The following is a 144,179-nucleotide window of genomic DNA, read 5'->3' as shown; positions in this document are numbered from 1 at the left end:
TGATCTTTTATATGACTCTTCTGCCATCACATCATGCTGTCTTACAAGATATACCATCTTGCCCCCTCCCCACAACACTCATATTCTTAAAAATAACTTTCCTAATTCCAGAAGTCATAGGTGTTTGCAGCAGAAGACATGGAAAGCCCCCAAAAGAACACAGAACAAAATAAAATTAAAACAAAACAGAGGCCCTCTGTGATCCCGCGGCCCCCCGCCAGAATTAACCTCTGTAATATGGCAGTTGGTATCCATCCTTCCATTCTTTTACAAAAGTGCTGTCTTCCTCCTCCTCCTCCTCTCCCTGCCTTCCTACTTTCAGACGTGGTCTTCAGTGGCTGTAGAGATGTCTAGCTTTTACCTGCTCAATACTTCTTTGTCAGAGCAGAATTTTCTTGCGGAGCTTACACTTGCCGACTCAAATTGTCCCTTCAGACCTAGGGGCACTCCTGATGTGCCCTGTACCCCCATCCTTCCCTGTCTCCAGGGGACATGCCTCTGGGTCCTGCCATTCCCACATCACTGACCAGTTCTTGCTTCCTGGTCAGACAGAAGTGACAGGAAAGTCTGTCCTTACTGTCACCATTTCTCCTTCCTGCAGAGAGAGATGGTGGGGGAGGGGAGAGGAGGCCAGCAATATATCAAAGGTAACAGTGGAGCTGGAATTTAATCAACTTTTCTTAAAAGAAAAGAATTCATTTCAGTGTAAAGTGGAATTTTCATTTACTGGGTTTGCTTCCGTCACCCAAGGCTGCATGTGGTATTATCACAGAGGGCCTGTTCATTTGTTAAGTCTCATCCCAGTTACCTGAATACTGGTATATGTGAAATATTCTTAACAAATTTAGACACATGTGGAAGAGAACAAAGACCAACCAAATGAGCACAAACAGGTCCCAGGTGTTAAGATTTCAACAGGTCTTTCTTAGGGAAACAATTCAACCTACAACAGGTATCTTGATACTACAAAAAGAGTATTTTTGAGAGGCAGCATGGCAAAGTAGTTGGGAGAGGGATTCTGGCACCAGATTGTCCAGATTCAACCTCTGGCTTTGCTGCTTCTTAGCTGAATGATCTTGGGAAAGACAGTCAGCAATCTGTGCCTCAGTTTCTGCATCTGTAAAATGGGGATGATACTAATAGAGGTACTGACCACACTGGGGTGATAAGGAGATCCTGTGAATGAGCACAGGGACAGCACGGAGCATGTGCTCAACCCATGCTGGCTATGCTGAGTGATCTGAGCCCTTCACGGGTACGTGTATTAACCTTGATCTTCGAAACAACTCAGTTAAATTCGTACTATCATTGCCTTCATTTTACAGAAGGTTTAACTGAGGCACAGACAGATTAACAACTAGTCCAAGGTCACACACTGGAACGTGGCACAGCTGGGATCCAAACCTGGGCAGCCCCAGGTCCGAGCCTGTACTTGGCTACAATGTCTGATATCTGCTTAAACCTGGTGTTCCCCGCTAGACCCAAGGAACCTGTTTCTTTTGAATGTTATTTTCTCCCTCGTGTCTTAGACTCAAATATGTATATGGATATGGTTCTAAGTTTAAAATGAGGCTTTCTCGGGCTTCCCTGGTGGCGCAGTGGTTGAGAGTCCGCCTGCTGATGCAGGGGACGCGGGTTCGTGCCCCGGTCCTGGAAGATACCACATACCGCGGAGCGGCTGGGCCTGTGAGCCACGGCCGTCCGGAGCCTGTGCTCCGCAACGGGAGAGGCCACAACAGGGAGAGGCCCGCGTACCGCAAAAAAAAAAAAAAAAAAAAAAAATTAGGCTTTCTCTGCCCCCTCAGTCCTCTGGGGCTGTGGCCCCTTGTCCTGGGCTGTCTTCACTTCTCTAACTCCTCAGACCTCTGGCATTCACAACGGACTCCCTGAACTGTTCCTGCCTTTGCCTATGTGTAGGGAGCTGCCAGCAAGCGTTCGGTTACAAAATGGGTCTCTATACAAAGGGTGTCCTCACTGTCTGCCGGCCATCTCTCAACCTTTGCCCCTTCTCCTTTGTTTTATTCCTTTTTTGGAAAAAACTCAGCCCCAATGCTGATGACTTCACACTTTATTTGTATCTGTAAGAGATGGCCCCTTTCACAGTGTTCTCATCCCAGGTCCCTGGGTGCAAGAGCCAGAGGACCACACAGGGACAGGGCAGTGGCAATGCCTGGTCACAAAAGAAAGAGGGGCTTGACTTGACATTAGGTTCATTTTGAATGAATTTATCCAGAGGCTGCTTTGGGACAGGACTGGGAATAAATGAGGAAGAAGTTCCAGCCTGCTTTTGTGGCAGACACATAGCAAGATCCGGGGTACGATGCAGGTGTCATAGTGGAGGGTGTGTGGAGGTCAGGGAAGGCTTCCTGGAGGAGGTGACCTGAGCTGAGTGAGACTCAGGTTTGAACTGAGGCTTCATTGCTCCTTAACTGTGTAACATTGTCAACCTCTCTGGCCTTCTTTCCTCACTGGCTAAATGGAGCTATTGTGAAAATGAGACGTGCACTGTATGTGGCATACAAGGGTCATACTATAAATCACAGCAGGTGGTGCTATTGTCAAAATTTTACCCACTATCAATGACAATGGTTATTTTCTAATAACATGCCCTCCTCATATTCAGAGGTTATGTTCACTTCCAACAACAAATCCCAGTCTACATGCAAATATGGCTCTTTAAAAATACAATTATACATAGAAAAGCAAGGTTTTAAAGAAAAAAGGTGTTATAAGTGGATTTCGCCACAGACCGTTTCATGCAGCTCCTGCACCACTGACCTCTTGACAGGTCTCCCATGAGCCCCATTAAACATTTGGGGATTTGCAGAACCAGAATCAGACTTTCTATTCTCTGTGCCGACTTCCATCTGAGCAACAGGAACAAAGATATTTCCTCCACCTTTAACCCATTTCATGGGATGTGCAATTATGACCGTGGTGGAACATTTTCGGCTCCCTGGGATCACATCACAGCGATGATTCTTTTGTAAATTGCCATTATTTCTCCACAGAGTACAAGTGAGCAAAGCCAGGTTGCCAAGACGAATGGTATAAGCGTGTCATTGCATTAAACGGACGTTTCCCCCTTTGGCCTTTAATAATTTATACCTTAAAGAAGACAAGTAGCTGTCCAGCCAGCTAATTAAAAATACTGGGTCTCACACATGAGAAGTATGGTTCTTATTAAAGTGTGCATTTGCTACCTTGACGGTTTCTAAGAAGCATATATTTCTACTGCTCCAGATGTAAGGAAACAAACAGCCGTGAGGAATCCACTTAAACAGATGAGTCCATGAGACTCCCCCATGATGACACAGCCCTCAGTACAGAATCAGATGATAAAGTGGGACGCCTGAAGAAAAAAATGCAGTTCTCATTAAGTGAGGGAATTGGAACCTTCTTGATCCCAATATCAGCATGTGGTCCACACATTTCCCCCACGTTATCAAGGAGGGGATTTGTTGGAATAAATACAAAGCATCCCCTCACTAAGCACAGAAGGACTTCACTAAGGAACAGTTCTCTGACAAAAGCCTGCCCCAGACAAGAACTTGACACGACTGCCAGTTACAGATGCTGTGGGGATGCGGTCACCTGCAGCTGCTCTGTCCCCAAAGTCCTCTAAAGACAGTAAAGGGACAAAAAAAGGCATAAGCCCCCAAAAGGTAAAGAGACTAGGCCAAGAGATCACAGCAGAGAGAGAAGGCAACAAAAATTTGGAAAAAGATCTCTGAGTGGTCACTGACCTAGCAAACACAGGAAGCTGAGAGCTGACAGCTGGCAGGGGGGCAAGCTGAGAAGCCAGCCGTGTGAGCCCAGAGCCGGCAAGGCTCAGAACAGAGGCATCAGGGAGCTGAAAACACAGAGGCACCTAGGACTGGAGAAGAACAAAACGGCCCCTGACAGCTGGGAGCTGGCCTGGCCCTCACAATGAGGCCATGATATTCTCCTGTTGAACAAAGACAGTTTCCTAGGACACCTCCATCAGACAAGGCCACCCCGTGATGTGACAGGTGAAGATAAAAATGAGACCATTCCACAACCATGCCTGAGCATCAAGAAGAACAGGAACAACCGAGACCTGAAGAATGTTCCAGAAACCCCTCTTCTGGCTCAGAAAGTGACTGAGGCTTCTTTACTGATTACACTTCATTCCTCCTGACTCCTAGATAAGGTTCATTAAGCAATCACATGATTACCCCTCATTTCCAGACAGCACCCAAACCGGAGCAAACCACACTTCCCTGAGCCCTCTTCCAAATCACCTAACTCAAGTCCAAATCTTATTCTAAGTTCTTCATAACACTCTTTCAGAGACGCCCGCAGGTCTCCATGATGTCCGATGTCCGTCTCTCCCATTTCAACAAGACAATAAACTCAACTTTGTTTGACTACATGTGCGCTCCTGGTGGTCTTTGACTGATGAACATACATAGGCCCAAGACCCCACCCCCTGCACCATTTCAGGCAGCTGGAGAGACTGAGCCTGGGGGACTGAGCCTGAGGGAGCACCAGGCCCTCTGGAAGAAGGGGTGGGTTCTCCAAACGGGGCATTAAATGAATGACATCATAGCGAGACTACCAACCTCCTCCCCCACCTGGTTCCCAGAAAAGACCAAGCAAAGAAAAATCAAGAATCTCACAGGAAGCAGAGAAAAAAGCAAAAAATAGAATGTCTAAAGCTGAAGTATATTCTTCAACAAATAAATGACATGGAAAAAAGAGTTGGAAGGGAAATTAAACACTAAAAGAGACTTAAGAGCTTTATTAACCAATAGCAAAGTGTGGCACTTACTTGAATTCTGATTCAAACACACCATTAAAAAAAAGCCATTTATGAAATGTAGGCCTTTAGAACCAGCCTCTCCCAAATGTGCCACTTTTGCATGAGGATTATTTTGGGCTAAAGGCAATCAAGCTCCTACAGTTTCAAAAGAAACTACTGCCCCTCCCTTTGAGCACCTGGAAGAATTTAAATTGAGGATTTTTCCCAGAAAAGTTATTACCAGCAATAAATTTTATCTAAGTGGCCCCATCTATGTGGCAGAGCAAACATTTAATTACCAAACGTCTGCTCTTCTTATTGGCCTGTGAAGACCTTCCAGTCTTTGGAAGCCCCACGCCCCTATCCCACCCCTTAGCTCAGGATGGCACATATACCTCATTTTACCCTTCTGTCTCTGAACCTCTCATGTATGTGTAGTTGAAATCGAGCAGGACCCTGTAGGGCCCTTCTGGGTACAAAAGCCTTTCTGTGTCCCCCATTTCTTTCTTTTTTTTTTAAAGTTAATTAATTAATTTATTTATTTTTGGCTGCATTGGGTCTTCATTGCTGTGCGCAAGGTAACTCTTAGTTGCGGTGCGCGGGCTTCTCATTGCGGTGGCTTCTCTTGTTGAGGAGCATGGGCTCTAGGCGTGCAGGCTTCAGTAGCTGTGGCACACAGGCTCAGTAGTTGTGGCTCGCAGGCTCTAGAGCGCAGGCTCAGTAGTTGTGACTCACGGGCTTAGTTGCTCCGCGGCATGTGGGATCTTCCCGGACCAGGGCTCAAACTCGTGTCCCCTGCATTGGCAGGCGGATTCTTAACCACTGCGCCACCAGGGAAGTCCCCCCATTTCTTGTTTGTAGGAAAAAGGTTTCAGCCTCCTAGACCTTCCCTGAGTTCCCAAGGGCAGATTCAAGCAGTTACTAATAGGGAAGTGAGGGGAAGCAGAAACAAAGGGAAAGTAGTCAAGAAACAGTAGCGAGGCAATAAAGCAGAGTCCTAGCTCCTCATCAAGGGATATACAGAGCCACCTGATCCACATCTCTGAGTTCTACAGGAACTAAGGCCCCACCCAGGTGGAAGATAGTAACTTCGGGCTGACCTGAGTTCAAGATGAACCAGAACTGGCAGATATGGAATTGCCAAAACTGGGTGGGAGGTATAAAGAAGTTTATCATTCTATTAGCTCTCCTTTTGCATATGTTTGGAAATTTCCATAATAGAGAGGGAACAAAACCAAAACCAAAACGTAAAAACTCCTAAAGTATAACCTTGAAAAAATGCCTTAGCTTATTCAGACCCTCCCTTTGTCCCTAGCCAGGAAGGTGTCAGAGAACAGTGGTCCTCAAAGCCTACAGACACAGGAAGAAAGCTTTAGAAAGCTCTCTGAAAATGTCATAAATCTTATTGAGGATCTCAAGCGGGAAGGTTAAGAGGGCAGCCCCAGGCACAGTTGTACAGGGTTGTCTATCCTCCCTGCATCCCCTGCTCCCACCCTTGAGTGAGCCCATGGTATCCGGGGACAAGGCCCTTCCATTCTTCAGGAAGCCTTACTGGGCAGCTTAGCTGGGGGGCTCTGGAGGGCCAAATGCAGGTGGTAGCCCTGGGGTCAGATTTGGCCCTGAGTGAGGGTAGGGAGGTGGCTTGCCTTTGATGCAAGGGAGCCCTCCACTGACCCAGGTGACAAGTGGGAGGTGGGCACCAGGAAGGAGAGGACAGTTACGTTTGTGACAGCTGAGCTGCTGGCAGAGTGGAGGTTGGGGGTGGGATTTGACTCTTGGAGGCAAAGAGCTGCTGCTCAAGTTTTCTCTAAGGGATGTTGCTTAAGGGGCTGTGACTTCAAACAACTCCCTCTGACATTAATGATGTTAATCTTGGCAGAAGAAATTCTTCATTTTAAAGTTCACTGTGAGACCCAGAGGCAGCTTGAAACAGAAATTTTCTTTACCAGGAAATTTCCAAGGGCTCTCCTGCTTTTGAGCAACTTACCTAGGTTTTCATATTTTTATGAGACTTGTTGCTTTCAGCCTCTTTGAAGTACAATGAAAAAATATTTTTCCACCTTAGTAATAGAGAGTAGTACCTTCCTGCTTTACAAATAAGGGTTTTCACCAAGTGTGTGGAACTGGGGATTCATTTAATGATGGCTAGATGGAAGTTTGTGGCTTATAAAGAGCTGCTTTCTAAAAACAGACAATTATCAATGCAATTCATTCACCAGGAAAGGGCACATCAGAACAGTCCCGAAAAATAGGCACAGGCCAGAGCCACGTCTCCTGAGCTTTTTGGAGTAATGGACCCATTAAGAATCTAATGGAAGATATGAATGACTCAGAAAAATGCACAAAATGCTCACCCACACATATTTTACATATCATTTTAGAGGGTGCATGAGCCCAAGGAAAGCTCCTGAACAAGAACACAGAGCTGGGAGGAAGCGATGGATCATTTACATTACAAAAGAACTCTTTGCTCCAAAAAAGGATATGCTCTGGGCTCCAAAGTTCCAGTTGGCTTATTTGATTTGCAAATATTCCATTTTTATGAGACTTCACAGTTAAGACACTGTTTAATCAGTTCAAGCCTACTTCCTTCACAAATCCATTAATGAAACAACCAATTCTTTCAACAAATTATTATTGTGCGCTGGGCAAGAGAGTGAGTCTGGGTTGTTCCTGGCTGTGTCTCCAGCACCTAGGACAGCTCTCAGTACTAGCGACTGGATCAAGGTAGGAACGAATAAGTAAGCTAAATACAAAATACTATGAAGAAAATGAGTGCTGTAATGGTGGCTAAAGGGTGGGGGTAGAGGGAAGAAACCTCAGTGGAAGGAGGCGGGGAGAAATCAGGGAAGGGGTCGACAAAAAGGAGAGCTTTAAGCTGAGCCCTGAAGGATGAGACCTGGGGAAGAGTATTTCAGAAGGGAAGACCAGCATGTGCAAAATCTCAGGTCAGGAGAAGTGTGCCATGGTGAGGACACATGATTGGCCTGGAGCATAAGAAGGAACCAGACATAGGGCTTTCTAGGCCAGGCTAAAGAGCTGCTTCTTTAATTCTGGTTGTTATGGGAAGTAATTGGAGGGTTTAAGCCATGAAGGAATATGATTTGATCTACATTTCCAGAAAAATTGCTCTGGTTGCTGTGTAAAGAATAAACCGTTGGGAGTGAAGGACAAAGAGGACAGCTGGAGGCCAGTTGTCTGGGCAAGAGATGATGGTGGCTCTTTGATTTGGGGGGATGGTGAGTTAGGGATGTTGAGAAATGACTAGAGATGAGTGATCCCTGGAAGAAGTCAACCAGCAGTGGTGATAAATCTGATGTGGACAGAGGAGACTCAAGGATGGCCCCTGACTTCTGGCTAGAAGGATGTTGTTGGGCAGGCAGAAATTTTCCTTTACCCTTCTAGGTTCTTCTGGCTGGTCTAAATTGACATGAGTCAGATTAAAAGGAGAAAATCAGTTTAATTTCATACATTCGGGAACACCATAAACATGAGGGTCAGAGACAGAAGGGTAAAATGAGGTATATATGACATCCTGAGCTAAGGAATGGGATGGGGCTTGGGGCTTCCGAGGACAGGAGGGTCATTCACAGGAAGATAATAAGAAGAGCAGATGTTTGATAATTAGATGTTTGCCCTCTATATGGATAGGGCCACTCAGATAAAATTTATTTTTGGTAATAACTCTTTTTCTGGGAAACATCCTCAATTTAAATTCTTCCAGGTGGTTACGGGAGCAGCAGTAGTTTTCCTTGAGCCCACAGGGTCTCAACTGCCTTTAGCTCAAAAGTGGCACATTTCAGGGGAGGGTCGTTCTGAACCCCTACAATGGTGACGTTATTCACAGAGACGAGGAAAACGAGAGAATGGGTTTTGAGGGAGAAATCAGGAGTTCCGAGTTGGATGTGTTGGATTTGAGAAGTTGATTGGACGTCTAAGTGACATGTGAGGGAGGCAGTGCCATTGGAGGAGTCTGGGGGTGGAGGATGAACTGGGATAGGTCACAGCATAGGGGGCATTAAATCTAGAGAGATTAGGGGGCCCGGAAAGACCGAGTGGCTGTAAGTTTTATTTATTTTTTACTTATTTATTTTTGGCCACATGGCTTGTAGGATCTTAGTTCCCTGACCAGGGATCGAACCCAGTCCCTCAGCAGTGGAAGCGCAGAGTCCTAACCGCTCGACCACCAGGAAATTCCCTCTAGTCTTTTCTTAATCCAACCCACCCTTTAAAACTCAGTTCACTCCCTCTCTGGCGTCACCCTGGGGACAAGGGTCCCATCCCCCACCCCTGTTCTGCTTTGTGCTGAAAACCTCTTGCCCTGCACAGCATTGCACATGCATCCATGTTGCCCCCCAAACCACAGAGAACATGAATCAAGCTCTTCAAGTGCCCTGAAGCCCTCTCTATCCTTGAGGTGAAGGAGGACTCCCCCATACCAAATCTTGGGCCTTTTATGCTGTGGACGAGGTGTGCTTTTGAAGTAGTCCTGCATTGTGGGCTTGTGTCCCACCCTGGAAAACGGGGCAGCTTGTATTGATAAATCTGGTACCTCTGCCCTAACTGCCTTTTGAATATCCCATTCCACATGTATTTATGGCCCTCTGTTTTTGTTTTATTGGAGTATAGTTGATTTACAATGATGTGTTAGTTTCAGGTGTACAGCAAAGTTCATCAGTTATGCATATACATATATCCCTTCTTTTTCATATTCCTTTCCCATATAGGTTATTGCAGAATATCGAATATTGTTCCCTGTGCTATACAGTAGGTCTTTATTAGTTATCTATTTTCTATATGGTCATGTGTATATGTTAATCCCAATCTCTTAATTTATCACTTCCCCCGACGTTTCCCCTTTGGTAACCATAAGTTTGATTTTGAGATTTCTGAGTCTGTTTTTGTTTTGTAAATAAGTCCATTTGTATCAGTTTTTTTTTTTTACTAGATTACACATTTAAGTGATATCATATATTTGTCTTTCTCTGTCTGACTTCACGTAAGTATGATAATCTCTAGGTCCATCCATGTTGCTGCAAATGGTATTATTTCATTCTTTTTTATGGCTAATATTCCATTGTATATATGTACCCTATCTTCTTTATCCATTTATCTGTCGATGGACATTTAGGTTGTTTCCATGTTTTGGTTATTGTAAACAGTGTTGCAATGAACATTGGGGAGCATGTATCTTTTCAAATTACAGTTTTCTCCAGATATATGGCCAGGAGTGGGATTGCTGGATCATGTAGCACAAAGGATGGGAGGTGGTGGTGGCCTTCACGTGGGCCCCACCCAGGGGTAGGGTTTAGAAAGGGAGCAGGAGGAGGTGAGAGCAACATTGGAGGCCATGGGGCAGAAAGCTCGGGGAACTGGCATCTAAGAAATTTCAATGAGTCTTTTTTTGATAAAAAGGGTACTTTGCCTTGGTGATGTCAGAATGGGCAAATGTTAATTTTTTTTTTTTCTCTTTACCAGCTAACATGTGCAAAGATGTTTGTTACTTGCTCCCTCTCTGAGCCTCATTCAAAGGAGTGGTGACTAGACTTTGGAGTAGTGTGGGGCCGTGAGAGCCAGAGAGGGGTGTTGGCGAGAGTTGTGGCAGGCAGTAGGAAGCCAGCATAGGTCCTAGAGGAGAGGAGGGATATCACGAGTCCCAAGAGGTGAAGATCTGGCAGGTTAGGCAGGGCTGAAGGCTGAGAAATCAGTGAGATGTTGCTCCCACCTGGATGGCAGGAGCTATGATAAGACAATGTATCTGTGTTAAAATTAAAGTGAAAATTAAGAACACGCCTCCCTTTTAGTCAGCACTTTTAAGGCTGTCTTATTTGAAGTTCAGAAAAAGAGTTAAAGAATCTATTTAAATGCAAATGTGCCATAAAACTGAATACCAGCAATTCATCTTCGAAATGCTCTCAGCCCTTCTTTCATCAGGCTCTGCTCATAATAGTGTTGTTATTTTTTTCATCGTAGAGAATAATATCTCTTGAGAAGGCCTGTGTCAATGGAGTGCAGCTGGTGTGATTACCTGGGGTTGGCGAGGGACTGGTGGTGGTGCGGGTGGAATCTGGGACTTCTTCTGGGGCAGAATCAGCACATGTGTCCCCGTGCCTTCTGGGATGGGCTGAGCAGCACAGAAGCTGGGCCTGGCATCCACCTAGTTGGGCTGGGGGCTCTGGGCTCTGGGGGTTCCTCTGCCTGGAGTTTCCTCCCTGGCCTTCCTGATTATAGTGCTCCAGAGGAGCCAAAACTTACCTCTGTGTTCCAGTGAGCAGGAGGATGTGGTGCCGAGACTCAAGGACTGAATTAGACTCTGTTCAAAAGGAAGCAGACACAGCACCTGACTCAGAGGAAGCGACCTCACAGTGCTGACCACAGACCCTTGTGCTCAGTGCAGGAAGGAGGAGGGAAGGTAATTGACCCTCACTGTCTGTGAAACCTGTGTGCCCTGTGGGGCCCTCCTAGATACAAATGCCCCTCTGTGCTGCATTTTTTTTGTTTGTAGAAAAAGGTTTTACTCTCCTAGGCCTTCCCTGATTTCCAAAGGGCAGACTCAAGCAGTTACTAATTAGGGAAGTGAGGGAATGCAGAAACAGAGGAAAAACAGTCAAGAAACAATAGTTCAGTGATAAAACAGAGTCCTAGTCCCTCCTCAAGGGATATACATAACAATCTGACACATATCTTTGAGTTGTTCCTTAGGAGCTAAGGTGGAGGATGGTGACTACATGCTGAGCACAAACACTGTAGACCCCAGACCTCAAAAGGTTGATGATTAAGATTCCTGAAACATCATCCTATTACCTCACCACCAACCAAGCAGAAGAAAGTCATCCTCCCTGCAACCCTCACTCCAAATGTTGCCTTTAAATACCGTACACCCCAGCCAGCCAATAAGATGGATCTGTGGCAAACCTATATCTCCCATCTTCTGGGTTGGTGCCCTCTTGATCAATAACCCTTTCTTTGCTCCAAACTCTGACATTTCCTTTGTTTAGCCTCAGTGTGACTGTGCATGGGCACACGAACTTGGGTTCAACAACATCTGTGTACATAGGGGATTGGGCACCAGGCAGCTAGGGCAGAGCTTGGTGGGGAATCTAGCATGGTGCTGAGTGAAACCATCTGCTTCTCAGAGGCAGGAGGGCCTTTGTCCCCGTCAAGGCCTGGGCCCCTCTGGGAGAAGCCAGGGGGCCCAAAGCATGTCCAATGGCCACAGGTACCCTTGTTTCTGTGCCCTTGACTAAGAGGAGACTGTGCACTTGAAAGCCCCCCAAACCCACAGAACTATCTAAAAACTACCTGGCTCAAGGTGAACTCTTGTTAGGGAACAGGCAAAGCCCACCTGGCACAGCTCACCTCATCTCTGTTGCTGAACTAGGGGCACCTCAGAATGAGGCCATGGTCCTGGCACCAGGATCAGGGCCCAGCCCCAGTGGGTAAACAATCAAAGTGTGTTGAGTTTTTGGAAACTGCTGTATAGTTTTGTAATATGTATAGGTGCAGAATTTCTATATATTAAGATGTTTAATGTAAAATTTCCTTCATACAGTTCTTTTTACTTCTGTTTATTTGGAGTCATGCAGAATCTGGTTTGAAAGACCCTATGCTGAGGTAGGTTGTTCTCCCATATTTTTTCTGCCCCCTCCTCAAAGAACCCACTTCCCTCAGGACTCACAAGTGGAGGCCAACCTTGTGAAGAAGGAACACAGGGCTGTGAAAAACCCCACTTCCCTTCTTCTTTCTCTATTTTGTAGACACCATGGGGGTGGGCACATTTCGGGTCTGGAATTGCTTTCTGCCTGGGAGAAGCTGGAGCCAGGGACAAAGAGCTGGAGCTCAGGGGCTCTTAGAGTAAACTGGTTCAGGCAAGGGTGGTATCCATGAAGCTCATCTCTTGGGAATACAACCAGGCAGGGACAGCCTTCAGAGGACTGACTCTGCAGAGGAGATGGGCCCCCACCTCTAAGAGTGAAACTGAGTAGGACCCTATGGGGCCCTCTTGGGTACAAAAGCCTTTCTATGTCCCCCATTTCTTGATTGTAGGAAAAGGCTTCAGCTTCCTAGACCTTCCCTGAGTTCCAAAGGGCAGGTTCAAACATTTACCAATCAGAACTGAGGGAACACAGAAACAAAGGAAAGGCAGTCAAACAATAGTGCAGCAGTAAAGCAGAGTCCTAGTGCCTCCTCAAGGAACTCCTTATCTTTGAGTTCTTCTGAAGCAACTAAGGCCTCCATCCAGGTAGAGGATGGTAACTTCAGCCTGAACACCAGATTCCTAGAACACCACCCTGTTACCTCACCACTAACCAATCAGAAGAAAGTCACACACCCTGCAGCCCTCACCACAAATTTGCCTTTAAACAATCATCCCCGAAAAACATCAGGTCTTTTGAAGACCAGCTGCCCAGTCTCCTTGCTTGGCCCTTGCAGAAAACCTTTATCTGCTCCAAACTCTGATGTTTGGGTTTGTTTGGCTTCACTGCGTGTTAGGTACACGAACTTGCATTCGACAACAATTTTGGTGAGCCAGCCAGGAGCCCGTGCCTGTGACAGGTCAACCCTGGCTGGGGGCAGTCCCTTCCCTGAGTCCCCAGCAGCTGCTAAAGCTCATTTTGTTTCAGGGAACTCAGAGGGACTCTCTCTGACAGACACCAACCACCACAGCACAAGGCTGTTTGGAGCTGAGAAAAGTCCTGATCTACAGTTCACCTTTACTTTTGTTTTGGTGTGAGTCACTGCAGCTTGTGCAGGCTGGGAATTCTGTCCCCACCAACTGGGTTCATTCCCTTTCAGGAATTGAGCCACTCTGGCTCATTGTGAGCCAATCTAGGCCCATTCCCTCTTGGGAGCTGGGCCAATCTCTTTGGAGGCCTCCATCTGGGAATGGGAGTGGAATTTGGACTCTATCTCATCTGATCTTTTGTCTGTGTGACTGTATTTGTTGTTTGTATCTTTGTATGTATATCAGTACTTGCATTGGCTGGTTGAGACCTCTCTGGTAACAAAGATTGCGTGTGATGACAGCAGAGTATTCATCCCTACTGCATTGCCTTCACCTACAGTGGAGCATTGGTTGGGAATTTTCCCTTTCTAGGGCTAGGGAACTGTGACCCTGAGACACTGTTCTACATCACACTGTTTGCTGTTTGCTTCATATTTGACAACACCAGCAGTGAGTAATTAAATATGGGTGATCAGAGCTCTGTTCCACCTTGTAGTCCCCTAGGGTGTATATTGCAAAACTGGGAGAGCTTCATCTATCTTCCATGAATGAAAGAAAATGATATTTTTTTGTAATACTGCTTGGCCTCAGTACTCCTTGGGGTCTGGAGAACAATAGTCCCTAATTGTTCTCTAAATTATAACACCATCTTTCAACTAGAACTGTTTTCTGAAAGGGAAAGGAAATAGGATGAACTTCCTTATGTCTAGGCTTTTATTCTGTTGTAGCAAAGTGAGTCTTTTGGAATTGCTTTGGCTTTTATCTTGGGTGTGTGTGTGAGTGTCTCAGTACATGAGTCCAAATCCTGTTTTCTCTTCCTGATATTGACCTTTATCAGATGGCCCTGGTAACTTAAATGCTGGTTCAAGTTTCTCTGGAAGTGAGGTATGTGAATGATATGTATTACTGTCTATTACTGTTATTGATTTAAACTGAATTGGCTATTTAGAAACTGAAGGAAATCTCACCCTAAAAATGGCCAAGATGGGGCTCTTTTGACATTCTAAAACTGTTTTTTGCATGTGCAGTTAGTAGAAGGTAGCTTTCTAGGAGGAACTTGTACTTCTCTCCCTGTGCCTTTGAGATGTAAATGATCTATCTGGGCTCTCAGGAACTTTTATCTAATCATCTGTGATCCCTGAGACTGAAGAAAAAAAAAAAGGCCTTTTTAAACTCAAGCGGGAAAACTGTGTGTTATCTGTCTGTGTCTATATAGATGTATGTATGTTTATGTGTACATTATAAATATGATGTGTCTCTGCCTCCAAATGGCATTGCCAAGATTGGTTGTGGATGAGCTCTGTTTAAAAGGCTTAAAAGAAATTAAACACTTATATAAGTTCTCAGAAATATAAAAGAAACTGGCCAGAATGAATTTTAGGTTCACATGATCTTGGAGATATTCAATATTAAATTGATATCTGGTATTAAAGCTAGTGGAAGCTTGTTGGTTTAATATAAACATGTCTTTAGACTCATCAGTATTAAGTATAATATTTTTATTGTACTTACTAAAAGTCAACAAGTTCATATTGTTTCTGTTATAAAATTTGTCAACAAGAAAAATGACTTGATATGATGAAATGAGTAAATTAAATGTAAATAAGATAAGCAGGTTTTTAAGGTAAACTTTAAAAAATAATTTAAAAAATAATAATGAGGGAAACATTTCAGTATGCCAGAAAAAGTAGGATGTGTGTTTTCAGTAAAAGAAGGTATGAGGAATGGAAATGCATTTTGTTAAAGGGAAAAAAGGTAGTTTTATCCCAGAGCTGGTTATTTCTGAATGAAAAAGAAAATAAGGGACAGAATAATATGGATACAGAAAGTTGTACAAGGTTTGTGGAAAAGGAACACTGAGAAAAGTGTTTTTTACATGGTCAGAATTGGCTAAGATTGGATTAAATTTAATTAGGTAAATGGATTTTGTTATTAAGAGTAGGCTGATACAGGACTGGAATTGGTTTCTCTCTCTGTTAAGAAAACAAAGTTTTCTTGGAATGCTGCTTTTGATAACAAACTGTGTGAGGTTCTTTGCCTTAAAGTGATCTGTATTTGCTTTTGAAATCTTTTGTCACTTTGGTTGAGTGAATAAGTTTTGTTTCACATAAACTGTGATCCTATTTGACCCAGTGTTTTGAAACCTTTTTGATATTTTTGACAAACTTCCCAAATATCAAATTCCAACTGATGTTCTTTTGACCTCCAGCTAACTCTGGGATGCTTCAGAGGAATACTGAGGCATCTCAGAGATTAAATTAACTAGGATTATTTGATAAGTTAAATTACATGGGAAGCATTGTCAAATGAATGATAAGCCTTCTCAGGTTATACTGTGTGGGTAAATGTTATTAATATAGATATTCTAAAAGCAATATGGAATTCCTAAAAATATGGTATGTCCTGATAAAATGTTATCAGTCATAATTCTAGTTATTATAACCAAATTTCTTTGTCAATTACATTGAGGCAGGACTACACCCCATTTCAGCAAGAAGTAGCCAGAGAAGTTGTTGCCCTGTTCTCTCAAAGATTTGGGGAAGGTTGAAACAGGAGTGGGGATTGAAACCGAGCTGCTGTAAAGCTGAGGTCCTCTGCCAAGTTTATGATTAACCTCTCTATCCAAAATGTTATTCCCTTTCTTGTCCAACACCTGTTCCCCTCAAGATTGAGGAGTATTAAAGAAAAGGAGGGATTGAGATGAGCATACCCCTGTGGGCCCTACTGGTACAAAAGCCTTTCCATGTCCTCTGTTTCTTATTGGTAGGAAAAAGGCTGCAGCTTCTTAGACCTTCCCTGATTTCCAAAGGGCAGATTCAAACAGTTATTAATCATGGAAGTGAGGGAATGCAGAAACAAAGAGAAAGCGTCAAACAATAGTAGAGTGATAAAGCAGAGTCCTAGCTCCTCCTCAAGGGATATACATAACAATATGTCCTTGAGTTCTTCCACAGGAACTAAGGCCCCCACCCAGGTGGAGGATAGTAACTTCAGGCTGAGCACAGGATTCCTGAAACACCACCCTGTTACCTCACCATTAACTAATCAGAAGAAAGTCACACACCCTGTAGCCCTCATCCCAAATTTTGCCATTAAAAACTCTTCCCCCCCAAAATCTTCGAGTCTTTTGAGCACAAGCCACCTGTTCTTTCTTGGCCCTGAAACAAACCTTTCTCTGCTCTAAACTCTGGAATTTTGATTTGTTTGGCCTCACTGGGCATCAGGCACACAAACTTGGGTTCAACAATAAGAGCTTGAGGGGATGTTGACTCTAACAAGGAATGCATGAGACAAACTGTCATCCAGGGAGGGCTCACCATGCACCAGAAACATGAATTATTTTATGTGATCTTCCCTCAAACTATCTGTTTGCAGATAACATGATCTTGAATTGAGAAATTCCTCAGGAATGTACTAAAAAACTATTAAACTAATAAACGAGGTCAGCAAATTTGCAGAATACAAGATCAATGTACCAAAAAAATATAGATTGTACATAAAATATACAAAAAAAGTACGTGGACTGAATGAATGCAAAGCAGTGTTCACAGTGCTTGGCACTTGTGGCAGGAAGAAAGAAGGATGGGGGCATGTGGTTAAGGAGGCTATGGTGTTTCCTTCTGAATATTCCTTCATTGTTTGAACCTTTTATGAGGAGTATGCATTAAAATATTACTTGTGTGGTAAAAACATCAGTGATTGGTCACTCCCTCCAAACTTCTCCCTAAAATGCAATAAAGAAAATAAGACTGGCCTTAATTCAGATCATGATAGGGATGGGGTTTTTTAAATGTATGTTTATATACTTGCAATGAATAATCCAAAAATGAAATTAAGAAAATAATTTCATATATAATAGCACCAAAAAATAAAAAAAGAATACATTTAACTAAAGAAATGCAAACCTTGAACACTGAAAACTATAAAATATTGTTGAAAGAAATTAGGAAGACCTAAATAAATGAAGACAATCCATGTTCATGGATTGGAAGGCTTAATATTTTTAAGATGGCAATACTCCCTAATTATTCTATAGATCCAACACAATCCCTATAAAATTCCAAGTGCCTTTTAGGCCAGAACTGACAAGCTGATCTTAAAATTTGTATGGAAATGCAAGGGACCCAGTATAGCCAAAACAATCTTGAAAAAGAAGAACCAAGTTGGAGGACTCACACTTACCCATTTCAAATTTACTGCAAAGCTACTGTATCAAGAAAGTGTGGTACTGGCATAAGAATAGGCATATAGACCAATGAAATAGATTTGAGATCCCAGAAATTAACTTTCATGTTTATAATCCATTGATTTTCATCAAAGGTGCCAAGACAATTAAATGGGGAAAGAACAGTTTTTTAAATAGATAGTACTGAGACAACTGGATACTTATATGTAAAAGATCACTTCCTGGAGACGGAGGAAGATGGCGGAAGAGTAAGACGCGGAGATCACCTTCCTCCCCACAGATACATCAGAAATTCATCTACACGTGGAACTGCTCCTATAGAACACCTACTGAATGCTGGCAGAAGACCTCAGACCCCCCAAAAGGCAAGAAACTCCCCACATACCTGGGTAGGGCAAAAGAAAAAAGAATAAACAGAGACAAAAGGATAGGGACGGGACCTGCACCAGTGGGAGGGAGCCGTGAAGGAGGAAAGGTTTCCACACACTAGAAGCCCCTTCGCGGGCGGAGACTGCGGGTGGCGGAGGGGGAAAGCTTCGGAGTTGCGGAGGAGAGCACAGCAACAGGGGTGTGGAGGGCAAAGCGGAGAGATTCCGGCACACACCAGCCCGAGAGGCTTGTCTGCTCGGCCGCCGGGGTGGGCGGGGCTGGGAGCTGAGGCTCGGGTATCGGGTTTCAGTCGGAGCGCAGGGAGAGGACTGGGGCTGGCGGCGGGAAGAGAGCCTGAAGGGGTTAGTGCACCATGGCTAGCCCGGAGGGAGTCCGGGGAAAAAGTCTGGAGCTGCCGAAGAGGCGAGAGACTTTTTCCACCCTTTTGTTTCCTGGTGCGCGAGGAGAGGGCATTAAGAGCGCTGCTTAAAGAAGCTCCAGAGACGGGCGCGAGCCGCGGCTAAAGGCGCGGACCCCGGAGACGGGCGCAGGACGCTGGGGCTGCTGCTGCCGCTGCCACAAGGCCTGTGTGCGAGCGCAGGTCACTGTCCACCCCACCTTCCGGGGAGCCTGTGCAGCCCGCCACTGCCGGGGTCCCGGGACCCAGGGACGGCTTCCCCGGGAAAGCGCACGGAGCGCCTTGGGCTGGTGCCACGTCACACCGGCCTCTGCCGCCGCAGGCCTGCCCCGCACTGCGTGCCCCTCCCTCCCCTCGGCCTAAGTGAGCCAGAGCCCCCGAATCAGCGGCTCCTTTAAACGCGTCCTGTCTGAGCGAAAAACGGACGCCCTCCGGCGACCTACGCGCAGAGGCGGGGCCAGGTCCAAGGCTGAGACCCGGGAGCCGTGAGAGCAGAGAAGAGACAGGGAAATCTCTCTGTGCAGCCTCGGAGGCAGCGGATTAAAGCTCCACGGTCCACTTGATGTGCCCTGCGTCTGTGGAGTGCATGAATGGACAGCGAATCATCCCAAATTGAGGAGGTGGACTTTGAGGACAAGATTTAAGATTTTTCCCCTTTTCCTCTTTTTACAACGAATTATCCCAAATTAAGGAGGTGGACCTTGAGAGCAAGATTTCAGACTTTTTCCCCTTTTCCTCTTTTGACAACGAATTATCCCAAATTGAGGAGGTGGACTTTGAGAGCAAGATTTTCGATTTTTTTCTCCCTGTTCTCTTTTTGTGAATGTGTATGTGTATGCTTCTGTGTGAGCTTTTCTCTGTGTAGCTTTGCTTCCACCATATGTCCCAGGGTTCTGTCTGTCCATTTTTTTCAATAATTACTTTTTAATTTTAATAATGCTACTATATTTTATACTTTATTCTATTTTACTTTATCTGCTCTTTCTTTTTTTCTACCTTCCCTTCCTCCCTCCCTCCGCCCCTCCTTTCTTTCTCTCTTTCTTTCCTTCCTCCTTCCCTCCCTCCTGTCTTTCTTTCCTTCTTGCTTTCTTTTTTTCCTTTCTTTCTTTCTTTCTTTCCTTCCTCCCTCCCTCCCTCCTTTCTTTCTTTCTTTCCATCCTTCCTCCCTCCCTCCTTTCTTTCTTTCCATCCTTCCTCCCTCCCTCCCTCCCTCCCTCCCTCCTTTCTTTCTTTCTTTCTTCCTTCCTTCCTTCCTTTCCTTCTTCCTTTCTTTCTCTCTCTCTTTCTTTCTTCTACTAATTCTTTCTTTCTACTTTTTCTCCCTTTTATTCTGAGCCGGGTAGATTAAAGGCTCTTGGTGCTGCAGCCAGGAGTCAGTGCTGTACCTCTGAAGTGGGAGAGCCAACTTCAGGACACGGGTCCACAAGAGACCTCCCAGCTCCAATAATATCAAGTGGCGAAAATCTCCCAGAGATCTCCATCTCAACACCAGCACCCAGCTTCACTCAACGACCAGCAAGCTACAATGCTGGTCACCCTATGCCAAGCAACTAGCAAGACAGGAACGCAACCCCACACATTAGCAGAGAGGCTGCCTTAAAACATAATAAGGCCACAGGCACCCAAAAACACACCACCAGACGTGGACTTGTCCACCAGAAAGACAAGATCGAGCCTCAACCACCAGAACAGAGGCACTAGTCCCCCCCACCAGGAAACCTACACAACCTACTGAAACAACCTTAGCCACTGGGGACAGACACCAAAAACAACAGGAACTACGAATCTGCAGCCTGCAAAAAGGAGACCCCAAAAACAGGAAGATAAGCAAAATGAGAAGACAGAAAAACACACAGCAGGTGAAGGAGCAAGATAAAAACCTACCAGACCTAACAAATGAAGAGGTAATAGGCAGTCTACCTGAAAAAGAATTCAGAATAATGATAGTAGAGATGATCCAAGATTCTATTTCCAAGATCCAAAATCTTGGAAATAGAATAGACAAAATGCAAGAAACAGTTAACAAGGACCTAGAAAAACTAAAGATGAATCAAGCATCGATTAAAAACACAATAAGTGAAATGAAAAATACTCTAGATGGGATCAATAGCAGAATAACTGAGGCAGAAGAACGGATAAGTGAGGTGGAAGATAAAATAATGGAAATAACTGATGCAGAGCAAAATAAAGAAAAAAGAATGAAAAGAACAGAGGACAGTCTCAGAGACCTCTGGGACAACATTAAACGCACCAACATTCGAATTATAGGGGTTCCAGAAGAAGAAGAGAAAAAGAAAGGGACTGAGAAAATATTTGAAGAGATTATGGTTGAAAACTTCCCTAATATGGGAAAGGAAATAGTTAATCAAGTCCAGGAGGCACAGAGAGTCCCATACAGAATAAATCCAAGAAGAAATACGCCAAGACACATATTAATCAAACTGTAAAAAATTAAACACAAAGAAATCATATTAAAAGCAGCAAGGGAAAAACAACAAATAACACACAAGGGAATCCCCATCAGGTTAACAGCTGAGCTCTCAGCAGAAACTCTACAAGCCAGAAGGGAGTGGCAGGACATAATTAAAGTGATGAAGGAGAGAAACCTGCAACCAAGATTACTCTACCCAGCAAGGATCTCATTCAGATTTGATGGAGAAATTAAAACCTTTACAGACAAGCAAAAGCTGAGAGAGTTCAGCACCACCAAACCAGCTTTACAACAAATGCTAAAGGAACTTCTCTAGGCAAGAAACACAACAGAAGGAAAAGACCTACAATAATGAACCCAAAGCAATTAAGGAAATGGGAATAGGAACATACATATCAATAATTACCTTAAATGTAAATGGACTAAATGCTCCCACCAAAAGACACAGATTGGCTGAATGGATACGAAAACAAGACCCATATATACGCTGTCTACAAGAGACCCACTTCAGACCTAGAGACACATACAGATTGAAAGTAAGGGGATGGAAAAAGATATTCCATGCAAATGGAAATCAAAAGAAAGCTGGAGTAGCAATTCTTATATCAGACAAAATGGACTTTAAAATAAAGACTATTAGAAGAGACAAAGAAGGACACTACATTATGATCAAGGGATCGATCCAAGGAGAAGATATAACAATTGTAAATATTTATGCACCCAACATAGGAGCACCTCAATACATAAGGCAAATACTAACAGCCATAAAAGGAGAAATCGACAGTAACACAATCATAGTAGGGGACTTTAACACCCCACTTTCACCAATGGACAGATCATCCAAAATGAAAATAAATAAGGAAACACAAGCTTTAAATGATACATTAAACAAGATGGACTTAATTGATATTTATAGGACATTCCATCCAAAAACAACAGAATACACATTTTTCTCAAGTGCTCATGGAACATTCTCCAGGATAGATCATATCTTGGGTCACAAATCAAGCCTTGGTAAATTTAAGAAAATTGAAATTGTATCAAGTATCTTTTCCGACCACAATGCTATGAGACTAGACATCAATTACAGGAAAAGATCTGTAAAAAATACAAACACATGGAGGCTAAACAATACACTACTCAATAACGAAGTGATCACTGAAGAAATCAAAGAGGAAATAAAAAAATACCTAGAAACAAATGACAATGGAGACACGAAGAGACAATGGAGACACGATGACCCAAAACTTATGGGATGCAGCAAAAGCAGTTCTAAGGGGGAAGTTTATAGCAATACAATCACACCTTAAGAAACAGGAAACATCTTGAGTAAACAACCTGACCCTGCACCTAAAGCAATTAGAGAAAGAAGAACAAAAAACCACCAAAGTTAGCAGAAGGAAAGAAATCATAAAGATCAGAGCAGAAATAAATGAAAAAGAAATGAAGGAAACGATAGCAAAGATCAAACTAAAACTAAAAGCTGGTTCTTTGAGAAGATAAACAAAATTGACAAACCATTAGCAAGACTCATCAAGAAAAAAAGGGAGAAGACTCAAATCAATAGAATTAGAAATGAAAAAGGAGAAGTAACAACTGACACTGCAGAAATACAAAAGATCATGAGAGATTACTACAAGAAACTCTATGCCAATAAAATGGACAACCGGGAAGAAACAGACAAATTCTTAGAAATGCACAACCTGCCAAGACTGAATCAGGAAGAAATAGAAAATATGAATAGACCAATCACAAGCACTGAAATTGAAACTGTGATTAAAAATCTTCCAACAAACAAAACCCCAGGACCAGATGGCTTCACAGGCGAATTCTATCAAACATTTAGAGAAGAGCTAACACCTATCCTTCTCAAACTCTTCCAAAATATAGCAGAGGGAGGAACACTCCCAAACTCATTCTACGAGGCCACCATCACCTTGATACCAAAACCAGGCAAGGATGTCACAAAGAAAGAAAACTACAGGCCAATATCACTGATGAACATAGATGCGAAAATCCTCAACAAAATACTAGCAAACAGAATCCAACAGCACATTAAAAGGATCATACACCATGATCAAGTGGGGTTTATTCCAGGAATGCAAGGATTCTTCAATATATGCAAATCAATCAATGTGATACACCATATTAACAAATTGAAGAAGAAAAACCATATGATCATCTCAATAGATGCAGAGAAAGCTTTCGACAAAATTCAACACTCATTTATGATAAAAACCCTGCAGAAAGTAGGCATAGAGGGAACTTTCCTCAACATAATAAAGGCCATATATGACAAACCCACAGCCAACATTGTCCTCAATGGTGAAAAACTGAAACCATTTCCACTAAGATCAGGAACAAGACAAGGCTGCCCACTCTCACCACTCTTATTCAACTTAGTTTTGGAAGTTTTAGCCACAGCAATCAGAGAAGAAAAGGAAATAAAAGGAATCCAAATTGGAAAAGAGGAAGTAAAGCTGTCACTGTTTGCAGATGACATGATACTATACATAGAGAATCCTAAAGATGCTACCAGAAAACTAGTAGAGCTAATCAATGAATTTGGTAAAGTAGCAGGATATAGAATTAATGCACAGAAATCTCTGGCATTCCTGTACACTAATGATGAAAAATCTGAAAGTGAAATCAAGAAAACACTCCATTTACCATTGCAACAAAAAGAATAAAATATCTAGGAATATACCTACCTAAGGAGACAAAAGACCTGTATGCAGAAAATTATAAGACACTGATGAAAGAAATTAAAGATGATACAAATAGATGGAGAGATATACCATGCTACTGGACTGGAAAAATCAATATTGTGAAAATGACTCTACTACCCAAAGCAATCTACAGATTCAATGCAATCCCTATCAAACTATCACTGGCATTTTTCACAGAACTAGAACAAAAAATTTCAAAATTTGTTTGGAAAAACAAAAGACGCCGAATAGCCAAAGCAATCTTGAGAACGCAAAACGGAGCTGGAGGAATCAGGCTCCCTGACTTCAGATTATATTACAAAGCTACAGTAATCAAGATAGTGTGGTACTGGCACAAAAACAGAAAGATAGATCAATGGAACAGGATAGAAAGCCCAGAGATAAACCCATGCACATATGGTCAACTTATCTTTGATAAAGGAGGCAGGAATGTACAGTGGAGAAAGGACAGCCTCTTCAATAAGTGGTGCTGGGAAAACTGGACAGGGACATGTAAAAGTATGAGATTAGATCATTCCCTAACACCATACACAAAAATAAGCTCAAAATGGATTAAAGACCTAAATGTAAGGCCAGAAACTATCAAACTCTTAGAGGAAAACATAGGCAGAACACTCTATGACATAAATCACAGCAAAATCCTTTTGGACCCACCTCCTAGAGAAATGGAACTAAAAACAAAGATAAACAAATGGGACCTAATGAAACTTCAAAGCTTTTGCACAGCAAAGGAAACCATAAACAAGACCAAAAGACAACCCTCAGAATGGGAGAAAATATTTGCAAATGAAGCAACTGACAAAGGATTAATCTCCAAAATTTATAAGCAGCTCATGCAGCTCAATAGCAAAAAAACAAACAACCCAATCCAAAAATGGGCAGAAGACTTAAATAGGCATTTCTCCCAAGAAGATATACAGACTGCCAACAAACACATGAAAGAATGCTCAACATCATTAATCATTAGAGAAATGCAAATCAAAACTACAATGAGATATCATCTCACACCAGTCAGAATGGCCATCATCAAGAAATCTAGAAACAATAAATGCTGGAGAGGGTGTGGAGAAAAGGGAACACTCTTGCACTGCTGGTGGGAATGTGAATTGGTACAGCCACTATGGAGAACAGTATGGAGGTTCCTTAAAAAACTAAAAATAGAACTACCATATGACCCAGCAATCCCACTACTAGGCATATACCCTGAGAAAACCATAATTCAAAAAGAGACATGCACCAAAATGTTCATTGCAGCTCTATTCACAATAGCCCAGAGATGGAAACAACCTAAGTGTCCATCATCGGATGAATGGATAAAGAAGTTGTGGCACATATATATAATGGAATATTACTCAGCCATAAAAAGAAACGAAACTGAGCTATTTGTAATGAGGTGGATAGACCTAGAGTCTGTCATACAGAGTGAAGTAAGTCAGAAAGAGAAAGACAAATACCGTATGCTAACACATATATATGGAATTTTTTTAAAAAGTCATGAAGAACCTAGGGGTAAAACAGGAATAAAGACACAGACCTACTTGAGAATGGACTTGAGGATATGGGGAGGGGGAAGGGTAAGCTGTGACAAAGCGAAAGAGAGGCATGGACATATATACACTACGAAACGTAAGGTAGATAGCTAGTGGGAAGCAGCCGCATAGCACAGGGAGATCAGCTCGGTGCTTTGTGACCGCCTGGAGGGGTGGGATAGGGAGGGTGGGAGGGAGGGAGACGCAATAGGGAAGGGATGTGGGAACAGATGTATATGTATGACTGATTCACTTTGTTATAAAGCAGAAACTAATAAAAAAATAGAAAAAAAAATCACTTCCTCACACCATACATAAAAATTAACTCAAATGAATGCTAGACCTGATTGTTAGAGCTAAAACTATAAAACCCTTAGAAAAAAATATAAACATGAACATTCATGACCTTGGATTAGAACAAGCTTCTAGTTATGACACAAAAAGTGTAAGCAACAAAAGAAAAAAAGATAAAGCATATTTCATCAAAATTAAAACTATTGTGCTTCAAAGTATACTACCAAGAAAGTGAAAAGACAACTTACAGAATAGGAGAAAATATTTGCAAATCATATATCTGATAAGGGACTTGTATCTAGAGTATATAAAGAACACATCATTCAATAACAAAAAGACAAATAACCTAATTAAAAAATAGGGGAAGGATCTGAATAGACATCTCTCTGAAAAAGATATACAAATGATCAATAAGCAGATGAAAAGAGGTGTCAATATCATTAACCATCAGGGAAATGCAAATCAAAACCATAATGAGATACTACTTCACACTCACTAGGATGGCTAGAATTTTTTAAAAAGACAGATTATAACAAGTGTTTTAAGGTACTTTTATACACTATTGGTGAGAATTGTAATGGTATGGCTACTTTGGAAAAGTATGGCTGTTCCTCAAAAAGGCAAACATAGAGTTACCATATGACCCAGAAATTCCACTCCTAAGTATATACCCAAGAGAAATGAAAACATATGTCCACATTAAAACTTTTACACAAATGTTTATAGCTATATTATTCATAACAGCCAAAAAGTGGAAACAATGCAAATACCCATCAATTAATGAATGGATCAATCAAATGTGATATATCTATATAATGGAAGATTGTTTGACCATAAAAGGAAATAAAGAACTTATACATGCTACAACATGGATGAACCTTGAAAATATGGTAAGAGAAAGAAACCAGTCACAAAGACCATGTATTATATGATTCCATGTATAAGAAATGTCCAGGATAGGCAAATTCATAGAGACAGAAAATGCATTAGTGGTTGCCTAGTGCTGAAGAATTGGGAGGAAATGTGGAGCGATTGCTCATGGGTTCAGGGTTTATTTTGGGGTGTTGAAATGTTCTAAAATTGATTGTGGTGATGATTACACAACTCTAAATACACCAAAAACTATTGAATTGTACACTTTAATGGGTGAATTGTGTGGTATGTTAATTATATCCCAATAAGATTGTTATAGTACAAGAAAATAATTTATCAATGAAAACATCAGGGCTTGGAGATTTTTAAAGTACAGTTTTAAACTACAAATTCAATTTTTAAAATTGTTATAGGACTGAGTTATCTTTCATGTTGTGGGTGAGTTTTGATAGTTTGTGGTTTTTGAGAATTTAACCTATTTCATGTAGTCTGTCCAATTCATTTGCATAGAAATATTATTGTTTTAATGTCTGTGAGGTCTACAGTTATATTCACTTTTTCATTCTTGATTTAGTAATTTCTGTCTTCTCTCTTTTTCTGTTTGTCAGTCTGACTAGAGGTACATCGATTGTATTGGTCTTTCAAAGAACCACCTTTTGGTTTCATTGATTTTTTCTGTTTGTCTATTTTCAATTTCATTAATAACTGATCTTTATTATTTCCACCTCCTACTCGCTTTGGGTTTATTTTGCTCCCCCTCCTCCCCACCCCCTCCCCCAGTTTCTTATGGGAGAAGCTTAGGTGGTTGCTTTAAGACATTTCTTATTTTGTAATATAAGCATTTAATGCAATAAATTCCCCTCCCACTTTAGCTACATCCCACAATTTTGATATGTTATATATTAATTTTCTTTCTTTTTAATGTATTTTCTAATTTCCTTTGAGATTCCTTTTTTAAAGTGTGCTGTTTCTTTGCTAGTGTTTGGAAAATTTTCAATTATCTTTCTGTTACTGATTTCTAGTTTAATTTTATTAGAGTCAGAAAGCATATTTTGTATGATTTCAATCCTTTTAAGTTTGTTAAGGTTTGATTTATGACTCACAATATAGTCTATCTTGGTAAATGCTCCATGTGCACTTGAAAAGAATGTGTGGAGTGTTCCATAAATATCAGTTAATTCAAGCTAGTTAATGGTGTTGTTCAGTTCTATCCTTGCTAATTTTCTGTCACTTTTTCTATATATTACATAGAGAGGACTGCTGCAGCTTCCAAGTATAATTGTGGATATGTCTACTACTTTTCTGCTATGACAATTTTTGCTTCATATATTTTGAAGCTCCTATTCTCAGGTGTTTATACATTTAGAAGTGTTATCGGTGGATTGATTCTTCTAATAATGTGTAATGTCTCTTTCTAACTCTGCTAATTTCTTTGCTCTGAAGTTTACTTTGATATTTAGTCACCCTTGCTTTGGTTTGTTAGGGTTTCCATGGTATAGGTTTTTTCATACTTTTTCTTTTTAACCTACCTATATCATAATATGGGAAGAGAGTTTCTTGTAGACAGCAGGTGCTTGGGTCATTTTTTAAAAATCCATTTTGCCAATCTCTATCTTGAATTGGTGTGTTTACGTTATTTACATTTAATGTAATTATTGATATGTCTGGATCTAGACCATTTTATTATTTGTTTTTGGTTTGTTCCCTCTATTTTTCATTATTCTGTTTCCCCTTTCCTACCTTTGTTTAGGTTACTTAAAAAAACATTTTTTAGTATTCCATTTTAAGTTATCTAGTATTGCTTTGACATTATCTCTTCATATAATTTATTTCAGTTTTGGGAGAGACAATTCTCTTTGAGCTTCTTGCTCTCCTGTATCTCCTACTGTGTGTGCCAAGACTGTAAAGTCCTGACCCTTGTTTTGCCTGGGCCATTTCTCAGAACTGCGTGGGTGCCCAAAGCACAGAGGATGCAGGTCGGAAGGCAGTGGCCTGTACAGAGGAAGAAAGAAGCCCCTGGGCTGCACCGGACGCTGGGAGCGATAAGTGGCATGCTCAGGTGTAGACCCTGGAGGAATGGAGAAAAGAAGCTGACATTGTTTCCTTTCTGCTGCTCCCACTGTCCCCCAGGGGCTAGCCTCCACCGCCCCCTGTGCTCCATGAACTGCCAGCCAGGGGTTAACATGTTGTTCTGGTGTTAGGGTCTCACATCACTGTAGTCCCTGACTCTTGTGCATGTTAGACTCCTTGGTTCATGTTTTCATGGAGCAAAAAGGCTCCCGAATTCAAACGATGGGGTTTTGGTGAAGTTTGCAGAAGGGAAGGGAATCCTAAGAGGCCTTTGGGCGGGGTCCTGTGGGCCATTCACTGTACTGTTGTGGCTTCCACCACTGAAGGGATGGTAAGTACCGAGGGTTCTAGTCTGTCTTCCTGTCAGGTGAGTGACAGAGGGGATTCTCCCATCCGGGATCGCTGCGTGTACAGAAGTGCTGGAGGTACGTGTAGGCTGCAACCTCCCCTCTATCGTTTCCTCCCTAAACCATCCCTGGTGGTCCGGCAGAAACAATACAGAATTCCTGCAAGAGGAGAAATCAGTTTTAAAGATTTAATGGCCGTCAGACTATGCCGGGGCATTTCCTGGTATAACAGCGCCACCTGCCGGACAAGCCACCGGTGGCCTTTTGGTTTTGTTTTGAGCAAGTTATTACCAAGCTCTTGTGGAAACTGCATGTCTGACCTGTGCATGGCTTATGGCTCTTTGGCCTGAATGCCCATTTTGAGGCGTATCAAATCAATGACTAACAAGGTGGAAAGAGCCCAAAAGATCTCTCTGTTCAAAAGGAAATGGCATATATATTCAAGAACCAGTTTGCCTGGCCCACCTGGCATCTCACCTTCACATAAAAAGGGGCATTGACACTTTTAGGGGAAACAGTATCCCCTGCCATGTCCCCTAAAGCAAAGCCACTGACCCAAAGGGGTCCTGGCTTCACAAAGAAACCCCTAAACTCTTGGGCCTGGTGCACTGGTGGTTTAGCTCAGTTGATGGTGTCAGCACTGTTGCAGCTGCTCAGCACCATATCCATCAGGCAGAAAGTGACCGCGATTGTTCTCTCAAGGGCCAGAGCTCACCACAGTCCTAATCGTACTGGCCAGTCCTCCCCTGAGCCTGAGTTGCTGATGGGCCACCACCTGGCCTGCTACTGGGGAGATTCTGGACTGGCAGATTACAGACACCCCTCTGTGAGGCAGTAAATCGGGGAAACATATTGCCACTGCTGATGGGACAGTGGTGCCACTGATGCAGATGTATTCAGTAAGGATTCTCTGATGAGACCCACTGGAAGCAAACTGCTGATCAAGCCTTCACTGCCCAGATCACAGCCATCACTACCCGCGTCCACTTACAGATATCCGGCAGCCTGGAGCCAAGGCTCAGAGATATGGCGGATTCCCTTCCAGACAACCACAATAAAGTGAATATTGCAATAAAGCAAGTCACATGAATCTTTTTGTTTCCCAGTGCATATAAAAGTTATGTTGACTCTATACTGTCACATATTAGGTGTGCAATAGCATTATGTTCAAAAAACAATGCACATACCTTAATTAAAACATACTTTATTGGTAAAAAAAAATGTTAACCATCATCTGATAACACAGAGTCATCACAAACCTTCAATTTATAAAAGAAAAAACCCTTCAATATCTTTGAAGGGCAATAAAACAAGGTATGCTGTACTGGAGAACAAAAGTAGTGAACTCACTGCTAGTGCTTGGGTGCTTCAAATTCTGCTCTCCTTCCCCAACCCCCTGCTGCTATGTACTTCTCAGAGTCTTCAGATAGCTGCTCCATGCCTGCTGTCCGGGGGTACAGTTGTATTGAGTGGGACAGACAGGGTGGCGTGTGCTTACTCCATCTCACCCAGCACTGGAACCCAGGGAAAGCTTTGAACAGGTGGAGATAGGGGAGCCCCAGCACCAGGGCAAAGGCATAGAGCTGGGAACACAGCACAGGCTGGGTCCTGAGCCCTGAAGGAGAGCAGAGGGAGAGAAATCTGGCAGAAGGGCTTGGCCTGGGTGCTGTGGGCCCAGGTGGGCAGCCATCACGGGGGAGCCACTGAGGGGAGCCAACCCGAGAGAGCCAAGACAGGAGCTGTGCTTCAGGCCCCGAATGTGCTGTTGCCTTCACCTGGAGCGCTCCTTCTTCTGCTCTTCACCCAGCCAACTCTTTCTCATCCTCAGGTGTCAGCTGAAGTCTCATTTCCTCAGGGGAGCCTACCTGACCATAGATCCCACAGAATTCTGGACTTTTCCCTCCTGGTCCTTATCATGGTGGCAATTGTTAATTAAGCATTTGCAATTGTTTAATTCACACCAGTTTCCCCTACTGGACTGTGGGAACATGAGGGCAACATCCACATAGATCTCGTTAATTGCTTAGGTTGATCAGTCAGTCAGCAAACCTGTAGGGAGAACCTGCTCTGTGCCCACCATTGTCCTGGGCACCAGTGTTCCCAAGGATGAGGTGTCGACCTTGCCCACTGTTGTCTGCCTGTTGCCGGCACAAACGCTGAGCCCAGTGTTAACTGACTGCCTGCCCAAAGGTGGTTGTGTGTGTGTGTGTGTGTGTGTGTGTGTGTGTGTGTGTTTAAAGGGAGAAGGGGCAGGTGGCAGAGAGGCCGGGCCAGGATCTGCTATAATAGCCTAAAGGAGGCCCCGACCAGGCTGTAGCCGGGGCCTGAGGGGCAGGGCTGGACTCTAGAGTGGAGGCAGACACTGCCTGGACCGTTTTGAGACCTTGGGGATGAGGGAGTCCCAACATGCGACCTTCTGATGATGTTTGTTAACCTCCTGCAGGCTGCCTGGTGCTCTTCCGCCAGCCCCTGGGGAACTGTCGGGGCTGAGCACCTCCTGGGCCAGGCCCAGAGTACCGCGCTCCCCATGAGGCTACAGCCAGGGGAGCCTTGAGACTCGTTCTGTTCTTCGGCTACCTAGCGACTGGGGGAGTGAAGGGGCCAGGACAGGGACCCCAGGCCTGTCCACTTTGAAGCTCCCCGACCTCTAGGGGGCCCCTGTGCTCCTCAGGGGACCACCCTGGGGAAGGGACATCTAGTTGGGAGGCCGCCTCAGTCAGTTCCTTCATCATCCTCTGCCTTCCACACCCCGGTCATCCTCACACTGTCGCCTTGGAACGAAGGAATCCACCCATCTGCGCCCCAGGCAGTCTCCTCCCGCCGCCCCCGTGCACAGCGGGTGCCTGCAAGTGTCTCGGGGAGTAGAGCCTGTGGGGAGGACCCCCACCGGGGACCCTGTACCTACCGGCCCCAGCTCCAGCTCCAAGGGCCCTGGACGTGGTCCCTGATCCCCAGAGACACCGCGGGCAGGTGGGGAGAAGGCCTCTCCTTCTCTCTCAGAATCAGGGACTTTTTCACAGCTCAGTATGGTCCCGGTTGAGCCTCTCAAGCTCCCTGGAGCCTCAGGGTCCTTATTGAAAGCAGGAGTTTGGCATAGACAAGCCCTCCCTATTGCATCCATCGGTATTTCCCCCAGAGGGCGCTCTGCTCATAGAATCCGGCACCTTCATCTAACATCTCTGGCCGCAGTCACCTCTGGTGAGAAAGGCTCGGCGAAGCGCGAGAGACTCGCCTAAGTTTGTTTAACCCGTAGTTCCCCAGACCTCCGTAACCGGGATGTCCATTTTCCACAGAACACCTTTTACGATGCCATGGAATCCAGACTGGGAAGCTCCTCGAAGACCTTTTATCCATTTTAGGCTTGTAGGGTTGGGTCCTTCCCTCCCATCCCCCTCGGGGCCGGGCTCTGACTCCTCCCGACCTAAGCTCATGCTCCCATGGGGCCTGTGCAAGGGCTGCGCTGAGCCTGATCCGCCGTGGCCTCCGCACGAGCCTAGATCAGCTGCTCATTGTTAAGCTAAGGTTGTATCTCCTCCCTCAGGATAAAAGGCGTGGGGAGTCCGAGTTCCGTAAGGGCAGTGATTGTTTAAACGCGTTTCTCCAGGAACTACTGTGTGCCAGGCACTGACTGGGTGGTCACTTTGGGGCACATTTTCTGCGCTAAGAAGTTCTCACTGCTTTGGGAAGTGCATTATTGATCCAGGAAGGACATCGCCCCCTTCTGGCTCACCCTTTCTGTAGATCAACCGCACCTGGGCCTCATTCTCCAGCACCTCCCACCTCAGGCAGCGCAGGGCGGGGGTCTGGGCCAGGCGGAGAAAGGACAAACACAGTGACACACGCGGGACGGGGTGGGAGTGGGGCTTGGAGCTTGGGAGCAGAGGTGACGGTTCACTGCAGTCCTGGGGTCTGCCCCCAGCCCCCCATGCCCCTCCAGTCTCTCTCACTGACGTCCTGATAAATTGACATCTTTCACAAAAGCCAATTCCTCCAGAAGCTCTGACTCCTCGCTTCTCACTGCTAAAAATAGGTGGAGAGCTGTAAAAACCCCACACCTAGAGACAATTCTAGTCATTTTGGTAGACATTTGCTCTAAAGATCTGCAATGTCTGTCGTTATTAAAACCGGGTGTTTCTTGGCAAACTCATTTCTTTTAAAAGCAGATTATTTCACAGGCTTCAATAAGATGAATTTATTTCCAGTGGGTTTGGAGACATTCAGAGGTGTTACTACAAAGCCATGACGATCCTCACCATGGGAATCCAAGGTTCTTGTTACGGTGACAAGCAACATGCAACTCGGGGGGGTCTGCTGGAGTCTCTCTGCAGCTCATCAGGAGGTGTGATGGGCCCGGTGTTTCCAGGGTTAACTGAGAGCCTTGGGCCTCGCTGAGGGTGTGGCCCCAGTGGGCCAGGCTATGGAGTTACCAAATTCTTCTGGGTCCTTTCATCTGGAGGTTCTCACATGTAGTGGGAAATGTGTGCTTTCATAGAAACTATGAATTGTTTAGATCTCATCCTTTGGGATTATCTGATTCTGGCCTTTTATTGCCGAAGTGCTATTTTATAACTCTAAATTGTAGATGACTGATAACAATGCAAAATGATTCTTGTCTAAAGGCATGCAAATAGCTTTTCTCTGCCGGACCCCACCCCCGGAAATATTATACTATCTCTCGGGGCTGCCCACCCCACCCCCAGCATTACACCCCCAGCAGCAGCGCTCCTTGAATCCCGGGCCGGTGGAGAGAGGGTCGCCGTGTTCTCCCCGCTCCCTGCGCCCACCTCCGCGGGGGCTCTCCGGCTAGGGGTCCCCCACGGAAGGTCGCCGGTGTTTGGTGGGGGCCGGGTGCGCGGGTCGGCGGGCGAGGAGGACTGGCCCCAGTGCGCCCTGGGTGGGTCGCGCTGTGAGCCTGGGGGTTTGCCAGGCGCCACACGGTGACCAAAGCACAGCGAGGCGAGCGCACGGGGTCAGCGTGGGGTGTCTGCAGCCCGGCCAGCGCCAGGCGACGCACCCCTTCCCTGCGACTCTGAGTTGGGCGACGAGGCATCGATAAGAACTGGGGTCTGGTTGATAGGTGGCGTGAGCCAGACTCTTTAAGAAGGAGTCTGGGAGGCAGGGCCTGCAGCCCCTGGGGCACCCAGGTGTTTTCATCCCAGGACCGCCCGTCTCCCGGTAGATCTCTCGAGATCCTACGAGATCGGGCTTCCTCGGGGAAGAGAGCTGAAAGAAGCAGAGTGTTGGGCCCTGTGCCGCCATTCTCGGAGCCTCCCCTGCCGCTCGGTGGCTTCCAGCCCATCCTCTGCCCGCTCCTCCATCAGGCCCCGCACTTAACCGCCACGCAACCTAAGGCGCACAGCGCACCTTTGGGGCTCCTGTTTGCCTTCCTGGGAAGCCCCACACGCCATCCCTCCCTCCCCAGGCCCTATCCTTGGCCCTCAGGTGTCCCTCATGGTGTTCAAACAGGAGAACTTTTCCTGATGGAGGGGCTTGTGTGAAGGGGCCAGCTCTCCCATCGCAGGGCGCTGGCAGTTGGGCCGGTTTCAAAGAGAAAGCAATGCATTAGGGCTGTTCTGCAGAGAAGAGGCTCCAGGAGTAGGCGAGGAGTCTCCTGGGACGAATTCGGGACACCTCACAGCTGCTGACAGGAACAACCGGCCCCAAGGATGTAGGTGAGTGCCTGGGATTTTTTTTTTTTTTTTTCCTGCATATGTCTGTGAGTGAGGGAGTGTGTGTGTGCGTTTGCACGTGTTTCTTTTTTTCCCCCAAAATCCTACTGCGAGAAGTGCACTAGAGTGACTAAGCTCTAGTTCTTTCTGGATAAGAGTGTTCAGGATGGGTAGCCCAAGGTTCATTAGGACCAGCTGTAACCTGTGTACTGGTTAGTATGCCTTGGGTTCTGAGAGTAAGGGCCATTTTTTCCCTTGGGACTGGTTCGTGCTGTGAAGAGTGAGATTGGCTGCAGCTGTGCAGTGGAAGATGGCCAAGGCTGACAACACCAGGTATTATCAGGCAGGCTCCCATTCAGTTGCTCTGAGATTCCTTATTTTCTGATTTGAGAATATAACAGTGTGTCAGGTTGCTGCAGACTTTCACCTTTCCAGACATAGGCTGTGTGCCACTGGAGCCTGTGCTGGTATCCTGGGCTTTGGTCCCTGGGGCTCTGGGACTCCTGGAAAGTGATAGGCTCCCGGTATTCATATGTGAAGTTCTGTCCCCTGACCAAGTCTCAGATATTCCTGCCCTTGTACCTCCTTTGGGACAAAGCCTGGTCCCTCCTTTCTGGGCCCCTGGGAAGAGCCACCATTGCAGTGTGACTCTGATAGGTGGCATGAGCCAGACTCTGTACTGAAGAGCCTGGGTAGAGGCACCCAAATGCCTTGTCAACCAATTGTGTGTTGGCACTGTCCTGTACTTAGCTTCTTGCTTTGAGATACCAGATCAAGAGGTCATCTTGTTAATATGATTGTGGCAAAATTGCTTTGACATGGTTTCCTGAGATTGAGCAGATGTGAGTGAAGGTGGGAGTGTGAGGGTGAGAGGGTGGTGGATCCTGATTTGAGGTGACACAGCAGCCCAAATGGACAAGTAGGCATCTAACACTGAGATTAATTATTCGAGTGGGATGAGGTTTATAGGCAAATAGCAATTATAGTAATAATGATTAGTATAAATATTTATTTATACATATATAACCTTAATAAACATAGACTACCATAAATTATACATCTATGTAAAAAGTAAACAAATATGTGAGCAATTGGAAAAAGGCTTCCCTGGTGGGACAGTGGTTAAGAATCTGCCTGCCAGTGCAGGAGACACAGGTTTGAGCCCTGGTCCAGAAAGATCGCACATGCCGCAGAGCAACTAAGCCCCTGCGCCACAACTACTGAGCCTGCACTCTAAACCCCGTGAGCTGCAACTACTGAAGCCCACGTGCCTAGAGCCCATGCTCTGCAATAAGAGAAGCCACCACAATGAGAAGCCCGCACACCGCTATGAAGAGTAGCCCCCGCTCACTGCAACTAGAGAAAGCCCATGAGCAGCAATGAAGACCCAACACAGCCAAAAAATAAATAAATAAATTTATAAAAAGATAATAGGAAAATCACCTAATCTAAACAATAAAGAAAAATAGGTTAAAAAATTAATAACAGCCCCTCACAGACCTGTAGGATTATAAACAGATCAAATATTTGTGTCACTGGAGTCTCAGGAGATGAGAAAAAGTATGGGGCTGAAAAGGTATTCAAAAAAATTATAGCTGAAAATATCCCAAATATGACAAAAGATATACGTCTACAGATATAAGAAACTGAACAAATCCCCAACAGGATAAGCCCAAAGAAAGCCAAATCAAAACATATCATGATAAAAATTCTGCAAACTAAAGACAAAGAAAAAATTCTTTATCAATGAGAGAGAAGTGACACTTTATCCATAAAGGAAAAATAATTCAAATGACAGTGGATGTCTCATCAGAAATCATAGAGTCCAGAGGAAGTAGCATAACATTTTTCAAGTGCTAAAAGTAAAGAATCATCAACTCACAATTCTATATCCAGTGAAAATATCCTTTAGGAAGGAAGGGTAAATTAAGACATTCTCAGATGAAGAAAAACTAAGAGAATCTGTTTCCAGTAGAACTACTCTAAAAGGATAGCTAAAGGAAGTTGTTGTTTTTTTAACTTTTTATTTTATATTGGAGTATAAGTTGATTAACAAGTTGTGTTAGTTTCAGGTGTACAGGAAAGTGATTCGGTTATCCACATACATGTATCATTCTTTTTCAAATTCTTTTCCCATTTAGGTTGTTACATAATATTGAGCAGAGTTCCCTGTGCTATACAGTAGGTCCTTGTTGATTATCCATTTTAAATATAGTGGTGTGTACATGTCAATCCCAAACTCCCTAGCTATCCCTCCCCCCAACCCTTCCCCTCTGGTAACCATAAGTTTGTTCTCTAAGTCTGTGAGTCTGTTTCTGTTTTGTAAATAAGTTCATTTGTATCATTATTTTTAGATTCTGCATATAAGCGATATCATACGATATTTGTCTTTCTCTGTCTGACTTACTTCACTCAGTATGGTAATCTCCATGTTGCTGCAAATGGCATTGTTTCATTCTTTTTTTTTTTTTTTTGTGGTACACGGGCCTCCCACTGTCGTGGCCTCTCCTGTTGCGGAGCACAGGCTCCGGACGCGCAGGCTCAGCGGCCATGGCTCACGGGCCTAGCCGCTCCGCGGCATGTGGGCTCTTCCCAGACCGGGGCACGAACCCGTGTCCCCTGCATCGGCAGGCGGATGCTCAACCACTGTGCCACCAGGGAAGCCCTGTTTCATTCTTTTTAATGGCTGAGTAATATTCCAACGGATATATGTACCACATCTTTTTTATCCATTCATCTGTCGATGGACATTGAGGTTGCTTCCAATTATGTTTCTTGGCTATTGTAAACAGTGCTGCAGTGAACACTGCGGTGCATGTATCCTTTTGGACCATGTCTTTCTCTGGATATATGCCCAGGAGTGGGATTGCAGGATCATATGGTAGCTCTATTTTTAGCTTTTTAAGAAACCTCCATCCTGTTCTCCATAGTGACTGTACCAATTTACATTCCCATCAGCAGTGTAGGAGGGTTCCCTTTTCTCCACACTGTCTCCAGCATTTACTGTTTGTGGATTTTTTTGATGATGGCCATTCTGACTGATGTGAGGTGATATCTCATTGTAGTTTTGATTTTCATTTCTCTAATAATTAGCAATGTTGAACATCTTTTAATATGCCTCTTGGCCATCTGTATGTCTTCTTTGGAGAAGTATCTATTTAGGTCTTCTGCCCATTTTTTGATTGGGTTGTTTTTATGATATTAAGCTGCATGAGCTGTTTGTAAATTTTGGAGACTAATCTCTTGTCTCACATCATTTGCAAATATTTTCTCCCATTCTGAGGGTTGTCTTTTTGTTTATGGTTTCCTTTGCTGTGCAAAAGCTTTTGAGTTTAATTAGGTCCCATTTGTTTATTTTTGTTTTTATTTCCATTACTCTGGCAGACGGATTGAAAAACATATCGCTGTGATTTATGTCAGAGAGTGTTCTACCTATGTTTTCCTCTAAGAGTTTTATAGTGTCTGGCCTTACATTTAGGTCTTTAATCTATTTTGAGTTTATTTTTTTGTATGGTGTTAGAGTGTTCTAACTTCATTTTTTAACATGTAGCTGTCTAGTTTTCCCAGCACCATTTATTGAAGAGACTATCTTTCCTCCATTGTATAGTCTTGCCTGCTTTGTCGTAGATTAATTGACCATAGGTGCATGGGTTTATCTCTGGGCTTTCTATCCTGTTCCATTGATCTATATTTCTATTTTTGTGTCAGTATCATACTGTTTTGATGACTCTTCTAGGTGGTCACAAAGCACTGAGCTGATCTCCCTGTGCTATGCAGCTGCTTCCCACTAGCTATCTATTTTACATTTGGTAGTATATATAAGTCCATGCCACTCTCTCACATTGTCCCATCTTACCCTTCCCCCTCCCCATGTCCTCAAGTCCATTCTCTACATCTGCATCTTTATTCCATCTTCTTTATCCATTCATCTGTTGATGGACACTTATGTTGCTTCCATGTCCTGGCTATTGTAAATAGAGCTTCAGTGAACATTGTGGTACATGACTCTTTTTGAATTATGGTTTTCTCAGGGTATATGCCCAGTAGTGGGATTGCAGGGTCATATGGTAACTCTATTTTTAGTTTTTTAAGGAACCTCCATACTGTTCTCCATAGTGGCTGTATCAGTTTACATTCCCACAACCTGTTGGGGGTTTTTTAATCACACTTTCAATTTCAGTACTTGTTATTGGTCTGTTCATATTTCCCACATGCTGCGCACCACAACTACTGAGCTCACACACCTCAACGAGAGAGCCCGTGTGCCACAAACTACAGAGCCCATGTGCTCTGGAGCCCGCGTGCCACAGCTACAGAGCCCATGCGCCCTGGAGCCTGCATGCCACAACTAGAAAGAGAAAACCTGCACACCACAAGTAGAGAGAAACCTGCGCACCACTAGAGAGAAACCCACACGCCACAACTAGAAAGAAGCCCGTGTGCCACAACAAAGAGACTGTGCACCGCAATGAAAGTTACTGCATGCCTCAACGAAGATCCTGCATGCCGCAACTAAGACCCAATACAGTCAAAAAAATAAAGAAAAAAGATAATAACAAGCTTTGATGATGTGGAGACACTGGATCCCTCATACATTGCTGGTGGGAATGTAAAATGGTGCAACTGCTTTGTAAAACAGTTTGGCAGGTACTCAGAAAATTAAACATAGAGTTATCATATGACCCAGCAATTTCACTCCTAGGTATATACCCAAGTAAAATGTCCTGCAAAAAAATTTGTACATAAATGTTCATACCTGCATTATTCATAAATAGTCAAAAGTGGATACAACCCAAATGTCTGTTAACTGATGAATGGATAAATCAAGTGTGGTATATCCACACAATGGAATATTATTTGGCAATAGAAAGGAATGAAATATTGATACATGCTACAACATGGATGAATCTTGAAAATATAAGCTAAATGAAAGAAGCCAATCAGAAAACACTATATTCCATTTATATAAAATCTCCAGAATAGGTAAATCTACAGAGAAAAAGTAGATTAGTGGTTGCCTAGGACTTGGGGGGTGATGGCTAAAGAGTACAGGGCTTCTTTCTGAGGTGATAAAAATGTTCTAAAATTGTGATGATGGTTGCACAACTCTGTTAATATACTAAAAAACTATTGAATTGTACACTTGTAATGAGTAAATTGTATTCTGTGAATTATATCTCAATAAAGCTGTTACCAAAAAAAATAAAAGAAATCGTGGAACATCAGTAAGGAAGAAAGAAAAACAAAGAGTAAAACTATGAGTAAATACAATAGATTTTCCTTTTCCTGTTAAGTTTTCTAAATTATGTTTGGTGGTTGAAGCAAAAATTACTACATTTTTTTTTCTGTTTAGTTAAAGTTTTTATTATTATCTAAAATTACTACATTTGCTGATGTAGTTCTCAGTGTATTTAGAGAAAATAGCTAAGTGAATCATAATGTAAATGGGGAAGAGTGAAAGGAATCAAAGGGAGGTAAAGTTTTTTTGGTAAATATATCACATGAATTTCTCAGTGTTCCTATAAAAGTCTCAGACTCCAGAGACTCAGGAATCAGTGTTCAATAAATATAATGTTTGTTTTCACTTTGCTCAGAAACTAGATCTGAAGTCATCTGTTTCCCTAATAGTAGAACTAATTGCTTCCATCCATTAGCCTTGTTTTATCCACCCAAGAGCAAAAAAGTTACATTTCAGGATAGATATCTAGGTTTGAGCATTATTTTTCTAGGTAATGGCTTTTGAAATTTCAAAAGGGATGAAACCCAGGACACACAGATATTTGTACATTTTAAAAGCTGAGAATTGGGCTGTTTGGACCCTTGAGATATTTATTTCAAAGTGTTCAAGTAAGATATTTCCAAGGAGACTCTTTCAGAAGGGGGGAGAGAGGCATCTGCCTCTTTCTCCTGCATATAAATGGCCAAAATTCACTCCTCTGTGTTTCTCACTTACAATGTAGACTTTGCATGTGTCTTTGTATTTGACCTGGCTCTCACTGTATTGTTCCAAGGACATGGGAGAAGCACATGCTTGTTATTTTCTGTAAGGTAAATAATAAGAAATCTACTCCTGATCTAAAAATCCCATGTGTACATTCAGGACACAATTAAAGAGGATGAGTGCTAAAAACATAACACTTCACTTGGACTGAAAAATGTTGACCTCAGTAGACTGATGTTATATACATATAGTATAATATCTTGAGCAAACTGCTAAAAAAATACTATACAAAGAGGTGCCTTAAAAAGAAAAACTATTCAAAAAGGCACATGCACCCCAATGTTCATTGCAGCACTGTTTACAATAGCCAGGTCATGGAAGCAACCTAAATGCCCATCAACAGACAAATGGGTAAAGAAGATGTGGTACGTATATACAATGGAATATTACTCAGCCATAAAGAGGAATGAAATTGGGTCATTTGTAGAGATGTGGATGGACCTAGAGACTGTCATACAGAGTGAAGTAAGTCAGAAAGAGAAAAGCAAATATCGTATATTAACGCATATATGTGGAATCTAGAAAAATGGTACAGATGAACTGGTTTACAAGGCAGAAATATAGACACAGATGTCGAGAACAAATGTGTGGACACCAAGGGGGTAAAGTGGGGGTGGTGGTGGTGGTGGTATGAACTGGGAGATTGGGATTGACATATATACACTAATATGTATGAAATAGATAACTAGTAAGAACCTGCTGTATAAAAATTTAAATTAAATTAAAAAAAAGAAAAACTAAGAAAATAAAAACTCTAGAAGGTAAGTAAAAGTGGAAGTCTAAGACCTACAGGAAGGAGTTCTGGTTTCCAGTTCCACATGTAAGGAACTTGGAAGTCGCCATCCATTCTAACAATATGTAAAAAGCTGGGCAGACTGAAAAATCAACAACTCTTCTTGGATCCGTAGGAGAGGGGAGGACACAGGGCGAACCACTGCCCCAGGATCGAAGAGTCAGGTGAATACAGGGAGTCCCAGCTTACCAGAGGAGCAGAGACTCATGAGCAGGATTCACTGCAGGAACCAGAGTCACGGTAGGAAAATCTGAACTATAATGGCTGGAGGCTCAGTGTGGACAAATCTGAGAGTTAAAAACTCTGGGGCACCCAGGCACAGAGGGACCCTCACAATATTGTGGGATTTACCCCCAGGAGCTCAATCAGATCCCCACAGTAGATATCAGAGAAGAATTACCTCGGGGCATCTGGCATGGGGAGGGGAAAAGAAACCATTTTGAAATATGCCAAGAAATCTGTTCTTAACAAGACCTACCCTCGGGGGAAACTAGCAATTTATTTTATGGATTATCAACAAGCTGATTCTAAAGTTTATATGGAGAGACAAAAGACTAAGAATAACCAACACAAAATTGAAAAAGAACAATATTGGGCAACTGATTCTACCTGACTTCAAGCCTTATTATATTAGCTATAAAAATTAAGACAGTATCGTATTGGTGAAAAGACAGACAGATAAATCAATAGAACAGAATCAAAAGCCCAGAAATAGTGCCCCATAAATATGGTCAACTACTCTGACAAAGAAGCAAAGGCAATACAGTGGAACAAAGATAGTCTCTTCAACAGTTGATGTTGGAACAACTGGACATTTACATACAAAAAAAAAAAAAAAAAACCTAGACAGAGACCTTACACCCTTCACAAAAGTAACTTAAAATGGATCATAGATCTAACTGTAAAATGCAAAACTATAAAACTCCTGGAAAATAACACAGGAGAAAACCTATGACTTTGGGTATTGTAGTGCCTTTTTTAGATAGAACAACAAAGACATGATCCATGAAAGAAATAATTGATAAGTTGGACTTCATTAAAGTTAAAAACTTCTGCTCTGTGAAAGACAATCAAGAAAATGGGAAGACAAGACACAGATTGGGAGAAAATATTTGCAAAAGACACATCTAATAAAGGACTGTTATCCAAAATTTACAAAGAACTCTTAAACTACACAATGATAACACAAAAAGGGAAATCTGTAGATCAATATCCCTCATGAATATAGATACAAAAACTCTTAACAAGACATTAGCAAGCAGAATTCACCAGTCTGTAAAAGAATTATACACTATGACTAAATGGAGCTTATTCCAGGGATGGAATGCTAATTAAATATTTGAAAATAGTGTAATACACCATTGTGTTTGTTTCTTATTGCTGGTGTAACAACACAAACTAGTGGTGTAAAAGCACAAATCTGTTATCTTACAATTCTAGAGGCCAGAAGTCCAAAATGGGTTTTACTGGCTTAAAATCAAGGTGTCAGTAGGGCTATGTTCCTTTCTGTAGATTTTAAGTGATAATCTGTTTTTTCACCTTTTCGAGCTTCTAGGGGCTGGTTGCATCCTTGGCTCATGGCCCATGAGCCATCTTCATCTTCCATCTTCCATCTTCCATCTTCCAAGCCAGCAATGTCCAGTTGAGTCTTTCTTATATCACATCACTCTAACACTGATTCACCCTCTTTTACACTTAAGGAGACTTGTGATTGCATTGGGACCACCCAGATAATCTAGGATAATTTCCCCACCTCAGGGTCAGCTGATTAGCAACCTTATATCCATTTGCAAACTTAATTCTCCTTTGCAAAGTAAACTAACATATTCACAGGCTCCGGGGATTAGGACATGGCCATCTTTGGGAGCCATTATTCTGCCTATAATTAGCCCTCCCATTGCCTGCTTTTTGGCCCCATCTTGGGCTCTTTCCCTTCACCTAACTGCCCTGCTAATCAGCTTGCTGACCTTGTTCCTGTCCCACGGCCTTTGCCCTCACTGCTCCCCAACCTGGAACACTGTCCACTTGCCCCATGGCTTGCTCTTTTGTACCTTTCAGACTATGGTCAAATATCCCTTCTTTAGTTAGGCTGACCACCTGCTATGGAATGGCTCCTTCTGCCCTGTCACTCTGTCAACTGTTTTAGTTTTCTTCAAGGCACATTCTTTATTTTGTTTCACTTGTTTGTTTATCTGTCTCCAACCCTGCCTCCTGTCAGCTCCGTGAAGGCAGGGAGTTTGCATTCTGTTTCCCTGAATGGTGTGGGACATAGAGGAGGCTCTCAGTGTATATTTGGTGAATTAAGAAACAAATAAATGACAATCATCTGCAAATAACGTGAACACATTGTTCTTGATGACGTTTTTTTACCTCCTTTCTGTTTCAGATCTTAATGTATTGTCAGAACTTCCTGAACACTGTTAAGTGGTAGTGGTGACAGCAGGCATCCTTCTTTTGTTTGATTTAAATAACAAAGTCTCTAGGGTTTTATCGTTAAATAGAAATTTGGCTTTTGGTTTGAAAAAATATAAGTTAAAGTACAAGAGTACTTAAAAAAAAACAAACATATTAAACACAGCTTTTGCAACAAGTGTTTACTAGTAAGGTTTTATCAAACATCTACTGGCCCAGTACATTCATAGATTTTCTCTTAAACCTTAGTTAAATTTTGAGACAATCCCAACTTAGTTGAAGTGAATACTTCTTTTAATCTAATTTTGAATTCTTTCTTTTTATGTTGTGTCTAGGAGTTTTGAGTCTGCAATCATGAGGGAGATTGGCTGAGACTTTTCCTTTCTTAAAAATTTATTTTATTCAAGTATAGTTGATTTACAATGTTGTGTGAGTTTATGGTGTACAACACAGTGATTCAGTTATATATATATGTGTGTGTGTATACACACACACACACACACACACACACACACACACATATACATTCCTTTTCATATTCTTTTCCACTACAGTTTATCACAGGATATTAAATATAGTAGTTCCGGGCTTCCCTGGTGGCGCAGTGGTTGAGAGTCCGCTTGCCAATGCAGGGGACGCGGGTTCGTGCCCCGGGCCGGGAGGATCCCATATGCCACGGAGCGGCTGGGCCTGTGAGCCGTGGCCGCTGGGCCTGCACGTCCGGAGCCTGTGCTCCGCAACGGGAGAGGCCACAGCAGTGAGAGGCCCGCGTACCGCAAAAAAAAAAAAAAAAAAAAAAAATATATATATATATATAGTAGTTCCCTGCACTATACAGTAAGACCTTGTTGTTTGTCCATTCTATATATAATAGTTTGCCTCTGCTAATCCCAAACTCCCTATCCATCCCTCCCGTACCTGCCTCCCCCTTGGCAACCACAAATCTGTTCTCTGTGTCTGTGAGTCTGGCTGAGACTTTTCTCTCTTTGGTCCACTGTTTCAAGTCAAGCTCTTTATCTCTAAACCTGCCTGTGGCCTGTGGATCAGGGAAGGCCACACACTCAGGGTGCAGGATGGAATCAGGTGGGCTGGACTGAGTAACAGTGGAAGTGCTGAAGAGTAAATACTACCTTGTTTCTTTTCACTTTTTGCAGTTTTAAATGTTTCTTTGCTGAAGTCAAACCAAGTCATGCATTGGTTAAGGAGGACTGGATTTCCATCCTTCTGGATTGGATCCCCTTCCAGTGGCCCAGTGCACAGTGTCCTTGGTCTGGTCTGGCACACAGCTCAGTGCAGCTGCCCTCACCACAGGCACCAGCCTTAGCAGAAGCAAATGATGAGAGCAGCGGAAGGGAAAAACCATCTGTTAATGCCATCTGTGTTAAGGTGTTCTAACTCCCCAACGAGGCAGGCAGTTTAGACATGACAAAACAGAGGCCCAGAGAGATGAAGGGCCTTGCTAAAGGTCCCTCAGCTGACAAATGGCCCACTTTGGATTTGAACCTATGATTTTCTGACTTCCAAGCCTGTGAACTTTCCACAGGGCCACTGTCTCCTTTCACAACTGACTGTTTCACTTTGGCCACTGAAATGGCACAACTGTGTAGAGACCGTGTCCCTCTCCTTCTCCCCTCTCTTGACAGGATGTGCAGTACAATATTGCCTGATGTCTTGAAATCTGGCAAAGGCCCAAAGCTGAGGACAGAAAGTGAAGATTCTTCCTGGCCTATGAGGCAGGAGCTGAGGCCCTCAGGGTGGCCCCTCTGCACAGGCTTATAGGGAAGTTCCTATGTGCAACCCAGCCCTTCTGCCCTCGGACCTGTAGCAGCTCAACCCCAGAGTCCAAAGGTGGGAAGGGGGGACTTTTGAGGGATGTCAGCCTCTCCCTTTCCCAAGTGTGTCCCCCTGGGGTAGAATGGGGTGCTTGCCTGAGGGGAGCTGGGCACTGGCCCTGCACACCCTGCTCATCTGCTTAGGTGGTGGACTTACTGGGGTTCCCTCCACCACGTGAATAACAGAGAGAGAGTGTATGGTGAGAGCTGCCCGCGGAGGGGTCCCTAGTTCCTAAGAGTGAAGAGGCAAGATGGCAAAGGAACCCACCACCTGGGAGCTGGCTTCAGAGGGCAGTTCCCACCCTACACTATTGCTATTAGGTATATTTATCATTACTATTGCTCTTTTTTCCCTTTTGTAGATCTGGATGCCTACCTGCTACCATTTCCTTTCAGTATGAAGAACTTCTTTTAGCATTTCTTATAGTGCAGGACTGTTGGCCACAGGGGCTCTCAGGTTCCATTTATATGAAAATGTCTTTATTTCACCTTCAATTTTTTGCTTACTTGTTTATTTTTTAAAGTATACAATTCAATGGTTTTAGTAAATTTACAACGTTGTGCACCATATCCACTATCTAATTCCAGAACATTTTTATAATCTCAAAAATAAACACATACCCATTTCCAGTCGTTCCCCATTCCCTCTTCCCCAAGGTCCTGCCAACCACTAACCTATTTTCTGTCTCTGTGGGTGCCTAATCTGAACACTTCACATAAATGGAATCATAAAATGTGTTCTATCTGGCTTCTTTCATGCAGCATATTTTCAAAGTGCATCCATGTTGTAACATGCATTAATAAGTACTTAATTCCTTCTATTAAAAAAACATTTTTAAGAGCAGTTTTTAGGTTCACAACAAAATTGAAAGGGAGGTACAGAGATTTCCCATATACCCCCTTTCTCCTACATATGTATAGCCTCCAACTTCACTCACCATAGTGGTACATTTGTTACCAAGGGTGACCCTACATTGACAAACCATAATCACTCAAAGTCCATAGTTTACCTTAGGGTTCACTCTTGGTGGTGTAAATTCTATGGGTTTGGACAAATGTATAAAGACATGTATCCATCATTATAACATCATACAGAGTATTTTCACTGCCCTAAGAATTCTCTGTGCTCTGCCTATTTATTCCTCCCCTCGACCCTTTCCCCTGGCAACTACAGATATTTTTATTGTCTCCATAGTTTTGATTTTCCAGAATGTCATATAGTTGGAATCCTACAGTAGGTAGCTTTTTCAGGTTGGCTTTTTTCACCTAGTAATGTGCATTTAAGGTTCCCCCATGCCTTTTTTTGGCTTGGTAGCTTTTTTTTTTTTTTTAAGGGCTGAATAACAGTCCATTGTTGTAATGTACCACGGTTTATCCATTCACCTTGGTTGCTTCCAAGTTTTGGCAGTTATGAATAGAGCTACTGTAAACATCCGTGTGGAGGTATTTGTGTGGATGAAAGTTTCCAAATCCTTTGGATAAATACCAAGGAGAATGATTACTGGATGGTGTGGTAAGAATATGTTTAGTTTTGTAAGAAACTGCCCACCTGTCTTCCAAAGTGGCTGTACCATTCTGCATTCCCACCAGCAATGAATGAGAGTTCCTGTTATTCTGTACACTCACCAGCATTTGGTGCATTCCTTTTTGTGCGTGTGGTAAAAAACACATAAAATTTACCATTTTAACCATTTTAACTTTACTTTAGTGTTAAGTATATTCACACTGTTGTGAAAATACCCATTAAACAGCAACTCCCTTTTCCCCCCTCCCCCCAGCCCCTGGTAACCACAATTTTACTTTATATTTCAATGAATTTGACTACTTTAGATATTTCATATAAGCAGAAACATACAATATTTGTCTTTTTGTGAGTGGCATATTTCACTTAGCATAATGTCCTCAAGGTTCATCCATGTTAAAACATGTGTCAGGATTTCCTTCCATTTTAAGGCTGAGTAATAATCCACTGTGTGATTATATCTATATCTATCTCACATTTTGTTTATCCATTCACATTTGTGTTGCTTCTACATCTTGGCTGTTGTTAATAGTGTACTATAAGCATGGGTATGCAAGTATCTCTTGGAGACCCTGCTTTCAATTTTTTTTGGATATATGCCCATAAATAGGATTGTGGGATCATATGGTAGTTCTATTTTTATTTTTTGAAGAATCTCCATACTGTTTTCCATAATGGTTGCATGATTTTACAATCCCACCAACAATGCACAAGTTCCAACTTCTCCACATCCCTGCCAACACTTGTTATTTTCTGTCTTTTTGATATTACCCATACTAATGGGTATGAGGTGATATCTAATGTGGTTCTGATTTGCATTCTTCTGATGATTAGTGATGTTGAGCATCTTTTCATATGCTTTTTGGCCATTTATATATCATCTTTGGGGAAATGTCTTAAAATTTGTGCCCATTTTTTAGTTATGCTATTTTATTTTTTATTGATATGTAGGATTTTTTTTATATATTCTTTTTTTTTTTTTTTTTTTTTTTGCAGTATGCGGGCCTCTCACTGTTGTGGCCTCTCCCCTTGCGGAGCACAGGCTCCAGACATGCAGGCTCAGTGGCCATGGCCCATGGGCCCAGCCGCTCCGCGGCATGTGGGATCCTCCCAGACCAGGGCACGAACCCGTGTCCCCCTCATCGGCAGGCGGACTCTCAACCACTGCGCCACCAGGGAAGCCCCTTTTTATATATTCTGAATATTAATGCCTTTTTCAGATATGTGCTTTTGCAAATATTTTCTCCCATTGCATAGTTTGCCTTTCACTTTGTTGATTTTGTCCTTTGACACACAAAATTTTTAAGTTTGATGTAGTCTATTTTTTTGCTCTTGTTGCTTATGATTTTGGTGCCATATCCAAGAAATCATTGCCAAGTCCAATGTCATGAAACTTTTCCCTTTTGTTTTCCTCTAGGAGTTTTATAGTTTTAGGTCTAAGTGCCTAAGTGCTCTAGCTAGGATTTCCAATACTATATTGAAAAAAAAAAAGTGGTAAGAGCAGATATCCTTGCCTTGTTCCTGATCTCAGAGGGAAAACTTTCAGTCTTTCACCCTTAAGTATGATTGATAGCTGTGGGCTTTTCATATATGGGCTTTATTATGTTGCAATAATTCTTTCTGTTTTTAGTTTGCTGATTTTTTTTATCACGAAAGGGTGTTGAACCTTGTCATATGCTTTTCTGCATCAATTGAGATGATCCTTTTTCATCCTTCATTCTATTATTGTGGTGTATTGCATTAATTGATTTTTATAGGTTGAGCCATTTAAGCGTTCCAGGAACAAATCCCACTTGGTCATGGTGTATACTCCTTTTAAAGTTCTGTTGAGTTCTTTTTGCTAGTATTTTGTTAAGAATTCTTGCATCAATAGTCATCAGGGATATTGGTCATAGTTGTATTTTCTTGTAGTGTCTTTATCTGGCTTTGGTATCAGGATAATGCTAGCTTCATAGTATGAATTTGGAAGTGTATCCTCCTCTTAAGTTTTTTTGAAGAGTTTCAGGAGAATTGGTGTTACCTCTTTAAATGTTTGGTAGAATTCACCAGTGAATCTATCTGGTCCTGGGCTTTTCTTTGTTGGGAGGCTTTTGATTTTACTCAGTATTGGTCTGTTTAGATTTTCTATTTCTTCATGATTCAGTCTTGGCAGTTTAAGTGTTTCTAGGATTTTATTCATTTCTTCTAGGTTAACTAATTTGTTGTACAACTTGGTGTACAGTTGTTCATAGTATTCTCCTATAATCCTTTTCTTCCTGTCATTGTAATGCCCTCTTTCATTTCTAATTTTAGTTATTTGAGTCTTCTCTCTTTTTTCGTAATCTAGCTAAGGATTTGATAATTTTGTTGATCTTTTAAAATTCAACTCTTAGTTTCATTGATTGTTTTCTATTTTTCTGTTCTCTAGTTTATCTCTGCTCTAATCTTTATTATTTTCTTCCTTATGCTCTCTTTGGATTAAGTTTTTTCTTCTTTTTCTAGTTTCTTGAGGTGTAAATTTGGGTTGAGGTCTTTCTACTTTAGTATAGTACTCATTTATAGCTGTAAATTTCTCTCTTAGCACTGCTTTCACTGCATCCCATAAGTTTTGGTATGTCGTGTTTTAATTTTGACTTGTCTCAGGTATTTTATAATTTTCCTTGTGAATTCTTTGTTGCATTGGTTGTTGAAAAGTGTATTGTTTAATTTCCACATATTTGTGTATTTTCCAGTTTTCCTTGTGCTGTTGATTTCTAGTTTCATTCCATTGTGATGGAAAAAGATACTTTGTATGATTTCAATAGTCTTGAATTTATTAAGAGTTGTTTTGTGACCTAATATGTGGTCTATCCTGGAGAATGTACCATGCGCACTTGATAAGAATGTACGTTCTGCTATAGTTGGGTAAAATGTTCTGTATATGTCTGTTAGGTCCAGTTGGTCTGTAGTGTTGTTCAGTTCCTCCATTTGCTTGCTGACTTTCTGTCTGGTTGTTCTATCCATTATTGAAAGTGGGGAATTGAACTCTCTTACTAGTATTGTGTTCTGTCTATTTCTCCCTTCAATTCTATCAAGGTTTGCTTCATAGATTTAGGAGTTCTGAGGTTTGGTACATAAATATTTATAACTGATAAATCTTCTTGGTGAATCAACCCTTTTATTATTGTACAATGTCCTTCTTTGTCTTTTGTAATAGTTTTTGATTTAAAGTCTGTCTGGTTTTAGTATGGTCACTCCTGCTCTTTTTTGGTTACCGTTTGTATGGAATATCTTTTTCCACCCTTTCACTTTCAGCCTATGTGTGTCCTTAGATCTAAAGTCTCTTGTAGACAGTATATAGTTGGATCACTTTTTTAAATCCATTAAGCCAATCTATGTCTTTTGATTGGGGAGTTTAATGCATTTACATGTATTTAAAGTAATTATTGACAGGGAGGGACTTATGATTGCATTTTGTTCATCGTTTTCTGTATATCTTGTAGCTTTATTGTCTTTCATTTCTTACTTTGTGTTTCATTTTTTTGGTAGTGATATGCGCTGATTTCTTTCTCGTTTCCTTTTGTGTATATTCTATAGATATTTTCTTTGTGGTTACCATTGCAATTAAATATCTTAAAATTGTAGCTTTCAGTTTTAAACTGATAACAACTTAGCTTCAGTTGCAACTCTATTCCTTTACAGCTTCACCTCACACACTTTGTACTATTGATGTCACCAATTACATCTTTAAATATTGTGTAATATAGATTTATGGTTATTTAAATTTTTGTCATTTAAATTATATGCATTAAAATTACAATAGAAGAGGTTACTATATTTGTTCATGCACTTACCTTTATTGAAGAGCCTTATAATTTCAGCAACAGCTTCATGTTGCTGTCTATCATCTTTTCACTTCAACTTGAAGGACTCTTTTAGCATTCCTTGTAGAGTAGTTTTGGTGCTAATGAAATCCCTCAGCTTTTATTTATCTAGGAAGGTCTTAATTTCTCCTTCATTTTGAAGGACAGTCTTGCCACATACAGTATTCTTGGTTGAGTTCTTTTCTTTCAGTACTTTGAATATATCATACTACTCCCTTCTGGCTTTCAAAGGTTATGCTGAGAAATCTGCTGATAATCTTATGGAAGCTCCTTTGTAAATGATATATTGCTTTCCTCTAACTGCTTTCAAGATCTTCTGTCTTTGACTTTAGACAATTTGATTGTAATGTGTCTTGATGTGGTTCTCTTTGGATTTACTCTAGTTGGAGTTCTTTAAATTTCTTAAAATCTGTATGTCTATTTTCTTAGATTTGGGAAGTTTTGACGGTCATTTCTTCACAGAAACTCTTTGCCCCTTTCTCTCTTTCTTCTCCTTCTGGGATTTCCTTAATGTGTACATTGGTCCCCCTGAGAATGTACCATAAGTCCCTTAGGCTATCTTTGTGTTTTTTTAATATTTTCTTATTTGCTCCTCTGACTCAATAATTTCAAATGACCTGTCTTCACTTTTGCTAGCTTGGTCAAGTCAGCTGTTGAACCCCTCTATTTAATTTTTCTTTTTTTTTTGGCGGTATGTGGGCCTCTCACTGTTGTGGCCTCTCCCGTTGCAGAGCATAGGCTCCGGACGTGCAGGCTCAACGGCCATGGCTCACAGGCCCAGCCGCTCCGCGGCATGTGGGATCTTCCCGGACCAGGGCACGAACCCGTGTCCCCTGCATCGGCAGGCGGACTCTCAACCACTGCGCCACCAGGGAAGCCCTTGAATTTTTTAAAAAATAAATTTATTTATTTATTTGTGGCTGTGTTGGGCTTTTGTTGCTGCATGTGGGCTTTCTCTAGCCACGGCGAGCAGGGGTTACTCTTCATTGCGGTGTGTGGGCTTCTTATTGTGGTGGCTTCTCTTGTTGAGGAGCATGGGCTGTAGGCACACGGGCTTCAGTAGTTGTGGCACATGGGCTCAGTAGTTGTGGCTTGTGGGCTCTAGAGCACAGGCTCAGTAGTTGTGGCGCACAGACTTAGTTGCTCCGTGGCATGTGGGATCTTCCCAGACCAGGGCTCAAACCCATGTCCCCTGCATTGGCAGGAGGATTCTTAACCACTGCACCACCTGGGACGTCCCCACTGTATTGAATTTTTTGTTCAGTTATTGTATTTTTCAGCTCCAGAATTTGTTTGCTTTTTAAAACAAATAGTTTGTCTCTTTGTTAATATTCTTATTTTGTTCATTCATCATTTTCTTAATTTAGTTGTTTGTGTTTTCTTTTAGTTCACTATCTTTATAAAAATTGTTTTAATTTTTTTGTCAGGGAGCTCATAGATCTGCATTTCTTTAGGGTTAGTTTCTAGAGTTTTATTTTTTTCCTTTGACTGACCAACATTTTCCTGTGTCTTTGTATGCCTTACAATTTTTTTTTCTGAGATTTGAGCATTTGGAAAACATAACCACCTCTCCCAATCTTTGCATGCTAGCTTTACACAGGGAAGACCTTCACCAATCAGCCTAGCTGTAGGTTCTAAGACCTCTCAGTTTTTTATCTCTTGCTCCCCTTGGTGTCTTCCTGCAAAACTGCTGCTCTGATATGCTGCTTGCCTCTGATTTCAACAGCTTCCCAGATTCTGGTACTGATCCTGTTAAACGCTCTGAATCAGGCAAGACAGAAAGCAGTCCCTCAGGCTGCTCCCAAGCAAGCCAGAGTGTTGGCTACATGGTCCATCTTTTGTTTCTATCCTGAGGGAGGAGCAAGGATTTCCTCTATGCTGTGCTACATAAAGGAAGGGGAATGAACAGGTGCATCAAACGTGAATTTTCCTACCCCTTTTGCTGGAGTTCCTTCTTGATTTTACAATAGCCTGGGTGCTGTAGCTTCTCAGTTGGTCTCTAGAGTTCTCAGAGAGATTCTCTGTATATTGTTGTTAACTGAATGTCTTTATGGGGGAAGGTGGACCTGTAGCTTCCTAGTCCACCATCTTGCTGATGTCACTCTCCAGTGGTTAATTCTTTTTTGTGACTGAATAACATTCCATTGTATGGAGATATATTTTTTTCATCCATTCATCAGTTGATGGACATTGGGTTATTGCCACTCTTTGGCTATTATGAATAATGCTGCTATGACTGTTTATGAACAAATTTTTGTGTAGACGTGTTTTCACGTCATTTCTCTTGGGTATAAACCTAGGAGTGAAATTACTAGGTCTCTTAGAGCAACATGGATGGACTTAGAGATTGTCATACTGAGTGAAGTAAGTTAGACAGACAAACAGAAAGATATCGCTTATATGCGGAATGTAACAAAAATGGTACAAATGAACATATTTACAAAACAGAACCAGACTCACAGATTTTGAGAATGAACTTATGGTTTGGGGGAGAAGGGTGGGTGGGGGGAGGGACAGGGAGTTTGGGATTGACATGTACACACTGCTATATTTAAAATGGATAACCAACAAGGACCTACTGTATAGCACAGAGAACTCTGCTCAGTATTATGTAACAACCTAATTGGGAAAAGAATTTGAAAAAGAATAGATACATGTCTATGTATAACTGAATCACTTTGTTGTACACTGAAACTAACACAACATTGTTAATCAACTATACTCCAATATAAAATAAAAAGTTAAAAAAAAAGAAATTACTGGGTCTTATGATCACTCTATGTTTAACTCTTTAAGGAACCTGCCAAATATTTCCCATGGCACCTGCACCATTTTACACTTCTACCAGCAAGTATGAAGGTCCTGATTTCTTTATATCCTCAGCAGAACTTATTGTCTTTATCTTAATAGTCATCCTAGTGGGTGTGAAGTGGTATCTTATTGTGGTTTTGATTTGTAGTTCCCTGATGGCTAATGATGTTGAGCATATTTTCATATTCTTATTGGCCATTTGTGTATCTTCTTTGGAGAAATGTCTATTTGATTCTTTTGCCCATTATTTAATTGGATTATTTGTCTTTTTATTGTTGAGTTGTAAGCACTTTTCATATATTCTGGATAAAAGTCCCTTATTGAATATATGATTGACCAATATTTTTTTCCCATTCTCTTGGTTGTCTTTTCACTTTCTTGATGGGGACCTTTGAGAGCACAAAAGCTTTTCATTTTGATGAATTTCAATTTCTGTATTTCTTTCTCTTTTTACTGGTGCTTTTTAGTTTCATATCTAAGAGATCATTGCCTAATCCAAGGTAATGAAGATCATGCTTATGTTTTCTTTTAAGAGTTTTATAATTTTAGCTCTTACATTTGGGTCTTTTATCCATTTTGAGTTAATTTTTGTATATGGTATAATATACAGGTCAAACTTCCTTCTTTTGCATGTAGACTTCCAGTTGTCCCACTACCAGTTGTTTAAAAAACTACTCTTTCCATTAAATTTTCCTGGCGCTCTTGTTGAAAAATCAATTGACCATAAATGTAAGAGATTTTTAATGGACTCACAGTTCAATTCCATTGATCTGTTTGTCTATCCATATGCAAGCCCCACACTGTCTTGATTACTGTAGCTGTGTAGTAAGGCTGAAAATCAAGAAGCTTAACACTCCAACTTTTGTCCTCTTTCCAAGATTACTTTGGTTATTCTGGGCCTTTTGAATTTCCGTATGAATTTTAGGATAAGTTTGTCAATTTCTGCAACAACAACAACAAAAAGGCACCTGGGATTTTGATAGGGACTTATTGAAATTGTAGCTCAATTTGGGAAGTATCACCATTTTAACAATTTTAAGTCTTGATTCATGAACATGTGATTTTTTTAGGTCCTCTTTCAGTGATTTTTTAAAAAAAGTTTTCAATGTATAAGTCTTGCACTTTTTTGTTAAATCTATTCCTGAGTATTTATTTCTTTTTGATACTATTTTAAATAAATTATTAATTTTATTTTTGAATTGTTCATTGCTAGGGTATAGAAATACAACTGATTTTTGAGTATTGATCTTGTCTTGCAACCTTGCTGAACTCATTTATTATTTCTAATTTTTTTTTTTTTTTGGTGTACTCCTTAGAATTTTCTATATGTGAGATCATGTCATCTGCAAATAAAGATAGTTTTAGTTTTTTCCTTTTCAATCTGGATGCTTTTTCTTGCTTAAATGCCTTGGGTAGAATCTCCAGTACAATGGTGAATAGACATGGCAAGACTGAACAACCTTGTTGTTTGTTTTCCTGATCTTAGGGGGAAAACATCCAGTTTTCACTGTTAAATATCATGTTAACTGTGGATTTTTCATAGAGGCCCTTTGTTAGATTGAGGAAGTTCACTTCTATTCCCAGTTTGTTGTCTGTTTTTATCATGAAAGGGTGTTGGATTTTATCAAATATCTTTACTGCATATGTTGAAATGATCATGTGGTTTTTGTCCTTTATTATATTAATACGGTGTATTACATGGATTTCATATGTCGAACCAACCTTGCATTCCTACAGTAAATCCCACTTCATCATGGTGTGTAATTGTTTTACTATACTGCTGGGTTTGGTTTACTAGTATCTTTGGTTTACTAATATCTTTTGTTGAAGATATTTTCATTGATAATAATCAGAAATATTTGTCTTTAGGTTTTTTTCCTTTCCTTTTCTTGCAATATCTTTGTCTGGATTTGGTATCAGGGTAATGCTAGTCCCATAAAATGAATTGAGGCGTTCCTTCCTCTTCTTTTATGGGACAGTTTGTGAAGGATTGGTGTTAATTCTTCTTTAAATGTTTAGTGGATGTACTGATTTAAAATAGTGTTTCCCCAAAATTCACATCTACTCAGAACTTCAGAATGGGACCTAATTTTGAAATAAGGTCTGTGTAAGTTTCCTGGATCTGCCGTAACAAAGTACCACACACTGAGTGGCTTAAACAACAGAAATTTATTGTTCTGGAGTTTGGAGACTAGAAGACCCAAATCAAGGGGTTAGCAGAGTTGATTCCTTCAGAGGGTTGTAAGGGATAATCTCTTCCTTGCTTCTCTCCTAGGTTCTGTTACTCTGAGGCGTTCCTTGGCTTGTAGGTGATGTTCTGTCTGTGTCTTCTCATCATCTTCTCTCTATCTGTGTCCCTCTCTGTGTTCAAATTTCCCATTTCTATAAGGACATAAGGCATATTGGATTAGGGCCCACCTTAATGACCTTATTGTAACTTGATTACCTCTGTAAAGATGCTATTTCCAAATAAGGTTTATATTCTGAGGAATTGAGGGTTAGACTTTAACATATCTTTCTTGGGTGGACACAATTCAACCCATAACAGTACTGCAGATGTAGTTAGCTAAGAGGTCAAATTAGATTAGGGTGGGCCCTCAGTCCAGTATATTTAGTGTCCTTTAAGAGGAGAGACACAGACACAGAATAATGCCATGTATAGAAAAGGCAGAAATTGGAGTGATGCATCTACAAGCCAGGGATTGCCAGCAATCATGGCAGTGAGGAGAAAGGCATGACACAACTTCTCCCTCAGCCTTCATTCTCTGTCTTACCTCCTTCTGAGTATCAAATGCATGTGCTTGATTATCATGACTTTTCCTCTTTTTAAAAAATATCATTTTATTAAATGATATATATAAATTTTTTATAATTACAGATTTTTATTAAACTGTGCCACCTAATGAAGAACTAAGAAGAAACAATTTTTTTTCTGCAAAGTGCGTATTTATTACAGAACAATAGAAACAAATAAAAATTATTGGTTTACTCTTTCAACAAATATATATTTATTATCTATGTTCCAAGCACTATATTTGTCACTAAATTCTATCAATGAGGTTTGGTTGTTTATACAGCTTATCATTTAGGGGTAAGATAGGGTAAACCTCCAAATAATTATATGATGAAACATTTTGTTAAAAGCAACAAAGGAAAAGATTATATAGTGAATAAAAGGGGTGCCTGTTTGGAATTGTGTAGTCAGGGAAGGTCTTGATAAGGAAGGGGCATTTATTTAAGGTATGAATAATAAATGGAAAATAGCTGGTGTGTGTGGGACTTTTTAGGAAAATCAAGGCACAGCACATGTAAAAGCCTTCATGTGAAAAAGAGCTTGGTTTGTTGGAGGAACTGAAAGACCATGGTGGTTGGATTATAATGATCAAAAAGGAAGGAAGCTGAAAATGATGTTGAAGAGGGAGATAGGCTTTTCTATAGATGATGCATTCTATTATTAACACAATTAGAAGCCACTAATTTTTTGAAAATAATATTTTATTTATTAAAGTTATAAATTTTATAAAAATCTAGTTCCTCCTTAAGTTTTAAGATTTAGCTTATAATTTTTCTTTTTATTTTTCTATGTATAAGTCTATCAAAATTTAGCAGTCTTTTTACGGGGCTTTTGGATGATGTTTGTTTCATTTACAAACTTAAACACCTTCAAATATTTAAAATGTCACTTGATAAATATTTCATTCTAATTGAATTGTATAGTTGATTTACAATAGTATATTAGTTTTGAGTGTACAACATAGTGATTCAAAATTTTTATAGCTTATATTTCATTTAAAGGTATTTAAAAATATGGGCTGTATTCCCTGAGCTGTGCAATATATCCTTGTAGCTTATTTCTTTTATCTATAGTACTTTGTACCTCTTAATTCTCTACCCCTCTCTTGCCCTTCCTCCCTTTCCTCTCCCCACTGGAGAGGTAGCTAGGGAGGTACCTGGTAACCACTAGTTTTCTATATCTGTGAGCCTGTTTTTGTTTATTATATTCATTTGTTTGTTTTGTTTTTAGATTCCACTTGTAAGTAATAACATACAATATTTGTCTTTTTCTGTCTGACTTAGTTCACTAAGCACAATGCCCTCCATGTCGTCCATGTTGTTGCATATAGCAAAATTGTATTCTTTTTTGTGACTGAGTAGTATTGGATTGTATGTATGTATGTGTGTGTGTGTGTGTGTGTGTATATATATATATATATATATATATATATATATATATATATATACCATAGCTTCTTTATCCATTAATCTATTGATGGGCACTTGCTTCCGTATATTGGCTACTGTGAATAATGCTGCCATGAGCACTGGAGTACCTGTATCTTTTTGAAATTAGTGTTTTCATTTTCTTTGGATCAGATTGCCTATCTCCAGTGCATTTAGTTCTTCTGGGGTTTTCTCTTATTCCTTTGTTTGGACCATGTTCCTTTCTCCTCATTTTGCCTAACTGCTGTTTTTATTTCTGTGTTATTTGTTAGGTTGGTTACTTTTCCCAACCTTGGAGAGGTGGCCTTTTGTAGATGTCCTGTGTGTCCCAGCAGTGCATTACACTCTCATCACCAGAGCCATATGCTCTAGGGGTGCCCTTTATGTGGGTTGCTGGTTGGCAGGGCCGGGACACGAGGTGGTGGGCTGCCACACCGTTGTGGGGTGGTGGTCCTGTGGCTAGTGCTGGCCCACTGGTGGGCTGAGCTGGGTTCTCGGGTGGGTGGTTTGGGGGCTGGGCTTCCAGGATCTAGTATTGGCCTTTTGGCAGGTGGGGCCAGTTCCTGACATGGTTGGCTGCAGGGTCCTGGGTGTCTCAAAGCTGGTGCTGGTTTGCTGCAAGTGGGGCCGGGGTGCCCATGGAAGGAGGTAAGCCCAGGGTCTTCCTGCTCTGCCATCTTGACCAAGCCCCTGCCTCTCAGACTGTCTTTATCTTCCTCATCTTCTTCACTACCCATGGTTCAGTTTGAAAAAATTTTATTGACTTGTGTTCACTGACCCTTTTTCTATTGTGTCCTATTTGATATTAATCTCATTCAATAAATTCTTTGATATTTTTCAATATTAGGATTCTAATTTTCTCTTTTCTAATTTCTACATCTTCTGAAATTTCCCAATTTTATTATAGCCATTTTTTCAATATCTATTTTAAAAAAACACATACTTATTTTGAAGAGCTCGTCTGCAAATTCCATTATCTAGGTTATCAGTGGGTCTGCTTTTATTGACTATTTAAAAAAATAAAGATCACTTTCTTGTCTCTTTATCTATTACTTTTTCATTTTGTACTGAGCATTGTGACTGATGTATTGAAGAGGTTCTGTATTCTGTTATCTTCCTCAGAAGACTCTTGAGTTTTGTCCAAGAAGTCAATTAAATTATTGGCAGATCAACTTGATGTTACAGAGGCTTGGTTTTACACTTTATTGAGTCTGGTCTTTTCCCACTTTGTTCTTGGCCCTAGGAATAGCTCTAAATCCTTAAGAAAAATGGTCTTTATTCCTATGGCTCTTACTGGGTTTCAACATAAAGTCTAAAGTGTTTATCAGGCCCCTCGAAATTGGAAGAATGTGAACTTGAAACTTTGTATTCTTGGTACCAAGCAACCTCTAAGATCTCTGCTCGGATCTTCTGCCTTCCAGCTGTTTTCCCCTGGGCTTCCTGGAGTCTCATCCTGTACACACTTAGTTGAATAAGCCAAGGATTTGAGGAAAATTTTGTATGCAGATTTGGGGGTTCCCCTATGGCTCCTTCCTGTTGGGATTTCCTCCCTCCATTTCCAGCCACTCTGTTTCCTTCTAAATAAGATCTCTTACTCCTCAGCATAAGACAACAGTCACTGCCTGTATGAACACTACTTTAGTGAGCTGTGTGCATTGGGGATCCTCTCTGTGGAAAAGCTATATATATGTCATTTTATCCAATGAAGTTCCTGCTAAACAAGCATCGAATCCTCTACCTTTTCGGTCTTTTGTTCACTCTCCAGGGCCTTCAAACTTTCTTTTAAAAAATTGTCCTGGGGAATTCCCTGGTGGTCCAGTGGTTAGGACTCTGTGCTTCCACTGGAGGGGGGTCCCAGGTTTGATCCCTGGTTGAGGAGCAAGATCCCACAAGCCAAGTGGCATGGCCCCCCTGCACCCCCCACAAAAAATTGTTGTCCAGGGTCATTAACTTATTGACTTATTGGGAAGAGGTTTAGCCTGACCCAAGCTATTCTCACTTTGCCTGAACTTTTTTAAAATTCTTTTTTTAAATTCTTTTTTTGTTAATTAAAGTGTAATTGATTTACAATATTATATTAGTTTCAGGTGTATAACATAGTGATTTGATATTTTTATAGATTATACTCCATTTAAAGTTATTATAAAATATTGGTTATATTCCCTGTGCTACACATTACATCCTTGTATCTTACGTATTTTGTATCTAGTAGTTTGTACTTCTTAGTCCCCTTCCCCTATCTTGCTCCTCTCCCCACCACTCTCCCCACTGGTAACCACTAGTTTGTTCTCTGTATCTATGAGTTTGTTTCTGTTTTGTTATATTATTCATGTGCTTTATTTTTTAGATTCCATATATAAGTGAAAACAGTGTTTGCCTTTCTCTGTCTGATTTGTTTTACTAAGTGTAAACCCTCCAGGTCCATCCATGTTGTTGCAAATGGCAAATTTCATTCTTTTTTATGGTTGAGTAATATTCCATTTGTGTGTGTGTGTGTGTGTGTGTGTGTGTGTGTACACATGTACCACAGCTTCTTTATCCATTAATATGTTGATGGACACTTAAGTTGTTTCTATGTCTTGGCTATTGTAAATAATGCTGCTATGAATATTGGGTGCATGTATCTTTTCTAATTAGTGCTCTTGTTTTCTTCAGATATAAACCCAGGAGTGGAACTGCTGGATCATATGATAGTTCTATTTTTTATTTTTTGAGGAACCTCCATTGTTTTTCATTGTGGCTATACCAATTTACATTCCTACCAATAGTGAAATAGGGTTCCCTTTTCACCACACCCTTGCCAACACTTATTATTTGTTGTCTTTTTAGTGATAGGTATTCTGACAGGTGTGAGGTGAAATCACATTGTTTTTTTTTTTTTTTAAGAAGGGTAGTGGCTTTAAGACATTTAAGAGGCAATCACCACCAACTATTATATTTTCTTTTGTTTTATTGGAGTATAGTTGCTTTACTATGTGTTAGTTTCTGCTGTACAGCAAAGTGAATCAGCTATATGTATACATATATCCCCTCCTTTTTGGATTTCCTTCCCATTTAGGTCACCACAGAGCATTGAGTAGAGTTCCTTGGGCTATATAGTAGGTTCTCATTAGTTATCTGTTTTAGCATATATATGTCAATCCCAGTCACCCAATTCATCCCACCACCACCCCTTTCCCACCTTGGTGTCCATACATTTGTTCTCTATGTTATGCATTAATATAGGATATTTGTTTTGCTCTTTCTGACTTATTTCACTCTGTATGACAGTCTCTAGGTCCATCTATGTCTCTGCAAATGGCACAATTTTGTTCCTTTTTATGGCTGAGTAATATTCCATTGTATATATGTACCACATCTTCTTTATCCATTCCTCTGTTGATGGACATTTAGGTTGCTTCCATGTCCTGGCTGTTGTAAATAGTGCTGCAGTGAACACTGGGGTGCATGCATCTTTTGGAATTATGTTTTCTCTGGGTATATGCCCAGGAGTGGGATTGCTGGGTCATATGGTAGTTCTATTTTTAGTTTTCTTAGGAACCTCCATACTGTTTTCCATAGTGGCTATATCAATTTACATTCCAATCAACAGTTCCTTTTTAAGCGGGTTCCCTTTTCTCCACACCCTGTCCAGCATTTATTGTTTGTAGATTTTTTGATGATGACCATTCTGACTGGTGTGAGATGATACCTTATGGTAGTTTTGACTTGAATTTCTGTAATAATTAGTGATGTTTAGCATCTTTTCATATGTGACCCAAGATGTGATCTATCCTGGAGAATGTACTGTGTGCACTTGAGAAGAAAATGTATTCTGCTGCTTTCGGATGGAATGTTCTATAAATATCAATTAAGTCTATCTGGTCTAATGTGTCATTTAAAGCTTGTGTTTCCTTATTCATTTTCTGTCTGGATGATCTGTCCATTGGTAAGTGGGGTGTTAAAGTCCCCCACTATTATTGTGTTACTGTCAGTTTCTTCCTTTATGGCTATTAGTATTTGCCTTATATATTGAGGTTCTCCTTTGCTGGGTGCATAAATATTTACAATTGTTATATCTTCTTCTTGGATTGATCCCTAATCATCATGTAGTGTCCTTCCTTGTCTCTTGTCACATTTTTTATTTTAAAGTCTATTTTGTCTGGTACGAGTGTTGCTACTCCAGCTTTCTTTTGATTTCCATTTGCGTAGAATATCTTTATCCACCCCCTCACTTTCAGTCTGTATGTGTCCCTAGGTCTGAAGTGGGTCTCCTGTAGACAGCATATAGATGGGTCTTGTTTTTGTATCCATTCAGCCAGTCTGTGTCTTTTCGTTGGAGCATTTAATCCATTTACACTTACGGTAATTATCGATATGTATGTTCCTATTACCATTTTCTTAATTGTTTTGTGTTTGTTTTTTTGTAGGTCTTTTTCTTCTCTTGTGTTTCCCTCCTAGAGAAGTTCCTTTAGCATTTGTTGTAAAGCTCACTTGGTGCTGCTGAATTCTTTTACCTTTTGCTTGTCTATACAGCTTCTGATTTCTCCATCGAATCTGAATGATATCCTTGCCAGGTAGAGTAATCTTGGTTGTAGGCTTTTCCCTTTCATGACTTTAAATATATCTTGCCACTCCTTTCTGGCCTGCAGAGTTTATGCTGAAAAATCAGCTGATAACCTTATGGGGATTCCTTTGTATGTTGGGATTCCCTTATTTGTTGCTTTTCCCTTGCTGCTTTGAATATTTTGTCTTTGAATTTAATTTTTGTTAGTTTGATTAATATGTGTCTCTCATGATTGTTTGTGTTTCATTGATCTTTTCTATGGTTTTTTTGGCCTCAATTTTATTTATTTCCTTGCTGATCTTTATTATTTCTTTCCTTCTGGCTCAGGGCTTTGTTTGTATTTCTTTTTCTAATTCCTTTCGATGGTAGGTTAGGTTGAGATTTTTCTTGTTTCTCGAAGTATGCCTGCATCACTATAAAGTTTCCTCTTAGAACTGCTTTTGCTGCATCTTGTAGATTTTGGAAAATTGTGTTTTTATTTTCATGTCTCAGTGTATTTTCTGACTTCCTCTTTTATTTCTATACTTACCCATTAGTTTTTTATTAGAATGTTGTTTAATCTCCTAGTGTTTTTGTTTTCCCTGTTTTTCTTCCTGTAATTAATTTCTGGCTTCATACCATGTGGTTGAAAAAGACTCTTGATATAATTTCTATCCTCTTAAATTTTTTGAGACTTGTATTGTGGCTTAACATGTGATCTATCCTGGAGAATGCTTCATGAGCACTTGAAAAGAATGTGTTTTCTGCAGTTTTTGGATGGAATGTTCCATTATGTATCTGTTAATTCCAATTGGTCCAATGTGACATTTGAGGCCACTGCTTTCTTATTGATTTTCTGTGTGATGATCTCTCCATTGATATAAGTGGGGTGTTAAAGTCCCCTTCTATTATTATATTATTGTCAGTTTCTCCCTTTTTGTCTGTTAATATCTGCTTTATATATTTAGGTGCTCCTATATTAGGTGCATATTTGCTTACAAATATTATGTCCCTTGTATTGATCCCTTTATATAGTCTTCCTTTGTCTTTTTTATAGACTTTAAAAGAATTATTATTTTTGGCTGTGTCAGGTCTTAGTTACAGCATGTGGTGTCTTCAGCGCAGCACGTGGGCTCTTTGTTGTGGCGCGTGGGCTTCTCTCTAGTTGTGGCGTGCAGGCTCTCTAGTTGTGGTGTGCAGGTTCCAGAGCACATGGGCTCTGTAGTTGTGGCACGTGGGCTCAGTAGTTGTGGCCCTTGGGCTCTAGAGTACAGGCTCCGTAGTTGTGGCACAGCAGTTTAGTTGCCCTGCGGCATGTGGGATCTTCCCGGACAAGGGCTCGAACCTGTATCTCCTGTATTGGCAGGTGGATTCTTAACCACTGTGCCACCAGGGAAGTCCTAGTCCATTGATATTTAAAGTGATTTTTGATAGGTATGTTCTTTTTGTGGCACGCCATTTTGTTATTCACTTTCTGGTTGTTTTTGTAGTTCTCTGGTCTTTTGTTCTTTTAGTCTCTTCTCTTGTGGTTTGATGATTTTCTTTAATGTCATGTTTGTGTTCCTTTCTCTCTAGGTTTTTTATGTCTATTGTAAGTTTTTGATTTGTGGTGTGTAGTTCATATATGTTGACCTATAACCTATAACTGACCTATAACTGTATCTACTTGATCTACTTGTTTAAAAATGTTAAAACACATTCTAAGAGCTCTACATTTTTTACCACCCCCACCTTGTTTCATGTTTTGTGTGGTTTTTTTTCTTCTTCTTCTTCTATTTTTTGGCTGTGCCATGTGGGATCTTAGTTCCCCAACCAGGGATTGAACCTGCACCCTCTGCAGTGGAAATGCATAGTCTTAACCACTGGACTGCTAGGGAAGTCCCTTGTTGCATGTTTTTGATGTCATATTTTACATTTTCATGCTTAGCCATTAACTGTTTATAGTAGTTGTAGTTAATTTTACAATGTTTTTGCCTTTGTACTAGGATATTTAAGTGGTTGATCCACAGACTTTACTATATATTTGTCTTTACCAGTGGGATTTTTCACTTCCTATAATTTATTTATTGTTGTAGCTTTTTCTTTTTTACTTAAAGAAGACCCTTTAACACTTCTGTAAGGTCAGTTTAGTATTGATGAACTCTTAGTTTTTACTTGTGTGAGAAGCTCTTTCTCCTTGAGTTCTAAATGATAACCTTGCTGGGTAGAGTATCCTAGCTTGTAGGTTTTTTCCTTCCAGCACTTTAAATATATCATGCCACTCCCTTCTGGCCTACAAAGTTTCTGCTGAAAAGTCAGCTGATAGCTTTATGGAGCTTCCCTTATATGTGACTCTTTGTTTTTCTCTTGTGGCTTTTAGAATTCTCTTTTAACTTTTGACATTTTAATTATGATATGTCTTGTTGTAGGTGTCTTTGGGTTCATCTTGTTTGGCACTCTGTGTTTCTTGTACCTGGATATCTATCTCCTTCTTTAGGTTAGGAAGTTTTCAGCCATCATTTCATCAAATATATTTTCTACCCCTTTTACTTTTTCCTTCTCCAGCTGGGACCCCTATAATGCAAATCTTAGTATGCTTGATGTCTTAGATAGAGGTCCCTTAAACTATTCTCAACTTTTAAAATTTGTTTTTCTTTTTGTTGTTCTGATCGAGTAATTTCCATTATTCTGTCTTCCAGATTGCTCTGAGTTCTTCTGTATCACTTAATCTGCTGTTAATTCCCTCTGTATGTTTTTCATTTCAGTTATTGTATCCATCAGCTCTGACCGGTTCTTTTTATATTTTCTAGTTCCTTATTAAAATTATTACAGTGTCAATTCTATTCTTTCCCCTAGTTAAGTTAGCATTATTACTACTGCTTTGAACTCTTTCTCAGGTAAATTATTTATCTCTGTTTCATTAGGGTTTTCTCAGGGTTTTTGTCCCTTGATCTTTTGTTTGAAACATATTCCTCTGTAGGCTCATTTTAACTTTCCATGTCTCTATGAAATTAGGTGAAAGTTACCTATCCTGGTCTTGAAGGTGTGTCCTTGTATGGGAGCATTCTATGCAGTCTGAGTGTGCCCAGTAGCTTTGGTGCAGAGCTGGTTCTCAAAAGAGCATGAGCTGCCTCTTTCCCTGGGGTGTTCTGGGAGCCACCTCTTTGGTGGGAGGTAAGAATGGAATTGGAGGGGCTAGACCCAGAGCCAGGTGCAAGCTGGGGCCTTCCTATGCTCAATGGCTATAACTGCTCTACTGGGGCCAGGGCTGGGGCCTAAGGGGATGGAGCTGGAGCTGCAAGGCAGTTGGGTTTCTCCCAGGTGTGTTAGCAGCCTCCACCTTGGTTTGGGACATGGCTGAGGCCTGAGGACTTGGGGCTACACTTCTGTGGTTTCACTTTTTCTCTGGTGTGCACACCTTGGTTAGAGGCTGGGTTGGCAAAGGAGGGCTTGATGCCATGCCACTGAGCTGGCCCAGCCCCCTCCCACATGTATACAAAGCTCCAATGATGCTCCTCTCTGCCCTGGAGCTAGCTTCACTCCCTTCCGAGTCTGTGCAAGGACTGGTGCTCTCGTGATGGTCTCCACCCTGGAGATAGCCTTGCTCCCTCCTGTGTGTGTGCACCAAAGGGCTCGCTGGCAATGGCTGGTCAGAGGCAGGGCCGGGTCTGAGCTGGCTCAGTTCTCTCCAAGTGTGCATATGTTCATTGAAAACTACAGCTTCTGCCTTAGTGGCAAGCAGCACCAGAGCAAGGGGGACTGGAGCATGAGCCCAGTGCAGGCTCGGGAGTGTGCTAGGGAGGTCCTGGAAAACTGGCCAGAGCCCCAGGCAGTTTTCAATCTGCTGCCTCCACACTGTGATTGGAAGTAAGCAAGTCCATGCATATGTTCTTCAAGAATGGGGTCTCAGTTTCCTATAGCCCTCAGGTAAGCCCCACTGGTTTTCAAACTCACTAAAAGGGCTCATCTTCCTGGTGTCAGACCCTTGGGCTGGTGTGCCTAGTAAGTGGCTGGAACCCCTCACTATCCAGGGAGGATCCTTGAGCCTGTGATCTCTCCTTCCTCTTCTGTATCCCCCACTAGGGGTGCAGGTCTCCACCAGATTGCTTCTTTTCCCTTCCTACCAGGCTCTGTGTGCATCTTTCTTTACAGCCTTGGTTGTGGAAGAGCTGTTCTGCTAGTCCCCACGCTGACCTCAGTGAATGTCGCTCTATATGTATTTGTAGTTTTGATATGTTTGTGAGGGGAGGTGAGCTCAGCATCCTCCTATTCCACCGTCTTTGTCTTCAGCAAACTTTTTTTTAACATTCATACTGGGGACTCACTTCCTCTTTTATATAGTGATTTCATAATTTGTGGAGTGTAGGGAATTGGATTTTTTTCAAAAAGACTTGTATTCTAATGATTCCCAGCAAAGGCCATAAATCTACTTTTTCTTCATCTGCAGACCTCATGATTGTGGCATTAAACCCTTGATCTGTGTAAAAGCAGGCCTTATGATTACAGAGGTGGCATCATCCTCATCACTGTTTACACTCGGAAGAGGGGTAGAGTTAGTCAATCACTTTTTGGTTTCCTTCACAAGGTGCCAGACTTCTTTACCTGTCCTTAGATGTAACTCCTCTAACTATCCCAGCTTTATGCAGATCTTCAATTCTCCAACTTTGTTCAGGCCTAAGCTCCTATTCCCCAAACTCTGGTTACTATATTTTGTCCTTGGAGAGGAAAGGCTTTCATGTTTAGCAGTTACATTTGTGGCTTAAGTTTATGTATCCTTTTTTTCCCCCAGACATTAGGGATTTTCTCTGTTTTCTTCTGAGCTCAGCACCCCACTAGGAAATATGTTTGCTGTAATTTATTCAGCCTCTGGGTGTTCTGTAGCAGTGGAGAAAATCTTGCTATCTTCTGTATTTCCCCCAGTACTTTATTGAGGTATAATTCACATAAAATAAAATGCATATATCCTAAGTACACAGCTCAAGAAAATTTTAAATAATGTTTATGCATGTTACCATCATCTAAGTCACTTTATAGAATACTCCCATCATTCCAGAAAGTTCTCTCATGCCTGTTTCCACCCTATGCTCACCCAGAAGTAACCACTCTGTATTTGCTTTGCCTGTTCTTGAACTTGATATAAATGTAACATGTCTAGCTTTCTTTGTTCAACATTTTTTAGACTTATCTTTGTTGTTCTATCAGGAATTCACTTTTTAAACTTGCAGACTAATATCCCAGTGTATAAATGTACCATTAGTTTGATTATCCACTAACTTGTTGATGGATATTTGGGTAGTTCCCAGTTTGGAACTATGAGAATATTCTTGCACAAATCTTGCTGTGGGCCCATATACTCGTCTCTCTTCATTGTATCTGTGGAAGTAGAGTCACTGAATCATGGGGTAGGCATATGTTTACCTTTATGAGGAACTGGCAAGCTGTTTCCCAAGGTGACAATACCAATTGACATGCACCAGTTGCTCCACATTCTCACCATTCAGCAGGCATGCAGTGTGATTTCCTTGTGGTTTCATCTTGCATTCCCTGATGACTGATGTTGGGCACCTTTTCCTGTGCTAATTGCACATTTGGATAGCTTCTGTGAAGTGTGTATTCAAGTCATTGATTTTTATATTGTGTTGCTTTTGAAATGGCTTTTACAAGTTGTTTTTCTGCATATGAATCCTTTGTCATTTACATGTATTGCAAATGTTTTCTCCTTGGTCATGGCTTGCCTTTTCACTTTAATAGTATCTTCTTGATGAGAAGGGTTTAATTTTGGTGAAATTTATCTGTTTTTATCTTTTACGGTTGACATCTTTTGTGTCCTAAAATACCTGCCTATCCTGAGAGTCATGGAGATACTCTGTTTTCTTCTAGATTTGCTTTGCCCTTCATATTTAGGTCTCTGATCCATTTTGAATAAATGCGCATTGCATTAAAGCATCAATGTTTGGTGTTTTCTCATACAGGTATCATTATTCCAGGTCCAACTGAAAACACATTCCATAACAACTTACTGAATTGCTTGGTGTTTCTGTTGAAAAGTCAGTAATTATATATGTGTGGATCTATTTCTGGACTCTCTATTCTATCCATTGATCTATGTCTGTCCTAACTCCAGTACCACACTCAATTTCTGTAGCTTTAAAGCAAGTCATAAAATCGAGTAAAGTCTTCCAACTTTTTTTTTCTTCTTCAAGATTTTCTTGGCTATTTTGGGTCTGCTGCATTTCATATATATTTCCCAATTTCTACAAGAAAGCCTCATATTTTGATTTCATTGGATCTGTAGATCAATTTGTGGGCAATGAGATCTTAACAGTGTGTAGTCTTTCAATTCATGAACATAACATATCAACTGCAGTGTTCTACAGTTTCTCTCAGCAATGTTTTGTAGTTTTCCGGGTAGAAGTCTTGCACCTCTCTTGTTACCTTACTTTTGAGGTATTTGACTTCTTTGATGATAAATTATATATTTAAAATTTAATTCTCAATTGTTTGTTGCTAGTGTATAGACAGTACAACTGAGTTTTGCCTCATATCCTGCAAAATTGTCAGTTCTGGTAGATTTATCAAGCAAACACTTCAAGAAATCAGAGAATAGGAGCAGTGTCATATAATTGGAAACATCTGATTTTCCAAACAGTAAAAAGTGATTCTCTCTTTGTATACCTCTTTTTACAGTTATCACCTCAGAAATAGTACCTTCTTTCCGATTTCCTTCTCCTTTGCAGAATATGTAATTCTGGAGTTAAATTTGTTCTTGGTATAGTTCTTAAAAAACGGAGACAGCACCAAATCTTTACAGAGGAACCTTTGTTTTTCAGCTGAATGTAGAATAGGGAAATGAGGACATGACCTACATGCTGCCTTTTATTTGCAGAATGGTGAACAAAGTACTATTTTCCAAGATCCCAATTAGAACAGAAAGACATATTAAAATGGGTTGGGATTGGAGTAGGGTGAATAGATTGGTGAGATTCAAATTGTCCTTAACTGTCACATTTACAAATTATTCACTAGTCAAGTAATAATCCCATCTTTTCATCCTTTGCTTTTTCATTCATTCCTTCCCAATTTAATTTTTAACAGTGTTTAGCACACTGCCTAATCTACAAAGAGCTATAAAGAACAGGGATCTATTTTAACTTCAAATAAAACCAATGTAAAGCAAAACTATTCAGGAATATTTTATATTTTCAAAGTACTTAGGAATTCTTTAATTAGAAAAATAAAGGCAATGGGATTATCTATCGGATTCTAAAAGTACCCATGAATTAAATCACTCACATCCCCCTCTTAAAAAACACAACAAAACCTTAAATCACATTGCTGTTAAGTTTTCTTACAGTAAGAAATAAGACCAACCTACACTAAAGTACAAAAACCTGAAATTCTGAGCATGAAAATAATTTATTGATTAGACATCTGGTTTATTCAAGCATAAGGCCTACCAAAGATAGAATTAACACAGCTCATGGAATAGGAAAAAACCCCCATCCAGCACCTCCTTTGTCTCACTGGGGACAAAATTTATGCATTCTGTACTACAGCCTCACCTTAAAGCATCCACATGTGCTTGATATTAACTTGAATAGGATATGAGAAACTTTCTGTACACTCAACTTGGCAAGTGATGCAACAACTTTCAGAAACATTTTTAGGCACAAGAAACAGCACTGCCTGCAGTGAGAGCCTTTGACAAAGAACATATCATTAAATATAATCTTACAAATAGGAAGAAAAATATATGCACTTTTGCCAATGGATTGCTTCATGTATCAGGAAAAATGTCACAATCAGATTTTCTTTCGATGATTAAAACAATTTAACTGATACTCAACTTTAATCAATACTCAGGTTATCTTGTATTAAAAATCAGAAAAATAAAACAGATTTAACCTAAATAGAATTTAGGGAAGAAATGCAGGACTAAAATAATATGGAATAATAGCTGCACTTCTTCAGCTAACTCATTAAAAAATGCCAATTAAACATTTTCAGTCAAATTTTATTAAAAAAAAAAAAGCAGCAGATCAACATTACAATTCAAGAACCTAATCTAAATATGCACTTGACAATGAAGCACATCTGAGTATGGAGTGAAAAAAGTTTTTTCCAAAAAACCATCAAACGTATCATCTCCAAATACCCAAATAATAGATCACTTCTGCAGGCCGTCTATTGAGTGGAATCATAAACAAAGAACAGAAGATTTATTGCTGTGAAAACAAATCTGTAGTACAGTAGTATGAATCTTGGGTATTAAACATAATCAGTTGAATCAAGTTAGGAAGTTGAAAATCTAATAAGAAATTTGTGTGTGAGAGAAAGTCTATAAGCCAGTTGACCCAAGAGCAACTGAGATATCAAACTTGTTCAGTGAAACCAGACATTATTTTAAATCTCCATTTTTTGAAGGCAATTAAAAATTACAATTCCAACAGCCCACAAACCAAATAATAAAAACAACTGTAGAAAGCAATTAAAACTACGTTCAAGGAGCCACTTTTTCAGCTCAATTTCAGCACCCCAAGGAAAAAAAAACATCCATGACTATCACAGATGAAAACAGAATGAATGTCATTGGAATCAGTTATTTTCCCCCACTGAGGTATAAAATCTATATAGAAATTTGATACTATACTATAACAAATTGTACTTCTCATAGTTCTGTTTTAATTTCCTTTAAACCCTGTTTAATATAGTTTTTTAAATTGTTGTAAAAATGTTTTCATGATTCTGAATCTGGTTCCAGTTCTTTTTCATTTATTTTTATATCAATATTTAATACACTGGCTACCAGTTCTAATCAGAAAAAAAATCTTGGACATCTCTTCATTATAACAGCACATTCAGCAGAAATTACTGATGTGCAAGCAAACCATAAAAGGTGCAGCTCTCTGGAAAGCACATTTCGTAGATTGTTTCAGTCTGAATATTCTTTACAATGATTCTTGATGAAAGACTCTTTTAATCTTGTAAACATCAGTGTGCACAATCTCGCTACTACGTAGTTTCACGTCCTTGGACAGGAAGGCCGGTTCACAGCTAGTGAAAGAGAGAGCAGTTTAAGTTTTAATGGCTGATAAACCTTACATCCTGCAGGAGGAAAGCACTTTTCCTTTTTTGCTACTTAAGAATGTGGCAGAAATGTATGCTGAGGTAGCCCAGTCAATCCTTATTTTTTTCTTTTTTTGTAAATTTGGTCTCAGAATATTTCTGGAAGGGTTACATTTCGAAGAAGCCACTGCTGGGACCGGCTTCCATTGCAGTCTCTAATGCTGGGCACCTGGCTGTCCTCTTCTGTGGCTTTATCCAGGCACTGATTACTGTTCACATGCTGCAGGGTTAATTTCTGAAAATGACAGGAAAGAAGTCTTAATATGAAAGTGGAAAACAAAACAAAACCACCTCAACCATTTTTTGTGATTATGAAATTCCTCTGTAGAAAAAGGTTTTGTTTTTGAAATATAAATTATTTAAGACAATGGAGAAATGTATCCGTGTAGAGACAGCATTAAGAGCTATGTTGGGGGAGAAAGGCACTGGGGGTACAGTGCATTCTGCTGGATTTGCAGTCAGATGACCTCAATTCTAAGTCCCAATTCTGCCATAAGCTCTGTAATACTGTGAGAAATTTTACTTTTTTGTGCTTCAGTTTCCTAAAAAAGTGATCAGATTAGTGATTCCTAATTTAGGATCCTCAACCTAATTTCAAAAAGCTATCTCAAAACTGCTTCATTTTCCCATGATAAGGCTGTTCAAATTAATTCTGTGATTCCAAGCTTCAAATTCTTAGAAACTCAGGTCTTTTTGAAGACTCGAAATCATGATTTATAAAACAGTCCTTAATAAGTGGCTGTTAGATGTGGCTATATACCTTCCTCTCTACTTGTCTGCATTCCAGACTTGATGCTGTCATGTTGATTTTTAGGATAATTTCAAAAGAACATGACAGATGAGAGTTAACAGACACATACTGACCATACTAATGAATCTGATACCAAGCCCTGGTCAGGTGAAGAACTCCAAAGCAGCTATGTAGGAATTTGCATTAAGCATTATCCTAATAAGTATGTAACTATAAGGAAATATGTTTATTAACACATTTTTACTCACGGCTCTATTTTAATGTAATTCTTTTATCTCATTTAATTTTCATAAGGAACATTTCATTTTCATAAGGCCCCTTTTGTACCTATTTGAACTTCAAACAAAGCAAAACCTAATGACTGTATACAATACAGCTACTTTAGCTTTCAGTCACTTCTGTGTTATGGTCCATGTGAATGTGTCCATGTGAATGTCCATGACATTCACAGATGTCACAGTTTACTCTCAACACTGACTTCAGTAATATCGAAGGGTCAGTGTTAGATACTTTACTTTAGTTCCAATAAATGCATAACAAGAAGACCGGGAAGGGCTTCCCTGGTGGTGCAGTGGTTAAGAATCTGCCTGCCAATGCAGGAGACACGGGTTCGAGTCCTGGTCCGGTAAGATCCCACATGCCGCAGAGCAGCTAAGCCCATGCGCCATAACTACTGAGCCTGCGCTCTAGAGCCCATGCTCTGCAACAAGAGAAGCCATGGCAATGAGAAGCCTGTGCACCGCAACGAAGAGTAGCCCCCGCTCTCCGCAACTAGAGAAAGCCTGCACAAAGACCCAACGCAGCCATACACGCATACATACATACATACATAAAAAGACCGGGAAAAGTCAGCATGGCTGGGGCTGTTTTTACTTTTATGCAGATGCTGTGTAGTTTGTTTTGAGAGGATGCACTTTGCAGTCAGACATTTCTGTAGTGAACCCCAGATTTGTCACATGTCAACAATATGCCCCTGAGCAGAAACCTCTCTCAGCCCAGGTTCCTCATCTATAAAATGGGGACAAGAATACTTCTAGAGTTGTGCGGAAACGTTAAGATAATGAACAGAAAGTGCCGCCCAGCTCAGAGGCACTCACTACAACATCCTGAGCAGCCACGGACATAGTCTGGCAGCCCCGAGAGAGAGCCAGAGAGCCGAAGCACACAGCTTGCTGCTAAGGCCTTTGGTCATTTGTAAGACAAAAACAAAGCACTTTAAAAAGAACCTCCCAAACATTCCAGAAGGCCCTTCAAAGCTTCTCTGAGTGGCCACCTTCATCAGGCCCACTGTATTAATAAAAATAAAAAAACACAACAAAAAGCTTAGTTGGGAAATTGGTCTTTATCACCCTAATTTTTAAAAATGTCTCATTATTTCACTTATTGAGAACCATTAAAATAAACTTGTAACAAAGACAGAGGTTACTGATACATGCTGGGTATTTAACTGCTCAAAATTAAGACAGAATCCTTATAATTTCAGGAAGCTAACGTCCCTTCAGGAGACCAGGACTCTGGTGAAGAGCCCTGTTCCAGACACAGCTCTCTGGCTGCTGACAGCAGGGGCAGAGTTCTGTGGCTCGTGACTCTGTGGGGACTGTGGTCACCGTACTCAGCAGAGGATCCATCAGCACGGACTAGTTTCCACACAGAAAGAGTGTAACTAAGGCAACAGGCTAATTGTAACACTGAAAGGAGAATGAAAGCTATAGTTATCATTGCATAAAGTCCAACTGCAACCTAGAAAAAAATAATTTGCTGCCCTCTACCCCTAATCTCTAGATGTAACTGTGTCAAAATTTACATTTTCATTCCAGAAAGGACAGCTACAAATAGTCAAAGCAAAAGAGCCTGGTGTCGTAAACTCTCTGCAATATATACTATAAACAAGACAAAGATATAATATACAAATTTAATAGAAGATAGTATGGTATTGTGCAAAGAATCCTGGATTAAGAATCCCAGGTCTGTCTGAGATCTGGTAACACCATTTACCTGCTCTGTGACCTTGGGCAATTAACTTCCATTCTGGGCTTCAATGTCTACATGTATTAAAAACAAGGTCCTGAATTTTATTTCTAGGGTTCCTTTGAAATCTAAGATTTCATGACTTTAGGTTTAGATTATACATTACTGACATAAGTGTTATTCTTCCAGACTGCAGTTTTCAACTGATGGAGGCAGGACAACTCTGATGGGCCGTCCGGAGCTCCCTGTGCAGTCAGCTCAGACTGTGGGACCCACATCGCAGCTTGACTCCTCCCTCTGCCAATTCTTCTGTCTCCCTTTTCACAGGTGTTGATCTGAAGGATGCTCCCTAATAAACATCCTGAACACTAAGCTTGACCCTGGAGTGGAGTCTGCTTCTGGGAGAACCCAGCCTGCAATACTAGAATTTAATCTCAGGGAAGACACCTTGCAGAGTGCCCCAGGGGTTTTAAAACTTTACACTCATAACTGGTTCTTTCAAAATATCCTAAATCACTTCTAGCTCCCTTTTGAATAACTGTTGTGGTAGACTGTATATCTTATACACAGTCTGCCAATGGCCATTCCCACTCCCTGTCTCCTGGCCACATCACACCATAAAGACTGGAAATGCAAATGCCTGCTTTCCCTGCCTCCCCTTATAGCTGGGGGATCACTATGAGATGAAGTTCCGGCCCATGGGGCACAGCAGAGCCTGCTGCAGGGGATCCAGGAAAAGCTCTGGCTTTCCTGATAAAGAGCAATTCAAGCAGTAGTGCAACATTCCTCTTCCCTTCTTCCTGCCTTGAGTTGGGCGTGATGGTGAGCACCGTAGCAGCCTTCTAGAGGCCACAAGAAAAAGCCAAGAATATTGCTGCAATGTTATCCCTGACATCACTGTATCACTGAATCCATGCCAGAAGCCACTTACATCCAGACTTAAGAAAAAAATAAACCACTATTTGTTCATTCTACTATAAATAGGTTTATATTACCTAATTAAATATACCATCATTTTTCAATGAACATACACAATTGGGAGGCTTTTTAATTTTCAAAATATTTTGGCTTCGCAATGACTGTGGGGTGCCACTGGCATTTACTGTCTGTACACACACACACACACACACACACACACACACACACACACACACACACACACACACACACACACACACACACACACACTTTTTTAAAACTACAGTTTGATACTGTGAAGGGAGACCCAGGATTTATAAAACATGGTCTTTGCCCTCCAGGATCTAAGTATCTAATAGTGGAGAAAAAGACTGGTAGATAAATAACTACAAAGAAGCACAGAATTACAGGGGTCAGAGACAATTGTAATTAAGACAGAGAGAGCTAATTTCTGGCTGGGATCCATGGAAGTGATGTCAATTCTGGGCTCTCAGGAACAGGCAGGATTTGTTAGGCAGATGGAACTGTATGATCTTAAATGTAAAGTGGGAAAGTAAAGGATACGTTCAGGGAATAGCTGGTCGAAGATGAAAAGTAGACCAGGGTTTGTATGTGATGCAGTATACGGAGAAAAGACAGGCAAAGTCACAACATGGTTTGGACATCTCCCTTGAGGGGGTAGAATGAAGCAGCAGAGTGAGCCAAGCAGACAAAAGAAGTAGAGAAAAAGCAAAGAGAAGAAACTAAACAGTGGTGCATCTAAAGCCAATGGATAAGAGGATTTTAAAAGATCATCTGCTTAGCAATAACTTCTACAGAGAAGTTAAGAAAGAGACGAGAATGTCCCGGCTTTGCATCCAGGGGCTGTTTCTATATAGTGTCAGACCAAGGCAGGAGCCAGGTTGAAGAACCAGAGGCACAAGTGCCAGCCACTCACTCGCCATCATACAGCACAGGAGAAAGGTAGGATGGTATATAGAAAATAAAATAGGAACAAAAGTCTGTCCCAACATGAAGAAGAAAACCAGTGCTTGTAAGCGGAAGAAAAAGAACCAGAGAAAGATATATTGAAGATGCTGGTGCTGGTTCCAGAAACACAGAGCAAAAAAGCATAAGTTGGGAGGTTAGCCAGGTATGAGGAAAGGAAGAGAGGCTTACTGGAGATGCTTTGATTGCTTCTAAGTACCTCTATTTGAGTACAACATATAGCAGGTGGGGAGAGGGAGTGGCTCCAGAGGAAAGCAAAGACAAATAGTTTTATTATATATGTCACTGAAAAATCATTGAGCCAGAGAATTTCATTAATTAAATCTCACCTTTTACCTCAATGTTTAATTAGGTAATTTAAAAAGCCTACTTACTGTTCCATTTCTACCACAGTGGCTGGCAAAGCTTAAGGACATACAGAGGGAAGAGTGATTACATAGTAACAACAAGGACCCAGGGACTGGAGGCAATACTAATTTAATTACTGGAAAGATTAAAACGTTTATTTTACTTATATTACTTTTCCTATCTGTCAGTTCTTGGAGTATAAGAACAATTTGATCCATATGCAGATTCCACAAGAATTCACTCTTTTAGATATAAAGTATTTTATACAATACACCCAATGACACCCAATTTTATTCCTATATTCAACTGGATAACTTACCACCGGATCATACTCCCAAAGTTGGTTGCCTTTTAGGTGGTGGCATTTGAGCATTGTGACTGGGCCATTAAGTTTGGAGACATCCAAGCAAAGGTCATCTGTTCTAATTTCTTTGTTGGCAGTGTAAGAGAAAACCTGAAAAACAAAATGCACACATACAAGCTTTAACAGCAAAATAAATTAGCGTTTTATATGCCCAAGAATCTGGCAGGGAAAAAGACAAGTATTTCAAGATACATGCTTTTTGAACTTTATTAGTGTAATGGAGAATAAATGACTCAGAAAAGACACCACTATTTTTGCAGAGAAGAAAAAAAAATGATCTTAAGTTCTCTGTATATACTGAGTGTACTGTCAAGGGTTGTCATCTGTTTGACTAAAAAGGGCAGAATAAATCTTATTACAACAATGTAAACACAGTTCTCAGAAAGGGCCTTTTACAAATGTTTCATTTAAAAAATAATCATTAGATTGAAGGCTCTATTCTCCTAAAGGTCTTTATTATTTTCTCTTTAAAGGTAAGAAAATGTTTCCTGAATGATGTCATGAAATAAAAAAGGAAGAATATGAAAACAAATCCAAAAATTACCCCTTTAAAGCTTTACTAAAATACTCACCTGATTACCTCCCATACCGTGACAGTTAAAAATTCCAACTTTTTCATTCTCTTTTCTAGCCATGTTATCTAGACACTGATTTGTTTCCACATTTCGTATCTAGGGGGACAATGAATAATGAAAATATCATGAGTTAGAGAGGTTAACTAGACAGACACATACATATCTAACACACACATTAAAATCGATCTAAACTTCCCACTAAATCTCTAATTCCTGAGGTAAGGGCTGTGAGTGGGGAGGGAAAAAAAAATCACTGTCTGGCTATCGAAGATTCTGTGATCTAGAAAGGTCTTACTATTTATATAAGTAATTTTTGTGTTTCATGGAGAAATCCTTTAAGTTCTTCTTTCTTTCATCCCAAACTGTTCTTCTGTGATTTGTATTTAACTCAGTAAGCTCTAGTTTGCCTAATAATTTAAAGCAACTTAACAACTCCCTGTGGACACTATTTGCCACCAAGATAAGGGGGTATTACTATTGATAACTACTTTGATGACTTCTTAGGAGGCTCAAGGTGGGTATTTTCTAAGCAAAGAACCTGGAACTTGGCTTAACTGGAAAGCCTACGCATGGTGTGTAGTGTAAACACCATTCTTCCATTAGGTATTTGTCAGTTATATTAAAAAGTTGAAACAGTCATCAGAATTAGGAAGAATATTTTAAGCACTGATATATTTTTTTCCTCTGAACCACTACAGTTTAAAAGCATATGGCAAATTAATAGACATTTGTAAAGTCCTAAATCTATTGTCATGGGTGGTACTGTCAGCAGGTAAGCCGGAAGGGAGAAGTGGGACAAACTATATCTGTCATGTCATGTAGATAGAAAAGGAGTAATTGTGTGTGATAGATAAACTGGGGGGAAAGTTAAAACCACAAATAACCCATTTATTTTTATAAACATGTATAGTCTACATATTATTCCACTATTTTAATAAGGCACTAACAAGTCCAGATGCATTTTTTTCTTATAAAGATACAATAGCATAAGTATGAATAACTGTATTATTCCCAGGGGATCAGAATAAGAACTGGGGCTTTGGCAAAAGAGAGGCCTGGGTTTAAGTCCAAATGATCCAAACCCTCTAAGGACAATTTCCTAAGAGAGACTAGTCAGCTCTATGTTGAGGTTGGGTAAGACAGTGCATCCACATACCTACTTCGGAGTCTCGCATGTAGTGGACTCAGAAATAGTAATAATCTGTGCTGCCACCTTATCGCTAGTCAACTCCATCTGGCTATTCTATCAAAACCTCAAACTCAGTTCATGCAAAAACAGGATTTTCCAACTCCTTAATGCTAACACTTCTTCACCCGAACATTTTAACATACCCCTGCCACTCCACCCCTGACCCTGAGGATTGCTATCTAAAACAAACCTCCATCATCATTCCTCCATATATTCCCCTCTTCCCCTGCTACCCCTAGTTTTATTAATAATCCCACAAGTTGTCAAATTATTCAAGCTGGAAATCCCAAGGCCTTTTTTTCCTGGGTGTAACATATCACATCAGTATCCAGGAATTCTTTTATCACATAATGCACATCATCTTTTTATCCATTATTTTAAAGTAGAAACCTATTACCTCATAAATAGATTTTTTAAAAGGTTTTATAGTTAGATACAATTTTACATAAAACACATCTTTCTGCACCTCAATGGATAATCAATTAATACTTGATGATCATGGCTATCTTACTTGACAAAAAATTTAGTTCGAATTTTGACAAGGTATCTCATATATTCATATAAAACAATTATTTCCTTATACTTTTGAAAAAGTTACAAACTCCCCGGTCCTTTGTTTTCCTCAATTTTTTTCTTTCAAATATAGATGTAGAGGTTTCTGAAGAAAGGTGATAAATGTCACAGAAATGATTAGGGAAGAACCAACATTATTGTCAGCTTCTCCCTCTCACATGGAATGGTTTTTTGTGGTTAATTATCTTTTATCAAACTTAATAAAAATTAAAAAAATAAAATTCTTGGGCTTCCCTGGTGGCGCAGTGGTTGAGTCTGCCTGCCAGTGCAGGGGACGCGGGTTCGTGCCCCAGTCCGGGAAGATCCCACATGCTGCGGAGCAGCTGGGCCCGTGAGCCATGGTCGCTGAGCCTGCGAGTCCGGAGACTGTGCTCCGCAACGGGAGAGGCCACAACAGTGAGAGGCCCGCGTACCGCAAAAAAAAATAAAAATGAAATTCTTCCCAAAGGTAACTGGACTTCCTATCACTCAGTAACTATCTTATAATAAATCAACCTTGGCTATTCTGTTTCCATAACTGATGTTGCTAAAAATTACAGCAAATAAATTACACTTACTCTGCACTAGGCATTGTTGTATGAGTTTTACCTGTAACAGCTTATACCACCCTTACACCATTCCTATGAACAATTCTGGATTGTTTTCTGACATAAGAGATCTGAGCCTCCAACCCTTGAGGACACTACTGACAACTAGATGTTAAAAGTAGAGTTCTCCAAGGATTGGAAACCATTACTTCCCAACAACTGTTTTGGTGACAATGAACTTTGATCAGCAAGACGTGGCCCAGCTGAGACGGGTGGTCAGAGAGTGGGTGGGCCTCCACTGGGGCCTGATGGCACTTCTGCAAAGTGCAGGGGAGGGATGGAGAGAAGCCCCGCACACTCGGTGAGGAAGGAACTTCTGTAGAAGGGGAGCTGTGATGTTTGGTCCCTGGGCAGAGAGGATTCTGTCTGGCTCAACGCATAAAGTGGCATCTTTGAGCTGCTCTCCAGGCTGGTTTTTCCACGTTAGATTGCTAGAGAAGACAGTTTTCAGGGAATATCCTCCTCCTTTGTAGTAATACATGTGGGCTACCTCACCTACAGAGTGTGTGAGATGATTTTTGAAGGACATGAAAAACCAGGATGACTAGGGGTGAGTTTTGGGAACAATTCTGTTCTTTATGATGTCAGGAGGCAGTAGATCATTTAATAGGTTTGTTTGGTGGGAGTTAACTTTGAAGAGTCTTTGGGGAAGGGAAAAATTAGGAACATTTAAAAAAAAAATTGAATCAAATGTTCAAAATGGTAAATTCTATACAGCTTTAAGGCTATGTAACCAATTACCGGCTTTCCAGTGAACTATGGAAGGTAGGAATGGTGGTGATAATACTTGTTTCAATGTTCATATTGGAATAGAAATAGGTACCAGACTTGGTTACTCAAAATCTGACACTTAAAAAAAGTCATAACAATATCTGAATGATGCAGTCAGGGAAAAACAGCCGCACTTTCAAGGTGTCTGGAGACAGATGGGTAGGCATGAGAGCTTAGGGTGGGGGGACACACTGAGCTGGGCCTCACGCCCGGCTCCACCTGCCATGCGACCTTGGCAGGTCAGTACTCTAAGACAGTGATTCCCAAAACCATGACTTGAACAACTGAATAAACTTTTTCTCAGTATCCGCCATGGAAAAAATGATTTTGTGATCAAGTATGTTTGGGAAACACCAGATTAACAAATTTGAATAGGTTTTCTTTACTGAAGGACTTCTCAAAACCTTTTAACATACTAAGACTCTTGGTAGGGGTGGGGACTGATAGTACAGAAGGATATATGCTGCTTTTTATAAAGCAGCATTTCCCAAACATTTTTGGCCATAAAATCCACCCCTCCTCCCCTATCCCTTGCCTTTCAAACAGGCACCTTGAGATATCAGACACCAGCATTCTTTAGAACACAGTAAGTGGGAAATGTTGCTGTACAAACCTCATTTTCTCATCTGTAAAACAGGGATAACACTCTCTCTCACATTTGCTGAGATCCCTCAGCGAGGTAACACATACAGAGGCCCAGCAGAAACCGACACCTAGTAGGCCCACAATAGCTGTTGGTTCTCCTTAACTCAGGTGTACAACAGCTGTCACTAAAATATTATTTTCAACCTTATGAGTTGATGATTGTGAATGCACTCATTCCTGGGAAACCAGGCAAGAAATTAGAGCCTAAGTTTCTTGGTTTCTGCTATAGTCTCCTCCAGAATCCTGGCACCTTCACTAAGGTAGACAATGTAAGCAGTTAAAGGATTCTTGGAATCTACTATTACGGAATCTAGATTTACGTTTTCACTCTCTGCCATGAGGGTAATACTGGTTAGATATGAGAAAGGGTATGAGTGTTAGTGGTTAAGAGCACAAGCTCTCAAGCCAGACTGCCTGTGTTCATGTCCTGTCTCTTCCATTTTGTGGTTGTGACCTGAGCCATGTTGCTTAAACCATTTATTTGTGCCTTAATTTACTTACCCGTGAAGTGGGGGAAAATAGCACCTATCTCAGAGTGTTGGGAAATGAGTTAATATTTGTAAAGCATCAGACTGGTGCTTGACATAAAGTTCAGGCTCAGTAAATTTTAGGGTGGAAAAGTAAATGGTCAGTCCATAAGCCTGGCTAAACTGTAAGAGTCTGGATTATTTGCTTTCTGTGTCTGCTGTTTAGACAATTCACCTCTTGGATTAACAACAATTAGATAACACAATGAAACACATTTATTCAGTTCCAGGTCCCTACAGAAGCTATGAGAGCCAGACTTTGTGAAGCCAGACCTGCTAAATGTACACATTCCGATTTCCCTTTCTGCTCTAAAATCCTATGACTTTAGGTTTCCCTGGGCCCTTGTAACATGACAAGAGGTATCTGATAGGCTAAATTCCAGTCCTAGCAAAGGAAGGCTCACAGAGGTGGAGCTATGATCACAAGCACAAGCTCCCTAGCTGCACTTTGGCTGGTGCTCGAGAACAACCCCAGTCCCAAAATCAGAGCTTCGACCTGATAGTGTGGCCTAGTATTAAGGACATAAATGCTTAAGACCAGCTGCTTAGTTACTAAGGTAATAACAAGCAGGCCACAGAGGGTAAAATCTGTTCCTTATATAGAAAGCCGGCTGGCAAGAGGCAGGTAAAAGGCAAGCTTGCCTAGGCAATCATCTACTGTGTGTTAGACAAGTGGCTCTTTGTAATACACACCTATATTCTGACCTAGCTAACAATGCGTAAGTGTTGTCCAAAATTGGGTCAGTTCTAAAAAAAAAAAAAAAAGCTCCTCATTCTTTACTCTGAAGGCAAGCAACTGCTATCAATCTTCCCATGGCATCACCCACGCTGGGCCTTTCTTGACTGGAATGAGGCTCCAGCAAAGGGAATGGATACTCACTTATGAGACAAGGAACTCCGCATACCCTAGCTTGTTTGAGGTGACTTCCTTAAACCACAACAAAGTTCAGAGGCAGGGAGCTCAGGTCAACCGTGAAGTAGCCTCAGGAACTACCAAGGACAAACAAGGAGTCTGTGCTCGCTCTGGCACTGGAGACACTGCAACTAGGCCGATCAGTTTCTAACTCACCACCGCGCAGCTCCCTGCTGTGGTCTAGCTGCTCTACCGCATCCTACTTTTCCACGTTACATCTCCTCCTCTTTCCCCCATCACCAATACCCCCTCTTCACTCTCAGCCAACCATCTTGTGTTCAGCTGAAGAAACAAAGCTCACCAGAAGTCCCTCACTCTCCCACCTCAAACTACCAGCCTCCAGCTCTCAACCCACAATTCGCCTGACTTGGCCCCGGCCCCCACCGTTCCTTCCAGCTGCGTGGATGAACTGCCCCCCCTCCAGCCTCTACCTCCACTGTGCACCACAGCCCATTCCCCCACCTACTAAACGTGACCCCTGGACTCCTGCAAGCAGTGGCTCTTTTCTATCTTCACATTTTCTCTTTTGTGTCCTTGGCGTCAATCAGCACATTTTCATCTTAGCAAAAATAAACAGAAAAACCCTTCTTTAACCCCATTTACCCCTCCAGCTACCACTCACTTCTCTGTTCAGCTTTGCAGCAAAATTTCTTATCCACACTCATGATCTCCACTTCCTCTTCTCCTGATCTCCTGTGAAGCCATCAGAGATTCTTGTCCCTACCAATCTCCACCGGAACCCACTTGACACAGTGAGATGGAGCCTCCTGACAATGTCTCCCTCACCAATCCAACGGCCAGTTCTCAGGACTTGTCTCCCTCCTTTCTCTGCAGTGTTCCATACGATGGATCACTTCCCTCTTTCTTGAAGCAAGTCTTTCACTTACTGGGGCATCACTCTTTTGGTTCTCTTCCTATTTCAGAAATAGTAACTTTTTTTTTTTTTTTGGCCATGCCACGTGGTTTGTGGGACCTTAGTTCCCCGACCAGGGATGGAACCCGTGCCCCCTGCAGTGGAAGTGCAGAGTCCTAACCACTGGACTGCCAGGGAATTCCCTCTCTTCCTATTTCAATGCTCTCTCCTTCTCAATCTTTTTGGCTGATTCCCTCTCACCTTCACAATTTCTAAATTGTGGAGTTTTTTATGGCTTGGTCCTCATTCCTCTTGTCCATCTACAATACATTCACTCCCCTGCAAGGTGCTCTCATGAAGTTTTGTGGTTTTAAAAACCACCTATATACTGCCAACCCCTAACTTTAGATCTCCATCCCAAACTTTTGTCCAAGCTGCAGGTTTTTTAATGCAAATATCTATCCATTATCTTTACCTGGATCAAATGTAACATGTCCCAGACTGCACTGCTGAGCGCCTTCTGCACCTGCTCTACAGGCCTTCCCATCTCAGTAAGGCCAACTTCACTGCCCCAGAGTCTCAGTCAAAATCTTAATATAATCCTTGGCTATTCTTTTCCTTTCCCCAATACATCAGTTGTACTCTTGTTCCCACAGAGTTCTTTGTGACATAGCAGACAATCTGATCCTTTTCAGTGACATCTCTCCCTGCAACTTCCCACCTCAGAACAAAACCCAAAGTCCTTACTATGGCCTACAAGCTCTATGTGATTTGGCCCTCACTACGTCTTGACCTTATCTTCTTCTGCTCTCCCCCTGTCCACTATACCCAGACAACTGGCCTCTCTGCTGCTTCTGGAATGTGCCAAAGTACATTCCTGTCTTAGGGCCTTTGCACTTGTTTTCCTTGTGCCTGGAACACTCTTACCCCAGAAATTCATCTGACTTGCTCCTTCACTTCCTTCAGATCTCTGCTCAAAAATCACCTTACAAGAGAGGATTTTTTCAACTACTCCACATAAAAGAGCACCACCACTCCCGCCCACAAGTCATTCTATCCCCTTTGTCCTTACCACCACCTGACACCATGAATATTCACAAAAAAAAAATCTGTCTTCCTCCAGAGACTGTAAGATCCACAAGAGCAGAGACTTTATTTTATTCACTGTATTCCCAGTACTTAAAATAGTATCTATCAAATAGTAGGTATGCAAATATTTGTTGAATGAATGAAAGGAAGGAAGAAGTGACAACCTCCTGCAGATCGGGGGGCGGGGGGTCGACTTTTCCTGAGTGTCAGGAAGATTCAGTCCTGGGGTGGGACCTGGATGTGGCCCTGTCCACACAAATCATCATTCCCTGTTGTGACCTACAAAGAAAATTTTGCCCTGCTATCAATTCCTGTCACAGAAGTGTTGGGTTTTTCTTTTTTTCTATTTGGATTCACATGCTTTCAAAAAGTCAATTTTATAATTTAAAGGTTTATAAAGATTTGCAATGAACTGCAGACAGACCCAGTAAAAACAAAATTTCTTTACTAAGCAATGCACTTTCATACAGTATTTCCTAAGCTATTAAAAAATGTTGGCCATAAGTAGCTAAACTGATTTATAAACCACTTCTGGGTTGTAATCAGAAAATTGAAAACCACTGCCTTGACCTAATAAAAAGAGGGACCTTGGGGAATTAGAAGATTATTAAGAAAGGAGAACCACAATCTTTATGGCTCCCTGGCTTGGGGTATTGCACTGTAGTAAAGAAGAGGAATAACACTTTCTCAGTAGTAACACGTAGTAGCCCAATACTTCTGCTCCAATAAGTAGAGGGAAAAACAGCTAAATTGCAGAAATCCTATTTTTGAGTCTATTAGAGAGCAATGGAAGCAATTAGGGTGAGGTGAACTATAATCCCAGAAAGGGAAGAGCCCTCCCTGGGTGAGTTGACAAGCACCAGATGTCTTCCTCTGTAAGGACATTTGCTGATGGTGCAGGCTGAGGACAGGGTGTGGTCCAAAAGGGCCTTTTCCTCAAGGAAAGAGCACAGTGATGTTGGTTATGTGAAGGCTAGCATGACAAAATAAAAATCAGAGGAGCCGGGCTTCCCTGGTGGTGCAGTGGTTGAGAGTCCGCCTGCTGATGCAGGGGACATGGGTTCATGCCCCGGTCTGGGAAGATCCCACATGCTTTGGAGCGGCTGGGCCCGTGAGCCATGGCACGGGAGAGGCCACAACAGTGAGAGGCCCGTGTACCAAAAAAAAAAAAAAAAAAATCAGAGGAGCCCCAAATACAAGGCCATTCTCCCCATGGGACATTTGTTGTGCTGTCAGTGGGTGGTAAGCTGTGGCTAGAAAGGCAGAATGAAATCCTCCACATCTCAAGAGGGAAAACTGTCATTATATGCAGATGCCATGATACTATATATATAGAAAACCCTAAAGACTCCACACAAAAACTACTAGAACTGATGAACGAATTCAGCAAGGTAGCAGGATAGAAGATTAACATAACAGAAATCGGGTGCATTTCTTTACACTAACAATGAAATATCAGAAAGGGAAAGTAAAAAAAAAACAATCCCTTTCAAAACTGCATTAAAAAAAACACCTAGGAATAAACCTGACCAAGGAGGTGAAAGACTTATATGCTGAGAACTATAAAACATTAATAAAGGAAACTGAAGATGATTCAAAGAAATGGAAAGATATTTTATGCTCTTGGGTTGAAAGAATTAATATTGTTAAAGTGGCCATACTACCAAAGCAATCTATAGATTTATGCAATTCTTATCAAATTACCCATGACATTTTTCACAGAAGGAGAACAAATAATCCAAAATTTATATGGAACCATAAAAGACGCAGAATTGCCAACTCAATCCTGAGGAAAAAGAATACAGCAGGAGGCTTAACTCTCCCAAACTGCAGACAATTCTACAAAGCTACAGTAATCAATACAGTGTGGTACTGGCACAAAAACAGACATATGGATCAACGGAATGGAACAGTGAGCCCAGAAATAAACCTACACACCTATGGTCAATTAATCTTTGACAAAGGAGCCTAGAATACACAATGGAGAAGAGACAGTCTCTTCAGCAAGTGGTACTGGGAAAGTTGGACAGACAGCTGCATGTAAATCAATGCAATTAGAACACACCCTCATACCATACACAAAAATAAACTCAAAATGGCTTAAAGGCTTAAATATAAGACATGATACCATAAAACTCTTAGAAGAGAATATAGGCAAAACATTCTCTGACATAAATCATATCAATGTTTTAAGTCAGTCACTCAAGGCAATAGAAATAAAAACAAAAATAAACAAGCGAGACCTAATCAAACCTACAAGCTTCTGCACAGCAAAGGAAACCTAAACAAAATGAAGAGACAGTCTATGGACTGGGAGAAAATATTTGCGAATGATGTGACCGACAAGGACTTCCAAACTGTACAAACAGCTCATACAACTCAATAACAACAACAACAACAGCAAAAAAAACCCAATCAAAAAATGAGAAGACCTAAATAAATATTTCTCCAAATAATACATACAGATGGACAACAGGCACATGAAAAGATGATCAACATAGCTAATTATTAGAGAAATGAAAATCAAAACTACAATGAGGTATCACCTAACACTGGTCAGAATGGCCATCATTAGAAAGTCTACAAATAAATGCTGGAGAGGTTGTGGAGAAAAGGGAACCCTCCTACACTGTTGGTGGGAATGTAAATTGCTGCAGCTACTATGGAAAACAGTATGGAGCTTCCTCAAAAAACTAAAAACAGAGTTGCCAAATGATCCTGCAATCCCACAACTGGTCATATATCCGGAGAAAACTATAATTTGAAAAGATACATGCACCCCAGTGTCATTGCAGCACTATTTACAATAGCCAAGACATGGAAGCAACCTAAATGTCCATCGACAGATGAAGAGATAAAGAAGATATGGTACATATATACAATGGAATACTACTCAGCCATAAAAAAGAATGAAATAATGCCATTTGCAGCAACATGGATGGACCTAGAGATTATCATACTAAGCAGAGTAAGTCAGAAAGAGAAAGACAAATACCATATGATATAACTTATATGTGGAATCCAAATTATGACACAAATGAACTTATCTACAGAACAGAAACAATCTCACAGATATAGAGAACAGACTTGTGGTTGCCAATGGTGGGGTGTGGAGGAGGGATGGACAGGGAGTATGCGATTAGTAGATGCAAACTATTATATATAGGATGGATAAACAACAAGGTCCTACTGTATAGCACAAGGAACTATACTCAATATCCTGTGATAAACCATAATGGAAAAGAGTATGAAAAAGAATGTGTGTGTGAGTGTGTGTGTGTGTGTGTGTGTGTGTGTATATATAAATGAATCACTCTGCTGTATAGTAGACGTAAATCAACTATACTTCAATAAAATTTTTTAAAATATCTTCCACATCTCCTGGTGCTTAGGAGACAAATTCCTGCTGGACAGAAGACCTGAAAAAATAACAACTGGTCCGCCCCACTGAACAATGTGGGAGGCTAAAGTATACTAATCTCAAAACCTCAGAAAGGCAAAACTTTCAGGGTTGAGGAGACAGAGACCCCTCCAAGAAGCATACATGAGCCAGAAGTGAACTAAGTCTTCCCTAAAACTGCAACCCAGCCCCACCTAGCTCAATCTTTGTTATGGATTGAATTGTGTCCCCCCCTCCAAATTCACATGTTGGAGTCCTAACCCCCAGGATCTCAGAATGTGACATTATTTGGAGATAGGTTCTTTACAGAGGTAATCAAGTTAAAACAAGGTCATTAGGGTAGGTCTTAATCCAATATGACTGGTGTCCTTATAAAGAGGGCAAATTTGGAGACAGACACGTACACAGGAGAATGCCACGTGAAGATGAAGGCAGAGATCAGGGTGACGCTTCGACATGCCAAGGAACACCGAAGATTGTCGGCAAACCACTAGAAGCTAGAAAGAGGCAGAGAACAGATTTTTCTTCACAGACCTCAGAAGGAACCAAACCTGCCCACACTTTGATCTTGGATTTCTAGTCTTTAGAACTGTGAGACAAAACATTTCTATGTTTAAGCCAGAAGTGGTATTTTATTATGGCAGCCCTATGAAACTACTAAAACCCCTGACTTGATCAGACCCCTGGACTAAAGAGAAGGATCCATTTAGATTTCCTACACACAGAGCACAGCTTTAGCTGGGAACCAGAAAGAATGGCTATCGACATTCTAGGAGAACAGTGGGACAGGGCACAAGAAATACTTCCTTGTGACCATCCTGGTAGTTATACCAGAAGGTAAGAAGGCAAGACTCTCTCACACCAGACCCTATACTATGGGCACCCACAAAGATTAAAAAGGCCAAACTCCAAAGCACAACTAATTGTGTTGGCTAATTATAAGCACTAATAAGTAAATTATTTCAGTTTCAAGAAGATCTGCTGTTGAATTCTAAGAGCGATGACTAAAGGCATCATCAGAGATAAGCATGCTAACCAACAGTCTTTCCAACCGCCATGCCCACACTGAGATTTTGGACTCCCAAGGGAAAATAAATGGGTGTTACAAATACAACTTATTATAAATGGTCTTTCAAGTTTCCTTGTCAGTTCTTTACAATTTATCTTTACTTTGAAGTTCCTCACAGTTTGATTTGGGCTAATTAATGCTAGGACATTAGCTTTAGGAATATATGGTTTCAACTAAATGGGCCAGTTTGTTAAAATAAGAAGTCTATCAAAGACACGAATATACTGTAACGAAAGTCCAACTGTGAAAGGTGAGAGGCAGAGCATTCTTCTTTTTTTTTTTTTTGTGGTACGCGGGCCTCTCACTGTTGTGGCCTCTCCCGTTGCGGAGCACAGGCTCCAGACGCGCAGGCTCAGCGGCCATGGCTCACGGGCCCAGCCACTCCGTGGCACGTGGGATCTTCCCGGACCAGGGCACGAACCCGTGTCCCCTGCATCGGCAGGCAGACTCTCAACCACTGTGCCACCAGGGAAGCCCGAGCATTCTTATTTTAACAAAATATAACATGATAAAAAATTAATAAGGTAGACTGCTTCAACTAACAAGAACTTTCTCACATTTGAGATAACTTTAATATGAAGGTACTCCCTTGTTAGAAGTTTAACCTCTATTCTTTTTTATAAATCAGTGAGAACATAATAACCACACAGAATATATACATATATATATATATATATATATATATATATATATATTTTTTTTTTTTTTTACCTCTCCCAAAGAGAAATAGTGACGTGGAATCTGAGAATCGGGATAAATATTCTCTAGGTACCAAGAGAAAGGTCTGCATTGGAGTTTGTGTCTTAGACCAAGTCTTGATGATATATCTCCATAATCTACCTTTGTAACACCTGTTAAAAGAAATAAGTGACTGAATTATTAATGTTCCGTTAGGTAACACATTTCTATTTATATATTGCATCTAAAAAGCCAGTCAAACAGGAAAAGTAGTGTCATTTTGGTGATGTGTGACTACACAAGTGACATACCACAAATCCACCTCCCAAAGTATAAAACAAGGAAATATATAAATGTGTTTTTCAAAGAAAAATTACATTTATCTGAGAACGATATACATGCTAATAATATTACACACAAATGTAAGTTATATGGGGTCAGAAAAGTTTAATATTTGTTAAGGCAAAAACAAAAATAAAGACCAATTTTGCCCAAATATGAAACAGAGGTTAAACAGAGCAATTGTTTCCAGTCAGGTTTCTCTCTCACAGCTCACTGAATTGTGTGCGCTGCCACTGCACAGTCTTGTGGTGACTGGAAGAGGATGGGATGGTAACAATGCCAGGCAGATTTATAGCTGATGGAACAGCTGTTGCCACAAAACTCAGAAGAGCAGAGAAAGACTCCTGGAGAGAAGTCCCTGGAGGCATGTTACAGGGCTCTGCACTGGCCTTGAAATACCTGACGCTTTCATATACATGTTAAATGTTGCAGTTAGGTTTAAAAAAAAAAGAACATGGAAAGCACCTGGACCAATAGTGACTTCTGCAAGACTGGATCATGTATTGTTATTGTTAATGACATATACCAGGCATTCTGCTAAGCACCTTCTATACGTATGTGACTTCCTTTACTCCTTATAACAACCTGTGAGGTAGGTGTCTCGCCTCTGCTCAGAGGTTCTCTTCCACTCCTTCTTATCTCTCTTCAGAATGCATTAGGATCAGACCAAGAAAGTTAGTTTTGTATTTCTAATGCAAAATAATGCTAACCTGGAGAAATTATATAGAAGAAATTCTTGAATTCATCCATCCACACTTCTGCAAGTCGTCTGTTATTTTTATTGATAATCTGCCCTGTGCCTCCTGGAAATGTGTAGGGTGTAGCTTTCCGAAACACATGTCCAACATGTGAGCAAGTAACAATCTCCAAAGTTCCTCCACACTGCCAAATCTGAAAACAACAGCAAAGACGACCAGTTTTAAACACTGATAATTCTAAAAAAAAAAAAAAAAAAAAAACGGTTCACATCTATTGAGTTTCATAGCTGGAATTTCACAGAATCAAGGGTGTACAGTGGAGCTCCTGCTATATGGCCCCAAAGCCAGTGCTTCCTCAATTTTTGGTTCTGATCAAGTCAGAAGTTGAAGGTTAAATTCAGAAATATAGGTAAATGCAAAACTCAGAAAAGACTTGAGGTCCACAGCAGTATTTCTCTAACCGCAAGCCGTCACTCTTACAAGGGTCATAAAATTCAAATTTGATGAACTGCAACCAGTACTAACAAGGACATACTGTTTCATGAAATGTTTATATTATGGGTTGTGTGTATATTTATTAATATGGTTCGTGGTCAAAAAACTTTGACCATGCAGTATTCAGCCAGAGTCCTATCTGTTCCTCCTTCTCCAAACCTGTCACAACCTGTACATTAAACAGAACCTAGGAATCTAAACTTGATTACTCGTGAGTTATTCAGTGGACACAGAGTACACTCTATGGTGTTTGTGAGAATAAAAACAAAAAAGGAGTAAAAGAAAGATCATTAACTGTTGTTTCATATCCTTAACAAAATTATTCTTTCAAAATACATTTTTCCGTAAGTCAAAAACCTATTTTCAATTAAAATACATTTTGAAAAATTTTGATTTTGTTAAATATTCAGTGTGCCTACCTTAACATTTTCACCGGATCATAAAGTGATACAGCTAAGTAGGATCTCCAAGATGATCTGGAGTTCAAACCTCTCCTTTTATAAAGAGCAAAGCTATCTACCAGGAACACAGCAAGCTAGCTGGGTTAGACTTCAGTGCAGTTCAGTGTGATTTCCACTATAGGCCATGTGTCTAAAGTTCATTATTTTCAGAAATACACTATGTCATTTTAAAAATATGTTGTTTTTTGTGAACAGGAAATGCATAAGACTTAAGGTTGACAGGGTTACATTAATTAAGAATAATTTCAGAATTCTTTTGCCTTTTTCTTTTTATGGGGAAAAATATAAAGCTGGTAAAGTGACCAGGTTTAAATAAGAGAAAACAATTTTCAAACCAGAAGGACAAAGCATATTAAAGAAAGTGAAATTATGTTTTTGGCAGTTAAGTAACAAAGTAGCATCTACAAACTATGTGTTATTTTTGTTTATTTTTAGAGTTTGAATTACTTCCTTGAAAGTAACAAATTAAAGACAACAGGGGAATCTTGTGTAAGTTTTACAGGTGGACTAGTAATATAACTGAATTATTTGCTTAAAATAGTTTATAATGAACCTTTAATAGTATCACCAAACTTTTTATGGGCTGAAGGCTGTGAAGTCTGATTAAACTCATATTAAATTCACTTTTTAATTTTTATTTAGAGATAACATAAATATTTAAAGCATATCCATATTTGAGGTTATACAGATTACTTTTTTCAAAGGGAACTTACCCTAAAGGAAATTTCTAGGTTTTCTCCTCCCCAAATATCCATTCCAGCATCATATGTTCCAATTTCCTGAAAGTAATCTCTGTCTATTGAAAAAAGGCCTCCTGCCATTGTAGGTGTTCTGAAATTCAATCATAATACTATACCGTTAATTGTAACAATTTAAAATTTACTATCAGTTTTTGTTTTTAAAAGTAGTTTTATAACTGTTTGTAACTACAGAATAAATGCTTATTCTCACACTCTTCAGAAACTTTCACAGGCTCCCAGGGCTTTCTTTGTTTTTATGCTGGACCTGCACCCCAGTTGTACTGTCACAGCTCCTACCTGGACATCCTTCTCTGCCTGGACACCCTTCTCTGCCTGGACACCCTTCCCTGCCCAGTCCCAAGGGCTCTTACTGTCTTCAGTACCTTTCTCGATCCTCAGGTCCTGACTGAGCTTCTACCCCAAACTCCTTAAATTGAAGCTATTTCTCATAATCCTCTCCATCTGACTGTGTATCTACTCCATAGTTCCAAGCAACCATAAATGCAGTTGACCACATTAACCAACTAGACTCATGTTAGCAGCTCTAACACGCCAGGTTCTAAGGGGTGGCAAATATTGCAAAGATGTAAGACTAAACAGGATGAAAGCAATGCAGCCCTTTCCCTCAACCTTTAAGGAAGGAGATGAAGCACAGAATAAAATCAATATACTCCTCTTAAGTAAGGAGATCATCACCCTGACCAAGTATGGTAAATTCTCTGCCTCAAAACATGGCCTAGGTATGTAGAGTGGGTGGGAATAGGTAGAATTAAGCAGAGAAATGATAATGAAGGAGGATTTAAATAAATAAATACCAAATATTGGTTTCCTTGAAGAATGAATATGGGGAAAAATTGGGTTCCAACTAAGAGACCGTAATTAAGTTCCAGGGACAGAGGACACTATGGAGATCATATTTTAGGATGAACTGGCTACCTATGTAACCCTAAAACATACTAATTCCATGCACTGGTGAGGGTAGCAGCATTTGCTTTTCCAGTAGAAATAGCTGTTTCCACAAAGAAGTTAGGACTTACTTTGATTTTAGAAGAGAAAAAAGAATGAGAAAGTCTAATATCTTAGAACTCAAAGGAAATAGGCTGACACCCAGCATTATCATTTAGTGCAGGGGTTTCTTGACCTAGGTTTGGGGATCTCTCTAAATTTCCTAGACTTGTATGTAAACCATTCTGTTTGCACATGTGCATCCCTGCCTCCCACCCCCAGTCCCACTTTAGAGAAGACTCAAAGCTTTTATCAGATTTTTCAAAGAAGTCCATCATGTATGGAATGTTTAGTGACCCCTGGTTTAGATGGTGATTTGAACTGTCAGCAAAAGAGTGGAAAAGTCCCTTTACTAGGAAAGGACTCAGGCTGGCTAGGGAGAAAGAGCACAGAATTAGTGAAACCTCTCTTCAACTTTGTCAGAACTGGACTTAATTCAAAGGAAGACAGATCTGGGAAGCCTTCTCTCCTGGAGAGGAGAAGGCTAAAAAGCCTGGTGCTGCAGGAACTCTCAATTACTACAGAAGCAGCAGGCTGATGCAACTGGAATCCTAGGATGGCTCAGAAGGCTCAAGGTCTCTATCTAAAGGTCCTGAATAGCATGAAGGTTTTTATCCCTTTCTGAAAAAAATCTATATAAGACCAAATATAGAACAAAAGAAAAAGCAGAAATGCATTAATGGAAATCCTTTTTTATACTTTTGTCAATTCTAGTTATTTTTATATTTGAAACAAGCTTTTTCTAACCTTATCAGATGGTACATGTCTGAATTTAAAATCTTACATTTTACATTTTATTACCCAGTTTTAGGTATTATTTTCACATATTGGCACTTACAATTAATTAAGGGATGGTTTAAGTTAAATATTATTATCCCTAACAACTGAATTAAAGCATAAATTATAGATTTGAAAAATGTTGTTCATATAGGAATGAAAGAACATACGCATGTCACCACCATTTCTCACAGGCACTAGATTTATAGAAATGAAAAATCTGAATTTTATTAATTCATCAGAGGAAAAAAATCCCTCTTTGAAATAATGATATGCATGAAAGATGGCTCTTTACTACATATATGGTGCACAAATCCTTCGAGTCTTTCAAAATACACATATAATCCTTCTAATATGATCCCCAGTGCTTCACAATCCCCCGCCAATAACACATTAGGGAAAATGTTTGACAAATCAATTACCTCACAGGAAGAGTTCGATCACCTTTCCTTCTGTCCATTTCTCTTTGGGGAACAGGATACCAGCGAAAATTGAGCTTCCAGTTGAATCCACCATAGGTCATGTCAGAACCTGCCATGTACTCAAAAGTATCATCACTGATCACATCAATGATAGGACAGACCACTGTCTTCCTAAAATCATAAAAGCAAATTAAAAATCTTTTAAAACCTTATTTTTTGAGGGCTATTGTAACAACTATATAACAAGTGTATACTAAGTGTTTTTAAAATAAAATAAAAATTCTATTATGTTAAGGACAATGGTGAAAAAATTCCCTGCCATATCCTACCAAGCTAGCATCATAATTATCATATTTATTTATAACTTATTGAAAATAAACTTCCATCCCCCTTCCATTCATACTTTTATATATTTGCCACATGTAAAAGTACTTCAAATATTTCTACAGTTTTCAAAAATAACTTTATATGACTATATATTTAATAATTCTAATGACCATATATTTAATAATTTTAAGCTAACAATTTTCTTAATAAATGACTTCTGGACATTTGTGTTTCTTATAGATTTTTGCTATTAAGATACTAAGTGACCATGTTCATATACACAATATTTCACTTTTGCTTTAAGAGTGAACTTCCAGGAGTGAGATAAGCGAATTAAAGGAAAGAATTTTTTGTGGCACTACTCATAACTTCTTTCCAAAAGTGTCATATGTATATGTATATACAGATTCCTTATAATACTATCAACTTGGGATGCTATTTTCTTGCAATTTTGTTACTATAATAATGTTACATAGTATCTCTGGATTTAAAAAATTTATCTTTTCTAATGATTAGAAAGAGTATTTTTCCTGCAGTTTGTATTTCTTCATACAAATTGTCTGAACACGCACTCTGAAATATTTTTCTTTTGGTATTGTGATTTTTATAAACTTGAAAAAACACACATGCCCACAGCCCCTTCTAAGAAACTGTGCCCTCTGCTCAGAGCCCTCGGGAGCCACATTTTAGAGTATGCGATATCCTCCCCATCTGACTGGTGTCTTATTTGAGAAATCTTTCCTTACTCCCAAATCATAAAGATATTCTCCCATGTTATCTTTAAAAAGAATTATATTTTTGCCTTTCATATTTATCTTTAATCCTTATGAAACTGATTTTGGGTATTACATGCAGTAAGTATACAACTTCGTTTATTTTCCTTATGGATGACTAATTGTTTTAGCACTATTTGTCTAACAGTCTTTTTTTTTCTGTTGCTGTAATCATAAGTGCCTGCTCTGTCATAAATCAAGTTTTCATAGAAACATGGAGTGGCTCTGTTTCACTAGTCTATTTGTGAATTCCTGCACCAATACGTCACTGCCACAATTAAAATAGCTTTAAAATAAGTCTTGATGTCTAGTAGGGCAGGCCCAGTTGTACCTGACTCCTCTTTTTCAGGGGTGTTTTAGCTATTTTTTAAAATGTGTATTTCCAGATAAATGTTAGAATCAGCCAGTTTCTCCAAGAAAATTCTGTTGAGATTTCCAATTAGAAACACATTGAATTTATATAGATCAATGTGGAGAGAAATGACATTTTTATATTGACTTTTCTATCCATGAACATTATCCTTCTCTCCGCTCAGATTATTTTCCAATGAATTTCAACAGTTTTCTATTTCATGCATCATTTGTTAAACATATTCCTAATTACAGCCTATGATTTCCATTGCTATTATAAATGGTATCATTTCTTTTCTTCTTCTTACATTATATTTTCTAACTCTTCCTGCTGGTATGGAGAAGGCAACTGACTTTTCTATGGTGATCTTATGTTTGGCTACACTGCTAAATTCTTATTATTTCTATTACTTTGTGTATAGTTTACTTTTCTTTGTAAAAAACACATCATTTGCAATTGACAGCACTTGTTTTTTTCCTTTCTAATTCTTATACCCTTTATTTCTTATATTATTGCAAAATCTAAGGCTTCTAATAATACTGAGTAACAGTAATAATTCAGGGCATTCTTATCTTGTGCAATATCTTCCAAAAAATACTTTCTGCATTTCTTTATTGATAGGATGTTTGCTAGTTAAGGGTGTGTGTGTATGTGTAGCTAAATTAGTTTAGCTTCTTCAATTAGTAAATTTACATTCCATAATAGTTTACTAAGTATTTTTAATCATAAATCAATGTCCATTTTAATCATAAATGAACACTTTTTTCTGTATCTACTAAAGTGATTACAGAGTTTTAATGACAGGGTTTTGTTTTTTTTGTTTTTTTGTTTTTTGGGTTTTTTTTGTGGTACGCGGGCCTCCCACTGTTGTGGTCTCTCCCATTGAGGAGCACAGGCTCCGGACGCGCAGGCTCAGCAGCCACAGCTCACGGGCCCAGCTGCTCCGCGGCATGTGGGATCCTCCCGGACCGGGGCACGAACCCACGTCCCCTGCATCGGCAGGTGGACTCTCAACCACTGCATCACCAGGGAAGTCCTAATGACAGGGTTTTAATCACAGTTTCAGAAATATGTTAGTAGGGTATATTATGTAAATTGGTTTTGTAGTATTACGCTAAACCAAGTAGTAATGATGTTACATATATTGATATGTTATATGATATGCTTTACTTATATATATAAATATATATATATGTTGATATGATATTAATAGATCTCAGTTGGATTCAGTTTGCTGGTGCTGTGAGATTTTCGTATTAGCGTTCATGAGTGGGTTTGAGTAATTTTCCACATCTGTTCTGGTTTCATATCGAGGTTATACTAGTCTCATAAAAAGAGCTGAATTGGTACCCCTTTTCTATGTTCTGCTTACAAATTCTTAGGGGAGATCCGTTTCCCCTCCTCCACCCCATACCAAGGTTGAAACAGCCAAGTTGTCTTTGGTGTGGTGGGATTCATTTCTCATTCTAACACAGAAGTACAGACATCAGGAGCCTAGCTTTATACAGGTGTTTGCTATTCGTCTTCCCACTGTAGGCGGGGCCCAGGCCTTGGCTCCCATCCTCCCATCTGTTTGTCTTTCAAGGCAGAAGCTCAGTGTCCCCTAAGTTCAGCAGAAACCCTACAAGTGAAAGCTGGCTTTAGTGCCCAGACTGCTTTACTTGTTTGCACTTTGTTCTGAGATCTGCAGAATTTCTTACTTTGCTGCCAACTTGGAGATGCATTTAAAAATGTTTTTGGGGACTTCCCTGGTGATCCAGTGGTAAAGAATCCACCTTACAATGCAGGGGACACAGGTTTGAACCCTGGTCAGGGAACTAAGACCCCACATGCTGCAGGGCAACTAAGCCCACACGCCACAAATACTGAGCTCTCGCGCCTCTACTAGAGAGACTGTGTGCCGCAAACTACAGAGCACACGTGCTCTGGAGCCCATGCGCCACAACTACAGAGAGAAAAACCCACATGCCACAACTAGAGAGAAGCCCCCGCGCCGCAATGAAAAATCCTGCGTGCCTCAATGAAGATCCTGCATGCTGCAACTAAGACCCGACGCAGCCAAAAATAAATGAAATAAATAAATCTTTTTAAAAATGTGTTTTGAATTTATCCAGCACTTAGCTTTTTCAGTTGGAAACGTTATTCAGGATACCTAATCTACCACACAGCCCAACTGGAAGTTGTTGTGGTTGTTATTTCAGCCAATTTCCCTTTCATATTTCTGTCATCACCTCACATTGCTTTCTCTCCATGGGTCCAGGCTCCTGCTTCATAAAGGTTACACATTGTCTTTATGCAAGCAAACACTTCCTAAATCAGTCATCTGTTTCACAGAGAAAACAATTTACAGAAATATCCTATTTCTTCTTCAGGCAGTGTTCTTCCTAAAGCTACTGTATCTTCTCATTGCCCAAGCAATTCATCTTTGAAAGGGGAGAGATGGGGACTTCCTTGGCGGTCCAGTGGTTAAGACTCCACGCTCCTAATGCAGGGGGCATAGGTTCGATCCCGGGTCAGGGAACTAAGATCCCACATGCCGGGTGGCGCGGCCAAAAAAAAAACTGGGTGGGGGGGCGGAGATGTAGGTCCAGCATTTGCTTACAAACAGAATAGATGCAGTGACTTTGGCTCCCACTATGCTCTACGTGACTAGTAAAAGTTTACCCTGCTGAAATCTAAACCTTAATGTTAAGTTGACACAGACAGCCTCTGGTTCAAACTTCAGTGACAAGCAGAAATTCAACTAACATAGGTCTTGCAGACTGAAGTTAGGTTGTCTCCTCATATCTAGGAGCTAAGGCCAAGCCCAGCAGTAGGTAATTCTTTGAAAATTGTGCATCATGAAAGACTACAACCATGAGCCTGCACTGCTCCCAATGTTCTACCTGTATTATCCAAGATTACGTCCTTTTCCATATACAATCAAGCATTTCAGGAGACAATGTGTATCTCCCCACCCCCTTCTACTTTGTGCTACAGGCTGAGAGATACAGTCCCAGTAAGGATGCAGACAGAGAGATGACCTGCTCACGCCCCAGTGTCAGCCTTAGAGAGCAGGGACAAGTAAAGGGCTTTATCCTACCTTCCCTGAGATCCGTGTCTATCTGTTCTGCTCCCGTTTAGTGAAGAGAGCATACAGTATACATCCTAACATGTTTCCTAATCCATCCTCATTAACAAGACAGTCTGAAAACATTCCTTCCAGACTTTAGAACGTGGTCTTATTCATATTTAGTTTAGAGTACTCTTCATGGGTATTTTAATGGAAAATATTTTTATATTTATTTAAAAACATGGAATTTTGCAACTTACCACAGTTTAGGACAAACGCACTGAAAACAATTTATAGACTCCAGAAAATTACCTGTCATGTTTGATCCTGGCTAAGAGAGGCTCCAGCCACCCCACTGTACATTCACAGTGAGCATCTAAAAAGGTGATCACTTGGCCTTTAGACACTGCAGCTCCTTTTAACCTAGCTCTGATCAATCCAGAACGTTGCTCCATTCGAATTACGTGAACTGGTACTTTCAATTTTTTCACGTAACTCTCTAGAGGTCTTTTCAGAAAGTCTGAAAATTAATAAAACAAAACAAATTTTTAAAAATAACATGAAAAAACTGCGAGCTGGCATTATCCAGATGGAAGGCAATTTTGGTTTGCAATATTCATTTAACACATACCTACTGAGCACTTTCAGTGAGGCTCCCTGACTCACAAACCCGTTTCACTTAGGAAGCCTTTTTATTTCCTGAGAGAATGTACCAGAACTGCCTCTCCTTTGTTACACGAGGAATTAGGGGAGAGCCTCTGGGCTCAGGCTCAGTCAAAGGCACGTTACCACACTTCTCTAAGCAGCTCTCCGTCAGGCTCAATTCTCCTTTTCTCTAATCATGCTTAAGGATCAGGAACAGAAAGAAGGTAGTTCAAGAGAATTAAATCCAGACCTCAATAGAGAGAAAGAACACAATACGCAATAGCTGTTAGAGTTTGGAAAATTGTGGGGTTTCTTCAAAGGCAGAAACAAATTGTCTTATAGTTTATCACAGTCTCTGACTATGTAGTTCTTTTTCAGGAGGTGGGAAATGAGGTCAAGCTAGATGAGAATGCTGGACGGGAGCTACGAAACCAAACAGAACCCTTACCAGACAGGTCGGTCTAAGTAAAAAAGGTTTCCAGAGGGAAGGGCAATTGAAGAGGAAAAGAGAAAGGGAGAGTGAATGGGTGATGAAATCAGCAGCTATCCTAGAGAGATCAGATAGAGGTTATGCTCCTAAGCCAAGGATTTCCTGCCTGCAAAGTACATAATTGATTTTAAAAAGCAGAAAAGGTTCCACTTCCTCAAACCAAAGACAGGAAACTTTTCACATCAGGTTAGTTCATGGTGCTTATGCCAGAGAAGTGACGGATGGTGATCAAATGTCTTTCCAATTTGTCCCCATACCACAGGTGCAAGGACAGTCTCTCTAGGGAAGGAAAAACTTGACATGGAGCTACTAGGACTCCTGTGACTAGCTCTGTCCTGGGACCCCAGTAAAGAAGGTCAGGGTGTAAGTATTAAGGGGCTCTTTAAATACTAAACGTGGGAATCCAAAGGGCTCCCTACATAGCGGAGAGGGAAAGACAAATAGTAGTGGAATGGTTCTGGTCCATTGGAACTGGTTAAGACCTGACTGATTCAATAATGGAATAATCAGGACTATGAAAACTGTGAAAGAAAAAAAGGCCTCTGTGTCCCACTACACCAGAACACCAATCATTTCCATGTCTGCTAATACACTTCCTAAATTATCTGGGCTAAAAAGAGAATGTGAAAAATATGTGGAGAACTCCTCTCTGATCACCATGATTTTATGAACCAAATCTTAGGGTCAGAAACATATATAACTTGATTCTGAGTAAAAAAAAAAGGTGAGGGTAGCGCCAACCCCAATGAAAAACAACATTTTACCACTTTATGTCTATTTAGTACAATGTCAGGTTCTTTACATATTTTATTTCATTTAATCCTCATAACAACCCTATGAGATGTCATTAAACATATTTTAGACATGAAACTCTATGGCTCAGAATATTAAATGAACTGATCACGATGACACAGCTTATTAAGAGGTAGATCCAAGATTCAAGCCAGGTCTGCCTGACTTCAAAGCCCCTCTTTTCACCCACAGCAAGAAATCCTAGAAGGGAACTACCGAGAGAACAATTCAGGACTGTGGATTCACCCAACCAGATCCAAATTTAAATTGCTTTATGTCCAGAGTTTGACAGAATCTCACGTGGTAAGCTGTGAGATATATTCTAGTACCTTAGACCAGTCAAATTCGGCTGTGTCACAAACACTGTGTCGCCCAGTTAAGTCTTCCCCAAAATATCAGACAGTTTAAAGTGCTTATTAAGAATCAATCTAATCCCTGAATCCCGTATCTTTGAAAGTTATAATATTCTGTCCTGTCTATAACTAAATTGAAAAATGCATGATTCTCTGGTCTGGTAGTTGAAAAAAGTTGCTATTCAACAAATTTTCTTGGCATCTTTGTTTGATGTCTTTGTGGCTTTCAGGCAATATGGCTAAGAAATAGGTATCTTCCTAACACCTGACGTAGAATTATGGACTCAGGGCTAGGTGGGGGATTAGGAACTATTTATTCAAACCTCATTTTATAAAAATGAAGCCATGGGGGGGTGTTAAATGATTATGATTAGAAGGTACTATGTCATCTAAAAGTAAGAGAGAATCTTATTAGAGTATCTTTACAGCTATTAGTCTATAAATGGATCCCTAGGCATCTCTGCATCAGGGACTTGTGAGGCTGTCAGAGAGTGAACGTCAAGGAAAATTTCACTGCTCCCAGCAACATGTGAGAAATCTTAGCCAGAACTCTAAAGAGCAGTAGAAAGAGCAAAGAATTTAGAGTGTAATAAATCTGACTCCTAATCCCTACTTAAATAAGAACCTCTGTTTCCTTTTGTGTAAAATGAGAAAATAGTCATCTCAGATTAAGAACATTATATCAATTCTAAATCTTAACATAACCTTCTGAGATGACAACTGCATAACTTCGAACATGAACTAGGGATTCATCCAGACTCTGTCTTCATTACAGACCCCTTAACAGTAAAGTTATGACAGACATGACTACATAGCAGTTAAGAGGTTAAGCCCTAGGTTTATGCGAAGTCTCATTTTGCTCAATCAATAAAATAGGGATAATTACAGCACCTACTTCATACTTAATAAATGGAGCTACTGACAACTCAGCAGGTTCACCGTGAAATCCAATACCCTGAGGCCATGAGCAGACTATGCACACTACACAACCTAGTTAGGAAGTCTGTGCAGACAAGGAGTAGAAATAAGGATCAACTGACTGGTAGATTATTCTTTCCTTCATTCACTGAATATATTCTGGACTGTCTATTGTGTGATAGGCACTGTGGACACTGAGGAGATAACAGTGAGCAAATAGTCCTGATGGAGTCATAGTGCCTGTCTGGGGGGCAGGGTGGGGGGAGACAGTCATTAAATAGACAAGTAAACAGGTAAATCTCTGGGGAGAGCTGTGGGAGTATAGAGTGTTCTGAGAGGTGCTCAAAGGGACATGACCCGGTCGCAGGAGGTCAGGAAAGCCTCTCTAAGTGCAACTTGATTCTGAGGAAACATACGAGCGGAACTAGGGGCTGGGGTGGGCAGGGAATGATCTGAGATATGACTGGAGATGCAGGCAGAGGCCAGGTCCTGCAGGCCTTAGAGGGAAGGCTTCTTTTTCTTTTAATTGAAGTACAGTTGATTTACAATGTTTCAGGTGTACAGCAACATGATTCAGTTATATATACATATTTTTTTTTCAGATTCTTTTCCATTATAGGTTATTACAGGATACTGACTATAGTTCCCTGTGCTATACAGTAGGTCCTTGTTTAGAGGAAAGGTTTTAATCAGAGAAGTGACACGGTCAGGTCCGCACGTTTAAAAGCTCCCTCTGCACGCAGCATGAACAGACAGGATGGGGTGAGAGTGTTTGTGGGGAGACTAATTAGTCTACTTCATCGGCCAGGTGAGAAATGACAGTGCCATGGCTGTGCCTCATGAATAGGAAAAGAGCGGACTTAGAGAGCTGGCTCTGGTTCCTGGGCCCAAAGTTACCACCTAAACAAGAAAGTTAGATTAGATAATTCTCAATCTGGATAGCAAGACTGCAGTTATAACCACAAAAACACAATGCCCAGGGGTTCCCAAATATCAGAAGTGGTGACCCAGATGCCTGAGACTTTCCAGGCAGGAAGATATAGAAGAGCCAGGTCGCTGATCAGGGCTGTGGGGTGACGCTCAGGGTCCTGCTTAGTGACTAAGCCCGACGGGGCAGGGAGGCAGACACCTGCCCACAAGTTTCCAATTACAGGTTTACAAAGGCTGGGGTGATTCAGAAGGGCCTACACGAGGGAGGTAAAAGAGAACCGGGATACGTGACTATCTTTGTCACTTCAGGTTGCAGACATGTAAGTCTTGCTGGTTAGGCCACATCCTACAAAAACTTACTATTTCACAGCCTTCTCAGGCACTCAACAAAATAATGGCGAAAACAAAGGGGGGACTGGAAAAATAAATCATTTCATCTGAGGAAAAATATCTTTTCTTGAGGAACATTTAACAAATATCAACATATAAGTAAAAGTCACTTGCAGGATAGATGTCTGTATGAATCACTGCTAAAATTAACTTCAGCTAATTTTCTTAAAGAGGGATTAATTAACTACTAGCTAACAATTATCCATGTGGGGTTTATACTTCTACTGTCAACAGTAATTATTTAAGTGTGGTATTCTTAATTTATAACAGCTCTCATTCATTTTGACATAAATTACATTATATATTATTATTAAATGTTTTATGTAATTATAAACTATCTCCTTGATTAGATTAAGGAAGTAAGCTACAAGGCCATTGAAACAGCAGGGCTATAACTTATTCTTCATTTGTACCTCTACAACCTGGCAAAGTAAGAAGATTTAAATTGTTATCAATGAGTAAATTACTCCCAATAATTAAGACAGGAAATGATTAAATTCATCACAGTTAAATGTATATATTTAGTGTGGGCACAGGGAGGAGAAGGTATAATACTTGACTAAACTATTTTAGCAGATGCAATGAGAGATAGGTGAGAAAGTTGAAGATAATAACAAAAAAGGTTGAAAAGATGGGTCATGAAGTTTAAGGCTGCTTAAGGAAGGAAGGAAGAGCCGTTTTCCGTAGTTCCCTCCAAATTTTTCTCATGTGACTACAGGACTATTGGGGGAAACACATGACACCAATGATGCTGAACAGCTGTGCTGTGAAAAAAAAGCCTGTGAAAAATTCTGAGATTCTTGGAAGAATGTCTGGGCAAGAGCCACTGTAGAGATTCATCATGAGATCAGAAACATATTATACATCACTTTTTCATAAGTTCCTTCGTCACCCTTTATGTACCTAGCTATAGATTATTCCTGAACTTAGGAATAGAGGAAACGGAAAACCTAAGAAGAATCTGGAGAACTAAGGCTCAGCCAGCTCAGGCTCTGTTTTGCTGTCAGGGATGCTTCCCACTGTATGTGGAACTAAATCTCTCTATTCATGGCTCTCAGTAGGATCCAATCTTTCTCCACTGACTCAGGGCTGCAGCTTCCCACAGAGAAAATCCTGACAAAATTACGTGTTGTTTTTTTTTTTTTTCACTGTTCTGCATAAATTTTTATAGATTTCTTTTTAAAACAAGATTAGATGTGACACAAACTAAATGCTAATTAAAGTAATATTTAAGTTTCACAAGGGTGTAAATTTTCTGCATGTGTGAAATGAGTCCAAACGTCGTAAATAACTTTTAGGATAAATTAGAAGTTTGTATAAAATTATTAGGTTAAATGATAGCAACTAGTTTTTTAACCATAATGACAAAAGGTGTAGCATATTATTGGCATTAAAATGTAAAATTTACCTCTTTCACTGGCATCGTCTACTAGAACAATTTCTTCTAGCATGTGTCTTGGTGAGCGATTAATGACACTATGGACAGTTCGTAGAAGTGTGCTCCAAGCCTCATTATGGAAAACAATCACCACACTTGTTGTAGGAAGATTATCTGGATACACCTTTGTTTTACACCTAGAGACAAAGCAAATGCCTTTGTAAAACTGTTACAATAGCATAATCAAGTAAGGGGTAATAGAAGAATAAGACAGGTGGCTCTAGTGGTGCAACTCTCAGTAACTTCATTTATTTAAGTTTTGGTTAATGTTCCATGTTTAATAAAATAGTACCTACTGGGCTTCCCTGGTGGTGCAGTGGTTGAGAATCCGCCTGCCGATGCAGGGGACACGGGTTCGTGCCCCGGTCCGGGTGGATCCCGTGTGCTGCGGAGCGGCTGGGCCCGTGAGCCATGGCCGCTGGGCCTGCGAGTCCGGAGCCTGTGCTCCACAACGGGAGAGGCCACAACAGTGAGAGGCCCGCGTACCGCAAAAAAAAAAAAAAAAAAAAAAATAGTACCTACTTAAAGTTATATGGTTAGATTAAAACTATTTTTAAAGATGTTAATTATATTCTTAAAATCAGGCACTTCTTTCCTGACATGTTTTCTGTTGATTCGTTTTAATGGATAAGGTACTAAGGCTATATTAATCCCAAAGTGAACGTACCTCAAGAATCCCATTAGACAAAAAATCAGAACCACTACAGTCTAACAGTTTAATAATCTAAGCAAAGGATTACCTTCCACAAAGGAAGTAAACTAATATTTACTGAGTATCTATTATGTACTGGTCGCTGAAACTTCCTAATAGTTCTGTGAGGTATCTGAAGCCACATTTCACAGATGAGAAGCAGAGGATGGACCAAGGGAGGGAGTGGCAGGGCCTGACTGGGAGCTCCACGGCCTTGATGCTGCCCCCTCCACAATGAAATGTCCACATGCATCTTGTTTAGTACAGACTATCATTAGAAATGTAACCATCAGAAAGACCAAACACACCCAAAATATCTGCACACAGAATCAATACACTAATTCTACATGGTCTCTTCTTTCAATCTTGTTAACTAGATGAAACCGCTAGAAACAGACTAACTGAGGGCAACAACAGCACTAAGTAACCAGACATCAAGGCATCTGTTTTAGGACAAAACCTCTCCTAAAGAGTGCATGTATTACTCTTTCTTAGGGACCCCCAAATTTTAAGAGTTGTTCCAGCCTCTATATCCACCTTTTTTTCTTGCTCTCGTAAACTCCTCAAACCTTGTGTGGCCTCTCCAATATCGTCTATTATTACCTGTCAGTGGGAGCGGAGAAAGGAGAGAAGGGGGAAGAATTGAGAAAAAATACCAACAAAAGCCCTCTTCTGAAGCTGCCACTGTAACCCTACTTACTAAATGTGGCACCCTAGGGCTGCTGATTGGCAGCTGGAAGAAAAGGAAAATAGAAGAGGAAAAAGATGGCAAGGTAAAATAAAGGGGTTGAAAGAACGAGAAACGAAGGAGAGTTCACTAGGGAGCCCCATCAGCACTGGTCCCTCCTCCCTCCCAGGAGAAAAGGGGAAACAAACAGCTTCCATTGTCCTTCTTCATTAAATCCCATTTCAGCCCCTCCCACCTCTTCACCGTTCCCAAGACTCCCTTTCACAGCGCGTCTCCCTCTCCTCTCACCAGTAACCTCACTGTCTATCCACCAACGCCTGAGACCACAGCCCCATGTCCACTTCACAGTCCACTCCCCGCTCACCCTGTGTTCACACCAAGATCCACTAGAAGGCTGCCACACAGCCTGCCACCCTCTCTACAATCCCCTCCCTCCAGGTCTGGGCTAGAGGTGAAGTCCAAAAGACTAGCTGCCTAGGCTACGGGAAGGAAAACTATGGGAAGGTTCTTGGCATTCCAAATAATACTATCTGAAAATAGTACCATTTTTTATTATTATTTTCAGATAGTATTGATATAATAGCATTATATCAAATAGTCTTACTTTTGGACAGTATTTATCAAAACTCTGTTATAAATGGCAGCCAAATTATAGATATCTCATTAGTACTATGCTTCAGGTACCTTGTAGGTGAGCAAGCCAAGACACTCATGTTTTCATGGGAAGGTGCATGCTGTATACCTGACTCACAGACTACTGGAGCAGGACTGTGAAGTCAGGAATAGCTTGTGTATGGGTAAGGGGCATTCAGAAAAAGACTTTCTAATATTATTTAACTGAATCATATTAAGTCATATGTAATCCTTTTTCACAAATTAATCCTACTTATTATTATAGGAGAATTGGGAAACAGAAAACAGTCATAGTGACTGTAAAGCTGCTAGCTTACTGAAACAACAAAAAGAACAAAATCAAGTGAGACACAGAAGATGATTAGGCAAATTCGCCATGTAACAACAGTACTGCTAGCCATGTGCATGGCTAGGGAGCAGACAGGAAGACGATGGAAAACTCTTGAGATGGCAGGGTCTGCAGAAGAGGAGTGATAAGCCAGATTTATTACTAGGATGATACATTAAAGAATTAAATCCTGAAGTTGTATGGAAAGGAAGCAAGGCTATAGGAACACTGGAAATAAAGAAGACTAAAATGGAAATCATTCACAGCAGGATGGAAGAATCAGAAAGCAAAGCAAATTACTGTGACCCAGAAGAACGATGACAAAAAGGAAAACAATTTCCTAAATCAAACAATTGAATCATTTAGAGAACATATAAATTCATATTCTCTCAATGCAAAACAGAAAATATAGAGAAAATATGGGAAAATCTTCATAACTGATCTCAAACAGGTAAACACACACATACTCCCCTCTACCTGAGGAAGTCATAAAGCACTTGAGAAGACCAGAGGTGCTTTCAGCATTCTAGCTAAGCTTCTCCCAGGGAGGGACCACCTGTCCTTGTGGGGCTGGAGGTGAGGGATCCCTTTGGGGGTAGGGAGCACAGAGCTGAGGATAAGCACAGGCAGTACTATGAAGCAGTTTTCTTCCACCCTGTCCCAACTGAGTCTTTCATCCTCAGGGATGAAAATTAGCCAGTGTAAGGTTGTGTTACTTTAAAAACAAACAAAACAAAGCAAAAACACCACACACAGATTTAACAACAGGGTGTGGGTTAGGAAGAGAGGGAAAAGAAGAGTCTTAACTTTTTACTGAAATATAATATACATTCAAACAAGTTGACAACCATAAGTATACAGGTGAATGTGTTTCCACAAAGTGACTGCATCAAGGAGTCAGCACCCAGACGAAGAAACAGACCATTACCAACACCCCAGAGGCTTCCTTTCTGCCCCTTCCCAAGGTAACCACTCCTCTGGACCTCTAGCACTACAGATGAATTTTACCTCTTTCTTTAAATGCTTACTTAAAAGGAATAATATAGAGCAGTGGTTCTCAAACTTTTTGACTCAAAACCCCTTTACACATTTAAAAATTGAGGATTCCAAAGTTGTTCTGTCTATGGGTTACAGCTATTAATATTTACATTATAAAACAAAATTTTAAAATAAAGAATCCACAAACACATATTACGTTAGCTATCAAAGAGATGATTTATCACTTTCATATAGTAACCCACTAAGAATTTATTGCCTCTTATCTCCAAATATATCCTTCACTGCCTGCTCTGTGATAGTGTAACTGGCTCCTATAAGCATATCTCCTTGGCAGTTGGCAAGATGCATACATAAGCTGTGACAGTCGAGGGTGTTGGAGGGACACTGCCGGAGGAAGAAACCTCCCTTCCTGGTTCTAGCATGCCTCCATTTGTTTTCTTCTCCTTCCTATAGGGTGGCTGCTACTGGAGTGTGTGGAAGACACCCAAACGCATGAGTTTCAGTAGCACCCCACAGGCAGACTCTCAGTAAGTCTCCCAGGTACCCCACAGTTGGCTTCCCAGAGTTGGTTGCCTAAAGCCAGAAGGGGTGGTTGCTGTTTGGCAGTTCTGGCTCTGATTTCCTGCCCAAATGCACTCTGAAGTGTATTTTATGCTTGTTACCCTGCCTTACCAGTCCCCACTCTGGAGGGTACTGTGCACCGGGTCTGGCCAGGGGTAACTAGCAAAGTTCATCTACCATCTACTGAAACTTCTCCAATGAGGTCTGAATCCCAGCCTTATGGAGGGGTCTCCCTTCCAAAGGTTTTCCTTCCTTAATAATTTTCCTTCCTTTACTACTATCTTTACTCCCTTATAGTTAATTCCATTATAGTTAGTAATTATTTATATTAAACTTTCTCTGTTCAAATTATTGTGTGATTTCTGACTCCCACCTGGACCCTGATCCACACAGCCTCTCAACCTCCACTGCACACTAGTTGATTAAGAGCAGAAAGGGCAAATAATATCTTAGTAATATTATGAAAACTGTTTTGACCTTGCAGACTTCTTGAAAGGACCTCAAGGATGCCAGAAGTCTCAGGACTACACTTTGGGAGCTATCGATACAGAGCATCCTTTTATGTCTGAATTCTTTCATTCAACAGTGTGGTTATGTATCATCCATATTGTTGTATGCAATAGTTTATTTATACTGCCGCACAGTATTCCATTATATGAATACATAATCATAACATAATCATAACTTATTTTTCCATTCACCATTGATGGACATTAAAGTACTTTCTAGTCTGGGATATAATGAATAGTGCTGTGATAATATTCATGCATATGTCTTTTGGTGACGACATGTATACATTTCTGTACTGTTGGGCAATAAAGGATATATAAGCTCAGCTTTAGTAAATACTGTGAAACAGGTTTCCAAAGAGGGTGTAATAATTTTCACTCTCACCATCAGTCTGTTAGAGTTCCAGTTGTTCCACATACTCACCAACACTTGGTATTGTGTCATTTTTTTAATGACCTTTTTTTGGGGTGGTGGTGAAAAGTTCTATGAGTTTTAGCATGTGTATAGATTCATAAAACTATCACCAAAATCAGAAAACAGAACAGTTCCATCTCCCCAAAGAACTCCTTTGTGCTATCCTTTTATACTCACATCCTCCCCCTACACCTAACACCCCCAGCAACCAACATCTGTTCTCCATTACTATAGTTTTATCTTTTCATAAATGTCATGAATGAGGTGTATAATCTTTCTTTCACCCAGGACAGTATCTCTGAGATTCTTTTAAGTTGTTGTACCAGAAGTTTGTTATTTTTTATTGCTGAATAGTACTCCATTCTGATATATTAGTTTGTTTCTTCATTCACCTTTTCTTTCCAGTTTTTTTGGCCATTATGAACAGGGCTGCTATAAATATTCATGTACAAATTTTCATGTGCTTTTATTTTCATTACTCTAGGAGGTGGGTCAAAAAATATCTTGCTGTGATTTATGTCAAAGAGTGTTTTTCCTACGTTTTCCTCTAACTTTATAGTGTCCTGTCTTACATTTAGGTCTTTAATCCATTTTGAGTTTATTTTTGTGTATAGTGTTAGGGAGTGTTCTAATTTCACTTTTATATGTAGCTGTCCAGTTTTCCCAGCACCATTTATTGAAGAGGCTGTCTTTTCTCCATTGTATATTCTTGCCTCCTTTGTCATAGATTAGGTGACCATAGGTGTGTGGGTTTATCTCTGGACTCTCTATCCTGTTCCACTGATCTATATTTCTGTTTTTGTGCCAGCACCATACTGTATTGATTACTGTAGCTTTGTAGTATAGTCTGAAGTCGGAGAGCCTGATTCTTCCAGCTCCGTTTTTCTTTCTCAAGATTGCTTTGGCTATTCAGGGTCTTTTGTGTTGAGATTAGGTTTGACATAAATACACTACCATGTGCAAAATAGATAGCTAGTAGGAACCTGCTGTATAGCACAGGGAGCTCAGCTCAGTGCTATGTGATGGCCTAGCTGGGTGGGATGTTGGGGTGGGGGGAGGGAGGTCCAAGAGGGAGGGGATGTATGTGTGTATGCCTATGGCTGATTCACTTCGCTATGCAGCAGAAATTAACACAACATTGTAAAGCAATTATACTCCAATAAAAAAAAAACTTTTCGTGTGAACATGTTCTCATTCCTCTAGAGTAAATATTCAGTAATGGGCTAGCTGGGTTACATGGTAAGTGTAACAGTGTAACTTTTAAACTGCCAAACTTTTCCAGAGAGACTGTATTATTTTTGCATTCCCACCAGAAATATATGAGAGTTCCAATTGTTCTGCATCTTTGTCAGTACTTGATGCTGTCGGTATTTTTTATTTTAGCCATTTAAATAGGTATAGAGTGGTATCTAATTATGGTTTTAACTGGCATTTCCCCAATGGTTAGTGTCTTTTCACGTGCTCATTTGCTATTCATATAGCATCTTGGGTGAAGTGTCAAATCTTTTGACAACTTTTTATTGCATTCAACTTTTTTAATTGGGTTGAATGTCTTTTTTAATGTAAAAAAATTTGTTTTTATTTTTAACATCTTCATTGGAGTAAGGGTTGATGTTTGAGAGTCCTTTGTGTATTCTAGACACAAGCCCTTTGTTGGATATCCAGTTTATAAATATTTCCTCCCAGTCTGTTGCCTGTCATTTGACTCTCCTAACAGTGTTTTTAACAGAGTGAAAATTTTAAAATTTGATGAAGCCCAATTTATCATTTTTTTCCTTGAGGAAATCATGCTTTTGATGTCATGTCTAAATACTCTCTGCCTAATGTAAGGTCCTGAATGTTGGCCCTAAAAATTATAATATTTTAGGTTTTAGATTTAGATCTATGATCCAGTTTGAGTTAATTTTCATATAATACATGAGATTCAGGTTGAGAGTCATGTTTTTGCATATGAATTTCTAACTGTTCCAACACCATTTGTTGAAGAGAAAAACTTTTCTCTATTGAATGGCTTTTTACCTTTGTCAAAAATCAAATAGCCTAATCCCACTCTTGGGCATATATCTGGAGAAAACTCTAATTCAGAAAGATACATGCACCCCAATGTTCACAGCAGCATTATTTACAACAGCCAAGATATGGAAGCAACCTAAATGTCCACTGAAAGCTGAATGGATAAAGAAGATGTGGTATATACATAAATACATACATATATATGTATTTGTGTGTGTGTATGTATATAATGGAATATTATTCAGTCATAAAAAAGAATGAAATAATGCCATTTGCACCAACATGAATGGAACTAGAGACTATCATACTAAGTGAAATAAGTCAGAAAGACAAATACCACATGGTATCACTTATATGTGGAATCCAAAATATGATACAAATGAACTTATTTACAAAACAAAAACAGACTCACAGACATAGAAAACAAACTTATGGTTACCAAAGGGGAAAGGGGCTGGGAGAGGGGTATTATTAAGAGTTTGGGATTAGCAGATACAAACTACTATACATAAAACAGACAACAAGGTCATACTGTACAGCACAGGGAACTATATTCAGTGTCTTATAATAAACCATAATGGAAAAGAATATGAATATATAAAAGTGAATCACTTTGCTGTACAACTAACACAACATTGTAAATCAACTATACTTCAATAAAAAAAATAGCCATATTTATATGGGTCTATTTCTGAGTTTTCTGTTCTGTTCCACTAATCTATATATCTATCTTTCTGCCAACACCACACTGTCTTGATTACTGCAGCTTTATAGAAAGTCTTTGAATTGGGTACTGTATTTCCTCCAACTTCATTCATCTTTTTCAAAATTATTTTATCTATTCTATTTCCCTTGCCTTTTCAAATAAAAATTTAAATCCCTTGCTGGGATTTTGAATGGAATTTCACCAAACATCTACTGGGGAGAACTGACATCTTTTATGTTGAGTCTTCCAACATAGCTAAAAAGCAGAGGCTTTAGTTTCCTCCCTCTGCTGCATACTTCCCAAGACTGTCCTGTGTTCCAGGTCACACTGTCGGAGACAGAAAAAGAAAAGCAATGGGAATTCTACCCATGCTCCGGACACCAGAGTTGTTCTAGTCAGAGACAATTCCCCTCAGATGTTTAGTTGCTTCCCTGGCCACTGCTCATGGCTGTGCTGCCTGGCAATACTGCCTAGGGGCTGAGATTGTGGGGCAGGTAAAGAAAATTTTTTAAAAAGAGATGGGTTAGGGGAGAAATAAGGGTTTTACTCCACTCTCTAACCCTTAAGAGACCCTCTTCTCGTATCCCAGACCAGAAAGGGCTTCTTCTGGGGCTCTCCTTCTGTACCCACAGCACAGGTGCAAGTTTTGGACTGATACAATTTTAAATAGAAGTGGAAAGTAGACATCCTTTCGATCTTAGGGGGGAAGATTCCAGTCTTGTACCATGAAGTGTGATAACATTAGAAGCATAACCCATAAAAGAAACAACTGATAAATATGACTTCATTAAAATTAACTTTTTGTGTGCCATTAAGCACATTCTGTGCCTAAAGTTACCATTAAGGAAATGTAAAACACAAGCCACAAACTGAGAAAATATTTGGAAATCATATGTCTGATAAATGATTTGTATCCAGAATACATAAAGAACTCTTACAACTCAGTAACAGGAAGACAAATAATCCAATTTAAAATGGGCAACATATTTGAAGAAACATTTCATCAAAGATATAAGAATGGCTGATAAGTACATGAAAAGATCCCCAATATCATTAATCATTAGAGAAACACAAACTAAAATCACAATGAAACACCAGTTCATACCTAGTAGAATGGCTATAGTAAAAAAGACAGTCAAAAAGAAGTGTTGGTGAAGATGTGGAGAAACTAGAACCCTCATACATTGCTGGTGGGAACATAAATGGTGCAGCCACTCTGGAAAATAGTTTGGCAATTTCTTAAATAATTAAAGTTATCATATGACCCAGCAATCAGGAATTTGCCCAAGAAAAACAAAACTATATATCCACACAAACACCTGTAACACAAATGTTCTTAGCAACATTATTCATAATAGCCAGAAAAGGGGAACAATTCAAATGTTCATCACCTGGTGACAGGAGAAATAAATGTGTTTTATCCATACAGCTGAATAACACTGGGCAATAAAAAGGAACAAAGGATACATGCTACAACACGGGAGAATCTCAGAAATATTATTCTCTGTCAAAGAACCCAGACACAAAAGACTTCATATTATATGATTCCACTTATATGAAATATCCAGATAAGGCAAATCTATATACACAGAGTACATTAGTGATAACTTAATCCTAGGGCTGAGAGTGGGAATGGAGAGTGACTACAAATGCACACCACAGACCTTTTTGGGGTGATGGAAATTTTCTACAAGTGGTGATACTTGCATAACTCTGCAAATTTACTCAAAATCATTGAATTATTCACTTTAAGTGGGTGCATTTTCTGGCTCCAGGAAAGATGGAGTAAGTGCACTCCACTCTGTTACTCCCAGTGGGTGGAACCATAACTCCTGGACAGAATACATGGAGCAGCTGTCTGAGGGGACACTGAAATGTAAATGGTAGCAGGTCAACTGGTGTAGGAGACTAGAATTTGAAGTTCCATCTAACCAGTGGTGAGTTTTCCATTTTTCCCCCTCTGGCATTAGTCAGGCTGCACTAAAAGGCAGTTCCACAACTGGAAGCATGCACTAGAAGCACAAAGAAAGAGTCCCAAGATAAGCTCTCTCCTTCTGGTCTGGTAAACTAGTAAGGGGTGACCAAAGGTCAGAGATAGATTTAATTCCACATCCACATTCCCAGCCTTATTTTCCTTTCTCCCTCCTCTCCTACCCTAGTAAGTTTGAGTTTGAGAAGCACTAGATTGGAGTAATGAGTCTCTGGGAGGTGGGATGTCTGCAGAGATCAGAATTAGCTGAGCGTCTTTATTTAGGTTTTATTTTGATCAAAGGACATGTACATGCTTAAAAAATAAGCTGTCAAAAGCTTGTTTAAAAAGGCTGTACAACAGAAACCAACACAGTATTGTGAAGCAATTATACTCCAATAAAGATCTATTTTAAAAAAAAGGCTGTTCCCTCACCTCTTTGACACTTCTCCCTTCTCACAGAGCAGACATAACTCTAAGTAGTATATCTGCATTTTTACTTGATATTTCCCTAGTTGTAGATATTATGTATTGACTTCTTACTACAGATTATGAGGATTTATCTCACTCCTATCTCCCCCAACACATGAACTTGCTAGTCTCTCAGTCTCCCAAAATTATATTATAAATTTGGATACATCACTCCTGAATGTATATTAGAGCTATGTAAAATGCTATTCATAGGGCTTCCCTGGTGGCGCAGTGGTTAAGAATCCTCCTGCCAATGCAGGGGGACACGGGTTCAAGCCCTGGTCCGGGAAGATCCCACATACTGTGGAGCAACTAAGCCCGTGCGCCACAACTACTGAGCCTGCGCTCTAGAGCCCGCAAGCCACAACTACTGAGCCTGTGTGCCACAACTACTGAAGCCTGCACGCCTAGAGCCCGTGCTCCGCAACAAGAGAAGCCACTGCAATGAGAAGCCTGCACACCACAACAAATAGTAGTCCCCGCTCACTGCAACTAGAGAAAGCCTGCGCGCAGCAACAAAGACCCAACACAGCCAAAAATAAATAAATAAATAAATAAATAAAAAATGCTATTCATAGCTGAGTCATATATTATGAATAATTTTCCTCTTTCTGCACAACATTCCCCTCCACTTCACCATTGATTATCCCCCCACTCTTCCTTAGTTTTCTATGTATTTGTCACTAATTCAAACCCACACTCTCTACAAACTGTCTAAAAGTCTCTTAAGGTGTTCAGAAGCACCAACTATCAATATAATATCAGTGGAATCTTCTTAAAGCAACCTCTCCTGAGGTTTTCTGGGCTGCCTCCCTCCATGCGTGCACCACTGTCATCTGAGGCTCTCCCTTTGCCACCTGCCCCTCAGCCCCACCCGGGATTCTGTTCTCTCTCTGCACACTGGATTTCCTCTCTTCTATACAGCACGTCTTTCTCTTAGTTTACTCCTTCGTTTTGGCAGAGCACAGACTGAGAAAGGATGAGGGGAGATGGCAGGTGTTTCAGACTACACCATCACTTCCATAGTGGGCTGATGCTATTAATGGAAGTGAGTTATATACTAGATTGAAAATCCCATTTTTATAATTTTTAAACAATGAGCGAAAACACGAGTGGTTTCATTTATGTCCCTATATACAATACTTAATTGTCCTGCATAATGAGTACTCATTTTATAAGCAAGTGAGAGGATTACTGAATAAACTCTAATGCATGAAGTTCACTATGTGGTCTGAGAGTTAGCTTGAGTGCCTGCCTGAGTGACTCAGCAGTGTTTCAGGAAATAAAGACATTAATAAAATTGCTTAGGATAGTGTTCAACTCAGCAAGACTAGGCTTACCAGAGAATCAATCCACACAAATACCTAAAAATTTAGGAATACAGAACAACAGAATTCCCTTGATAATTATTATTTCCATGATTTTTCAACAGTTAAAGTCCCACTGTACTTATCCTAACTCTCTTAGGGAGTGAAATGGCATTAAGAGTTTTATATGCATTATCCCACTTTATCCTTACAACAACCCCAAGACAGAGGTATTGCTCTCCCAATTTTAAAGATGGGAAAACTGAGGCTTACAGAAATGAAGTAGCTTGATTCCAAATCAAGGTGAATATGCACAAATAACCTATTCCTCATCTCCACGTCCCTTTGAGTATGATTTTCAGAGTATTCTTTGTCACCCACCAAATTTACCTGACACTACCATTTATCAACGACAAGTTAAAACACTGTCTGGCAGTGTTTGGCAATGTTACATGATTTCTCCTCCATGTACTCTCATTCAGGCAAGATCAATGAAGATCTAACCATAAAAGTGATGGCCAAGCACAGTGACTAAGAGTACATGTTTTATCATTGACACATTTCACTTGAGTCACTTCTTGATCATACTTTTGGATAAATTATTTAATCTCCCCAAGCTGAGTTTACCAATCTGTAAACTGGGCATACTACTACCATTTTGCTCAACTGTTTAAATAGGATAATGTTTATAGTCCTGGGTATACAATAAACACTCAATAAGTGGTATTATTACTTTTTAATCACCTGAGACTAATTATATAGGATTGAATTGCCAAATTAGGTGCTTTGAATTTGTATTAATCTCCTTCCCTAAGATTACACGTTACAAAGAGAACTCTTTGACTGTTATTCTATTTAACTCTTCTTGACACTGGAACAATGTTATTCTTTCCTCCAGTTGCCTTCAGAAATGTGCCCCTGGAGACCCTACAAGGCAGTAAAGGTTCTCAGGGTGATCTGGACACTCCAGCTATACTACCAGTTAACCCTACAGCTTAGAACAACCAAGGCTTTTCTGGATTCAGATAAGGGGGTGAAAAAGCTGCTTTCTAGGGGCTGTCCCATACTACTCCTCCTTCCACCTCTGGGAATCGGTCTGAAAACCACCTGCTGGCCAGTCTCCTCCATCTCAATGTAGGGATATTTAAATATTAGGCTGATAGTTCTCATTTCACATTTCATTGTGAATACACTTCAGAAGCCAGACAGTGATGAGTGGAAAAGAGTGAGGATGGAAAAGCATGCTTGGAGTAAGCTTTTCCTGAGAACTGCACTGGGACCAGGAGCTCATTCTCCCTGAACAGAGGCCTTCTCTACATCCTAGGCCAGTGAGTATTCAAAGCACTACAGAGCCTCCCAGCAGCTCTTGTTACTGTCCAGATTGTACAGATAAGGATCCCGAGGTACGGAAAGGTGAACTAACTTGTCCAAAGCCACACAGCCAATAATGGCAGATCCAGACTTTGCCAGCATCAAGACATTAATGAGAAATTCATTTAGATACAATTGAAAAAAGGAGAAAAAATAAGGGTATAGATTAAGAAGCTCTAGTATATGCACACGAGCAGTTCCAGAAGAACAGAGGGAATGGTGACACAGTAAAAATTGAGATTACAACTAGAAATGTTCTAGAAGTGAAGAACATGAATGCTCAGATCGAAAGTACACTATGTACACTGAGCATGTAGATGAATTCACACCTTGACAGACATTACTATGTGCCCAGATCTCACCACTAAAGGAATAAAAATAAAATGTGAAGTTTCCAAACCAAGAGAGAGAAAAACATGAATACTAAAAATTTTATCAATTGAAACTGTATCAATTAGCAATGCAGGAAAGGAAGAAAAAAAATGATGGTAAACAGAAAACAAGATTTATTTAGATAGAACTTTATAAAGCTGTCATTTTCGTAGGTCAAAAATGAATATCAATTTCATATGGTTCAACCTAAAAGAAATAAGTCTAAATATATCAATAGTCACAATAAATATACATGCATCAAACTCAACTATTAGAAACAAAGATTATATGATTTAAAAATATAAAATTCAGCCATTTAGCGATACACCTAAAACAAAAATCATACAGATAGCTGCAAGTAAAAAAAATAGAAAAAGAAAAAAGACATACCAGGAAAATGTTAGACTAAAAGTGATGTAACAATATCAAAATCAGGAGGAAGAAAGTCAATAAAGATACACGAACACTGAGTTTAAAAAACACATGTGCGCGCACGCGTGCACGCACACACACACACACACACATACACACACACGGTAAAGTGTCTTAAATGCATCCAACGATGCAGCCTTGAAAAATAAACTAATAGAATGAGTTAGGGAAATTGTCAAATCCACGATCATAGTGGGAGTTCTTTTTTTATAAAACTTAATCAGAATCTAATAGAATATGCACAGCAAAACAGAAAAAAACAAAAGTAACGGGCAACCAGACCATGTTATTTTCAACAGCAGAGGAAACATTTAAAAAACCCTGCACACTTTCTAGATCACAAAGGTTTCAACACATTTCAAAAAGACCATCTTTACTGATCATTAATCTAGGAATCAATAACAAAAATGAGAAAATTAAAAGGTAAAAAGAAATGTACATAGAAATTTTAAAATGTACTTCTAAGTCATCCTGGGTTGAATAGAAATCAAATGGAAATTACAAACTACTTGCAAATGAATTAGGATGAAAGTACTACACATAAAACTAGCAGGGCACACTGACATGATTCACAGATGTAAATTTAGAGTCTTTAATGAATTTATTAGAAAACAAAAATATTTTAAATTAACAGGTTAAGCATTTAACTAAGGAAGTGAGAAAACAGATTAAACACAAAAATAGAAGAAAAGATAATTACATAGAAAACAAGTTTTTAAAAACTGGATAAACAAAAGGAAAAGCTACTCCTCTTTTAAAACTTAAAAACTGCAAACCACTAGCAAGACTGCCTAAGGAAAAAAGAGAAAAGAAACAAACAGTATTAGAAATGAGAATAGACACATAATTATAGATCTAGTGAAAATGTTTTAAAAGCATTAGGTACTGAAGATAATGCTATGAACAAATAACAAAAAACCCAAGCCTTCCAGGTCGTGAATTACCCAAATTCTAATTGCGATTTGGCTAACTAAAGCTCATAATCTCTAAACCTTTCCACTGCGCTCTCTGGAATTCATGGTTACTGTCATTAGCAAAGTTCCCGAATATTCACAATCTCTTCTCTGAATATTCCCTTCATATTCTACACTAGTTAAAATATCACCAAGAATACTGCCTCCTGAGTGGTCTTTCAAGAGAAGGCTAGCTTTTCTTCAACATCCCTTGCACCACTGAGTCTGGAAGTGGGGGCAAGTATCTCCCTTGTTCCTCATCGCTATTTCAAGACTTATGTTTCTCCCTCTTCCCTAAGAAGCCTCAGGTCCTTTAAAGAAGGTGCTATAAGAAGTTGCCAACCCATCCTTGGTACAGTCATCTGTCACCTTCCCTACCAATTCCATCACTAGTCTTGTCATCACATTATCAGTCATTTTAGTTTCCATGCAGTCAATTTATCAACACTTGGCCTCTCAGATCTTTGCTCTGCTCTGCTCTCCTTCACCATCTCATCCACTTACTTTTACGCTATATCCTTAGACCACATCATTACTGATAATCTCCATTTTAAGCATCCCAATCTCTGGTCACCATTGCTCCTTCCACCTCCCATCCCCACTCCCTCCCCCTGACATCCTGGCTTGTTCCAACTCAGTTACTCCAATAATCCCAGATCCTTAGCTTTCTTCCTTGGGATCTCAAATCCAGACCCTTCCATCCTTTTGCTTTCTGTGACCCTCTTCATGTTTTCCAGGACTCTTTATTATAATCACTGTCTTGTATCTCCCTATTCTATCTCACTCGCTTGGCAATATCCCAATAGCTAAATCCAACTTTCCGTTGATTCTGCATCTGCACTAGCGCTGCTGAATATGGCTAAAGAAAACATATGAGCATGCTGAATGGTCTCATTTTCAATTTACAAACACAACCTCAAGGAGGCTCTCAGCACTATCCAGTGTTCCCACTACATTTCCTAGTTAACCCCTGCAAACTGTTCCACACCTCCTGAGATTCCCAATACCTTTCCGACCCTCCTCACTCACAGGTGTTAACCTTGTTTCTAATTTCACTGAAAAAGAAGCCATCAGATGAGGATTTCCATACTGCCAGCAACACACTGACCATCCTGTAGACATCTGTGATCATAAACATTGTGCCTTTTCCCCATTATACAATGTCTGCATTATCCCTGTTCCTGTCTGAAGCCAACTACATTCCTTCTCACCTACTCAAGTTGAATGCTCTTGCTATAATACTCCCCTCTCAAACTTTCCCTCAATGGGATCATTTCTATCAACACACAACCATACTGTACTATATGCCATATTACAGAAGAAAAAGAAAATGTCTCCCTTGACTGCACAATCTCCCCAGCTAACTGCCCCATTTCTCTTTTTCCAACAATTACACCTCAAAAGCATTGCTATACTTGCTGTCTCCACTGCTTCCCTCCCACTTTGTTTCTCCCACTCTTTTTTCAAGTTGATTTTATGGGAAGCATAACAGAGTGCAAAAAACATAAATTTAGAGCGAATGAGATATCACAAGCAAATGTTCATGTAATCATGACTCAGGTGAAGAAATAGAACACGGCCAGCACCTCATTAAGTCCCTCTTGCTCCCAGTATCTTTTCTTTCCTGTCAAAAGCACTATTTAGTTTCTCAGTATATACCTTTTGGATTCAGCAGATGCCTCTAGATAAAAAGTAGCCTCCAAATTCTACACTCATTTCTCTGGGTTTCCATCTTCTCCCAGATGTTGGCTTTGTAATTTTTCACTACCTTCTAAGCTGTGCTTTCTAACCTCTGGATGTTTTCAAGAGGATGATTTTTCTAACTCTCTAGATGTTCTCATCTGGAGAGTTGGTCCAGATCACCAAGGCCACCATTACAGAAATGGAAAGTCTCCCCATTCTTTTAAACCACGGTTTCATTGCCTATCACTCCACAGAAACAATCCTGTCCAACAGCCTCTCCACACACTGAAACCATGGGTCAGTTTAGAGATCTCAACTTAACCTTTCAGCAGCATTTAACACAGCTGGCCACTTCCCCCTTGAAACATTACCTCACCTCTCCTCAGCCTCTTGCTAGATCTCCCTCCTGTTCTCAATCTTCAAAGGTTGGAATATTAGCTCCCTAACCCCTTTTTCACCTCATCCACTCCAGTGGCTGTCAACCAGTCCCGTGACTTTAAATTCTCTTATCCCTTAATGACTCCAGCTTCAACCCCTCCCCTGAACTCCACGACTTTATAAATATGTGCTAACAATTCTTGATTTCTATTCCCATATTTCTACTTCCTTTCCATCTTGGCAAGTATCACTTTAATTCAGATAGCTAATCAGGCCTAAATTCTTAACTTTTCCTTTTTTCTTTTACTCCACATCCAACCTGTCAGCATTCTGATAGCTTCCACCTTAAACATACAATCAGAATTTGAAAACTTCTTCACCTGTGCCAGCCTCGTCCACGCCACTATTATATCTCACTCATGCCACTACTATCCTCTGCGTGAATATGCAGAACAATGTAATCTCTCATCCACTGCACCTGGAAAATGTAAACTGCTGAAGCCACAGTGGGAGCAATTTTTTAAAACATCAAATGAAATTAAAAAGTGCATTCCTCTCAACACAATTATTTCACATCTCTGTGCAACTGACCATAACACATGGTAAAAAATACATTTTATGTCACCCTAAAACACACATTCTGAAACAATGATTAATGAAAAAAAAATTTTATTACATGAGATACACTCCGATATCTTCTATTTCACTAATTAAAATGCTAACAGGTATTCACATTGTGTATGAAATACCATTAAAAAAAAACTTGAGGCCTAAGGTCTTCTAAATTGATCTCATGATCCATTAATGACTAAGGGGTCATGACCTACAATTTGGAAAGCACTGTTCCACAGAAAACTGTTACATCTGTACAAGAGAATACATGCTTGTTTAAACAGGATATTTATAGACATTCTATAACTGTAAAGTATATACATCTAAGCAAAAGCAAAACAGATAAATTATGGTGTATATTCCCACAATGGACTTCTACAAAGCAGTTAAAATGAATGACCTAGAACTACATGTAATGACATGGCCAAATTTTAAAATCAATGCTTGAACAATTTTAAAGTTGCAGAAGAATATATGCATATGCTATGCTAGAATTTGTTGTTAAAAATATGAAACTATATATTATTTAGGTAGATAGATAATAGATAGATACATAAACATGCACAGTAATGATAAATGCAAAAAATCAGACCTATGGTTAGAGAGGAATGGAATACAACTGGGGAGGGGTACACAAATGGTTTCAACAGTAGCTGTAAAGTTTTATTTTAAAAACAAAATATGAAGAGAATATGGCAACTTGTTAAAATTCAATAAAGTTAGTGGTTGATACAAAGTTTTGTTATCTCCTATAGCTTTCTGAATGTTTAGACTATTTCATTCAAAAAAAATTAATAGCTAAAATAAGGAAAGAGAAAGCTATGTTTTCCAAAGAATAAAATTTCTGAGAGATCACTAGTGAAAGATGGAAAATGCAAAAGAGGGCTTCCCTGGTGGCGCAGTGGTTAAGAATCCGCCTGCCAATGCAGGGGACACGGGTTTGATCCCCGGTCTGGGAAGATCCCACATGCTCCAGAGCAACTAAGCACATATGCCACAACTACTGAGCCTGCGCTCTAGAGCCCGCACGCTTAGAGCCCATGCTCCGCAACAAGAGAAGCCACCGTAATGAGAAGGCTGCGCACCGCGATGAAGAGTAGCCTCCACTAGCCACAACTAAAGAAAGCTCGCGCACAGCAACCAAAGCAGCCAAAAAAAAACATGAAAAAAATACTTCAAGATAAATATTTTAAGGCATATTTTTAAACTACTAATTATCACGTGTGTCTCTGAGGCAACAGATAAAACAAAAAATCAGGGAACTCACTAAACTTGTATAACAAAAATTTACATTTCATGAAGCAGGTAGAAATCATACTATAGGAGGATAAATACAGATACAAAGAGTAAAATTTATGTTAGAATATTGTTTTCAAAATTGTATTTAATGGAAACAAAATACATATTAGCCTTAGAACTACCAATTACTATTTATAGAATTATAACAACGTTACTGAAAACACCTAAAAGATTATAAAACCGTAAGGCTTAAAAATTATAAGCAGAGCAACTCCCAGAAGTTTATCCAAATCATCTAGAGAAGCTTATCTAACATGAGAAAATAAACAGAATTCTACTAAATACATGATTTTAATCTGTTTTCAGAATTTCATCTAACATTAAAAGTAATAGTTAAGAAAATGAGAAAAAAATAACCTTTAGCCATTAGGCAGAGAAAGAAGGGAATTAAAAGTCAGAAAACCTGGATTCAAACCTGATTCAATTGTCCTGGGCTACAGCAATCTCTATGAGGCACTTAACAGCAGCCTGCCTCATGGGACTGATAATTTTTTAAACCGAAGTTAAAATTACTTTAAAAACTAGAAAGATTAAAATGCTACATACTAAACATCTCACAAATATTTCTGTGAATAAAAAAGTTAAGTTGCAGTGTTTTGTGTCTGTATCTTTAAGTCAGAAAACAACAGCAACGACTTAGTAATTAAAAAATTCAAGAGAATAGCTGAAAGGTAGCCTACCATTTCTCCCTGGAAGTAGAACAGAAAGACGAGAAAAGATAAAAATAAAAGGGACTAAGAGAATCAATGCAAGCAGTCCAAAGCCTGGCTAATAGGAGTTTCAATGATAGAAAACAGACTGATGGGACACATAATAGGCCTGTCTAATAGGTCACAACTTACTTGACTTCAAGGATATTGGTACAAAACGCCTTTAACCTACCAATCTACAGGGAAGAGAGGAAACAGAAGAATGCAATCAATGGCACCAGCAATCAGCAAAATGCAGACTCAGGAAAGATACAAGACGCTCTACCTCATATTCAAATAATAAACTGTAAGGGAAAAAAGAAGATGGAACCTACAGACTAAGAGACACTTGAGATAGATATCTACCAGTTGCAATGTGTGCACCTTATTTGTATCCCGATACAAACACTCTTAAAAAAGGAAAATATATGACATAACTAGGGAAATTTAACTGGATATTTCATGTTATCAAGGAAACACTGTTCAGACTTTTTTTAGGTATGAAAAATGGTATCATGATTTTTCCCTTTCCTTTTTTTTGTTGTTCTATGAGTCCTATCTTTCAGAGACAAATATTGTAATATTTGCAAATAGGAGGTCTTTGCCTGAGGTTGGGGAATCTGCTTCTAATCTCACTCACCTAGTTGATCCCCAAAATCCACAAACCATGTGGGTTTCTCCATAGGGCCATTCCTGTCATGTCAGTTGGCTTACCCCAGAGTCAATGATCCAAGTGAGAATAGAAGACCAAATTGGAAACCACAGTGTATTTTATAACCCAATCCTGAAAATGACACTCCATCACTTGTACTGCTGGTCATACAGACCAACCCTAGCACAACATAGGAAGAGACCACACAAAAGTGTAAATACCAGGAGAAGGAGATTGTTGCAGGACATCTTAGAGGGTATAAAAGAGAACTTTTAGGAACTGCTGAAGCAAGGTGATGAATACATTAAGGTTCAGACTATTATCTCTATTTTTGTACATATTTGAAAATTTCCATAATAAGAAGTTTTTCAAAACTTTTTTTTTAAAAAAAGGATAAAAGCATAGAAATGGAACAAGAAGGCAAAAAATGGCTATTCAGTGGTAGTAGTGACTTTGTGCCACCCCATGAAGCAGCCCTGTCCCACAGAGACCCAATGGTTGGTCAGATGACTGCGTATTAGCAGCTGGACTAGCAATCCAGCACAAAGCAGGATTTTTTCAAGTCTGAGAAGTCCTCATCAAGCCCAAAATTTGGTACACAAGCATACGTATCACACCATTTAAACACTGATCTTTATATCATGAAGTTGTTCACTGTGCAAAAACTAGTGTTTATAATATATTTAATATACTTATAAGCTACTCATTAATAAAAGTATCTTCAAGAACCATGTAAAAGATTTTTAAAAATAAACACTTAATAAAATGTGTTGAGAGTGGTGATGTATTTAGGGGAATTATTAAAAGTGCAAAAACAACTCTACTATAAACAATAATAGTTAAGGTTCTTTTTAATGCAGACATCACTGAATTTAACTGAGACTTCCCCGAGGAGTCTAGCTTTCTTCAATAATTCTTAAATTACTCAGGAAACTACAAAGTTTGTGAAAATCTAAGTTTACAATGAAGCTTCTCTTGACTGATGTCCACTTAACCAATTTGCTGGATGAATACTCTATATCCCCTCAGTTTAATTTTTACATGCACAATATTCAATGGTTACCTTATGACTTATTCATAGCTGTGCCATGTAAAAAACTATGATTACCTTTGCCTTCTCTGAACAACTTTAAAAATTTTCCCCTGGATTTAATGATTGTTTAATTTTTTTCTTGCGATGGTTTTCTATGTACTTATTACTAATTCAATCCCAAATTCTCCATCAATTGTCTAAATCTCTCCAAGACATTCAGCCTTATCAGGTATCACTTCAACAACATCTCCTTGAAGTCTCTCCTGGTGAGCATTTTCTGAGCTTGCTCCTACCTGGGCTGGCTGCCTCTCTGCCTGCACAACTCTCACCTGTGGCTGTCCTTACACCATCTTCCAGAGATTCCCACCATCTCTCGCACATCAGATCTCCCATCTTCTACATCCTGTGTCAACCTTTTCCTTGATTTAAGTCCTCTTTTGGTGGAGCACAAGCCAGTAACTTCCCAAGAAAAGATATGTGGTGGCAGTTCAATGTTTTGAGAACTTGCATTCCCAAAATGTCCTTATTTAGCCTGTGCACTTTATTGTTAATTTGGATGCATACAGAATTCTAGGTTGGAAGTTATTTTCCTTTAGAATTTTGCTCCTTTGTTTCCAGAGTTGCTGCTGAGAAGTTTGAAGATATTCTGATAAATAATCCTTTGATTGTGATCTGCTTTCTTCTCAAGAGAAACTTATAAGAGGTCTTTTTCAGGGAATGATTGCCAGTGTTCTGAAAGTCACAATGCCTTGGGGGTGCAATCTGTTTTCATCTATTGTCCTGAAAACTTAATGGTCTTGGGCCTCCCTGGTGGCGCAGTGGTTGAGAGTCCGCCTGCCGATGCAGGGGATACGGGTTCGTGCCCCGGTCTGGGAGGATCCCATATGCCGCGGAGCGGCTGGGCCCGTGAGCCATGGCTGCTGAGCCTGCGCATCCGGAGCCTGTGCTCCGCAACGGGAGAGGCCACAACAGTGAGAGGCCCGCGTACCGCAAAAAAAAAAAAAAAAAAAAAAAAAAAAAAAAAAACTTAATGGTCTTTCAATCCAAAACCTGTACAGTCCAGTTCTGAAAAATCTGGTGGATAAATTTTCTCCTTCCCACCTGCCTATCCCTCTCCTCACTTTTTTTGTTGTTCTCTTTGAGACTCCTATTAATCAAATATTGGTCCTCATTGATAGTCAATTCAATTTCATATGCTTTTACTATTGTCCATCTCTTTTATCTATTTTTATGGAAGATTTCCTCCCAACCTGCTACTGAGTTTTGTTTTAATTCCCAAAAGCTCTTTTTGGTTCTCTCAGTCTATTTTTTGAATGTCTATTCTTGTTTTCTGGTTGTAATATGTTTTCTTACTTCATTGGGATTACTAATTATTTCTTTTTAAGTTTTCTTCCCCCTGAATAGCCAGTCTTTGCTTCCTCCAAGTTGCTTAAAGTTTTGAATTATACTTTACATGTTTGAGGGTTTCCTGTGATGTCTAGTATTCCTTGGTCATCTAGTACTAAAAATGGAAGGCCAAAAAACTGAATATAAACTCTGAATATTTAAGTGAGGCTTAGTGACTATGAGTATCCTCCACTGGAGTGATCAGGCTATGCTATTAAGTTGGAGAATCTCTGATGTCAGTGTTTGCAGTTGTTTTGCTTTTCTCCAGGGCTAGTCCAATTCTGCTGAAAAAGATCCTCCAATCTCCTGCCTGGAGGGATAAACCCTGGCTGCTGGCATTAATGGGAGCCACAGAAAGCGAGGTGGCTAGGGGGTCTCAACAGCTAGAGTGTATATGTTCACTTGATCTACCTTTCTCTGTACAGTTCCCTTGCTTTTAACTGGGCCTGTTGTCCTCTAGTCCAGATACCTTGTATTACCTTCTTCGTATGGCACAACTGGGCCTTGTATTGCTGGTAGGAGTGTAAGTTGGTACAACCATCTTGGAAAAATGTTTGGCAGCACGTGCTAAAGCTACTTAAGTGTATACCCTATTCCTTTCCCCAATACATACACCAAATAGAAATGAGAGCTTAAGTCTTCCTAAAATGTGCACAGAAATGTCACCATAGCCTTTATTCACAATAGTCAATAAGTGGAAACAACACAAATATCTATCGACATGTAAATAAACTATGGTATATTCACATAACAAACCACAACACTGCAATGGACAAGAATAAGTTTCTGATATATGCAACAATATGGATCTCAGAGACAGCAAGAATATAAACAGTATGGGTCCATTTATAAACAGTTCAAAGAAAGACAAAGCTAATCTATGTTTAGAGATCAAAACAATGGCTGCCCCTGGGGGTGGGAGTATTGACTGGAAAGGAACACAAGAGATCTTGTGTTCAGGGGTGATGGAAATATTCTATAACTTGAGTTGGATGATGGTTAGACGGGTACATACATATGTAAAAATTCAGTAATCTGTATGCTTATGACTGTATACTTCACCGTTTTAAGTTACACACAACTTAAAAGAATCTTGTAAAAAATAATTATATATACCAAGGGGGGAAAGTGGCAGGGGTGGGTGGGTGAGATGAACTGGGAGATTGGGACTGACATGTATACACTAATATGTATAAAACAGAGAACTAATAAGAACCTGCTGTATAAAAAAAATAAATAAAATTCAAATAAAAAAATTAATTATATAGATGTTTTGTTAATAATGAAGTTTAAAATTCCTACTAATCTATCAAGATAAACAATTATCTTCCAAAGCCTAAAATATATAGTCCCAATGATCACTAGAACTTGAGGTATTATTTTATCAGCATTTAATTATTTAAGTTGGGGGGTAAGTAGTAACTTAGTGATGTAACAATCACTTTAAGAACAGTCAACACTAAAGTGCAATTTATTGGGAATTCATAACATACTTTTCATTCATATTAAATACTATTAGGACCACACTAGGTACTTACCCTTCTAACCTAACATCTGGTAAAGATCTGTTGAGTGCAATCATCTCACTTGCCATTAAATTGAACTGATTGATTTTAAACATCTCTTTCATCTTTTCTTGATCCTCTTTAGGAATGACGACTGGTTTCCCCATTTCTCCAGGACCTTCATGAGGCTTTTGTACTGGCTCTAGAACTAAGAATAAGGAGGAAACTTAACTAACATTAATTGTATAACAATTGATTCATGTTTCTGTTTAATAACATTTGAGTTTAAACTATGCCCTCAACAACCAGAGCCATTTCTGAGCCCATCCTCTCCCAGTCTGAGACATGGCTTAGGGGCTGCCTTGTCCTCCGCTTCCATGCCTCGTCCTGACTCAAGACCTCCTCATTTTGCACCACTCACCTGAATCACTTCATGGCCTTGGCACTCCCATCTCCGATATCGTTACCACATTAATCTCCCTAAAGCATAGCCTTCATTGTGTTATTCTCATGGTCTCCTAGAGGCCAATCTCCTTAATAGGAAATTTAATCTAACTTCCCAAACCCACCACTTGCTGGGGTCTCCACCTGCCACCCCACGGATCCTCATCCTCCAGTCAAACAGCACCCACTACTTTCCTCCATGTGCCTCATGTCTTCTTGCGTTGGTGCCTTTGCTCACACTGGCCCCTCCCTTGGCATCTCCTTCCTACCTCTACCTCTGCAATACCAAACTCACACTTGTCCTTCAAGGCCCAGCTAAAGCAGCTTCTCTCCTGCAGCTTTTCTACATCTCTCTAGAGTGATCATTCACTACTCTTGACTACTACATCATCTTGTCGGGGGCTCTATGTCTCTAATCAATAGTTCTCTCTTATCATGATCGTTAAACCTGCCTATGACACCCTCCCCTAACTAGATTATGATCTCTTTTTCAGCTGGAGTTTTTTGTTCATTCATGTACCTTCTGTGGAGTTTAGCAGTGTTTTATAGGCATTTTATAACTATATGCTAAATTAATGTGAGTAAAAGTGTTATTCAAAATAAGTCAAAATGAAATCCTTGAACTGACAATAGTAGACATTATAATAAGCATTATGCAAGGTGGAGCATCAAGAAATATAATTCTTGAGAATTTCTTTTATTTTGAATTTCTTTTATGCTTTGAGCTTTTTATTTGTTCAAACATTCATTGTAAACTTTTTAATTTTATTGCACTTAAGTGAGAAAATACAGCCTTCCAACAATAAATATTTAATGAGCACCTACATCATAGCAGCCACTGTGCCAGGCACTGAGGATCAGTGCAGACAAGACATTACATGTTCTCTACCCTCATGTGGCTTAAACTTCCTACCTTTTGAAAGGTATTAACATTTCCTTCGTGGGCTAGAAAAATGCTTCATTTTTAAAAACGCTAAGTGGAATGTGTTAAAATTATGTACTCCATATATGTAGATTACATATTTGAAATATACCTAGTAAATAACCTTATTAATGAAAAAAGAAAGAAATATAATTCTAATCAGAAGTAATGTTATCTCGTAATATACAGTTGTCCCTCAGTATCCATGGGGGACTGGTTCCAAGACACCCCCCTCACCCCGCCCTGCGGATACCAAAATCCACAGACACACAAGTCCCTTATATAAAAAGGTGTGGTACGGTCAGGCCTCTGTATAACCCATGGATATGGAGGACTGGTTATGTTGCTAAAAAGAATAATATTCCTGATCAGCCATTCCCAAATCTTGTTCCTTGCTATATGCTTTTGAGATGTTGAAAAGTGTTCCAAGAAAAATATGTTCTAGAATATATTAAATTTGAAAAAACATTGTTAAACTTCCCATCTAAGAGGGATGGGTAGAAAATGAGGTGAGGATAAGAATGGGATGAAAGTATCTGTTTTGTACATTACTTGTTTATTTTTAAAGCTGAAAGTTTTATTCTCCTTCAGTTTGTTTTTTAGGCATCCCCGAAAGTCTCTGGACAAAAAATGAAGACATCAAGGCAGTAGACAAACCAGCTCATTTCAGCCAAGCTTCATCTGCCCAAGAACAGCTCTAGATGGTAAAGCTGACCTACAGGATGCCTGTTCAGATGGCAACCTACCAATACCAGAGCTACAGAATATTATTCACTGTGTCTTCAAAAACTCTGTCTAGAATATAAAATCTATTCTAGAGGACTATCAAGGAAAAAAATGGTGGATAATAACTTTCCCCATTCTCAGAATGAACTGTGATTCCAGGAAGAAAGTTAAAATATTAGGAAATAACTTAAATTATAGGAAACTCTTATAATACAATTTTTAAAAACAAATCCCGCCTAATTTTTGTCAAGTAAGCTCTTTAAATGTAAGAATTAAAAAATTCTCAGTGACAAAAATTTTCAATGCCAAGTGTAATAAAAACTGTAAGTACAGAAGTATAATGTCCATATAAGCTTTTAAAACTTTAAAAATCATAAATTATAAAACTCTCAGAGTCAATTCTTACTTACCTGTCTCTGAAAATAAAGAGTAATTAACAGATTTGGGGGTTGGGACATTCAGGGGTCAGTATAAAGCAGCGGAGTTCTAGAGGTAACAGTCATTTTATCTGCATGGCACAGATAACCTGAAGAGTAGGTGGGAGACATCTAGTGGCCCTTATTATAAATATCCTTCAGTTACCTGTGCCCTATTTTAGCATAAGATGATGCTTTAAAGAAAAGTTAAAATGGAAACATTTTCACACTACTCAGTTTTTTAATTGAGTATTAAGTTATACAGAACACCATCTATAACATATTTTTGCTGGGGGCAGGGTGGGGTAGATGCTGAATCTGATCAAGCCTCTGGACTTACTTACCGATTCACAGGAAATATAGGGGACAGAGGAAATGATAAAAAAAACATTAAAGGGATGCAAATCCTGACTGTGGGAAACTGGAGAAAACAAAAAAAGCAATTTCTTCTTCCTCAACAACAACCAGAAACGGGGGGTGGGGAGGACAAAAAGAAAGAGGTATCCATGTATCTATGCCACAAGACTAGCTTTGAGTTGGTAACTGTTGAAGCCAGATGATGGGTATATGGGAGATCAATTTTCTATTTTTCTCTACTTTTGTTTATGTTTGGAAATTTTCCATGAGGATTTGGGGAGCAGGAAGGAGCACTCAAGAAATTATTACTGTAAGAACCAGTAAGTATAAACTTGATTGCTTACAGCCTAAGAGACTGTATGACCAGAAAGTTAAACAATGAGCAGATACAACACTCCAAATGGGTGCTAAAATCCTGCCCCATCACAGTGAAGTAAAACTCTAGCCTTGAGGTCTTAAAGAATTGGGCAAAACTGCACAACATATAAAATCCTCCTGGCTGCAATATTTTACAAATTTGGTCACCTGGTACTTACTAATAATCTAAATATCTGGTGTAATACCCACATTATATACTTTAACCTACTGATACACATGAGATCTCAGAGCCGCATTTAAAATGACCATTAATCAAAAGTTATATGACTACTGCATGACTTACAGAATCCACCACAATACTCTAATTTAGAAATTATAATATCTTGAAGAATTACAGCAACCAGTAAACTAATTTTCTTTGGCAAAGATGCCAGGATAAAATGCAAGTAGCTAGTGAATATTTTTACTACTAATGCACTTGCAGTACTAAAAAGCAACTAACAAAGAAGATAGTAAGCATTAACTTTCCTTGTATTCTACTTACCAGTCTTTCATGTAAATTAAAAAGAGTTCAGTGAAACTTGTTTGAAAGCAAACGAAATGGGTTTGGATATTATCATTTCCCGAACTGAAAAACAAACTTTCGTTCCCATAAAATTTTATAGACAGATCATTTCTAAAAATCAAATCAACTTTGACAAGGGGGTGACTAAGGTTTTATTCCAAAGTATTATGTGAGAACAAACATTTTATTATACACTTTAGTTAAACTTCATTTACATGACAATGTAGAGAAGTTTCACGTTTTAGAAAATTTAATTTTCGAAAAAACTACAGGTTCACTCTGAATGCCGCCAAATAAGATTCATATATACAAACCACATGACATACCTATGAATGTGTTTTAATAAATCTTACAAATTTCTGATTTGTATTTTTCTCATGGAAGTGGAATAAGGAGGTATAAAGTTACATGATACCCATTTGGGGAAGATGGGGAAGATAAAAGGCTAAAATCATTTCTCACAAACAATTTTCTTACCTTATTGTACGACTATCTTTACTATTTTTATGCACTATATTTCACTTATTCCAAAATATTTTTTCCCATATTTTAACATCTCTGAAATTGGGATGTGGCTTACAATGATAACTGAAATGTATTTGTTTTCTTAGTGTATATAATATGTATTCTATAAACAAAGCAAATTACCTGATTTTTTTAATGTCAAAATATTATTGCATATAACAAAATTCATTGATAACTCTCTGCTACCTCAACACCTGTCAGTTTCAACCCTCATTCCAATTTTATATTCAATTCATTTGTAATGTGTTCAAATAAAACTCTAAGCACACTAAAAGTCTGTAATAAAGAGTTTCTGAAAGCCTTTACTAACAATATTTTTATGTTTTTAATCATCAGAAGTTTCTTCTATAAAATATGTTCTCAAACTTTTCCTACTGTTTGACAACTGAAATAATTCTAGCAGAAGTACATGAAAACTTGAATAATCAACATTTTAATAATCTGAAAATCAAGTACAGTGCTGGCACAAAGGATTAATTCCTACTTGAAATTGCATCTGTAAAAATACTGAATAGTCTATGCAACATCCAAATCCATAAATTGAATGAATGAGTTAATTCTAAAAAGCAGAAGAGTTGCAAAAATATTCCCAAGACACAACCCACACTAACCGTGTTTTCTCAAAGGGAATCTAATCTAATTCTCTAGCAACAGAAGAATTTTGCTATTCTCAGTTAGTCTGGGGTATAAAATACAAGAATAAAACTATGAGAGAGAACTGCTCAGGAAAATAAAATAAAACAAAACAAAACCAACCCTCTGAAACACCAAAGACTGGCCTGTTGTTACCTGACACAGGCAAGTAACAAGTAAATGTAAGAATTCTAGAAAACTAAATATATCAATGATAATCTTATAAACATTATCATAAGGATAATGAATCCATTCTGCTTAAAAATAGGACACCATTTTGCACACAATAGTTTAAAGAACAGAATTTGGTAAATTTCACCAAATTGGCATTGTAAAGCAGTTCAAAGAAGTTCAGAAATGAGGTCCTTACAATACTGAGACAATTGCTCTGGAGTGTTGTATCTGCTCATTGTTCTTTTTCTTTTTTGTTTTGATTTGGTTTTTCAAATGCCATAGAAAACGAATATCCTGGAGACCTTATGTGTTCTATCGAAAGAGACCTACATTCCTCTAGGTCACTGACTGTACTTGCTAATTCCACTAAGAAAGTCCACATCCTTGGTGCTATCACCTATCAACCCTCTCCCAACAAGTTTAGTGAAAGATCTGTTCAGTGGCACCACAATTCCTCAGCAGCCTTATGTTGAGAGCCTTAACAACCTTAGGCCTCTGATGCTACTTGAGACCTCTCAGCGCCCACTGTACTGAAACTTCACATCAGAGCAGATTTTTCAAACTGTTCTTGCTTAGCATCAATTGTCCCCCTTCCCTAAATCATTTCCTCACTCTTTCCCTTCAATCCCTTAAGGCTACATGGAACACAGTTGGAAAAAATGGATGCTCTAGGGCCCCATCTGGAACGGCTGGCCTCTCCAAGTCTCTCCCTTCAGCTATTAACTCACCGCTTGGCTTACTGCTCAGTGCTTCCCTCATCCTTCCACTGCTCACGGCCTTCTCAGTCTGTCCCACTCAACACCCTGATGCCCCCAGGCCATTATAAAGCTTCTATCAATACGTCATCTTGTCTCAACAGGGGCCCCATCTACCAGACTTAAATCTGGCTCTGCCCCGGAGCCCACTAACCTCACAACCCTCAACAACTTTCATTCTCCGTCTCCCAGGAGGTAACGATGCTCTCTCATAGCTCCACATTGTTACTTTCAGACCATTTCTCCTTTACTTTGTTTGTACTTCTGTACTTTGTATAAAAGCTACTCCTTTTCCTTGATGCTCAGGCTACTAGTCGTTTTCCAAAACTATACTAACCTTAGAATCCTCTTCAAGGATAATCCTTTTCTTATGGTTGACACCACACTGTCTCATCTGCTGAGAATTGGCTCTTCCAAGTATTACTTCATTACTTTGTATTTAAACCTCTCCCTCAACATACATAAAAAATACATACATTCATAGAAAACCAACTTTGGCTCCATTTCTTTCTTTTAAACTACTGTACTATCTATTCGTGTGGAAGCTTCCTAAAAGGGTAAGCTACACATCAGTAATATCAAATCCACTGGCACTGAAATGGCACTTGCTAGGGTCATAAGAAACCCCCTGTTGGGAAACACATCAGAACCACGTCTTCATCTCAAGTAAAATCTCTGAACAAACATCACTCCTGGATTTCCATGACCCCACTCCCTCTGGCTTCTCCCCCTACTCTGACTTCCAGAAGGCTTATTTCCCTTTGCTGACCCTCCATGATCCTCTCCAACACTGGCCTGTCTCTTCCAACATCCACACACTGCTGGAGCCCACACTGCCGCCCACGTGCTCTACCCCAGCCACCCTGTGCTGCAGGACATCCCTCCCAACACCCCAACGTTAAACGCTCCAAACGCAACTCATCCTTCTGCCTTCTCACCAAAGCCACTCTGCCTCTGGGGGTCCTGCCTCGTATCAGTTCATCCAAAGAGGAAGACCTGAGAGTCATCTTAGACTTTTCACTTTCCGTTATTACCTACATTCAGTGACTCCCCATGCTATGTAAACACCACTATTTACAAACTTCTCATATATTTTATTTCCTCTCCATCTCCAGTGTCATTTTAGTGTAGGCCCCAAGAACTTCTCCAAACCTTCCCAGCGGCCTCACAACCAGTCTCTGCCGTCTCATTCCCTGCTAGTATTGGGTTGGCCAAAAAGTTTGTTTGGTTTTTCCCATACGATGGCTCTAGTAGTGCTTAGTTGTCTTTAACTTCATTTGAAACATTTTTGTTGGACTGTATTGTGACAGCTGTCATATGTCATGCATTAAAAAAAAAATTATCAAAATCTGTGAATTTTCGTGTAGCCATTTTAATATTGAAGACGGAAGAAAAAAAAGCAACAATTTCGGCATATTATGCTTTATTATTACAAGAAAGGTAAAAATGCAACTGAAACACAAAAAAATATTTGCGCAGTGTATGGAGAAGGTGCTGTGACTGATCGAACGTGTCAAAAGTGGTCTGCAAAGTTTTGTGCTGGAGATTTTTTGCTGGACGATGCTCCAAGGTTGGGGAGACCAGTTGAAGTTGATAAGGATCAAATCGAGACATTAATTGAGAACAATCAATGTTATATCACATGGGAGACAGCCAACATACTCAAAATACCCAAATCAAGCGCTGAAATCATTTGCACCAGCTTGGTTATGTAAATCGCTTTGACGTTTGGGTTCCACGTAAATTAAGCGAAAAAAAACTTCTTGACCGTATTTCCACATGAGATTCTCTGCTGAAACATAACGAAACGTTCCGTTTTTAAAACAAATTGTGACAGGTGATGAAAAGTGGATACTGTACAATAATGTGGAATGGAAGAGATCGTGAGGCAAGTGAATGAACCACCACCAATCACACTGAAGGCTGGTCTTCATCCAAAGAAGGTGATGTTGTGTATATGGTGGGATTGGAAGGGAGTCCTCTATTATGAGCCCCTTCCAGAAACCAAATGATTAATTCCAACAAGTACTGCTCCCAATTAGACCAACTGAAAGCAGAACTCGATGAAAAGGGTCCAGAATTAGTCAAAAGAAAATGCACGATTTTCCATCAGGATTAACGCAAAACCACATGTTTCTTTGATGACCAGACAAAAACTGTTACAGCTTGGCTGGGAAGTTCTGATTCATCCGCCATATTCACCAGACACTGCACCTTCAGATTTCCATTTATTTCGGTCTTTACAAAAGTCTCTTAATGGAAAAAATTTCAACCCCCTGGAAAACTGTAAAAGGCACCTGAAACAGTTCTTTGCTCAAAAAGATAAAAAGTTGTGGGAAGATGGAATTATGAAGTTGCCTAAAAAATGGCGGAAGGTAGTGGTACAAAACTGTGAATATGTTGTTCAATAAAGCTCTTGGTGAAAATGAAAAATGTGTCTTTTATTTTTATTTAAAAACTGAAGGAACTTCGGCTTTTAAACACCAAGCCGATACATCAGCCACGTGACCACTAAACTTCTTTCTGAAAGTCTGGATACCCTCAGGTAACTGATTCCCTTGTTTAAAATCCTTCAGTGGGACTTCCCTGGTGGTCCAGTGGTAAACAATCTGCCTTACAATGCAGGCGACAAGGGTTCGATCCCCGGTCAGGGAACTAAGATCCCACATGCTGCAAGGCAACTAAGCCCGCACGCCACAACTACTGAGCTCACGGGCCTCAACTAGAGAGCCTGCACGCCACAAACTACAGAGCCCACGCGTCTTGGAGCCTGCGCACCACAACTAGAGCGAAGCTTGTGCACCGCAACAAAGAGCCCGTGTGCCGCAACAAAAGATCCCGCGTGCCACAACTAAGACCTGACGCAGCCAAAAAAATCCTTCAATGGCATGCCTCACCTACAGGATTTAGTCCAAAACCCTTAGCATGTCATAAAAGGCCTCCCATGATGTGGCCTCTGCTAACCTCCCAGCTTCGTCCCGTGTTCTTTCCTCACATTCTCCTATCCGTCACCTCTGTCTCTCACTTGCTTATCTTGCACATGCTTCTCTCCTTTGCTTGGAAGGTATTGCCCTCACCCATCAAACCTAACAAACACCTGTTCACCCTGATACTACAGCTTGAGCGTTACACTTCCTTGCTGCACCTTCTCAGATGCCCCACGGTGTCCCACCCTCCTGCTCTCATGCACATCTCTAGTATGCTATCTATCATATCACTATTTTACCATATTCTTTCTCTCCTGTTGGATTGGGATTCCCCAAAGGGAGGAACTTTTTTGTATTGTTGAAGTGTATGTCACTAGCATGTAGCACACTGCCCAGCACATATCAGAGTTTAAAAAACATTCACTAAGTGTGTCTTCACCTACTACAGAGGTCCCAGTCTTTCTTACTTTTCATGCCTTTGCATTTAAGACAGAACACCATGAGCTCCCAGTATAAATGGCAATGAATTAAGGTGGAGTGAGGGGAAAGTTAATCTGTTCCACTTGGGAAAAGAATTATGCTAGTTTCTTACTGGTGAATGGCAATACCTTTGATTTGATTTAAATGTTGACAGAGTTATAGCTCTAACAACAGTTAAGGAGGTAGTGTCTTGTCACCCGACAAACTTACTAAACAGCAGGGCCATAAAGGAAACCAGGAAAGTCAACAAATTAATAGGCAAAAGAATTATGGGGAAGGTGAAAATTAAAAAGTCAGGGGTTAGCCTAGGTATTACTAAAGTCCAGTGTTAGCAACTGAGCCTAATTTTCGGCAGATTTCCCATGAAATAAAGAGAACTGGTTACACAATCCCATCTGTAAAAATTACAATAAGTAGGCACACCTACCAATACAAATAAATAATTTTAGATTATAAATTTTAAGGGACCAGGTGCTTTCATTAAAAAAGTACAAGATATTTAAATGTGGCTACATATTCAAATAAAACAGTAATCATTCACATATAATTCCTAAAAATAGAATTACTGTTTAGCCAGATATTCTATAACTAATCACAGAGAGTTCAGAGCGCAGAATAGCTGAATTGCTGATTCACAATGCAAAGTCATTTTCATTTTGTTTAAAAAAAAATAAAAGGCAGCATTTGTTTTTTGGTTTAAACACAGAGAGTCTAAAACTGAATTTTTCAGGTGTCCTCTGTCAAAAATGTCAGTCTTCCAAACTAGGTCCTTCATATTTGTGTTTCCTTCCTTTTCCATATTAGATACTGCAGTGTTCTCACTGCAGCCCAGATTTTATAGCCTGATCTTTTCATAAGCTCTCCCTAAAAGTGCTAACTGGAGCTATCTACAGCATTAACAAAACAAACTCACCAGACCACATCTACCTAAAATGACTTCTTCCCTTAGGACTGAGATGGGAAGGCTGGAGAACTCTCTCATATACTTGATAATGCAATTTTAATGCTCCACTCAGCATTATGACACTAGACTAATCTCCTGTACAATTTTGGTAGTTCCAGCTATGAGATTCCCTACAGTATTTGGTAATATAACTTCCAGAAAATTAACTACATTTAACATTGAACACACAAATTGAATTTAGCAATTCTATACAGGATACTTTAATACTTTTAACTGTTAGAAGAACCCACTGGAGAACTGATGGAAATATGATCATCATATACAGGAAGCCAGGGATTACTATTAATCTAAAAATGTTAAAATTTTATAGTTTCCAAATTAGTTAGTACAAACAAGTGACATATATATCAAAACAGGTCCACTATTATAAAATGTCACTCACCATCCCCAGCAGGAAGTCCTCTCTCTTTTTTTTCATCACATTTGTTGCATTCACTGAAGTAAAGCAGCAGGAACATATCCAAGAGTACCCAAATCAAGGAGGTGGCTAGGACCACCTTGCAATATGCAAATTTTCTCATGGCACTTTAAGTCAAATGCAAAATTTTAAAATATATATATATATATAAATATACAAAGATCATGAAAATTATTCCAATCCAGTTTCATCAGAAATCACGTTCATAACCTATAGAAAGAAAAAGACAAAAGATTAACTTAAAAATTAACTAAAAAAGAACCAATGGATTAATTCAATATGAATATGAACTTTTACTATGAAGAATAAGTTTTAAAATCAGACTTGAAAGAATACTAGTAAAATATATAAAAATAGTAAGAACATGTAAATAACTTCTAAAAATCAATATATACAATCCAATAGAAAAATGCATAAAGGACTAAACAAGCACTTTGCAGAAAGGAAACCTGAATAGCCAATAAACAAGTGAAAAGGTGCTCGATTCATTACAATGAGGAAAATTCAAATTAAAACAGTGAGCTACTATCTTATATCTATCAAACACATGGGGCTTAACTGCCTTCTATTCAATTGCTGTATTAAACACTAAAGCAAAAGCTAAGCCATTAACTGCCACAGGAGTTTAAGAAGCCAGTAATTCCCAGTCCATTTGAACCACTCACATTCAGTTCCCAGGGTCCAAGGATTTATATGAGTTCTCCTAGTAGCTTTTCTAGAGCAGTTTAATTGGAATGATTCTTATCCCTCTGTCCCACTGAATCCCATTCTAAAAATGCTAGTCACCAGCCGTTCAAAAGCAAGACTCATGGAAAGTATAACAGAAAAGAAAAGGGCATCGAAAGACCTGAGCCCTAGTCCTGGCTCTGACAGTCATTTTACAGACTTCCCTGATGTTTTGTTTCTACCCACCCCCCGCCACCCCCAATCTGTTAAAATATCATGAGAAAATGACTGGAGGAACTGTCCTTTGGGATAGCTAGACCAGAAACACTTCTGGCACATACGGCACTCATCTGGGGGAGCTCTGGAGCAGTCCGAGGGACCTCAGAGAGGTAAGGAGTCATCCCACCGAGCCGCTGACACCGAGGCTCAAAGGTCTGTGTCACTGCTGATCAGAAGATAGATGAGCCAAGTGCACTCAGGGGAGCGGATGGAGGAAACACACACTTGGCACAGGTGAAAGCCAATGAGCAGAAGCTCTGAAGGGCTGGGCTGATGGGCAGCATAGCAGCTTCTTACAAGGGCAGTTTTATGTAGCATGTTCCATGGTGGGCAGTAGAGATGTCTCTACCTAAACAATCCAGGGCAGGCCAGAGAGTTTATTTATGAAAAAGATACAATAGTTCTTTCCTACTTCACAAGGTGGCTAAACAGCAACCTGAAAAGCACCCCAAAATACCAAGTAATACTTATAAATGTAAAGTATTATTTCTGTTCGTCTCTCTGGGGACTTCGATCTCTTGCCTATTGGCCTCCTTTCATCAAACCAACACTTCCTGACTGCACAGTGAGAACAGGGATGCTACTGTCATATTCTTGCCTCAAAATCATACTTACTCAATATCTGTCACGTGCAGTGAGCAACAACTGACATCTGTGGTGACTAGGGTGAGGGGAAGAGCAAAACATTATACTGCACAGTGTCATGGAGCAACAGTTCTCTCCAGAGAAGCAAGATACATAGTATATATGTAAATATTTCAAGCCACTTTACATGAGAGGCTACCTCTTTTGGTCACTGGCAAAGCAAGCAGTCTAACTGCCAGTGCAACAGCTGGGATTCAAATGTAGTTTTGTGTTCTCTAAAATCTGCTGATTGTTAATTTTTTCAATGCTTACAGCCCAGAACACTTAAATGTAAATCTTTATAACTCTGTACTCATTCCTATTTAATTTTTCCAAGGCAGCACAATTAGATTCTAAAACTGAAGATGAAATGCAGTGGGTGGGTGTGTATTTGGGAGAGAAAGCAGGAGGTGTAGGGAGAAAGGAGGATAAAGGAGAGGCAAACATCTTTGAGACCTTCAGTTATGTAGAGATTCCTTACGTGGTAACAATAAAATGCACAAATCATTTTAAAAGATTGATAAGTTGGACTTTATAATTAAAACCTGTTCTTCAAAAGACAGTTAAAAAAATAAAAAACAAGTCACATATTGGGAGAAAATATTTACAAATTACATATCTGATAATTACTTGTATCCAGACCATATAAAGAACTCTCCAAATACAATTTTTAAAAATCCTAATCCAATACAATGGGCAAAAGGTTTGAACTGTTGCTTTACCAAACAGCGATACAGGTGGCAAAAGAGCACAAGAAAAGATGTTCAACATCATTAGCTATTAGGGAACTGCAAGTTAAGACCACAATGAAACACCACTATGCACCAATATAAATAGTGAAAGGAAAAAAGAAAACTACCAAGTGCTATCAAGGAACTGCTGCAACTGGACCTCTAATACATTGCCAGTGGAATGCACAATGGTACAGTCTCTCTGGAAAACAGCTTGGCAGTTTCTTCCCACAAGAGTCTGCAATTCCATTCTTAGCTATTTACTTCAGAGAAAGGAAAACGTATGTCTACACAAAGGCTTGTACACAAATCTTTATAGCAGCTTAACCATAATCATCAAAATCTGGAAACAATCCAAATGTCCATCACCTGGTGAATGGATAAACAAATTGTGGTACACCAAACAGTGAAATACTACTACCCAGAAATCCAGCAATCAAAAAGAACTCTTGATATATATGCAATACTGATGAATCTCAAAAGCTTTATGCTAAGTGAAAGTGGTCAGTCACAAAAGGCTGCATACTGTATACTGTATGATTCCATTTATATGAGACAAATTAGATCAGTGGTTGCCAGGGGCTGTGGAAAAGTAGAGGACTGCTCTCAAAGGGCCGTGAAGGAACTTGTGATAATGAAAACGTTCCATCTCTTGCCTGTGGTGGCGGCGGTCATTTTGTCCAAACTGGTACGACTACACCTAAAAGGGTGAATTCTACTGTACACAAATAAATACAGGAGAGGTGAGGATCCTTCAAAGAAACAATTCCAATTTTAGGAGAAAAACTGTTGGGTATTTCTTCAAGTGATACATACCAGAATTTATCTTGGAAATTACTAAAAGCTCAGAGTTTCTGTCTCAACCACAATAGATTAAAACTTTCCATGTGAAATGCATTTAACTCCTGAATTATTTTAGAAGGTATAAAATCTGAATTAATGTCAAAGTACAGTGATAAATTATATCAGTAAACTTCTGATTCTATCCTACGTGTCATATGCCAAGTTTTTCCAAAGGTTGATCAATATTTTCTAGGGCTAAATAATTATTTTCTCTTACTCCATATACTTCTAGCCAAGGCTCTCCAGAAATTTCAAGCCTAAAAAGAGAGTCTCAGCTCAAAAGCAGCTTTGGAGAAAACAGAAGCATCATTCTCTTGGACCTAAAACTTCAGTCTTCTGAGTATGTTAAGGTGCTTATCTCCCCTCTCCCAAGAACACTGAATTCTCAGGCACCTACACCTAGAATGACTAATTTTGCACTGTACTGACCAGGCAGAGGTATGAGATATGAGACTCTGCAATAGATCTATTCATTTAATTTGTAGCTGAAATTTCTGCCAGAAAAACTAAAAGACTTAAAAAAAATGATATTTATCCTCTAACATTGTAAAGAGAAGCAAGATTATTTTATTTACTAATTATATATTCCATTTGCTCTATTTCTCAGAACTATAATGAAACCTATTCATTCACTTATTATTATTTCATACATTCAAAACACACAAACTCAGTAAATGTAGGGAATGTGTCAAATGCAAGGAATACAAGCATGAACAAAATATTCCTTCCCTTACGAAGTTTAGAGTTGGCTCCAGGAAAGCAGGCATTAGTCGAACACTCACATAAACGTGAAATTTCAGTCGTGATAACTGCTTTGGAGGGAGGTACACAGCACTATACACATCTGTAAAAGAGATCCGACTTTGTCAAAAAGGCTTCCCTGAGGAAGACATGATTTGAAGAGAAAATGAGCATTTGGGGCAGTGAGTAGCAAGGATTCTATAGCAGGAAGAAGCCCAACACTCAAAGGCCAGTGGATCAAAGACAAAAGAGGTGAAAACTGTGATTGCGACAAAGCTGGAGCTGGATAAAAGTGGGCAGATTCGAGAGGTATTAAGGGACAAACTCAATGGGATTTAAGGATGAGTCAGGTGGGGGTAAAGAGGAGGAAATCCTGGCCTATACAAGTGGATGCAGAGTGTTGCCAGTCATAGAAACAGGGACCAGTAAAAGAGGACCAATTTTTGGAAAGGAGGAAAAGATGGGAAGAAATGTAAGTTTGACTTTGGACATGCTCAGTATGAGGTACCTCTGATACCCTCAGAGAGATGTTAACCAGAGCTGAGGACACAAAAGTTTGAGGCTCCAAGCGGGGTTCTCTGTATATCTCTGTAAAGATATACAGATAGAAGCCCCTGCTCTTGTGCAACTTTGCAGGGGCAGACAGACTTAAAAAAAATCAATACATGAAGTAATTTTTGTGGAGTGTAATTTCCCTCCTAAAGTGTGGGCTGGACTTAGGGACTTGCTTCTAACCAATAGAATATGGTGGAAGTAATGATGTGTGATTTCAAGGCTAGTCATAAAGCACAGTTCTTCCCAGCTCTCTCTCAGATCACACATTCTGGGGAAAGCCAGCACCACGTCAGAAGGACACTGAAGCATCCCTATAAAGAGATCCATGTGCTGAGAAACTGAAACCTCCTGCCAACAAAGAGTACTCTCTTGAGAGGCATGGAAGTG

At 39.9% G+C, this 144,179-nt stretch overlaps 1 protein-coding gene and 1 long non-coding RNA gene across 3 annotated transcripts; one reads left to right on the top strand and one right to left on the bottom strand.

Moving 5' to 3' along the window:
• The first annotated feature begins 34,383 nt into the window (after window positions 1-34,383).
• On the top strand, window positions 34,384-74,498 carry LOC307062214. The gene is made up of 3 exons (XR_013811210.1): window positions 34,384-34,408; window positions 41,315-41,439; window positions 74,378-74,498. It is a non-coding gene; the product is annotated as an uncharacterized lncRNA (long non-coding RNA).
• GALNT1 (polypeptide N-acetylgalactosaminyltransferase 1) lies at window positions 69,741-139,456 on the bottom strand (the record flags this gene model as incomplete). 2 transcript variants are annotated; one of them, XM_079717761.1, is made up of 11 exons in its annotated part: window positions 69,741-71,704; window positions 76,761-76,895; window positions 77,378-77,476; window positions 89,708-89,847; window positions 90,727-90,907; window positions 92,384-92,501; window positions 94,615-94,785; window positions 99,431-99,638; window positions 105,045-105,211; window positions 128,763-128,937; window positions 139,318-139,456. In XM_079717761.1, the coding sequence occupies 11 exons, from the start codon at window positions 139,454-139,456 to the stop codon at window positions 71,558-71,560; spliced, it is 1,680 nt and encodes a 559-aa protein (XP_079573887.1). In that variant the 3' UTR covers window positions 69,741-71,557. The 2 variants fall into 2 exon arrangements, with proteins under 2 accessions (XP_079573887.1, XP_079573888.1); XM_079717762.1 differs by having other exon boundaries at window positions 128,763-128,931.
• Between the last annotated feature and the right edge of the window lie 4,723 nt (window positions 139,457-144,179).

Source organism: Hyperoodon ampullatus (genome assembly GCF_949752795.1).
Source record: "Hyperoodon ampullatus genome assembly, chromosome: 13".
NCBI lineage: Eukaryota > Metazoa > Chordata > Mammalia > Artiodactyla > Ziphiidae > Hyperoodon > Hyperoodon ampullatus.
The sequence above is the reverse complement of the archived record's forward strand: the minus strand, read 5'-3'. Positions and strand labels throughout refer to the sequence as shown.